Source organism: Mya arenaria, chromosome 12 (genome assembly GCF_026914265.1).
Source record: "Mya arenaria isolate MELC-2E11 chromosome 12, ASM2691426v1".
Lineage (NCBI taxonomy): Eukaryota > Metazoa > Mollusca > Bivalvia > Myida > Myidae > Mya > Mya arenaria.
Window position 1 is genome coordinate 48,609,418 of NC_069133.1, and position 144,179 is coordinate 48,753,596.

The window sequence follows — 144,179 nt, forward strand, 5'->3', positions numbered from 1 at the left end:
TAGGGTCCCTTGGGTGCGGGGGCATTTGGCGGGGATTTAGCCATCTGTTCGTTCCCGCAGGGCTGGGATTTTAGCCGGGGTTGGCTGGACCGAAAGTCAAAGTCCCCGCTATTCCCCGGACCTGGGGGGGGGGGGGCGTGGTTACAATTGACTGGTGCATAAGCAAATGATTTGTGCACACATTAAAAAATATTTATAATATCTTATAAGCGTTGTGTTTGCGCTCTTTTACCTGGATAATTTGTGGCCACGTAGCTATTAATTGATAAATCAAAGCTGATATTGTTTTAGCATTTACACAAATAATATGCTTTTTTGTTTTGATCATTAAGTCAAATGAGTAAAATGTAATATTGCCATAACAGTAAAATAAATATAAAAAAATGCGTCAACCTATATTGTCAATTGAAAATATTGTAAAATTGATAATGGTATAGAAAAATATCAGTATAGTTTTATGTGAAGGTAAATATTTGGCTTGAACACTAAAAAGAAGCCAAAGAATTTGCAGTCAAGACGGCAACCTATATATGGAGCTGCAACCTATCTCTGTACAATCTTTTAAAATCTTTTAAATATTTGTTCACAAGTACACGTACTTGTTATATTTAAACAAAACTTTTGTTATATGCGTTTTTCACAAACCATTACCTCATTTTCTGCTAAATCCGAGCCGAAATGATAAATGGGCCTGTAACCTACCAGTCGGAGTGCGTACATGTTGGAAACATTGCAGAAGTGTTCTCGAAAACGTTTACAGTTTCAATGAAAATATGGATATGCTTATACACATTAGGTAGATGGGCATATGACAGGCTATGTTTAAATACCAAGAAACTATAATAATTATAGGTATTAACTTGATTTTCGTCTCGAGTCGAGCGGTTTGGTGACGCCATCTTGCACTGAAACCAACCATTTGGTCACGTGGATTCCCTGTCGTGCCACTTTGAAAGTCTTAAAACAGCGCATGTGTTGTCAGAAAAATATAAGCTTATAATATTTTCTGTTTTGGAAATGTTTTTGTAAGTTCTATATTTTGGTAACACGTGTTAGACTAATTCAATTCACCGTTTCATTAGGACTGTAGGACATGCAATGAGAATGTAGCTTAAACAAAGATATCTTATATTACAATATGACAATATTTATAAACATGACATTAGTTATAAACAATTCAAATGCAAAATATATCGATATACATCAAATAAAAACCAAATTTAACAAAAATAGATCATGGATTTTAAGAATTAATTTAATAGTCAACTATCCATAAATGTACAGCAAAAATATGCTCTGATTTTTGCCACAGCGGATCCGTTTCCATGGCATATCGTGCAATTATTCAACGAATAAAATAGTACATGTGAATGGCATGGGCTGATATCTTATAAGAGGGACCATGCATGATATGTGCATCCACTGGGCACGAAATACGGGCCGCCGCACAGCACTCATGACAGACTGTTGTATATAAGATATCATTTTATGGTTGTTCATTGGCAAACCAAAGTGCACCTCTACCAACGTCAACCAAAGTAAAGACCGTGTAGCTACGCAGGCAGTGATATGATTCATGAGGCATTAACACTAAAAAACAAATATTCGGTTAGACTGTGAGCAATTGTCTTGATTGCCAATTAAACAATAACCAAACCATGGCGTTCCAACATATGGGAGACTCTTAAAGTGACACTTAGTAATGGAAAATATTAATTACTGATAACAAAACTGTAACCGTGTATTTATTAGCAGAAAGTTCTTTTTTTAAACGATTGGTGAATGCTTAAAGATTTACTGTGGTCTACTATAGCCCCAAAAGGTAGAAATACCATGTTTTATGAACATTTCTTTCAAATTAAACTCGGTATTCTTCATAAAAACCATTGTTTTCGACATATATCAATCCTTTTTGATATTAAAACAGTACTACAAATTATGGTAAATCTTATTTGGGAGTAAGAGTGCATCTTTAAAGAAAATAACAGGTTAGCAAATCACAGGTTATTGCCGTCGTTGGGAATTATTAATCTGGCAGTGCGTATGAATTTATTAATATATATATAGTCTAGACCTAAACTGTTATCGTGTGAGACTGGTCTCTTATGTTTTGATTAATCGCGCAATAGATCGCAGGCAATTTAACAATTCTTTTTGTGCAACATGAAGTTATAAATTCAATGAAATATTTAAGATTATTTTTTAGCTTTTCTCAATTTCACGACTTTTATTCTTGAAGTTACAAAATAGGAAAAGAAAACGAAAATGTACATTAATAAACTTCAAAATGCATCTTTGCGTTTAACAAAATAAATCAACTACAGTAATTTTATAAGTGGTTGCTGACATTTGAACAATGCAAAAGATGTAAAAAAGCAAAACCCTCAGAAAAAGACGTACTCGTATTTTATGTATATTTACATTTGCCAATTGTTTATGTTGATAAAACTTGAAGGGTGCAATGGCGTTATTTTTAATTTTAATATTGCCCTCCAAATGGATAAGCGCGCCGTCATTTATATTATAACATAAGACGTTTTGAAAATTAGCTATTCCTTTATAAAAACGTAAACATTTCTCTATGAACAAAATACTCAAATACAGAAATTACCGCTAATTTTGAATCGTAATGAATAATTATTTAAATTGCAATTTGCTCGCGTGCCCTATTGCGTTTTAACAGCATAAAGGCAAGAAAAATGCAATCAACACTTTAACAACTGCAATAAGAATACGGGTTTCATCACACATAATTTTCCCATCTTACAATTATATTGTCTAAAACTTAAAAACTAATGTCGACCTGAAATGATTAAATTAACAATTCACAGTTGAACACAGTGGTTTTAAAAAATTGTATTTCCAGTTTCACGTTTTAAACAGAACAATACAACTGTTGAACAACGACACTTTATTACTACATTGCTGTGTCTAGAAAAACACACTGTTAATGCACAGTATACCGGATGTAAGTTGGCTTAAAGAAACCCTTTTTTATATATGTACATTCCTTTCGCTGTTACATTCTTAATCTAATGTATCTAAGGAACACAATTCTTGATACACTACAGCGTATTTCTCTATTGTAGTAAGTTATTCATAGTGAATACTATGTTTCATATATAGCTATGCTTGTGGTCGGTATTGTATTTCACTTTATGTTTTGGTTTGAATGAATAAACATGTATGTTTATTAGAGTTTATCAAGGTCTGCCCGCGCCCATTGGCTGCATTATGGCTTGACCCCGCCGTGACGCTATCACGACTTAAATTGTGTTTAAATGCCGTAAGTGACATGAGATAGAAGTGACAGCAATTCGCAGTCAAATCCAAAGATTGGAAGACTTGAAGAAACAGAGTGAGATTCAAGAGATCCGGGTGCGATACCATAGCTCTTTGATAAGAGACCTCTTTAACGTGCTCGGTTTCTCCGCCTTGTCACATTAATTTAATCGGTTAAAATTATGGGAACGAAATTTATAATGAACAAAAGTAGACGAGCTCTTTTTTGACATCCGCAACACTTTATTTATAGTGTGCCTACAACTTAGTACCTTGTGGTCACAACTTAGTAATTTGAGGCCACAACTTAGTAACTTGAGACCACAACTTAGTAACTTGCAACTTGGTAACTTGAGGCGACAACTTAGTAACCCGAGGCCACAACTTAGCACCTTGTGCGACTAGTCTGACCAGTCAAAACAGCTGTTTCATTTTTGTAATCTTTGCTTTGGAAATAAATAACTGAGGAAGTTAGCCTCTTTAACGGTCCGCCCGGTTAGCTCAATCGGTAGAGATTCCCGGGCGGGCCAGGTCACTTCTGTTGTGATTGGTTATGAAATTCTTTCTACAACCATTCGCACTGTACCACTGCCCATGGCATGTAAAGAAGTTGTCAGTTCCTTGCAGAGGTGAAGGCACCTAGTACTGGTTCTGCCCAGGATAGGTGTGCGGTGGTCGAACTGTCACTCTGGGACCCTTCAATGTGCTCACGCCGGGACCCGGAGTATAAACTACTAACACCCCAACTCCCCCCCCCCCCCCCCCTCCTCTTTAACATTTGATATTGCACAACTACCTGATGCGTATGTTGGTGGGGAAATTCGAGCAGCTAATAAAATGAATGATTTGTTAGATTATTTGTGTACAAAATACCAAACCCATAGAAATGTACCATTTTGGTCAACATGGTAACCAAGCGCAATATACAAGACATATCGTAGATGACGTATATATCAAAAGGGTCTTTCAGGAAAGTGTTCGTTCGAACTCGTACGGTATAAATATTTTTAGATAAATTTCAGGTCGTGTTCTTTTTTATGTAGCATGCCAGACTGGATGATAATCAACAATTACGTCAATCTTACTCTAGCCTAAAATTTTGGGAAACTATAGCAGTAGCCGTGGAACACTACCACCGAAAGAATGTACATATTTACGAAAACGTGGTTTCTGAAAACCAACTTTCATTCGATATTCTAGTACCATGTATAAACAGATATATCAAGATTTATTTCAAAATAATGTAGTACATTTGTACAGTCGAAACCCGTTGGGTCGAACTTACAGGGACCGGCGAATTTACTTCGAGACTCGCAAAGATCGAGCCAAGCGGGAAAACTTACCTTCAGTTTGTAAAGACCGGTCCTTTACATGTAGTTCGAGCCAACGAATAATTCGAGTCAAACGATTTCGAGCCAACGGGGTCCGACCGTATTATAATGTTGTATTGTGCTTCATGTATTTATAAAGTATAACTGAAATCAGAATGAACATAATGCTAAAACGAATGTGTTGAACCTAACCGTTCATTTTATTATATCAGGCCGATATTTCTACGAATACGAATACGAATGTGTATTTGTATGAAAGGCCGCCAGAAATCAACCTCTTCATGAACTCTTCCCGTTGTTTACTACATTCATATACAAATTTTGCTTCAATGTAAATCTCTCTATTGTTTTCAACAGCCATAATTCTGGTGAATAAATGTACAGTTTCTAAATGATTTAACTAATAAGGAGGAAACCTATTTCGTCTTATGTATCCTACAATAATCTTAAGAAAGTAGTACACATTTCACCTTGTCTGTGAACTTTCTATCACTGCCTAGGGATTGCCATTCCAGATAATGTAAAAACACATACTTTATTTATATAGAATACAAATGTTTCACAAACTGAACACAGACTCTTTGTAAATGAAGACTAGACAGTCGTTATACGTCTGAAAGAGTCAGATATGATTATCCCGTCAGTAGGCGTATAATCAGTCGTATTAAGAGGATAGTTTTAATGTTCCCACACACCATTATGGATTCGGGAAAAGTCAAACGCCCCCCACGTTTTAGCTACCGTATTATATCATGTATAGGACGCTAGCATAGATAGGACGCAGGCAAAAAAAAATGTCGAGAAAACGGGTAAAACCCCTTAATATATAAGATAGGACGCAGCGGAAAAATGTCAAAATCGGAGCCGAAAAATTGAGGTTGGTAAAGTATTTATAATATATATTGAAGTAAAAACACAAACAAAAATTGTATATAAGGCATATTTCGATAAGTGTCTTGTGTATTTCGATAATTATCGTCGTATTTCGGTAATTAAGCGTACACAACAATGATATATGTCTTGACATTTTGCGAACATTCACGCATAATATAAGACTTGTACAAATGCTGTAATAGACTAGTTCTGACTGACAGTCAATCGTTGCAACCGTTGCATCTCCCGACATGCCTTCTGAATGACAGTCAACCGTTGCAACCGTTGCAAAACTGTGTATTGTCAAAACTAATGATTGTTTTGATAAGGCTTGTCGCTGCGCGGATTAAAGCATGTCAGCATAATTATTGCGTGTCGGTAATTAGCGTTGCCAGCAGAAGGCACCTTGGGTAAAGTGCGAACAAACAACAATACGGTATTACCATCGCAATAGTTCGTTCTATTGATGTTTTTCTAATGACAGACAGCGGGTGTTTTTCACACCTTCGCACCTTTGAAAAGATTTGATAGTGACAATAATGCTACTTTGCGTTATGCACATTCCTTTATTATTTTTTTAAAACAGTAACATACAACAAAATGTTTTGTAAAATATCGAAACATTAAAATCATGAACAACGATTAATTGATAAATACCTCCTTTCCCGATTTTCCGTTGCCGTTATAACTCAATCCAGTTAAAGTGCTGACTCACATCGAGTTTTTGTCAGTAGCGTCCCTTTTGTAAAAAAAAGGTAGTTAGCATGTCAATTCCTTTCTCTTTTATTAGGTTAACCAGACAAGTACAGCCTAAATGTTGTTGACAGCATATGCTGCAAACCGTCAGTGGCGTATATAGGCTTAAAAACTTGTAGGCCCGATCGTTTTCTGTGAGTTTTGGGACTTTTTTTATGTGCATTAGACACACTTAGTTATATTTGCAATGATAGCAATAAAATCAAGCAAAAAACCCTGCATGTAGTTTAAATAAACGCAAAAAATTGATTAATATTAAACAAAATATTAAGTTGTTTCAAAGTGTTTGAATAGCTATTAGATTTTATTGCGTTTTGGGGGTTATTTAAATTTTGTCGTTTTTACAAAACGTTGTAGGCCCAGGCCTACAAGGCCTATAATATGTATGTACGCTTCTATATATATATATATAACATAGCATAACATAACATAACATTGTGTTTATTGTAATATAAGGCCACCAGCCCAGAATACATGTAACAAATTGTAGTATTTAGTACGTCAAATATGAACTATATTGGATATTTATAAAACATGTTTTATGTTGTTGCACAAATCAAGCATATCAAAGTAATGGTCATATACAAATATATGTAAACATATAACCACACACACACACACACACACACTCACATATACATATAGATAGTTCCATTTCATGTATTAGTAGTTGTACAATAAATTATCTGTGTAAGATCAGTTGCTTTCTCAAATCGAATGCTTTATACACGAATTTAGTTAGCGAGAATATCTCACTAGTGGCATCAGTGCACATTATATTATTGAACAATTGAAAGCTTGAATGAGTGAGCCAGGTAGTCCGGAACAGTTCACGTCGTAAACCATCGTAAGAAGGACAGACCAGAAGAAAGTGGTACTCATCTTCTATTACATTGTAACCAGTACTCGAGCATAATGGACAGGATCGGATTTCCCGTGCAATATTCTAGTGTCTTCCTTTTTCTATCATATCAAGCGTATGACCTGAGCATCTTAAGTTTGCAAAACATTTTTTCCAAGGATATGGTAGGTCTATTGACAAATAACGTTCTGGGTCAAGAAGAGTTTTATAGTGTTTATAATGTTCAGCTTTTGGTGACGACTCAATATTTGCATACAAGTTCTGTATGGAACAGTCTTTCAACCTGTTCGTGAACATTTTCATGAATATGTTTGGTTGACCAACATCTTGCGCTATCCATGCGTATCCAAAGCCGTGTTCAAATATGATATTTTTAATGTGTGTTACCCAACTACTACGACCAGCATTATCCATATTCAAAAGCATAATGTAACACTGACGTGGATATCTATTACTGGTCATGTTCATAATTTTGATCCAATATCTAACACATTTTGGAAGATAAATTGTCAGCATTGGTAGTCTACCACACTCGCTCAAAGCAAAAAAGTTTGAAACTGTTCTATTTAGCCCACACAGTTTCTTGCAGAAGTTATAATGCACTTTTTCTATGTTCTGGCAGTATTTGTATCCCCAAATTTCTGACGAGTAACATAAAATTGGCGTTACCATAGAGTCGAATAGTTTAAACGCATCTTTGATATGAAAATGACCAAAATGATTTTGGTAGCGGAATATAACTGAAATTGCTTTCGTTACCTGTTTTGAAAGATGATCGGTTGTCATAGCCCATCTTAATTTAGGCGTAAAAAATGAGCCGAGGTACATATATGATGACACAACTTCAAGTTGTATTTCCCTGTACCACCATCTTTCATAATGCCGCAACGTGCCCCCGTTTCGGAAAACCATTACTTTTGATTTGTCCGTATTAATGTTCATACCTGTGCTGTCACAGAACCTATCGATAAGGTTAATTTGAGCTTGTAGATTACGGGCTCTATATATATACATGGGTGGTAAAAATAACACATACAATTGCATAAGCCATATACAGTTAAAATGTTTTCTAGTTCTTAAGTTTTACACAATATAATTTTACAGGCGGATAGCGGATGCGTATTAAATGGTTACTTATTATGGACCCGTGCACAAGAAATACAATTCGTACAAAGGTTCCTGTTTTCGCCTTCGTTTCGTCGCTCCTTCGCCTTCGTATCTTCCTGTCTTCGCCTTCGTCCCTTCGCTCCTTCGCCATCGTACTTTCCTGTCTTCGCCTTCGTCCCTTCGCTCCTTCGCCTTCGTACTTTCCTGTCTTCGCCTTCGTCCCTTCGCTCCTTCGCCTTCGTACTTTCCTGTCCTCGCCTTCGTCCCTTCGCGTCTTCGCTCCTTCCAGTAAGGGCGAAGACACGATGGCCCTACCGGTAATCTTTCTCGCACTCTCTCGGCTCGAACCATACTCACAGTAACGCAGAAATGCATATCAGACGGAGCTCTAATGAATTGTTCAACGAATGTTTTGTGGAAAGTGGCGGAGCCGGACCATGTTAAACCACACAGGACAATCTTTATCGCTCTCCCATGGCAACGAAGACGGAATGTTTGTTTTCATGGTCAGACATGCATCATCTATGAAAAAACAGCTTTTGTTTTTCAAATTGAAATTAGCTTACAATATGCGTTTTTGCTTCTTCGAGCGCATATTGAACGAACCATCCATGGTCAATGTGCCCCCAAACCCCGATCCCACTACCACTGTTTCAGATGTTTACGTTTTCAATATTGCGTTCTAGCAAGTTGTGCAAGTTCTATAGACGATCTGAAATTTGTTTTCTTATTTCAGGACGTTTACATCAACAGAACATGTGCATGTACATGTAGTTAAATCTATGTAAAATTACATTTGATTACAAGTTTGTTTGTTTTCTTAAATTTTCGAGTAAAAACTTCTGAAAACAGAAAACACCAGACCATCATCTCACTCTTTACTTCCATGTTTTTATTGTGATCCCGACATAATAACTAATATCCATACAAACATACCTGATAAAGATGAGCACTAGCGTCGAATCTATGTATCGGATGATGATGGATATAAGATGATCGTCAAGAAGTAATAAGTCCGTCAGGTCTCAGTCGTGGTCAGTCAAAGTCTATCTGTTTCCTGCTAGCTGGTTCCCTACATCAGCTTCTATTAGACTGGTTATCATAAATGAATAATATGACTGGTTCCCAGATCACAACATTTTTAAGTACTGCAACGGAAGACGCATAGGAACATTTTCAACGAATAACAGACTGTTAATTAAATTGTGACAATTTTAACCCGCATATGAAACTGTGGGCGAAACGTTCATCCTAAACTCAATAATAAATTGTAGCTAATGAGAAATATCTTATGTTTCAATTTAAAATGAAAAACATTAACAATTACTCTGGAAGCTTCATTCGCATTAACCTGGCTCGTCTTGGTAAGTGAAAAACAGAATGTTAAACTTGAATATAAATGACCGCTTTCGATTGAAACAAACAAAGTTATAATTTTAAAAAGTCATTTGAAAAGAATATAATTATCTTTGATTAGATATATTTACAGTTCTAAACCATTTAATCATATCCGTAAAATCCGATCGTGTGAAATTTCTCGCGTTATCCGGGTTATAACTATCCTTTCCCGTGTAGCCTTCCCATGTAGCCTGCCCTTTAAGCGCAATCATACCTGGGAAATGGCCGAGGATAATTTAAGCGCAGTCTCCCATCGCAATGAACTCTCCCTTGCCGTAAAGGCAAAGGGAAGTAACCGCTGCATCATTTCAATACTCTTCATATTGGAGATAATGTCAACAATCCTGAATTACTTTTTGTGGTGAAATCGTTGTTAAGCATGATGAAACAAGTCTGTAAGTATGCATTTAAGTTAGTAAGTAAATTTGTGATAATGGTGCTACACGTACAGTATTTGAACGCTATTGCTGACTGTATATTGCTCTTAAAGATTGAAACTATACAACTTAATATAATTTGATGATTTGTGTAAGGTGTGTCAGTCTCTGATCAGCTGACACTGACAGCTGGGCTGCGGAGTCAGATCCGGTGAAATATTTTGTATTTTTCAACTTTGCTGTATTTGCATGATAGAAGATCATCATGTCAAGCAGAGGGAGTGAAAATCCATTGCTGTCAAAATGGACAACAACAGGTAATTTGCTTGTATAAATATATGCAATTCTATATTATATACTGAGTATACATTTGTACATGTACAACTATTGGTTTCTAATATGTAACATATCCAATAACTACTAGTCGCCCATCAATAGGGCATACTTTTCTTCTAATTTTAAGGCTTTTCTAAGGGAACATGGAAACAATTTCTAAAGCACTGAAAGTTTCATAAAATCTTTAATCAACATCACTTTAAAGCTGCATTCTCACAGATTGAATGTTTTGACAACTTTGTTATTTTTATACCCCCACAAACGAAGTTTGAGCGGGTATATAGGAGTGAGCTTGTCGGTCGGTCGGTTTTCATGGTTTCCGGACGAGAACTCATGAAAGGCTAGACAGATTTGAAAATTTTTTGGTACACAGGTGTAACATCATGAGATACAGGTCAAGTTCGATATTGGGTCTGGTGGGGCCAAGGTCAAGGTCACTGTTACTAAAAATAGAAAAACGGTTTCCGGACAATAAATCATGAAAGGCTAGACAGATTTGAAAAATTTTTGGTACACAGGTGTAACATCAGAAGATACAGGTCAAGTTCGATATTGGGGCTGGTGGGGCCAAGGTCAAGGTCATTGTTACTAAAAATAGAAAAACGGTTTCCGGACGATAACTCATGAAAGGCTAGTTTTTCTTGTCAGCAGTGTAACTTCTAAATTACTCAACAGATTTAAATAAAACAATACATGCATGATAAAAGAAGATGCAGTGTGCAGTAACCTTGGAGTTATGGCCTCTTTTCAAAGGAATGGTTTGCCATTCCTGTGTCCAGGCGGCATTTGGGGGTATTCGTCACTCCTGTGACAGCTCTAGTTTGTCTTGGAACAAGCCAATTTTTGGGTAAAAATCTAGGGAAACCAGTTATTTAAGACTGCTGACAAAAATTTAGATCACAGATTTTTATATTTAAGTTTAAAATTGATGTTTTATGCATTTTTCTTAAACCGTTAGTAACCGTAAAAAATTAATTTTCAAACGGAAATATGAAAATCTGCGATCTGATCTTTTGTCAGAAATCTTTAATCATTAGTTTGCAGATATTTACGCAAAAATTTGCTCTTTCCAAGACATGAAATAAGAAAGTTGTAAAAATGTTATATCTGTGAGAGTGCAGCTTTAAGAAGTACATATGCATATAATTTTAACTGTATTTCAATAAAACATTTTTTTTTTTTGGTTCAAGAATTACACAGCTTTTGATATATGTTGGTTGTCTTGCATAATTAAAATAAAACTGACTTCATCTTAGGATTAGCTGGCTCTCTCCAGTCATCCACACTTTTATCAGGGAGTGTTGGTCAGGACACGCGAAAACGGAAACCAGATAGCAAGAAATCAGATGTTTGTGAAAAAAAGTCTCGAGACAGCCTCCTGTCTGGCCTCACAGGCAACACATTGCTGGGTAGTACTGGTTCAAAGTCTACAATGCTCAGTGAGTAATCATGTGCTGGTGACTATTTGATAGTCATTTTTCATTATGTGTATTTCTCCATTTTTTCCTTAGGGCTATTCCAGTTAAACATATGTCCCACCCCAGGACGGCAAAATAAAGAAATTCTGTAGGGGGTAGGTCTTTTTCTTAATTTGCTACTGTAGGGGGTGGTGATAAGTCCAATTTCGCTTCTATAGGGGGGCGTCATTTTCTTTTTTGCTTTTGACCGTATCTGCTCATTTATATTCACTGCCCGATGGTGAAATACCGTTTTTTTTTATCCATATAACATATTTTACCGAACGTCGTGTACAGAATTGGTTTGGATACAAATCTTCGCGATATTACGCGTCGGTTCCGCGGTACCGGAAATCAGAAGAAGTTGCGTCCTTTGACAACAAGATGGCGGAGGCGCCAGAATTTGTAAAGTCGTGACCAACCTACAAAATTGGCTAGAAACCAATAGTTGCGCCGCATGTGTGGATACGTTTCGTGGTAAGTATACCAAATTGCAGTGTTCGACACTAACGGGGTCCCGGGATCCCGAGGACACCAGTTTTTCAGGAGGGACACCTGAACTTCGAAGTCCGGTATTCCGTCGGGACACTTTAAATTTCTGACTGATAAACGCTAAATATCAATAAATAAGTAGCATTTAATTAATTTATTACCTAAATTCGGGCTCCCTAAATTTCTTGACAGCACATGTCAAAACAATATTATTAATTATCATTATCGGACTCATCAAAGCCACGGATAGGTCCGTGTCAAAGCGAAAGTATAGCTGACTATTTGACTATAGTTACGTCATGAATCTATAAATAAACAGGTCATTTCACAGGCGCATGCAGGTTAACGCTTCCGTTTTGTTGTTTACATTTTAAACAAGGTCAGAGCTGACAGAGATTTATTATCGGTAAAATACTTATGTGGAATTGTTTTGCTTATGTGTCAGAACCGCCCAAAAAGATGCCAACTCTGATGATACCTTTTATATAATATGATGCGACCTTTGAGTATTTACAGTAACATTTACGACACAAAAGAACTGCATCCTACATTCAGCATTCTTTGTTAATTGGCATTCAACTTATCAATATTCTTTGTTAATTTTAAAGACATATATTTTATGCCTTGATAAAAAATAATAGAAATAAAATTTGCAGGGTTTTATTCATTAATTCAATAAATTTATAAAATTTTATGACTTTTTGGCGCGAAAATTAACATGTATACACAATTTTTGGTCGTCTGCTCTTCCAGTATGCACTACGACTGTTGGGCAGTCTGATTGATTTATCAACAGCTCTACTAAATATTGATTGGAGTTTTCACAAGCCAGATGTAATATTCCTACAGTTTCTTAATGAAAAGCACCGACATTTGACAAGACCCTGAACCATGATGTATTTTATGCGTATTTTCCAAAAATCTAAAAATAGTAACAACATCAAGTTTTTGTTTACATTGTATCCATCTCTGTTTTTGACTGAAAACAAAAGGGACTTAAGACATTCTCCCGCTTTTGAACCCAATCTACCAACTTAGAGACCAAAATATACCTCACTGCCATTCAGTGCTACTAACCTGTCATTACATGCTGCTGAAAACATGTATAATAATTATGGTGGTTTATACTTGCATTACAAATTGAAAAGTAAAAGGATGTTGAATTTAATATTAAAACAGGCTCAACAATGAAAAAATGTAAAAAGTGGAAGGGACTCCTAATTTCAGGAAGGGACACCTGATTTCAAATGTTGGTGTCCCTTCGGGATCCCTTGGAAAAATGGTTAGTGTCGACCCCTGAAATTGACAACAGTTGTCTAGAATTTTATTAGAAATCATAATTTGTACGTATTGCGTAAATGTTATAAATCCGAATGTTTCGTCCCCTTAACATTTCGACCACAAGTTATTTTAAGGTTGTATATAATTACATGGGTGAAAGTTTCAGCCTCATGTGGCTTAATATGCACTTATAGCAAATATGAAGAAACAAGAGAACCGTGGTGTGTAGGTTATAGTCCATATAATGGAAAATAACCAAATTTATTAATGGAAAATAACAAAATTTATTACAAGCGAAGCCCAGTAATAAGTTTTGTTATTTTCCATTACATGAGCTGTAACCGACTTATAGTTCACCCTAGTTTCTAAGCCAATCATCGAACAAGGCCGTATACAGCGTGCCCATTGGCTGCTCGAAGTTCATTTGGCGCGCGCCATGTCTGTTGACCTAGTTATAATAATTAACTTATTGGATGCAGATGTGATCTTATATGAAACCTATTCGAGCAAAGATTTGAAAATCTCTGGGTGATGATTGGCTTAGAAACTAGGGTGAGCTATAAGGTCCTATATAGCTCACCTGATCAAAGAGTTACAAAAGAGTAATTGCAAATAATCTTTGCATATAGACGTATAAAAAAATAAACTTCTCAAGGGGGTCCGAATTTGCTCAAAAAATATTCTAAAGGGGGTTCTTTTCTCATCAAATAAACTTCTGAAGGGGGATGGTCCATTTTGAAAGTGCCTTCCTGGGGTGGGACATATGTTTTACTGGAATAGCCCTTACATGAATACTTCTTTTTTTTTGTTAATACATTGTACACAATATAAAATATATGCAAGTTTATACCATGCTTTTCATAAACTGTAACATTTCTAAGATAATTATGCAAAAACAAGGTTAGTTGATAGGGAATTTCATGTTAAGGGCTGAACATAAACTACATGCCATGTATGCTTTTTGTTTTTTAATTGTTAAAAGTTGATTTCAATATGCTAATAGATGAGAAATTCACAGTTTAAGCTGAAAACACTACTGTATATAAAATATAAACTGGGAACAATAACCATCCTAATCCTACTTCCAGATGGAAACTGAGTAGCATTGAGTAGATATACATGTACAAATACAGCTATCATCTTTTTTTGTTCTAAAATACAGGCAGGGGAAATTTAGGGTTTTCCCTTACTTCGAGTCTTCTGAGCAAGCCCAGTACGGACAGTGACGACCAAAAACGACCTTTCTCCCAGCTCAGTAACTCAACCACTTCTAGCTTCTCTTCAACACTTCTTAAGGTACTGGAACATGTATACCAATAGAATAAAGAAGCTGTGTATGCTAAAAACATTTGTATACTTTATACCTGGGAAAATGTTCAATATATATATATAGAAACTTGAACAAGTATAATACTGAAAATAATGAGGGAGTACACCTCACCTCACTTCTAGAGTTATCTGAGTTGCATTGAAAGTTTCAATGATTGAGATGAATTACCGTTTAATCAGCAAATGTAACCATATCATATTTAGATAAGTTTAACATCATGCACATTTTTTTCTGCTAGCATATATGTTTAAAGTATTTTAGATTACTTTAATTTTGTGAGGTTTTATTTTTGCTTTTATCCTCCATTATAAAATATTTCTCACTGCAAATTTCAATTCTCGCTCTAAGTAAAAGCTGCACTCTCACAGATAGAAAGTTTTGACAATTGTTTATATTTTTGTCTTGGAATGAGCCTATTTTTTATGACAATCCATGGAAACCAGCTATATAAGACTGCTGGCAAAAATTTAGATTGCAGATTTTAATATTTAAGTTCAAAAAGTGATTTTTTATGCATTTTTCTTAAACCGTTAGTAACAGTTTAAGCCATTAAACATTAATTTTCGAATGGAAATATGAAAATCTACGATCGTTTTTTTGTCAGCAATCTTATATCATTGGTTTTGGGATATTTACGCAAAAGTTTGCTCTTTCCAAAACAAAAAATAAAAAAGTTGTAAATATGGTTCATCTGTGAGAGTGCAGCTCTAAGCAACAAATAGTGTAATTTAAATTTAGTTTCGAAAAACATTCAATTATCATCATAATATTCAAAGTGGATTGTGCTTTTCAGACTGGATTAACCCTTACTGGAAACACGTCATCAACAACTAGATCAACAGGATCATGCTTTTTGTCACATGGCAACAGTTCCCTGGCAACAGGCTCTTCTTTAGCAGCCACAGGTTCTTTAGCTATAGGGTCAGCTTTAACAAAAGGATCCACACTAATGAGCCGTCAAGGGTTACAGTCCACTAATTTGGGCTTAACTTCAGTAAAATTAGAATCATCCTCTCATCTTGGCCTGTCAACAGGAATTTCAAGCACATTGCTGTGTAGTGTCAGCACTGGCTCAGCAAAAAGTGGTGGGCGTAAGATCAAAACTGGTGGCAAGAAAAAAGAAAAGTCAAGAAAGAAAATCAAACTAGGCAAATATGAGGCCCCTACTCCAGAGTATAACCTGACCAATGAGGTGCCAGCAGTGAAAGAAATCTCAATGCCGAAGTTTACACCCCCTGATTTAGACAGGACCCTAATGGCTGGGGCAAAACTGCATGATGTTAATGGGATGAAGGTATTATGAATTAATATTTTATATATGTTATGCAATATGCATGTAGATAATTAGACATTCTAGAAGTGTATTGTAAGTTCTTGTTGTAGGATATTATTGATCTTTGTGCTGATATTTGTTGAAATATCATTTACTTTCTTTGATAAATGGGGCCATATTCATCAAGCATCTTAGTGAATATTTTCAACTGAGTGAAGAATTCTTAATTTTTGACAACAACTATTTTAAATACTCTCTTTTTTTAGAACGTTTTCGGTAAAAAAAATGCAATTTGAAAATTGTCACTAAGATTCTTAGCGAATATGACCCCTGATGCTTATTTTGTGTCATATTAATTTTTGTATGAGTGGTGTTATTTCCTTTTTGTCACATTCTTTATGCTTTACTATTTTTGGGGTTTGACACAGTCATACTTAAATGAATTGGAATATTGATACATGTAGTTTATGGATACTCCTAATTTTATAGTCAATTAGTTTCTTAAATAATACTTAAATGAAATCTTAAATCTTCAAAACCCTTTGTTTTCAGTTTGCTCTGGTTAATGCAGTGAGTGGTTCTCTGATTTGTCAGCCAGACTTCAAGTCAGGAGCTGACCCAACCCGCGTTACCTTGGTTACAATGTCAGAGAAGGTCATCTGTTATGACCCGGAGTTCGTTCTGAAGGTGAGTGCAAAAATCAGTCCTAAGTTTAATTGGCTTTGAAATTATCATGTCTTTTTAACAGAGCTATGCTGAATTTTAAAGAGAAAAAAAGTGGGTTATTGCAGGCTTGATTTTATGGTTGTTGTTACCTTAAACCTTTATTCTTGTTGGTCATGATGGGTATCAAACACACAACCTGTTTGATAAGAGGCAAACACCTGGTAAACCAAAATACCACTCTTTTTTTATTTAATATTTATGAAGTCATAATGCACTTAAAAAATATATCTACTTGCCATGCTCTATCATATGTTTTTATCATTCTGTTTATAATACAGTGTGTTTCTTTAAATGGTTTAACCATCAATCTACATGCTTATAATGTAGAGCCAGAAGTTAAAAAATGCAACACACGTCTTTGGAATTTTAGCTAGCGCTATACAGCAGGAAGCAGTTGAATATCCGGACAACAAGCAACTTCCTTCTAGCCCTGGCCTCCCATATACCGGCATGTAGACCGTACCTGAAGAGATACTTCAACGTCTCAATAGCCCTGCCCTCAGACTGGATTGAAGTTGCTGAGATATACTCAGTATGTCCATACAATTATATGTTCTTAATAGGATCATTTCATTCACTTTCTGTTGAAACTAAACAGTAAGTTATTGCCTTTGTCTTGTCATTTTGAGTGATACAGTATCATTTTTTACAGTTTTTATTTACTAGTAGTTCCATTTTAATTTTATGCAAAAGGTTTTCTTATTGCTTTATATGCTATATAATAACAGTTATAATGGGACAATAGTATGTTGGCCTTGGATATAGTTAAAGGCATATCATTGATGTCCTAAAATTCATCTTTTTTGAGAAAATAACTTAAGAAATTTACAAAATGTTGTCATAATCTTGACTGTCTAGTTACAAAAGTTTGAACACCTTTTATCTTAAGACAATGTTAACCTGGAACATGTAGTTATAGTTACGGCACCCACAACCCAAGTTATTAAGATTATACCAGAATGTTTCTTTACAACTGTATAACTTTAATTTAGAGAATTGAGGGTGACGTAACTGTTTTTCTCCATGTTGTCATGGTCAACATTCGATAAGGCCCATGCCAACGGTTACCATTCAGATATGGTAGTACATGTAAATGTGCTGACATAAACAAAGAAACACTCTCAAACATGGTACAATTGAGAGTTATATCACAAGTACCTACTTTCAGGCATTCCCTGAGAAGACTCTGCCCCTTGGTTCCCTTCCATCAGCTCTACGGAGAGCCATGGTGAACAAATTCCCGGACTTTGACAAATACCAGTTGGGTAAGCAGAGATATTCACATGTACTGTACTATTGACCGGAAAGCATCATTTTGATCTTTAAAAATGTCAATGAAATGATTACATGTATGTAAATTGACTTTGAAGGAGAAAAGCAGTACTTTATAAATGGCCTAATCTAAATCTAAACTTGGTAAATTTCAGTTTACGTCCTGATAGAACTAGGATGGAAAAAAGTACACCGGTAGATTTCATTTGTATAGGTTTTGATTTAAGTATGTGTAATAGACTGATTAAAATCTTGCTATTGTGTTGCCCAGTTTAGGCAGATTTTGGTATAAAACCTTTTTATTTTTAATGTAATTTAGCCAAGTACAACAAGGAGAGCTCCGGCAAGAAGAAGAGAAAGAAGGAGAGGCTGCAGAAAGAGCAGTCAGGGGAGGCAACCAGAGGTGGAGGCAGGGGAAGGTACTCTAGACTGTTAAGGAGTTGTAAATACAGTTAGCGGTAATAATAATAATAATGTTATGCAATAATAATTAAAAAATCAGAGCAGTCAACCCGAGTTGGAGGAGGGGAAGGTAACTGTGTTGTTATTCAGAACATATTATTAGGACATTTCTCAATTCAATTTACTTCTGTGAATTGATATGATTATGTGTCCATCTGTCACCTCAGAGGTTGTGAGTCCCCATCAGTCCCCAGGGGTGCTCCCTCATGGACACCCTAAGGGCCTACATTTACCATCACCTTCAGTCAGACTCTCAAATGGGCAATTAACAAGCTATATCATGTTACAACAACACTTTGGCTATATGTTAAACAAATTTCAAACTCAAACTTACATGTGTTTCTCTATATCAAGGGGCCGAGGTGCGTCTCGGGGATCACGAGGTGGCCGTGGGGCCAGCAGAGGGGCCAGGGGCGGGACACAATCTGCCCCAGCAGGGAAGCCAAGAAAACGATCCATGCTGGATTCTGACACCAGCAGCTCTGAGTCTGACTCTGAATCTGACTCTGACTCTGATGAAGAGTATGAGAAATATAAGAAGGTAGGTTTGAGAAGGTTTTTGTTAGGCCAATTTTGTATTTGAATGTACCAGTAGACTGGACACCTTGAATTGTAGGTACTAATTTACCATAAAAGTACAGATAATTCATACCCTTAATATTATGGTTGACTTGAAATTCATCATGATTTTTTTTGAATATTCAACAGAAGTGATTTGATTAAGTTGAACAAAAAATTCTAAGAATTTGATATATAATCATAATTATGAGATATGATAGATGTTTAGAAACTAACTACATACCATTCTTCCACATGTATATGTTTGTCTTCCAGGACATTGTGTATGATGATGGAGAGAGCCCTGAACAGTTACAGAAGATGAGCTTCACCCTGAAGCAGCTTATCCGGAAACTACACATCACCGAGCCAGTGGAACATGTCATGTGCCTTATTGGGAAAAAGTAGGTCACTTGTACATTGGTACATGAGAACATATTGTAGGGTTATAAGGCTTATACATGTAGTAGTCTTAAATAATAGATGTGTTAAACTTTTTTTTCTCATCCCTAACATAGTGAAGGATTTGCCATATAAAAAATCATAAAAAAATCTGTCCACGTACAATTATTAAGAGTAATACATGTAGATAACAATACTGCATGTAGCTTGGTAAGTGGAGCATGTCAGGTGTGTCATTGAAAAAAGTAGGGCCGTGTATTGATACATAAAAATATATTGTAGGTATGTTAAGGCGTATGTGCATGTAGGTACATAATTATACTGCATATCACTTGGCCAGTGGAAAATATGATATTTCTAATTGGCAAAAAGTAGGTCCGTTGAGTACATGTGTATTGATACATAAGAACATGTTGAAGGGATGTTATAAAGGAATGTACATGTTGTTGATACATAAATTAAACATCACTGAATATATCCTACGTGTTGAGTGTGCCTTTATAGGTAGGTCATTTATAGTGGCATCATCTTGGTGTATACCAACTTTTGATCATTACACAGTGTAACATGCCATATGCTTCATTGAGAAAAGAAAGCTGAGTTCCGTCATAGTCAACTTCTGGTTTTCATTGATAACTCAATTTTTTGTGGCATGGTGTCTTGTTGCTTAAGTTTGGGAATCTGGGTCACAAGGGCACTTGAATTGAAATGAAATCTTGCACTTCATTCTTGGTCAAGGGTGCTTGTTCTTATAACTATGTAAAAGAAAACACAACTCCTAGTGCATCATTGATCCACTGTGGAATAAAGGTTCAAGCCGTATAAAATGGTATTAAAATGACCTTGTTTTCACCCTTGATAACAGTAAACTATCATAAGTTAATTATGTAATCACACTAAATCATTTAAATGACAAAACTTATCTTCATGAAACTTGATGTATATGTTGGTCTCGCATTCCAGGTACCCAACAACCCTAGAAGAGTTTTACAGATGCCGGTTACCAGGAACATTTGATGAAGAGCGAGCTGGAAAGCGTATGAAGCTGCCTGTCCCAGAGACATGGGAGACTCAGGTGTCACTTAAGGGGAACAAGGCAGCGACATGGCAGGAACTGCTAGGTAGGGGGACTTTTAACTTAGATATAGATTCACATGAAATGACACATAGTTTATGTGTTTTTATACTGAGCCAATAAACTCTTTGGAGACCCAGGTGGCCATTCCACCAAAAATCCTATATACCCTTTCATAAAACTTGCGGCATACAGGGGGATGAGCAGCTTAATGCTTTAATCTTAAACTTTGAAAACCAATATGTGGTTTTAAAGTGTAGGAATTAAAGACATTGGAGAAATGTTAAGCTTGCTTTTTTGAGAAAGCAGTTAAGAAACATAATAAAAAATAACATTTTTCCACAGTATTCCAAAGTAAGATGAGAAATGTAAGAAAGAGCAAATCATCAACAAAGAAACAATGCAATTAACCTGTGGATGTTTTGCACAAGAAAGATTTATTTTTCATGACACTACCAATGTGTTAATCTAAATCCATGTGATATTTGCAGATCACAAGAAGTTACCCTTCATGGCAATGTTGCGTAACTTGAGAAACCTGATTAAAGCTGGGATCTCCTCCAAACACCACACTGGGATCATTCGAAGGCTCACTGATGATGTAAGGTTATAGAGAACATCTTAGTCATGGAATGTGTCACACAGCAAAACTTAAACACACATTGGTTTTATATTATTTTCTTTATTATATAGTACAATTCATTCTTGAACTTGTTTTCAAGGTTAGGGTTTTCTGACTTTGGCCCAAAATTTGTGACATTGGTCAAATTCACACATAATTATTCAAAATTATTGTATCTATTTCACTCTAACAGTACTGTTACCGATATGCAGAATTGGTAATCCTATTTTTCATATCTTTTAATGAAATGCATACTTATATGCATCCAGAGGCATAATTGTTATTTACAGTTGCTTCTCAAGCTCCAGATAGTGTTTTGAAATTACACATTTATAGAAATATTTATGTACATACTTTGAAAATGTGAAGCGCAAAACAAGTGACCTTCAACTGTATAACTACATAATTTACAACCTTTTATCAAAGTAAAGACACTGCACAAATGTTCACAAATTCATGACATAAGTGTCTACAGAAGCTCTCAAAACTTTCTTCAGTCAAGAACACATTCATGTTCATGGTTTTAACCACTTGAGCATGAGCCAATTAACATCCATTCTCTATACACATTGTGAACATTGCAAATTGATTTTGATAAAGGGTAGTACTACATCTGTTAACACTTTTGTTACAATGTTTTTTTCAACCATTTTGAGTTGGGCTGGGGCTTTTTAGATTGGGAAAAATACCTCATTTTGACTAAAATTGACAGTTTGTGTGATCAAGTATATTTCTATTTGTGTTAGCAGTCAAATTGCCATGCTAAATTGGTCAGAAAAGACACTTTATTGTAAAGACTATGTTAACATTTACATGACTGTATTGAATCAAAGCTAAGGTGACATTGTATTACACTATAGTACCATAACCCTTTTTCCATCTTTCAGAGACAAGTAATCAACAGCAAGCAGTTTCCATTCAGATTTTTCTCAGCTTATGAAGTACTGGAACAACTTCAAAAGGATTATGAAACATCCCGTAAGTTAATGTTAATGGACCATAGCAGTTTATGGTTTGTTCAGGAAACTTAGGAAAAATCATCAGAGAAAAATGCTAGCTATTTTCCTTGCTGTGATCTTGTCTGTGGCTGGGTTGCTCATATTTTTTTTAACAATAACTAAGTTTTAAAGAACTAAGTCTTAAGGTAGTTGTATAGCTGTCCAGCTTTCACCTATAAGGTCATGTGTTCAAACCCCACCAGGGACACATTCTCTCGACCAAAAAGGCCCAGTTGTTTTCTATCCATAAAACAGACTTGAGGGTTTACATCAGCTGTCAGGTTTCTTCACAATCGAGTGGAACTATATTAATATAAACTGACATGGCAACCATGGGGGGCAAACAACTATGCTTGTGAAAGTAGAGAATTCACAGTAAATTACTTATACTGGATACATTATCCAATGTATCATCTCAAAAAATATTATTATTATTATTTCCCAGAGGCAGCTATAATAGCAGAGGCTGAAGAAATGGCAGCTGGTGGAGGCCAACCTAAGCATACTAAGGCGAAGAAAGAGAAACTGACGGCTGACAACTGGTGGGCCATCAAGAAACAGAGGAAAAAGGAGAAGGACAAAAAACCAAAGTGAGTCTGATTGTTTTTGTGAAGGATTTGGTATCATCTGCAAATACATGAGACAAATTGGTATAAACTTGTCCAGCATTCGTGTCATCATCAACACTGTCATTCATTTCTGATCAATGATACTTTTGAATAATGTTTTAAAGATTTTTTAGGCTTGGTTCGCTCCTTGGTTATGGTCAGTAGATGACCCTAGGTGACCCCATTTGATTTTAGGGTCATGAGTAGATCAAAGCCAAGGTCATGACAATATTTATTGCCCCTTTCAGCCATCACTTTTGTTTTGCAAAATTCTAGTTTTAAATTACATATCATTTCTTTTAATATATGTAGTCTTTTATTTGCAAACATTGTGGATTAGCTGGTGTGGAATTAGTTTTGGTCATTTCCTTGATTTCAAATTAATTTTATAAAATCTAAAACATTAAAACATAGAATTGTTTAGTATATTTTTATCATGAAATGATAATTTGATGTATCTTTGGTAGGGGGGTAAATGCTTGCCTGTAAACCACACTTGTACCATGTTTAAGAGAGTTTTCTTGGTGTGCGTCTCTGCATTATCCTCCACATTAGAATGGTAACAAGAAGGCGGAGCATACCCATGCAATTAATAGTGTTGAGGATATGACAATGCTTTTCATTTATAGAAATGCTTGTTATTGAACGTTGTCCTTGACAACATGGTACAAACAGTTACTAGTGATTAAGTTTATACAACTCACGCTTTGTGTTATGTAGAATTGTTATAGTTCTAGTAGCAGTGGCAGTTAATATTTCTAATTAAAAACTTGAATCAAAAAGCCCTAGACACATCTGTGACGAGAGCCACAGTGTACAATGTTGCTAGACTGAGCAGGAAAAGTTTTTTGTGTACCTCAGAGCTAAACAAAAATGATATCCACATTTCAGGGAGACGCCTTTTGACTCGGGAATCATAAACCGGTACAGGAAAGCCCTAGACACAGCTGTGAAGATTGCAACTGTTTACAATGTGGCTCCTATCAGAGGAAGGACTTTAATACTGTGTAATGTCAGTTCAGCAATGGATGCTCCCTGTACAGCAGCTCGAGGGCTCGGAAAACCAAGAACTGTAAGTTCAAAGACAAGACAAACAAAATTAAAATACATACATGTATGTGGTAATAAAGATACCGTGTATAACTGGCTGAGCTTGATCAGAAAAAGAAGACAACTGTGAAGTTAATCTGCAATTTAAGATATAATCATTTAGAAATTGCATAACAAATGTTTTGTTTATTTGAAATACAAAGAAAACTTAGCTCATAAATAATTATGTTGATTAGTATGTTTATGAGATACCAAAACTGAGAATTTTTAAAATAGACATCTGCATACCCCAATACATGAAGTAGTCTGTGAGCATTTGAAAACAACAACATGTTTTCCATTCTATATTACATAGAGTATTTATTGACCTTATTTTTAGATGAGGGAGGTATGCATCCTTCTGGGTCTGATGTGCAAGTATTCATGCGAGGACAGCACCATGATCATCTTCGACTCAGACCTGTCTAGATACATCAGCGTGAAACCCAAAACTGGCACAATCTTGGAGAATATGCGACTCGTGTTGGAGACTGATGTCACTGAGGGTCGTCTTGGGAACTTCAACGAGGGTCTACCCATGGAGATCTTGTATGACGGTCTGCGAGATAGAATACAGGTTGATCTTTGGAATCCTTGTGGTTTCATTTCTTTGTTTAATGTTTTTTATATAAGTTTATTCGAGCAGCACTTTTAAAAGGCAATCAAAGGGATATTGCTGTACACAGCTTATAAAAGCTCAACAAAGCACGAACACTTGGGCTCATATGAAATGTAAGAAAATCATGTTAAAAAATTGTTGTATCGATGTAAGAAAAATATTATTCACATGTTTATGTGAGCAATAACTTGCATAAATATACATTATAATTAAGTTGAAGTCTTACGTAATAATATCTCTCTAAACAAGGTTCCCACTATTCTATCTGAACCTTATATTGTTTTTACCTGTCATATTGGCTTAGTTACCACGTCTGTTTTTCAGAGACAGAAAGTTGAGGAACTGTCATTGTCTTGGTTTTCACAACGATGTCATTATAAGGGAAAAAATAACTCCATAATTGCCATATCTCAAAAACTGTTGATTGTCTTTTGTTCAGCAGTGCTCTTGTTTTCTATTGGGCTAAGGATAAAAATCATTTAAGATTAATCATTTAAAATATTCATACGTTCAGTACAGAACGGAGAGAAATTATATTTTGTAAATGTAAATGCAAAAAAAATGTACCCAAAGTACCGGTACTTCCAAAGCTGATATTCTTCAAATTAACTCTCCATTTCAGATTGACAACCTGTTGTTGATGACCGTGTCCGGTAGTGAGGTAGGTCAGAGACAACTAGTGAACTCATTCATGGAGATGTACAGAAGAATAGTGAACCCTGACCTACTCTATGTCAATGTGGGCTTTGCTGGAAAATCCTCTGGGTATGTTGTTTCTTACCTTGAAATCATAAATATTCTTTAATAGTTTAAAAATACTTTCATGCAGCAAACATTTCCATCAAGTTCTCGGACAACCCAATTTAATGTTCATGTAGGTCATTCAGTGCACCTCGGCAATTTTCCATCCAAACAACCTCGGATATATGTCGGTACATAAGCAGAAGAAGGTCTTAAAATTTAAAAAAACAGTATTAATTAATTGTAGTGTTTTAACATGTATTGTGTATTACTAAGTCTAAATTGATTGAAGTGAAATATTGCATAAATAATTATGACTCACTATAGTCAAATCATTAAGTTTAACTGCTAAGTTGAAATTACTATGCGATCTACTTGCATCTTAGTTAAATGTAATGATTTCTGACATTTTAAATTGTCCATGGATATCCGAGGTTGTTTTCTATGGAAAATGGCCAAGGTGTTCCGAATACGTGTAGGTATGTCTGAGAATGTAAATTCTAGAGAAATGAATGGTAATATTTTGAGGGTTTCAATTTTGAATATAAATCAATTTGATTAATGTTTAAGAATATTTTTAAGGTACATTTACATCTTAAAAAACGGTATGACCTACTTTTGCTTTATAAATGTAATAAAATAGCAGTCTTGGTCTTTAGTATTGAGCTGAATGATTTGATAATGATCATCTATAATTTTTGCTTTGCAGGTTTGCCAAAGACATCAAACCAGAGCATGAGAATAACATCTACATCTCGGGATTTAGTGATCAAATTTTGAGGTACCCGGTAGTTGAGATTTTTAGACTATTCTTTGCTGACAACTTGAGAAAAGCTTTTAAGACAATGAGAAATATTCCTCCTTCAAAAATATATCAGTTAACAAGCAGTTGTAATTGGTAAGGTAAGGTATAGGATTTGTTAAATGAATAATCGATATTAAAAGTTTATCAATTAACATACATAATTGTATACAAGTGTATGTATATTGCTGTAGTGTTAAAATATTTGATTGTTTCTTTGATTTAAGAATCTAGCTAGTTGATTTAGGCTCAGTTCACTTTACTTTTTCTTTAAGGGAGTTTGAGATGGCTAATCATTGATAATTATTCTGAATATATTTATTTAAAGGTTTATTGCTGAGAGAGGGGACGGTGGTCAGTTACGGCATGTTGAGAAGATAGACGAAGCTTTCAACCTGAAGCCACTCCCAACCCCACCGGGGGAGAAGCTGGCCCCACCTCGAGTTGACCCCGAAACACCTTTGCAGATGGTTTCTTATACACCAAGGTATGGATGTGTCCAATATTTCTTACAGCCTTGATATTTAAAACCCAAAGCTCCTATCCACTCCACTGGATCAGATGGTGTCCTCCTGGAGTAGTATACAAGGCTTTTGTCTAAAAGCAATACTTATGCTCTAATTTTGTTAGAGTTTCATTCCACTAATATTTGCTACTCTTTCTCATCATAAGTTCAATACCCAGAAACAACATCTTCAGATGGATTCCCACACTCACAATTACGGTATTTTTTGAAGATAGTGATGTAAAATTGATGTACTGTAGAAAGTTCTTATTTCAGGAGTCTTTTATTGTAATAGTAATTCCCACCATCTTGCCTTTCAAGGGAAAACTAAACCTTATTAAAAACACAAACATTTTAACAAAAATATGTTGAAGTTTTGACCAACTAAGCATGATTTGATATTTGCATGTATTCAACAATTGTCAAAATTGTAAATTTGGTTAAAATTTTAAATTCTTGTAAATTTGTTTAAAGGAAATGCTTTTCAAGTCCTAATATGGTGATTCATTTGTTTTCTTCAGATGGCGTACAGCCCGCGTCTTCATCTCCTCAACATTCCGTGACATGCACGGGGAGCGTGATCTACTGACCCGGTTTGTGTTTCCAGAGTTACGTGCCCTTGGCAAGCAGCACTTCATCAATGTACATGAGGTTGACCTTCGCTGGGGCGTAACAGAGGAAGAAACTAGGAACTCAAAGTATGATGACCCAGTATTATTTTTGGAATACAACAGAGTGTTAGTGCTGTATGGCTAACGGCCAGTTGCCCAGCTGTTTTTTATCCATTCTAGTTTTATACAAGAAAAACTTACAGTAAAAATTACCAAGGGTTTACCGTAATTAGTTTTAATCCAATAAATTTGGTTTAAGAAATTTGAGCAACGGCCCAATGGTCATTAATGCATCAGTTAATCAGTGAAGATTTATTAAGTATTATTAAGTTTAAGTGTTTCTATGGCTGAATAAATGAATCTTACAAATAACAAGCTTTCGTCCTTTTGTTCTTGGATTAATTTCCAACAGTCAGAGTTATTGAGAACATTCCAAAATCCATCTGCTGTTTATTGATGGCATTATATGTGGTTGTTACATGTATGTTCATGTAGGATCTCATTAGTTATGAGTTGATTGATTACCTTTGTCAACTGTTCACATGTAAAATACTCTTATATAATTATTGATATGCTTGGTACACTTTTCTCTTTACCCCAGAACATTGGAGCTATGCCTCTCTGAAGTTCAGCGGTGCCAGTTTTTCCTTGGAATTCTGGGAGAGAGATACGGCTGGGTGCCCGACGAATATATAGTCCCAGACACTCCTGAGTTTGCCTGGGTGCGGGAATACAAGCCCGGGGCTTCAGTTACGGAGCTTGAAATGCAGGCAGGGGCTCTTGGGCTTCACCCGAAAACTGATAGGAGAGATGTGGCTTTCTTTTTCATCAGGGATAATGGCTTTCAATGGTAGGTAGATTTCATATTAAATTAGTTAGTCTGTTTCTATGATAAATAGAGGTGTAGTCAACAGATTCAGATTTGTGGACTTACAAGCCGAAATTTTTATATCAGTGCTTGCCATCTTCAAACTTAAACAAGCCCTGCTATATTAAATAAAAAACTGGATCAAGCCCAGACAGAAATTTAATAGCACAGGGCTTGCAGGCTTGTGATAATTTTCAACACCTAGAGGTGTTGTTGCAGGGTTCACTTTTTATGTCTGTGAAACGTGTACATTGTATTTATAAAACACAGCATCACATTCAAGCAAAGTACAACATTTAATGCTGTGACATCATTTATTGCATGAAATCAAAAAGGCATGAAAATACAAACAGACATACGATGAATTATTATACTTGTTTTTGTTTTTGTAAACAGAAAGAATATATGCAGGCAAAGGTAAACTAGCTGGAATAATCATGAGTTACAATGAAGATTATGTTTGATAATGATAAAGTATTATATTTCTGCTTACTTTCAGCAATATCCCAAAGGAGTTATGTGAAGAATTTCTTGAGAGTACAGAGAAAAACAGACTGGCAATGGAACATCTAAAAACCCGCATCAGGTCAAGTGGGCTGGAGGTCTTTGATGGGTAAGAATTTTAGCGCTGTACATAGTTTTACCAAACAAAACTGCACTTAACTTTAACACAATATTTTTCACAATTTCCAATACAGCAATGGCATTATAAATCAATTAAGTTAATGCTAAGTGCGTTTTCTTGAATATAAACAAATAAGTATGGTACTTGAATTTTTTGAGGAGTGATTTCTTTAGGAATTACCTGAGTACATTCCTAAATAAGGTGTGTAATGTGTTGACTCATTAGTAAATATAGTAAAAACTTAAATAAACATCACTGTGTCATATATAGAAAACATGTACCTTATATGACCATACCTGTGAGTAAAACAAGTCTTCTATATGTTAATTTCAGCTACCCATGTGATTGGGCCGGGATTGTAGATGGAAAGGCCATGGTTGCCAGGCTCGACCAGTTTGGGGCCCGGGCACTCAATAACCTCTGGAATGGAATACAGAAAATGTTCCCAGATGAGGTATAAATTCTGTAATTGTTTGTAAGCCACACATTTGTTTACAGTTAGGCCTTTGTGATGAAGTTTATCCTGATGTTTTCCTTAACTTTTGCTGGATAATAAGAAAGGCGTATGACTACATCGGGTTTTCAACCATGAGATATATTTAGGCTTATCCCTGGGTATTGTCCATGTTGAGAGGCAATAAAAAAGTTCCCTTTTTAGGCACTCACCAACAACCCAGGGATGGGAGGCATACACATGTACAACAAAACTACCTTCAGCATATTTGATTGTTTCTTTGCCTTTTTGTGTTGCCTGCAAAGCATTGCAGACAAATAGGGATAACATTATCTTGCCACTGGTTTGCAATAACTTTTGAACAGCTTGTTGTAGAGACTTCAAACTTGTATTGCACCTTGCTCATTGTCATTTGATGACTGTTCTGTCAACAGGCGACACATGCAATTACCATAATTCTTGTTCTCAAATGAACTCTTTGAAAATTTCTTGAAATTTTTCCTGCAGAACCTAAAGTTGTTTACTGAATATGTGTCTCTTAATTTCTGTTCATGCAGTATGTCAAATATTTTTCAGGCTATAATGTTGGACGAACACTCCCATGTTAACAGTCTGCATGAGAGCTATGTGCAGCAGCAGCAAGCCTTGTTTGTAGGGCGCACAAAACTTGTGAAGGACTGTCTCAAACTTCTCAGGGAAATGAAGTCAGGGGTCATCTCACTACCTGGAAAACCTGGAACAGGGAAAACTGCTTTGCTGGTAAGTAAAAGGGGTTCTCTCAAACTACTTGGGGAAATAAAGTCAGAGTCATCTCACTACCTGAAAAACCTAGAACAGGGAAAACTCCATTGCTGGTAAGTTAAAGGGGTTCTCTCAAACATCTTGGTGAAATGAAGTCAGAGGTCATATTGAAGATTGCGAGGCCCCAATTTCCTGCCTTGTGTTTATTTAAGCTACACAAAAGAGAGTGTATTTCCATTTCATAAAATCAATCTTATCCTTATGTATTGAAACTGTTATGCCCGGCTCACAAATTTGAACCACCTTGTGGGGCCACCACAGGCTCAGCTAACATTCAAGCCACCCTGATGAGGCTCCGTCTGATTTTTCTACTTCTACTCTTTATTCTCTTCACAGGCAAACATCATGCAAGAGTACAAGACCTCGAAGCACTGTGACAGTGGACTAACGATCCTGAACCACTTTGTGGGAGCTGCCCCGGGCTCAACTAACATACTGGCTACACTGAGGAGGCTTTGTCATGAGCTGAATGCAAGGTTCTCCCTGCAGATGGAAGTTCCGGAGGATTTCAAGTAAGCTTCAACTTCACAATATTGTCTAAAATGGAAAAATAAACTATAACAAAAGCTCAAGCAAATTTGGGGTTTTTTCCATTTCTTTCATCAGAATAAACAAGTTTGATGTTTGATTACAATTTTACATTTTGATTCTTTTATAGGATAGGAAAAACACTGCATATCTTGAAAATGTTATCAGCTGATTATCATTTATTTATAGTATTCAAAACTTTAATCTGATCTTTGTATAATAATCATAAAACTCATTAAGAAAAATGCATGTTTTTGTACTTCTTGGTGCTAACAGGATCCACCAAAGATATTCAAACAGTAAACAAACAAATTAAACATGAATAATTTGAAGTTTTAATTGAAATCATTTTTTTCAGGAACACAGTTGTGAAGTTTGGGGAGATGTTGACTGAAGCAGGCACATATACTGGTACCCCGCTTGTCCTCTTTTTAGATGGATTTGACAATATGGACCCAGCTCACCTACCCCACAACCTAGACTGGCTGATGGAAAAAATGCCAAAGGTATATAAAATGTAGTATGTTTTAGTTAATACTGGTTCCTGGTTCTGGATGGATTTAATAACATGGATCAGGCCGCCTGCCTCACAACTTAGACTGGCTCCTGGAAAACATGCCAAAAGTATACCAGTCCAGATTGTTTTAGTTTATACTGGTTCCTTGTTAGTTCCGTAACTGGATGGATTTGAAAACATGGACCCAGACAACCTGCCTCGCAACCTAAATGTGATCCAGGAAAACTAACCAAAGATAAACCAGTCTGTAACAATGTACATGTCTGTTTTGTAAAGATCATGTCCAATTTTGGAAAAATGCATGGTAGCTGAACTTCAGTTTTGTTATACTAGAAACTAGTTCCCATGAACACAATTGAAATTTACATTATTTATGAAAATAATTGCTGTTATTTTCAGAATGTGGTAGTCGTCATGACCTGTCAGTGGGAGGGAAAGTTTCACAAGTCTCTTCGTCAGCATGGTGCACGAGAACTCGTGGTGGAAGCACTAGATATGTGGGACAAGGCTGAAGTGGTCCGAAGCCACCTGGGGGCACATCGCAAAACACTGAATGAGTCACCTTTCAACAACCAGGTTCGTTAAATTTCAGATATTAGGTATAAGGCAAACTGAAAACAAATTATAATGTTGATGTATTTCTTTTTATTCATTCAATTTTCAGTACATTCATTCATTCAGAGATTGAATAATTCATTAATTCATGCATTGATTTATTGATTGAATTAATGACAGACTATTCATTCATGTTAATATAGTATTTATTTGTGTATTTAATAAAGATTAACTTAGAATATAGAGACAAGTTAGTAATAAATATTTTTACACTCTTAAATGAAATATATATGTACGGGGGTTTGCTATTTCTTTCTGTAAGAAAGAAATAATAATAGTAAGAAAATGTTACTGATGGCCATTGGGACTATTTTAGGATTCACTGATTTGAATGAAAAGTGAGTTCACTGTAATAAACTTATAGAAAATATCAAAATATCAGTCATTAAAACTGAGATTTTAGACATTGTAACTCAAACTTCTTCTACTTTCTCCCCTTTTCAGATGAAGCTGCTTGTCTCAAAGAAGGAGGCCAGTATTCCACTGTATCTGAGTTTGGCTTGTGAGGAGCTAAGAGTCTTCGGAGTTTTTGAGAAGGTAAGTAAATCTATTTTACAGTCTTCCACTTACTTTAAGTCATGTGAAAACCGTCATCATCTTCTGCTATATTTTCTGAAGATTATGTGATATACAGGATTATTTTGTTTAATTTTGAAGTAATATTAAATTTTATTTCACTGAGTGATTACAGAAAATAATTTTGGAGGATTGGCACAGTCATGAGTAAAAATATAAAAGAAATATGATTACAAATGAAATATTTTGGAATTTACTTTGAAATTCAATAAATTTTCTCGAATGGAATGGAATTCTCAATTTTGGACAAACTGCATAAATTTTCTAATTAAAAACCCTTGAGTGTTGAGCCAAAACATTGAAAAATACCATTGTGCTGTCAATTATTATACTTCAGTAACCCAGTAACAATGGTAACATAGAACTTCAAAATGAATTGTCTTCATGTGTCCTGTCTAGACCAAGAAGTAGAAAGAGAATAAATATTGTCTGCTACGAGTTTTCTCATTGGAATGTAGCGAGCAGTTTCTGCCTCATAGATAACCTCCAAGCAGTAATCACTGTCTTAGACGATTCCCCTCTTTCATGAGGCCTGGGAAATGGAATAGTGTTGTCTACTCTTAGTTGTTTTACAATGTTATGATAAACCATGTGATAATTTACCACCAGATAACCTCCAAGCTGAAATCGCTGCCCCATACAGTTCCACTACTGCTACAGGAAGTGCTGTCACGCTTAGAGGGAGACCTCGGGAAAGAAATAGTGTCTTCTGCCCTCTGTCTCCTTATCTGTGCAAGGGATGGTAAGAACATGTGTTGAACATGTGTTGTTGTTTTTTATTAACTTGATATGGGCCAATTTCATGGGGTTTAAAATTTGCAACATGATTTTTAAACCATTGCTAAGATCTGATAATTAATATTAAGCTAGGTTTAAAATTTGTGACCTGATCTGCTTCTGAGAAATTGCAAATGTTAAATCCTCATCAAATTTTACAATAATATTATACAGTATCCAACCTAGTATATTAATTAGCGTACGCTAACTTATAAAGCGATCGGAATACTTGTAAACTTAAGGCTATAACTCAGAAAAAAACAGTTCTACTTAATGCATAGTCAATACATGAACAATGATCATGTGTAAAACATGTTTAATAATCTTGTCAGGCAAGTGGATATGTTCCTTTGGTACATTCCTCTCGATTTTCATTAGGAGCATTTTCTCAAGGTGTCTCATCAACAAGCACGAAAACAAACTTCAGTGAGATTTTATAAGCATCAGGTTTCAACATTACAATAGAGGTGTCAAATCTCCTTGTTGACGAACAGTGGGAGAAGAGCTTCATGACCTTTGACCGTACAAGTGATGCTAGGCAGTGAATGGCCTTAGGTCAAGGACATTTATATCTCAAAAGTTTATCACAGAAGTATGATATCGACAATATTCAAAATGACCCTCTTTCAGGCCTCACACTAGGAGAGCTTCATGACCTTTTGAGCCTACAAGCGTTGCTAGGCAGTGACAAACCAAAGGTGAAGGACATTTACAATATGCAGCCAGGGCCTGAACAACAGCTGCCTGCAGCCAGAATGGCTTTCCTGCAGAGGGCATTGCAAGGATTTTTACACTCAGGTAAAGCACCTTTTAATACATATGTCTATATGTAGATGTTTGTAGTTAGAATGCCAACACTAATATTGTCTTATAGTATATACATAACAATGTCTGAAGAAAAAATCTGTAAAATGAAATTGTTATTGAACATGTGATGAGGTGTAGTGCTATAGACATATATCTCCCATACACAAGGCTGTAGGTTTGAGTCTCGCTTGGACTCATACTCTTGGCCTCTCAATTTGGACACCTGCGGTGGTATTCATAAAACTTTTTAAGTCATTACCTAACTTAAGTCACTTTCCTAATTTTATTATCTCCTAAGTCATATGAAATAAATGATAAAAATATTCCAAAATACATTATTTCTATTGACCTTTTAATATTGAAAAAAACATACTTTAATGTTAAAAACTTTGATGCATTTCTTTTCATTTGACTTTGAAAATTTTAAGAAATTGACTTAAATAAGGAAATGACTTAAGAAGTTTTATGAATACCGCCCCTGTAGTAGGTTCTATAGCCAGGAAATTGTCTTTAGGCTGATAAATACCACTGCAGTATAAAGTTCTCTACATAATGAAACTTCAAGAAATTCTTAGATTAACTAAACTATTGTTATGTTATGTTATGTTATTCTATGCCTTATTTTTCATTGTAGATTGATGCTTTATTTCACTGTTTTAAAATTCACATGTTCTCCATAATCAAAGACTTTCTTTTCATATGACATAAAACAAGAAATAATCATACTTGAAAATCTACATATATTTTCAGATATTTCACGTTCATATACCTTTTTGCAGAGTATAATATATGAAGACAAAATTAATTTGAAATAAAATTATCTTCATATTAATCCATATTAGGTCCAGACTCCAGTGGTAGCCTCTGTCTTGCCCATATTGACATTGAAACGGCCGTGAAAACTCGTTACCTGAAGGGAGCAGTTGCCATGGAAACAGAACAGTTCCTACATCGGTTGATGGCGGGGTACTTCTTTAGTCAGGCCGACACACAGAGGGATGGAACATGGAAGGGGAAGTCTGCACGAGCCTATCAGGAACTGCCCTTCCATTTGGTAAATAAGTTATCATATTGGCTTAGATTCAGGCAGTTCTGTATGCAGATATAAGTAATTTTTGCTTATATGTTTCTATTAGTCTAAAACTTAAAGAAAAAGGAAATTCACACACGCATCTCACCAAGCCAACCCGGGTTCGATTCCCGGCCCTGGCGCATTTCAGATTGGTTAGTGATCACCATACCGGACAAGTGGGTTTTTTCTGGGCACTCCAGATTCCTCTACAATTCAAGACCACTCTCGCGCAACATCGTGCCAACGAAAGTGACTTTATAATAGTATAAGTTATTTTAACTTTCTTCACAATCTTTGTAAAATATATATTTGTTTAAATTAATAGGGAAATTCTCTTAAGTAATTTGTATACAATTGTGTTTCAGGCCCGCAGTGGCAGTTACCAAGATCTTGAGGAAGTCTTATGCAATGTCCAGTTCCTGTACAGCAAATGCATGCTGGGACTGTCCACAGGGCTTATAGAAGATTTCCAGCCACTAGATGTCACCAGTAAAACCCAGGAAAGGGAGCAAGCCAAGTTCTTTGAGAAACAAAGAGTGAAGGACTACAAGTCGTTTGTGTCAAGGAATCTACATGTGCTGTCCAGGTAAAAATATTTAGATTGTTTTAAGACGAGTTGCAAACTGTTAAAAAGTTAAAATATCCTCATAGAATAGCATTTTTCCATTCACTTACTTCCATGTATTGAGTACCTAGGAGTTGTTTTGTCCAAATTTAGTTTATTTGTCATTGGACAAATGTATGAACTATTGCTGAAATAATTATTGAGTTCTGCCCCTTTTCTGGACTAAACACACAAAAACAAATGATCTTTGGTATTCACTCCACCACACTCTTGTTCATTTCCCATTTCAAAGTTTAAATCTCAATATTTTGCTCTCTTTCTTAATCAGCTACCCAGCTTTGACCTGGCAGCAGGCATATAATGAGAGAGCAGAGTCTGCTGTGACAAAGGAAGTACTAACCAACCTGAAATCCTCCGATACATCTGCCGACAACAATTCCATTATGGAGTGGATCAGCAAGCCGGAAACTGACGACCCTTGCTACCTGTCTATACCTGGATTACCACAGGTATTAAGATTATGGCCAGGTTTTAGATATATGTACTTTTCTAACTATTCCTGGTATACATACAACTGCCTTAACCACTATTCCATCATGGATTGGTTTAGCAAGCTGCATATCTTTCCAGATAATTATATGATTTCTTTGTTAAATAGAATTGACATGATGCTGAATCTGTTTAAGACCACCCTCGATAATTACCTACTTTGTTTTACAAAATAATATATGGATTCCAAGTCCACATGCATTTGTTGGTCTAGGGTAACGTTGTGACTAGTAAATCTCTGTATTTGTTTAAGTTAAGAATATTCGGTTTTATGTAATCTATGAACACTATAAAACAATTAAACAAATCAAAATCTATTCAAGCCAATATGCTTTTTCCGTTTGAGCATAATTATATTAACTTTGTGGACTTTTCATTACTTTTAAATATTTCATGATAAGGATATAAAATAATTAAAACTAAACATTTGTTGTTGTTTTCCCCCATATTATATTACCATTAAGCTTCTAAATTATGACTTGAAGTTAGGCCAACTACTGAACAACAAAATATTCACACTTTTTTTCTCTTTATTGTAAATAGGCAATGACATGTGTGGCTATATCCTCGAACAACAAACACTTTGCTTGTGGTGGACTAGACTGCCTGGTACATTTGTACGACATACACACCGGTCAAGAGGTCAAAAGTTTCCGAGGACATGCCGACACGATTACCGATATCTGCTTCATCGGATCAACCAAGTTGTGCAGTGTCTCCAAAGACGCTACAGTCAGCATTTGGGACGTTGTTGATGGTCACAGACTCCTTACCCCAAAAGGTCATCAGAGGCGTGTTAATTCATGCACATCAGACAGATCAGGGAAAATTCTCGCTACAGGGGCCTGGGATAGCACCATCAAGATATGGGGAACAGGGAAGGGAGATATGATGTGTGAGTTTAAGACTGGGAGTCCTGTAAATTGTGTGAGCTTCCATCCAGAAGGACAGAAACTTGTGTCTGGACAGTGGGACACCACCATTAAGATATGGGATGTCTTCCACAAGACAAAGATTGCTGTAAGTGATCATTTTAATATCTTTTTTTTCCGAATGCTTTTTTACCCTTTGAATTAGAAAGTATGAGTAAATTTCAACGTTTTATTAGTTATATATATTACTCATGTACTATCATGGGAGAGATTGCGCAAGTTTGATGGGCGCATAGTGTCTGATTAATGAATCTGAAATTATACACTAATAATACAAAAAAAATAGAATAAGCATTGCTTATAGAACATTGCAATGTCTTCTAATGTTTACATATTGTATGGATGCCATTTACTTAGATGTACAAATTCCTACTCAAAATTTCATTCTTTTCTGATAATAAAATATTTAACCAATACCTTGAATTCCATATACATGTTTGTCTGCTCTACCAAATCAGTTTGTCATTCAAACCCTTAAATTGTATCTTTTTAATTTGCTGTAGGTATTGCGAGGTCACAAGTCCTCGGTACGGGATGTAGCCTACTCCCCAACAGGCCGACACATTGCATCTGCTGCCCTTGATGGTGATGTTAAATTGTGGGCTGCAGAAAAAGGGGCTCAGGTGAGTAGCTGTTGTTAGGTTTTACAAAAATAAGTAACTTTACATAAGTTTTAATAAATTACTACTATTCAACAATTTCCATTTATCTTTTTGGATAGGTTTCTTGTAAAAAATGAAATTAAAGCAACAAGAATGTGATTTAAACAAAAGTATTGTTTTTTCATGATCTAGCATACATATCATTTACCATGGTTGGGGGGGACAATTAACCTGAATTTCCCCAATCTCTCCAGTGGGAGGTGAATATCCCCTAAACTGTTTTGTTTGTGTGATTGGGACAACTAAAGAATTACATTGGTTTGAAAGTACAACACCCAAAATGTTTCTTGCACTAAGCAGTTAATGCAGATCGATGAAAATCACCCTAGTTGAGGGTCATAAGGGTTTCTGGGCAAAATCGCTGGGGAAGCATGTTTGATTTAGAGAAATAAGTGTTGGTTTGGGTCAGTAATCATTTTATGGGTATTTTTTTTTACAAAGAATGGTAAAAATTCTGCTTACGGTAGTTCTTCAGTTACATGAAAATGTGTGTTGATTGGATTTCATGTTATATATTCAGATTGGCAACATTGAAGGCCATGCTCTTCCCATCAACAAACTGACATTTTCTCCAACGGGCCAACAGCTGATTACCGTCAGTGACGATAACAAGGTTAAAGTCTGGTCGGGAAATCTTGGTAAACCAGTTGGTGACATTATGGCAGAAGATCAGGACCAGGCTGTTTCTGTGGCGATTTCTCCAGATAGGAAATCTGTTGCCATTGGTTACCATTCAGGAAAGATTGAGATACATGATGTTCAAGGAGGTGGGTTTTGTGGTTTCTTGCTTTATTAGCTCAGCCTATGTTTAGGCTCATTTTATGCTTACTAAGGGCATATAGTAATCACACTGTCTGTCCTTGTGTCTATTTATCCGTTACAACCTTGTCTCAGCAGTACCTGTTCTTATAAATAAAATTTCATAATTCAGGGCCATTTGTCAGTAACAATCATCTTTTGAAATTACTTTCATGTTATACAAATTGCTATAACTCCTACAAGGCCAAAATGGGGCATTTGTCAAGAGCCTTTTTGTTTGCTTTTCTGAATAAGATGAGAGATAGCCATAATACTGTAGTTGTTGATATCTTTACTACTATCAGTCACACAAAAACTTAAATTCTTGACCACAACACAACTTCAGTTCAATAATCAGCTCATCATTATTTGTGACAATACCCAAAGTCCAAAGCAAGCCCCATCACTTTATCTAAAATATATATTGAGCTATGCATCTTTGACAACTGAAAAAAAATATGAGCATTGTCTACCACTTGTGGTTCCCTGGTTAATGCTTCATCATTGTATTGACATGTTGATTGGTTTGCTTATAAAAAAGGTGTTGTTTGTGATATTAAAACTTTTTTCTCTGTAGTACTGAGAACCTGTTCTATGATGATAAAATAATGTAATTCTTGTCATTTTATGTGTCACAGGATCCAAGGTCTGTTCAAGACAAGTCCATACGGCCTCAGTACTGTGTCTGAAATACATCACCCCCCTGTACCTCCTGTCTGGGTCAGATGACAAAACAGCCACCATACTGTCCTCGTCCAAGCTTCAACAGTTGTGTAAGATTGAGGGACACACCAAGGGCATTATGGGAATGGACATCTGTTGGGACATGTTTGCCCTCTCGTCGGAAGATTGTACAGTGTCTCTGTATGAGAATCCCTTCAAATATGGTGGAAAGTAAGTATTAACAGAAGTTATTTAAATGTTTCTGTGCACTGAAGTATTTCTTCACTTTCATTTTTCAAAATCACACAAAACTTGGTACACCTGGTAATTGACATAAAAAAATCATGAAAAATGTTGAGGAACATTGATAGCCTTGGTGTCATCATCAAGGAGTTTTGTGCAAAAACTTTAACCTGTGCTATAACTCCAATATTCATAGAAATATATATCTAAAGCAAGGACAATTACAATTTACATAACTCTTAAAGGCTTAAATAATTGTTGTTTGATGCGCCTTTTACACTGAGCAACAACAGCAAAAGGCAAGTGCTCACCTGCCATGCTCTTATTGAGCATTTGTCACTTATTGATCGGTGACCAGCTTAAGACAATTCATAGATGTACAATTCATGTTTTTGGTTTTATTAAGCAAACATTATTAACACCATGAATAAACACTATGAAAGCTATTTTTATTAAAATTTACCGGCCAAAAATATTCTTATTGGTCAACAAAATCAGTTGTTGACAAACAGCAAATATTGTGAATGGCAACTACATGTATGAATGAATTCTTGGCTTTCATTGTTTTATTGTCATTTGTTCAGTTCGAAGCCGTCAACGATTCCAAGATGTGCGACTCTTGGCACACACACAGGGCCGGTTACCAGCTGCACATTCAACAAGGAGACAAAAGCAACGAGAATGGCCACTGCTAGTAGGGATATGGTATGTGTGGTTTGTGTTCCATAGTGCTTTTATGACGTTACTGTAGTTGGATTAAAGCAAGAGCTATTTGATTTATATGAACTATATTTGAGTCTTTTACCTTTTTAAATAACAAGAGGAAAAGTTTGTTCACTATTTATACACTATATAACTATAGAACCCTAACCCTGAATTATACAATTATAGATTAGTTTGTCTGGTACATTTTTTAAGTTTAAGAATTGATGAAAGGATTATGTCTGAACTATTTATAAAATGTTAAGTGGTTTGAATTAATACCTTTTGAAGGACTTATTGCCTTGTTGAATATCATACAGTCTACACATTATTCTCAGGAGTCAACACCCCTTCTTGTAGACCTCACTTTCAACCAATCTGATTAGCACAAATGCATTAAGTATATGTACTACATCATTTTCCTGACCTGCAATTGATATCTGGTCTGTGATCAGAAATCTGTAATTGAAATTCTGACAAAATGGTATACTCTTTAGATTTATTGCATTGTAAAATGCAAACAGGACTTCGCCTCATTCAAGGAGACTTCACCTTTTCAAAAGTACTTGATATATATAATATAACAAGTTATGTACCTCTATCTTGTTTTTTTGTTTTAGTCTGTTCGGATATGGGATATCCTGGATGTCTGTCTATCTGACAGCCCCACGCCCCTTCACATCATACACCAGTGCCACAATGACTGGGTCACGGACTGTAAGTGGTCCAACACTGGGGATGTCATCATCACCGCGGCCAATGACTTCAATATAAAGGTGAGTGATCACCTGGTGTGGCATATACATCCACATGTACTTATGCAATGTTGGAAACCCATGGTGTCATCTATTTTGATACACTCCTTACATGGCTTGATTGATAAAGGTACTTTTGAATAACAAAACATATTTTATTCAACATAAATATCATACATTGCAACATTGAATGTCATATACATGATATATTGAAGCGGAATAAAACAAAAGCATAGCTTACAATGTTTATCTGGGGCTGAAATAATTTGATCAATTTACTATACTTTTAATTGTTTTACAAGCTAATACTCTTGTCTTGATCTGTAATTAGCCACACACTATTCAGATTAACATATAAATCTTGGTCATGAAGTACATACATGCGAGCATCCATGGCACCTCTGTTCTTAATAATGTTGAGCCATTAACGAGCATATTATTATGATCAGTTTTTTAATATAATTGTATAATTGGTTGCAATGGGAGTTATTTTGAAACAAATAGTTTGGCTTGAAATATTTCAATATGTCTACCTGAATTTGCAAGTTAAAACTTCTGACACACACTTCTTGATCATCTGAATTCCATGATGCTCCTTGATAAGATTGCATAAATGTTTGGACTGTAATTTTATCTACAGTTAATCACTAACCCCATTCAATAAGCTGGGACCTTGTTACAGGTATGGGATGTATCCAAGATCGGCAACAGCCCAGGGGAGACTCAAAAAGATTCAACAAGCATAAATGTCTGCAAAGAGAAGTTCTGCTTGACTGGACACACATCTGCTATCAACCATATAGCATACAGTGTAAGGATGAGTTTCTGTGTTTAAGTTCATTGATTAAGGACTGAGTATTTTTGAGACAGCCGTTTGAGGTTTTCAGCCTTCAGAATGGAAATAAAGTAAAATATTGATAAAATACAGGTCAAGAAATATCATACAAATAGATCAATTTTTTAAATGTGTTGATCTGTATAATTATGTTTATGTTACTTTTTATATGATTTTCTTTCAAATTGGTAAAATCTGCTTGTCAAGGGCATTTGTTGTGAAGAAAATTGCATATTTTTTATAAAGGCACTTTTTTCCTGCTTGTAAGAAGGTTTGGAAATTGGTATTTGACCCTTAACATCAAATCAATTTGTTATGGCCTTAGCAAGGCGAGTGTCTAGAAGGTGAGGTTTGCTTGACTGGTCCCTCCTCTGTCAACCATATAACTTACAGTGTTAAGATGATTTCTTGCTGTGCTTCGAGATATTTTGGGACTAAATATGCTGACAATCATCTTAGAAATGTCAAATTAACTAGTGATTCCTTGGTTTTAGTCACATCACATTTTAAATGCATTATAAACAGCATGAGGTGAATATCTTGCTTGCAATAATGAACATCTCCATTTGATATTACAGTATGGGTGTGTGGTGTCGACATGCGCTGATGGTTCAGTGAAGGTGTGGTCTCACAAAGGAATAGAGATAACCACGCTGTATGGTCACATGCAGAGAGCCAATGGCTGTGATATATCTGTGAAACTGGTAGAGGGCGAAGGTGGGTACAATCATATCTGTGAAACTGGTAGAGGGCCATGGTGGGTACATATCTGTGAAACTGGTAGAGGGCCAAGGTGGGTACATATCTGTGAAATTGGTAGAGGGTCATGGTGGGTACATATCTGTGAAACTGGTAGAGGGCCATGGTGGGTACATATCTGTGTAACTGGTAGAGGTCCAAGGTGGGTATATATCTGTAAATCTGGTAGAGGACCAAGGTGGGTACATATCTGTGAAACTGGTTGAAATTCAAGGTGGGTACATATCTGTGAAACTGATAGAGGGCCAATGTGGGTACATATCTGTGAAACTGGTAGAGGGCCAAGGTGGGTAAATATCTGTAAAAGTAGATGAGGGCCAGGGTGGGTACATTTCTGTAAAAGTGGTAAAGGGCCAAGGTGGATACATATTTGTGAAAGTGGAAGAGGGCCAAGGTGGGTATATATCTGTGTAACTGGTAGAGGGCCAAGGTGGGTATATATCTGTTAAACTGGTAGAGGGCCATGGTGGGTACATATCTGTTAAACTGGTAGAAGGCCATGGTGGATACATATTTGTGAAAGTGGAAGAGGGCCAGGGTGGGTACATACTTGTGAAAGTGGAAAAGGGCCAAGGTGAGTACATATCTGTGAAACTGGTAGAGGGCCAAGGTGGGTATATATCTGTGAAACTGGTAGAGGGCCAAGGTGGGTACATATCTGTGAAACTGGTAGAGGGCCAAGGTGGGTACATATCTGTGAATCTGGTAGAGCCTCAAGGTGAATACACATCTGTGAAACTGGTATTGTTATCCAGTTATAATGAAATTTGGTTAAGTCTTTGTGTGTTTAATGTTTCGAGAAAGTTCAATCGTGAGTTGAAAAACCTCCATAACTCTAAGGTTATACCTCATTTATAGTTAAATATAGTGTTAATATTTGTGCTGATAATAATAATATCTAATAACTTGCATATATATTTTTTACTATGATGGATGCTCAAAAAGGGCAACACATCAAATGAATTTGAAAGTTAGATAAACAAGCTTTAAAAAAAAACTAAATTGACTTAAACTTGTATTTAAAAATTTTAGCTGAAGAAAGCACAGATGACTGGACAGCAGAGGAAACAGAGGAGAAATCCATGTTACAGCCCAAGATTGAGAATGTACTCGTAGCTACATGTGGCGATGATGGACTGGTGAAACTATGGCACCCATTACAGGTGAGTAGTGGGCTGGTTATAGTGCTTGGGAGTAGAGGGAGTCATGTTTGGGTGGGGGAGGAGATATCAAGGTTACAGCCCTAGATTTAAAATATAGCTACATGTGGTGATAATGGATTGGTGAAACTTTGGTGCCCATTATGGGTGACAGGTGAGTAGGGAGCTGGTTATAGTGCTTGGGAGTAGAGGGAGTCATGTTTGGGTGGGGGAGGAGATATCAAGGTTACAGCCCTAGATTTAAAATATAGCTACATGTGGTGATAATGGATTGGTGAAACTTTGGTGCCCATTATGGGTGACAGGTGAGTAGGGAGCTGGTTATAGTGCTTGGGAGTAGAGGGAGTCATGTTTGGGCGGGGGAGGAGATATCAAAGTTACTGCCCTAGATTTAAAATATAGCTACATGTGGTGATAATGGATTAGTGAAACTTTGGTGCCCATTATGGGTAATAGGTGAGTAGGGAGCTGGTCAGAGTGCTTGGTAGTAGAGGGAGGTGTGTTGGGTGATAATTCGTCATTGGTTAGATATCCATTTAGAATACAATGATCCCTGTGACAGCCTATGTTTGAAAATGCACTGAAAGTCACGGATGATGGACTAGAGAACTATGGTACATATTAAAAGTTAATAGGGGAGGTGGCAGAGAGTATTAGGGCGAGGGAGGGGTCAGAATAGTTGGTTCTAGGTGAGATGTTTGGTTTTGAGAAATCCAGTTTACAGCTTATATCATCCCTAATGGCGGGATATGTAGTTATTTGAGGGATTAAGAGGTTTGCCAGGGGCAGATTTAATGGTTGCTTCTTTGTTTGAAAGGATGTTAAATAATTATATTCTTGGGAATAAAGATTTTGGGGATATTGCTGTAGAAATTTAAAATATGTTGTAGCTAAATTTTGTATGGTCCTTTTTTCATGATTTATTGGTTGATGCCAATTTATTGGGATTAAAATTCACATCTTTGTTATTTAATCAACTTAAAGCAACAGTAAATTGAATATTTTGCTAAGTTTAAGATTCACAACATGACTGATCCATGAAAAATCCCGAAAAATTAAGGCTTGTAAAATATATAAACCCTTCACAGAAGTTTAATCTTCCTAATTTTCTAGGCCAATGAGCTATCCTGCCTGACCGGCCATTCAGACAAGGTCCTGTCAGTGGACACCAGCTCACAGGGACAACTGTGTACAACCTCTTTGGACAGGAGTGTACGCCTCTGGTCATATGACACGACATCCAGCCCTCTGATTGGCTGCCATGATGCACCTGTGACCTTTGTGACTGCTGATAATTACATACTGTCTGGAAGCAGGTGAGCGCTTATGATTATCAGCTGTGAGGTTTACTGATTAAATCTTATATAAGAGCCGCATCGCGCGATTTGAGGCCTTCGGACATATATATATATATATATTATATAAAATAGGTATTTATTTAGTGTTTACTCAAAGTTTTAAACACATTTTATTTTGTATGTGTAAGATTTCTAATAAGGAATAGTTTGGATTATTTCTGCAACAGTTTAAATTTGTTGATATGAACTGATTAAATAAACCGAGATCTTCTTATTTTATGTGTGACTGTGGGTTTTTTTACAATAATTTCCAAAAAAAAATTCAACATCATTGTACATGTTTTTAGGTGTTTCATGAATTTTGGTCCTAACATGACTTGAAGTATTCAACTGGAACTTACATGTGTAGAAGACTTAGTCTTTGCTATGTTTTATAATTCCTATGAATTAATGGCTTTCTATGTTTGACCATTTCAGGGATGGCGTGATCAAGATATGGGACCGACTTGCAGACAGTTACGACTACAAATGTGTCACCTCTGCACAGGTATTGTATTTTGGTTTTGATACTTAAAGTTTGTATAATTTTTTGCGTGACACCTCTGCATTTTTCTTAGGCAGTATTTGTAAAACTAAGTAATTTTTTAACTTTAATAAGTAAATTTTCTATAATTTCAATGTAAAATTCAATGGTAATTATATGTGTTCTTATTACTGAAAAGTATGTATTTTTCATAAAATTATTGAAAATAAAGTATTTCAGTTATTTTATGTCAATATCATAAGAGAAATACTTCACTTAGGAATACCAATTTAATTAAGAAATTACTTAATATGCTTTATGTCCTGTTTTATAGTTTTTAAAACTTTGTATCATTTTTAGCATGTTTGTTTTTCAAGAAAAACAAAAATCAAGATATTTTCATAGCCATGATGAGAAATGTGCAACATGACCAAGATGTGTGCATTATGCTCTTTATAATGGGCAGGGTTGAGAGACCTATATGTATGTTCGCGGATATTGTGCTGTGTTAAAAGGTCATGTTCATGTTTAGGCCCATGAAAAGGCTGTAACCTGTGGCTGCTGGCTGGATCTACAGATGTTTGTCACCGGCTCTGATGATCACACAGTGTGCCTGTGGAGGATTGCTGACTCCTCTCCAATAAGGTAATAATGCCAGGTTTGTCTTCCACATTATGAGAGATGACTTCTTGTTCAAAATAATATCATGTCATATTTTGTTCGAAGATGTTACATCATGATTTATTTACACATTCTTTTTTTAAGTTGGAGTTATGTCGAAACAAAAGTATTTTACTAGCGAAATATTAATTTATCAGTGTTTGCGGAAGATTTGATAATATTGTCACTAATTGAAAACTTAATGAAAGTTACTAAAATAGATTAAGAGAGAACCTCATGAGTTTAAAATAATCAGTTATTAATAAAAAATAAACACAAACAGGTATGCATACATTCTGAACTTCTTTGAAAAAAGAACTTCGGTAAGTTCAGGTATGGTTGTATTTTTGTACTATAAATTTTAAGATAATCTATGGCTAACAATTTGCATGGTACAAACTGATCTAAAATAACTCCATTTATTCAGCCTAAAGCAAGGGGCCAAGTTTAAAGCAGACAGCCCACTTATCTGCATGGACTCAAACAAGAGTTTGGACAACCCCTGCTTCTTCACCATAGAGTGGTCCGGAGCTCTGAAAGTGTGGAACAAGAAAGGACTGGTCATCTCGGTACACACTGGTTATGGGTGAGTTATGTTAAAAATAAGTTAATCTATATATATATATATATATATATTCATGTATATAAACAATTAATTTACTGAACTTCAATTGTTCAGACAGCTATACAATTGATATGAATCAATCTTTAGTGAGTTTCCGGGGTGAAAGGGAATTTTTGCCTAAAACTTCAACTCTGGTAAAAAAAAAATGGTGTAGAGCCTTTGACTTGATATAGCTTTTACATAACATTAAAATCATCTTAGCTATGCTCCTAAATGTGTTCAGTCTAAGAGCAAAATGTAAAGAAACATTTTAAATTTGCCAAGTGTGATGATGCCTCTTTCTTAATACAGAATGTATTGGTTGTATGTTTGTATTATTTACATAACTTCATTGTATACTTCCTGTTAGTAGATCTTGAAATACATTTTTAGAAACTGAAAGCATTCTTGTTGCTACTCATTTAAACCATAGTAATGTTCTGTTCATAGAATATGAGGTGTGTAAACATGTTGTGGTGTCTGATTAAACATTGACTCACACAGAGTTCTGATGGGTAGGAATTAAACCACGAGGGTGTTTTATTTCAAGCATGGAAACGTTATGATGAATTTGTTTGGTGCATTATAAATATAAACAATAATTTGGCACTTATTTTGCTTAGGTAAAAACAGGCTTTATTGTTTAATGAAAAAATGACATCTATCAAATTTGAATTTATATTAATATCATTGTTATATATATATATTTATCTGTACTATGTTTCAGCCCAACCTGCATGTTGATGAAGGTCAGGTATAATGATGACAACAAAACTCTCCTGGTGTCCACCATGTTTAAGGCAGTGCTAGAGTTCTCTGTGAATCTTAAATCTGGCTCCAGTAAGAAACAGGTAAGCCAACCATTTTGACAGCATAGACTTTGTCTCAGAGTCGAAAGTAGGTATGCAGTTTTTATGGCAGATACTCAGTGTCTGAGACGAAAGAAAGTATATGCATACACTCTGTCTCAGAGACAAAAGAAAGTATATGGTTTTTATGGCATAAACTCTATGTCCGAGACCAAAGAAAGTTCACAGTTTTGTTTTTCTATATGTTTTTCAATTCATTTTAAAAAAAGTAATGTTTCAAATGAAATTAACTTATTTTTAATATGATAAAACTCAACACTATGAACACATATTGAAAATGATAATTTATGCATATTTGTATTAAGTTTCATTACATTGCCTTAAAAAATATTTCCAGGGAAAGCTGGTTTGGTTGTAAAGATGTTTTCTTCAAAGTTGATGTTTGAGCCCAGCTATGAGGTTTTTTTTAATCTTGCCCCTTATAATCATGAATAGTACTGGTTAAACAAAAGAAATAAACTCAAATTCTCAGGTGTGATTTGGTATCACATTGTCAACTTGAAGCTGTATTCACAATCAAGCATAAATATTTTAGTATAAACTAAAAACTTCCAGGCTGCAGAAGAAATGAAACTAAAGAAGACCCACTCCATCCCGAATGTGGCCAACCCAAGCTCCAATCCCTGGATCCTGGATGTAACAGCAGACCCCAGGGGCTTCATCACAGGGGATACTGAGGGACAGATCGCTTTTACCAAGGTGCTTGGGGAGCGTATGAGAGCCCGTAAGGTAAGGTATTTAGCAAATAATGGTAAGGGCTATTCCATTTAAACATATAACCCAGGGGGGGGGGGGCACTTCTTAATTATGCCAGCCCTACAGAAGCAAATTTACACTTTTGGGGTCCAAATAAGTGAAAGACACCCACTCATATACTGTGAAAAAAATAGTTGCCTTCCTCATGGTCTATATGTTTTACTGCAATAGCCGTAATAAAAAGAAATGTGTAAATGAATGTAGTAGATTATTGGGATGACTTTTATTGAACAAAATCATCAATAATAAAAAACATGTATATTTAAAGAAAACATTTTAAAGAAAACAATCCATTGAATTATACCTTTAGTTAAAATGTTGTGTGTGTTTTATGACAGGTTCACTCTGATGCGGTCACAAATGTGTTATACGAGGAAGGCCATGGTTTGGTGTTTACTGGATCCAAGGATCGAACCATCAAAGTGTGGACAGCAGAAAGCAATTTCACTCAGGTAAGTGCAGTGTTAAAAAGTGGCCCCTCAAACCTGACATCCAAGTATTAGTTTTTACCCATAATACAGGCTCGGGAATAACCCAGCTTAAACAAAGCAGTCTCCAGAATCAAGCCAGAAGCTCTGACAGTATTTGTATAAGTCTGCCTACCGTTTTTTTTCAATTGTCAAATTTTTCAATACTTAAGCTAGTATATATATAAAAAAAACAAGACTTTAACCCTTTAGCGCATGTATACGATATAGGCCGACATAGCTCATTAGCAGATGTAAACGCATCTGACCGACCCTATACACTACTGGATGTATACGCATCTCCCGCATATTTCAATAGGGTCATTTCAATACTTCAATTTTGCATCTTTCTTTTTGTAAACAATATCCCGGATGTTTATACAGCTAAAGCTTAACCTTTTGTGTATTGATTTTCCCTAAAAATGTCGTCTGCTAAAACTTGAAGGTTATTATTTACACTGCCAATCACAGGTGTGAGATCCCACTGTGACATAATAAATCCTCGAGGAATAGCAGTACTGTACAGTATGGAATTTCCCCAAAAACATTGATGCGTAAATCATTGAATATATTATGTCAGTTGAATTAACCATTAAAATCAATAAAGATTATAATTATTTGAAGATAATATTTTGTGTAACAAACAATAGAAACAATAAGTAGCCGAGAAAATGATGAGTAAATTTTCTGCTGAGCTAATTGATGGCCAGCATGGTTCCGGTCGTAAAATAGGTCAAGTAAACACATGTGTGCAAGCTTTTCATGATCTAGATCTTTTTATTCATTACTTTGAAAACATTTCGTGGCTTTCTTTTTGTAAAGAATTTTATGAGGGGGTAATAAAATTAAACAGACACTCTGGACTGGATCTCTCAGCTGGATGACACCGGATATTCCTGCCACATTATTGTGTATTATACACAAGAACATCAATTGTCGGCTTTTTAATCCATATGGGTCTTTTTTATGATAGGGGTAATAAAATTTAGATCGATCCCAGCATTTTATTACCCTTTGATTTAATGCAATTATGACATTTCAAAGAAATGTTACAATTCCATCTTGGAAATGCATTCACAGATGCAAAATATAATTTTATATTTCATTATTGACACCATTCATTAGATAATTTAATTATCTATAAAAATGTATTCACATAAAAAAGATTTGGAAACAATTATTTGGAGTTATATTGATTTTAAGGTCATACTGCTGTATTCATTTTCTCATTTTCAAATATCCTGAAAATACCTATACAGATAAGGACTGCTTATCAGTAAGTTGGCTATTGACTGGGAGGTGTAATCTGGCCACTAGTCTATGTGCTAAAGGGTTAAGTTAAGTTTTTAAAAAAACTTTTAAATCTAAATGTTTTGTTTTTTCACCTTCATCAGTAAATAAGAAATTTAAACTCAAATATTTGCTTGATTTAAGTTACCTTTATTCAAGTTATACGTAAGTGTAGAGTTGTTGTCATGCAGCAACAATCTTTGTATTATTATTATTATTATTATTATTATTATTATTATTATTATTATTATTACCGTAAATGACTGGGTATTAGACGCACTTTTTTCCCTCAGATTTTGATGCAAAAAAATGCCTGCGTATAATACCCAGTAACAATTTTTTGAACTTTTTTTCTGAGGTCAATTTCAAGCCGAGAGTTTGTTTAGATTTATGTAGAAAGGGATGTTACTCGCGTCATATTGATCGAGTATATACGGGTTAAAACGGCAGTTGAAGATCGGGATACGGTATATCGTAAGACGTTTATAATTTCAACAAAAATATTTTTCGATTAAAGTTACCGTAATTCACCTAAGAGTTCGGACACTCTAAATATTTGGACACCCATAATTATTTCCCCAAATAATTTATTTTGCGTACCTAATTTTCGGGCACCCAAAGGACATCAATCATAACTTTCATAGTTACCAAGTTTCACAGACGAAGATTATTGATTTTTATCTTTACAATGCCTGGCTAGATTACCTAACCGTTTAGTTACTACCCATCCTAAACGATTTATTGCCTGTTGAAAAGGAAGTGTGTAACTAATCCCTGAACTTGTTTCCAGGTTGGACATTTCTTCTGCCTCTCCCCTGTAACAGCCATGTGTCTGCTTGGACCTTACAAACACTGTCATCATGTGCCACTGGCGTACGGGGATGAACTGGGAAATGTCAACATGCTCTTGTGGAGAACTTCAATCAAATAATAGATGTCAGGGGGACTTTGTGACTAAGCCAAAGACAAGGGCCTGATTTCTCCAACAGTCTCAAACCTGTTACAGAGGCTGATCTGATCAATAACGAGATTCACTAAATCACATAGTTGTTTGTTGGGACAACAACAGCCAAATATGTTCTCATTATAAATATTGTTGACACTTTACAAAACATGACACAAAAAATAATTATAACCAAGGAAATTTTGTTCAGATTGGTGAAATTGGGTTTAGACAAGGGTTGGGGGTTTTTCAGAAAAATTATTTAAAGCTTTAATCATGTTATATTTATAAGATTTAGCACGAAATAAGTGCCGTAGCAAAGAGAATATTGGACTTTTTTGTTAGGATGTCAATTTAAACTTAGAATTTATTTCACAGTAATATATGAAACGCCTTATTTTAAGCCCCGAAGTTTGGATTCAGTGTGAAACTTGAAACCTGTTGATACCTATATATTTAGACAAAAAGAGAAAATCTCTTAACAGTGTGAAAATAATGTATGTAACTGGAAAACTGGATGGATGTACAGCTTATAGACTTTGGAGACAAAATATGTGAAAAGTGTGTAGTATGCTTATTCTGTAATAATTATTATATATATTTATCTATTGAAATGAACAAAAATAATTGTACATATATAGATGAATGTGAAGATTTCCAAAAAAACAATGTTAATGGTTTTGTGTATTAGAATAGAAGGAATTTCTAGTTTTGTAAGAGTTCTGTGTATTATGTATATTGGACGAGTGTATGACCGTTAGTATTGTATGATCAAGCAGTTTAGGTGGATACTTTAAAGAGTTGTCCAAAATTAGAAAATATACTTGGTGCAATATGATAAGATCAATTTATTGTTTCAAAATATTTATCATTACAACCCAAAAATTAAAGGTTAGAAAAAACAATTGTACAATAGGATCATTGATATTTGATGGTCAACTGATGTATATTATGTATAATGTATATAATAGTCACTGGTGTCGGAGTTCACATGAAGATTTAGATAGTTATTATGTGTTGTTATATTAGATTCATATCAGTTCTATGTTTATTTGACCTATGATCATTGACTTTTGAGATCAAAACATTCTTAGTTTATACATGTATACAAAGTTGTGGTAGGAAAATCCTGAAAATTCTGTGACAAATTCTCCACCAAGAATACTTCACTGTTAATATATATACTTTTTATTTTTCATTTACATTCATTAAAATATATTTCTGAAAATCTGTTATATAGTATGTCGTGTGCTTTAATTGTTAGTGTATGAGTGCTTAGAGATGTCTGTTGAATATTTATTTTATTATATTTAATTGTGATATTATTGTACGATTTTGGTTGATATTTTTTGAAAGATTGTGATATGTCAATTACCACGACTCCTAACTTTCTTCAAGTACCTCAATTCATATACTTTTAGTCTCAAAATTTTGTTTATATTTATTTTTTTATAATAATGTAAATCATGTAGTATAATTTCTGTGATTGTTGTGATTTACCTAAATTTTGCATTCTATTTTGTGTCTACTGCAAACATGGTAGATATAGGCATTTCATTGTTCAGTGGCATTCTGCTTCGGCGTCTTGACATTTTTAGAGTCTTGGTTTAGACATAATTTATTTCATGAAAATATACAAATGACAACAAATATTTCATTCTAAGTATTTAAAAATTTGATTAAAAACTAACAGCTTATTAAGAACATCTTGTTCTCTTTTTTTGGGTGTAAGCTTGTAATGTGCATTAGTCATGAGGTTATGGTGACTTTCACTGCATAAGGTGACATCTGATTTGCAAGGTTTCAAATACCGTATTTATCACTTATGTGTGTTTTATATAACTTGTTTGTATTTTTCACATTGGTGATATCATTCATTCAATATGATACTATGATATGATCTATTAATCGATGGCGTATTGTGATCTATTAATCCATGGCATTTGTTTATATATCAATTGATGGTGTATTTTTATCCATTAATCAACTGTAATATTGATATTGTGTATCTGAAATATACATGCTCATAGCATCTTGTTGAGCTTATTATAGGGTACAAAGACAACAAAGGTTGATATTATATGAATTTAAATTTCTCTTTTTGAAAGAGAGAAGATATTAAACTTATAAAGTAAAATTTAACATACTTGTAGAACTCTTTTCTATTTGTTTTTCGACAACGTTTTTCAACTACTCATTTACCATTTTTTCATTATGTATCATTTCATATAATTTAATTTGCAGACTGCAGTTTTTGTTAGGTTAAATCAATATTTCCAATGATCAATTTAAAGCCTTAAATAACAGTTTTTTAGACTTTTGTAAATAGTCCACGGCCACTTCCGCGTTACTTCTAACCATTTTCTTTATGCTTTAGATTTCAAACAACTATAATAAATAATTATTATGTTTTTTAAGACCAATTTTAGAAAGAAAACATTGAAAGATCTTTTTGATTTTATTCAATAAAGTGAAACACAGTTTACTAACTATATAAATTCTGCAACCATTAACTGTATTTTCATTTTCGCTTTAAAATACTCTACTACATTGAGTTGATAGAAATGCTGATGAACCAGCTCACATGTTTGACATACTTATACTAATAATATAGAGCATTTATTAATTACTATAAGCTTAACATTTATAAACGTTAATTAATAGAATCGTTTTCACTGTTACGTAAAAATAAAAAAAATTGTAATTTTTGTATTCGCATATCAAACAATATTGTAACAATTAAACTGAATTTCAATCATGAAGGAATGGTACATTTGTCTATTAATCATAATGAATTCAATTCATTGCTTAGTTTTGCCTGAAATTGACAATGTTTAAAGTATGTAGGAATAACCTGGCGTTATTGAGAAAAGATCCCGCTATCTTTGTTTATCAAAGCATAGGAACTTTTCTTTGACATACTTAGCAAAGGTGCAATTAATGTCCTTGTTTAGTTATAGGTATATTATATTTTTTACCAACATTCTCTGTGATATGATCAATTAAACAATTGAAATTAATTTGATTTTCTTTTTATACCATCTTTTTGTTCATCCACACTTTCATGTTCACTTGAACTTTAGTACCGATCAACTAAATTCAATGAACTTTGGTACAAATATTCCCTTCAAGAAGATGATGTTTCTTATACAACACTCAGGCCTAAATTGTAACAATTTTAAACCTATGTTAACCACAGGAAGAAAAAATGTTGCATTCAAGCCATGAACTTGTCTGATGAAGCTCAAGATGTCAAATTTGCAAGTTCAAGGTCAAGCTTGTTGAAGGTCAAATTGTCCAAATTGTAGGTTTCAGGTCGTTGACAAAATTGCCGGTATAAGGTCTAGTTAAGAAATTGTAGGTTTCAGGACGTTGACAATATTGCCGGTTCAAATTATAGGTTTCAGGTCAAGTTGACAAAATTGTAGGTCCAAGATCAAGTTGGCAAACTTTTTGGTTCATGGTAAAGTTGTCCAAATTTAAATTGATGTCTGCTTTGTAGCTCTACCGTAATAGTTGTACCAGTACACCACATTCAATGTTACATTGTTCTTTGCACAGATCTTCACAACTGCCTAGTAGAATACTGGGGTCTGTAGGTCCAAGTAAAAATCTTTTGGGTTTATTTTGTTATAACAACCAATTTCACATCTGCTTTATAACTTCACATTATTGAATGACTGTTTCAGTGTGATTTGAGCAATGGTGATTACTTCAAACTAAAAATGTCCCCATATAAAATAATGGAGCAAACGCCAATGCTTGTCAAGATTTTTCAAACGAACAAGAGCCATAACTAAATAATCATTAAAGCCACGATTATGGGCCTTGCTGTTCAAGGGCTCATTGTCACCAGTTGAATATCTTGAAGCAGTTTTGACTTACACCCATGATTGTTTTCCAGCTATGAAGAACTGAAGCCATCGCAGCTATTTCGAAACCCCGACTTTATCTTCGAAAACAGATGAGCCCATAAACATCTGGTTTCTGATCAAGTGTTTAAAGTAGACACAAAAGTTACACAAGCAGAAGCCAATTAACGCTCATCTTTTTTCTTAGTCATAACAGTGGCATTTCCCAACATATATTTTTACCAGAGTTATACACTTGCTACAAGTATATAGCCATTTTGAAATGTGCAACTAGTCTTAAAGTGTGCACAGAGATCAATATCTATGATGGCGGAAACAGTAGCTCTTCTGTCTCAGCAAATGTAGGAATACATGTTTGTGTAAATCTCGACCAAGACAACTAACACATTTACAATTTTATTTATGCGATAACAATTTAACATCAGTTTTAAATGCGCAATGGATGAGATTCCTATGGCCTTACCATTAATACTCTATTAAAGTATTAAACAAAACAGTTAGCCATCACTAGTCATTATGTGACAAGCAATTACACACAAATCCCTGGCCATGAGTAATTGACATTCCTCTTGATTGTTGGCCGGGGTCCATAGTCAGTAGATTAATATTATTACAATATGGTCTTGTTTTACCAACTCAAGGGCGAAACTTCATGACTGATGTAGCAATCTTACTGGTTATCACACAGTTCAGTAACAATCAGACTTGAATCAGCATCAGTTACAGTACAAGAGACCAGCTAAGGAAGTGAATTTCATACATGCACCTCTCGACTCTTCCCAAAATGAAAATAGATCACAAATAAGCTTCACCCAACAAGCAAAGTTTTCTATTGGTCTGGGCCCATTAGTCTCAAAGCAACGCTCTTGACAATTTAAACTTAGTGTAAATTGCCAATTATTAAACAAAGAATAATTTACATCCTTTCTACTTCAATTAGACTTTTAGTATATAACCATTTACAGTTTTCATCAATAAAGTATTTGTTACATGTCCAATAATCAAGAAGAAATAGACATTCTGACCCAGTTTCCTGAAGGTAAGGTTAAAAATGCTATCGCTAACAAGATTTTTCATGTCATAATCTTTGAACTAAAGATTTTTACATTGTTCAAGGTGTGTTAAACCTAAGATTCATGACAGTAGGAAAGTTGAGTGGTGTGTTGTTATGTGTCTGGAAGGAGTCATTGTTTGTAATCGACCCGTATGTATCGTCCATATTTGTATCTTGTCTCATCGCTGGTTTCTCCCCTCGTAGATGCTGAATCTGCTTTAAGATGGCTTTGGCTTCTTCCCGTGTCTGAAAAGGTAATGAATAAATCATAAGGCTAAAAAAGATACAATATCATAAACAAGCTCTTGATGTAACATTGGTAGCCCTTAATGTAACATTGGTAGCTCTTGCTAGCTCTTGAAGTAACATTTCTAGCTCTTGATGTAACATTTCTAGCTCTTGATGTAACATTGCTAGCTCTTGATGTAACATTTCTAGCTCTTGATGTAACATTTCTAGCTCTTGATGTAACATTTCTAGCTCTTGAAGTAACATTTCTAGCTCTTGATGTAACATTTCTAGCTCTTGATGTAACATTTCTAGCTCTTGATGTAACATTTCTAGCTCTTGATGTAACATTGCTAGCTCTTAGTGCAACATTGTTTGCTATTTATACATCATTGATAGCTCTTGATAAAACATTGCTAACTAATTTTGCTATCTATACAGGGCTTGATCATTGCAAGTTCTTATTGTGCTTGTTTAATGGTCACTACTTTGTATTATTTACCACCTAAAATCAATCTTTCCAAGTTGAGAAAAACAAACAGCTATAATGTAAATCATTGTAAAGTATCATTATTCTTCAGATACATACATTTTCATTGCTAATTTTGCTGACAAAAAGCTTGTATCAAATTCTTTAATATGTGTTATGGATTTCTCTATTTATAACATTTAAAATGTATGATATAGATAATGAAATACCTCTGTGAACTCAAGACAAGTCTGAGCGGCTTGATAAGCAGCATCCAACATGTTGTTTCTCAGATAATAGTTGGCGAGATACTTGTACGCTTCACTCTGGCCCTCGTAACTCTGTGACTTTCCAGGCTGTAGAATACAGAAGATTGAACATAAACCATAGTAATATAATATACTGTAATTTAGATATGTCTCGACAGTATAATATGTGGCGTCTTAGATGTTATTTCTCTGAATACAGTTTGCAAGATACTTGTACAACTCACTCTAGAGTTGTTCACCTCTGTGTCATTCTGGGCTGTAGAATAAGATTTAACATTATAATTAAAATAACTAAATATATTCTAATCTAAACAAGTTTGTGCAGCCTTAATTAAATTGTCCAACTTAATGTTTTTCCACAAATAATTAGCGAGGTAGTTGTTTGCTTTACTCTAGCCCTCATCACTCTGGAACATTTTTGGGCTGTAAGACTCAGAACATTACATAAATAATAATACTGTGGTATAGTCTAGACATGTCTGCGAGACATTGATAGACATTACTCTAAATTTTCACTCTGATCCAAATAACTCCGCATCTTTTCCGGCCATTGAAATACAGACAGTTTCACTCTGATTCTTGCACTTTTTAACTGTGAGATATCATAAAATATTTTAAACAAATACTACTTGTAAGGTTCAGTATGACGATGAACTTTGTTACTCTGCCAATTAAATATGTTTGAGCATGCATGTACAGTAAAACTGCGGTGGTTCGAACAGGCGGTGGTTCGAGAACCGGCGGTCCCTCGAGGTCGGAGCTTGGTCCCGAACATTTTTCCTTCTATTTTCATATAAAATATACTGATGCTGCATCGAAACCTAATTATGTCAAGGAGTCGAGGACAATAGGGGGTCCCAAATACACAAATCATGCACAAAACCTTATGGCTCCCTCGAGGTCATAATTTCACACTTTATCCCGAACGTATGTCCCAAGAAAAAAAAACAATTGCTAGGAGTTTTCGCAAGTTCTAAAAAAAAAAAGACAGTTAAAGGAGATTTGATTAGGTGTGAAAAACGTTCTTCACTGTTTACGCATTACCAATGATAGTTGATAAGGGCATTTGAGAAGATAATTAATAGTTTTAACAGTTTCGCGAGACAGACAAGATGCGCCAATCGTCAATCCTTGAAGTTCTGAATCTTAAATCTGACTAATGCCATAATTTGTACTGTCATATTTAAATGTTGAATGTTTAGAAAATGTGTTTTTCATAAAAAATAAACATAAATATTTATTCATCTTTAATTGTTTTTCTTTTACACTTCGTATACGAGGGCCTTTGAACATATGAGCGATTTCCACAACACAACACATAATCGGTGTCGTAGTAAACAGTCGGTTTGACGACTTAAAAACTTGTATTGTAGAAGTTATGGGACTAGCTGGACATGTGTGTGTTGTAGTAGTTATGGGACTAGCTGGACATACGTGTATTGTAGTAGTTATGAGACTAGCTGGACATACGTGTATTGTAGTAGTTATGGGACTAGCTGGACATACGTGTATTGTAGTAGTTATGGGACTAGCTGGACATACGTGTATTGTAGTAGTTATGGGACTAGCTGGACATACGTGTATTGTAGTAGTTATGGGACTAGCTGGACATGTTTGTATTGTAGTAGTTATGGGACTAGCTGGACATGTGTGTATTGTAGTAGTAGTTATGGGACTAGCTGGACATGTGTGTATTGTAGTAGTTATGAGACTAGCTGGACATGTATGTATTGTAGTAGTTATGGGACTAGCTGGACATGTATGTATTGTAGTAGTTATGGGACTAGCTGGACATGTGTGTATTGTAGTAGTTATGGGACTAGCTGGACATGTGTGTATTGTAGTAGTTATGGGACTAGCTGGACATGTTTGTATTGTAGTAGTTATGGGACTAACTGGACATGTGTGTATTGTAGAAGTTATGGGACTAGCTGGACATGTGTGTATTGTAGTAGTTATGGGCCAGCTGGACATGTGTGTATTGTAGTAGTTATGAGACTAGCTGGACATGTATGTATTGTAGTAGTTATGGGACTAGCTGGACATGTATGTATTGTAGTAGTTATGGGACTAGCTGGACATGTGTGTATTGTAGTAGTTATGGGACTAGCTGGACATGTGTGTATTGTAGTAGTTATGGGACTAGCTGGACATGTTTGTATTGTAGTAGTTATGGGACTAACTGGACATGTGTGTATTGTAGCAGTTATGGGACTAACTGGACATGTGTGTATTGTAGTAGTTATGGGACCAGCTGGACATACGTGTATTGTAGTTGTTATGTGACTAGCTGGTCATGTGTGTATTGTAGTTGTTATGTGACTAGCTGGACATAAGTGTATTGTAGTTGTTATGTGACTAGCTGGACATGTGTGTATTGTAGTTGTTATGTGACTAGCTGGTCATGTGTGTATTGTAGTTGTTATGTGACTAGCTGGTCATGTGTGTATTGTAGTTGTTATGTGACTAGCTGGACATGTGTGTATTGTAGTAGTTATGGGACTAGCTGGACATGTGTGTATTGTAGTTGTTATGTGACTAGCTGGACATGTGTGTATTGTAGTAGTTATGGGACTAGCTGGACATGTGTGTATTGTAGTTGTTATGAGACTAGCTGGACATGTGTGTATTGTAGTAGTTATGGGACTAGCTGGACATGTGTGTATTGTAGTTGTTATGTGACTAGCTGGACATGTGTGTATTGTAGTAGTTATGGGACTAGCTGGACATGTGTGTATTGTAGTAGTTATGGGACTAGCTGGACATGTGTGTATTGTAGTTGTTATGTGACTAGCTGGACATGTGTGTATTGTAGTAGTTATGGGACTAGCTGGACATGTGTGTATTGTAGTAGTTATGGGACTAGCTGGACATGTGTGTATTGTAGTAGTTATGGGACTAGCTGGACATGTGTGTATTGTATTTGTTATGTGACTAGCTGGACATGTGTGTATTGTAGTAGTTATGGGACTAGCTGGACATGTGTGTATTGTAGTAGTTATGGGACTAGCTGGACATGTGTATATTGTAGTAGTTATGGGACTAGCTGGACATGTGTGTATTGTAGTAGTTATGGGACTAGCTGGACATGTATGTATTGTAGTGGTTATGGGACTAGCTGGTCATGTATGTATTGTAGTAGTTATGGGACTAGCTGGTCATGTATGTATTGTAGTAGTTATGGGACTAGCTGGTCATGTGTGTATTGTAGTAGTTATGGGACTAGCTGGTCATGTATGTATTGTAGTAGTTATGGGACTAGCTGGTCATGTATGTATTGTAGTAGTTATGAGACTAGCTGGACATGTGTGTATTGTAGTAGTTATGAGACTAGCTGGACATGTGTGTATTGTAGTAGTTATGAGACTAGCTGGTCATGTATGTATTGTAGTAGTTATGGGACTACTGGTCATGTATGTATTGTAGTAGTTATGGGACTATCTGGTCATGTATGTATTGTAGTAGTTATGGGACTAGCTGGACATACGTGTATTGTAGTAGTTATGGGACTAGCTGGACATACGTGTATTGTAGTAGTTATGGGACTAGCTGGACATACGTGTATTGTAGTAGTTATGGGACTAGCTGGTCATGTGTGTATTGTAGTAGTTATGGGACTAGCTAGACATGTGTGTATTGTAGTAGTTATGGGACTAGCTGGACATGTGTGTTTTGTAGTAGTTATGGGACTAGCTGGACATGTGTGTATTGTAGTAGTTATGGGACTAGCTGGTCATGTGTGTATTGTAGTAGTTATGAGACTAGCTGGACATGTGTGTATTGTAGAAGTTATGTGACTAGCTGGACATGTATGTATTGTAGTAGTTATGTGACTAGCTTGACATGTGTGTATTGTAGTAGTTATGTGACTAGCTGGACATGTGTGTATTGTAGTAGTTATGGGACTAGCTGGACATACGTGTATTGTAGTAGTTATGGGACCAGCTGGACATGTGTGTATTGTAGTAGTTATGGGACTAGCTGGACATGTGTGTATTGTAGTAGTTATGGGACTAGCTGGACATGTGTGTATTGTAGTAGTTATGGGACTAGCTGGACATGTATGTATTGTAGTAGTTATGAGACTAGCTGGACATGTATGTATTGTAGTAGTTATGGGACGAGCTGGACATGTGTGTATTGTAGTAGGACTAGCTGGACATGTATGTATTGTAGTAGTTATGAGACTAGCTGGACATGTGTGTATTGTAGTAGTTATGAGACTAGCTGGACATGCGTGTATTGTAGTAGTTATGGGACTAGCTGGACATGTGTGTATTGTAGTAGTTATGGGACTAGCTGGACATGTGTGTATTGTAGTAGTTATGGGACTAGCTGGACATGTGTGTATTGTAGTAGTTATGGGACTAGCTGGACATGTATGTATTGTAGTAGTTATGAGACTAGCTGGACATGTATGTATTGTAGTAGTTATGGGACGAGCTGGACATGTGTGTATTGTAGTAGGACTAGCTGGACATGTATGTATTGTAGTAGTTATGAGACTAGCTGGACATGTGGGTATTGTAGTAGTTATGAGACTAGCTGGACATGCGTGTATTGTAGTAGTTATGGGACTAGCTGGACATGTGTGTATTGTAGTAGTTATGGGACTAGCTGGTCATGTATGTATTGTAGTAGTTATGGGACTAGCTGGTCATGTATGTATTGTAGTAGTTATGGGACTAGCTGGTCATGTGTGTATTGTAGTAGTTATGGGACTAGCTGGACATGTGTGTATTGTAGTAATTATGGGACTAGCTGGTCATGTGTGAATTGTAGTAGTTATGGGACTAGCTGGACATACGTGTATTGTAGTAGTTACGGGACTAGCTGGTCATGTGTGTATTGTAGTAGTTATGAGACTAGCTGGACATGTGTGTATTGTAGTAGTTATGGGACTAGCTGGACATGTGTGTATTGTAGTAGTTATGGGACTAGCTGGACATGTGTGTATTGTAGTAGTTATGGGACTAGCTGGACATGTGTGTATTGTAGTAGTTATGGGACTATCTGGTCATGTGTGTATTGTAGTAGTTATGTGACTATCTGGACATGTATGTATTGTAGTAGTTATGGGACTAGCTGGACATGTGTGTATTGTAGTTGTTATGTGACTAGCTGGACATGTTTGTATTGTAGTAGTTATGGGACCAGCTGGACATGTATGTATTGTAGTAGTTATGGGACTAGCTGGTCATGTGTGTATTGTAGTAGTTATGAGACTAGCTGGACATGTGTGTATTGTAGTAGTTATGGGACTAGCTGGACATGTGTGTATTGTAGTAGTTATGGGACTAGCTGGACATGTGTGTATTGTAGTAGTTATGGGACTAGCTGGACATGTGTGTATTGTAGTAGTTATGGGACTATCTGGTCATGTGTGTATTGTAGTAGTTATGTGACTATCTGGACATGTATGTATTGTAGTAGTTATGGGACTAGCTGGACATGTGTGTATTGTAGTTGTTATGTGACTAGCTGGACATGTTTGTATTGTAGTAGTTATGGGACCAGCTGGACATGTATGTATTGTAGTAGTTATGGGACTAGCTGGTCATGTGTGTATTGTAGTAGTTATGAGACTAGCTGGACATGTGTGTATTGTAGAAGTTATGTGACTAGCTGGACATGTGTGTATTGTAGTAGTTATGAGACTAGCTGGACATGTGTGTATTGTAGAAGTTATGTGACTAGCTGGACATGTGTGTATTGTAGTAGTTATGGGACTAGCTGGTCATGTGTGTATTGTAGTAGTTATGAGACTAGCTGGACATGTGTGTATTGTAGTAGTTATGAGACTAGCTGGACATGTGTGTATTGTAGAAGTTATGTGACTAGCTGGACATGTGTGTATTGTAGTAGTTATGGGACTAGCTGGACATGTGTGTATTGTAGTAGTTATGAGACTAGCTGGACATGTGTGTATTGTAGAAGTTATGTGACTAGCTGGACATGTGTGTATTGTAGTAGTTATGGGACTAGCTGGTCATGTGTGTATTGTAGTAGTTATGGGACTAGCTGGACATAGCTGGACATACGTGTATTGTAGTTGTTATGGGACTAGCTGGTCATGTATGTATTGTAGTAGTTATGGGACTAGCTGGACATGTGTGTATTGTAGTAGTTATGGGACTAGCTGGTCATGTATGTATTGTAGTAGTTATGGGACTAGCTGGCCATGTATGTATTGTAGTAGTTATGGGACTAGCTGGACATGTGTGTATTGTAGTAGTTATGGGACTAGCTGGTCATGTATGTATTGTAGTAGTTATGGGACTAGCTGGTCATGTATGTATTGTAGTAGTTATGGGACTAGCTGGTCATGTATGTATTGTAGTAGTTATGGGACTAGCTGGTCATGTATGTATTGTAGTAGTTATGGGACTAGCTGGTCATGTATGTATTGTAGTAGTTATGGGACTAGCTGGTCATGTATGTATTGTAGTAGTTATGGGACAGCTGGTCATGTATGTATTGTAGTAGTTATGGGACAGCTGGTCATGTATGTATTGTAGTAGTTATGGGACTAGCTGGTCATGTATGTATTGTAGTAGTTATGGGACTAGCTGGTCATGTGTGTATTGTAGTAGTTATGGGACTAGCTAGACATGTGTGTATTGTAGTAGTTATGAGACTAGCTGGACATGTGTGTATTGTAGTAGTTATGGGACTAGCTGGTCATGTGTGTATTGTAGTAGTTATGGGACTAGCTGGACATGTGTGCATTGTAGTAGTTATGGGACTAGCTGGACATGTCTGTATTGTAGTAGTTATGGGACTAGCTGGACATGTGTGTATTGTAGTAGTTATGGGACTAGCTGGACATGTTTGTATTGTAGTAGTTATGGGACTAAATGGACATGTGTGTATTGTAGTAGTTATGGGACTAGCTGGACATGTGTGTATTGAGTAGTTATGGGACTAGCTGGACATGTGTGTATTGTGGTATTTATGGGACTATTTTAAAATTGGGCCAGCAGATTCTGAGGAGAGCATTTTCAAAGTTTTCCAAACAGACAAATAGTAAAAAGTAGCCGTAACCCCCTGGAAGCCCTCTTTTTACAAGTCAATATAAGATGTAGAACTTCAGATAGAGGGTCATTTCTGAGATATTATTAAACAAGAGCTGTCACAGTATGTGACGAATGCTCCCGAATGTGACATTGACCTATGAACAAGGTCAGTACATGAAAAGTTGACCTTGCCTTTACGTGTCAAATACATATGGCAAGTTATTTTAAATTGCCTCTAAACAATAAAAAATACCACCCATACTTGACAACCTACACTGTTATGTCCTTATAAGCAGCATTCCATTGTGAATAAACACTAAGTGTGACCTTGAACTTAGAGGTAGGGGCATGGGTCTTGCATGTGACATGTCGCCTTTGTATGTCGGACACATGTGGCAAGTTATTTTTAAAATCTGTCCATACAAGGGAGACTTACAGCCCGGACACGACAACCTATACTCTATACAGACGGACGGACTGTGCGATTTTAATATGCCCACCTTTGGGGGCATAAAAATGGGCCAGGAGATTTTGATGAGAAATTATCAAAGTTTCCATAATTATAGACATACATGTATATAGTGAAAAGTAGCCCAACCCCTGGCGGCCATGTTTTTCAAAGAATCAACATGGGTGGAGGAATTTGATACAGGTTCACCTATGGAACATTTCTGTTAAAATATTAGAGACGTACAGCCCGGACACGACAACCTATACTCTATGTCCTTATATATGCAGCATTCTATTGTGAATAAACACCTAAGTGTGACCTTGACCTTAGAGGTAGGGACACGGGTCTTGCACGCGACACCTCGTCTTGGTATGTGAAACACATCTGGCAAGTTATTTAAAAATCTGTCCGTAAAAGGGAAAGTTACTGCCCGGACAAGACAACCTATTCTCTATGTCTTTATATGCAGCACTCCATAAACACTATGTGTGACCCTGACCTATGAGGTAGGAACACGGGTCTTGCACGCGACACGTCGCCTTGGTATGTGGAACGCATGTGGAACGTTATTTTAAAATCTGTCCATACAAGGGAAAGTTACAACCCGGACACAAGTTATTGAGCCGGACACACGGACTGACGGACGGTGCGATTTTAATATGCCCACCTTCGGGGGCAAAAAAATGGGCCAGGAGATTTTGATGAGAAATTATCAAAGTTTCCATAATTATAGACATATATGTATATAGTGAAAAGTAGCCCAAACCCTGGCGGCCATGTTTTTCAAAGAATCAACATGAGTGGAGGAATTTGATACAGGTTCACCTATGGAACATTTCTGTTAAAATATTTTTAAATTGGAGCAGTGGTTTCTGTGAAAATATTTTTTTCCTTTCATTGGCCACTTTTATTGAAGGAATCAGGAAGAGGACCAGCTTTGAGGAGTGATTACGTGAAGTTTGGTTGAAATTGTCCCAGTGATTTAGGAGAAGTGGTTTGAAGGTAAATTTTGATAACGGAGAACAACAGATGATTACCCTATCATAAAAGCTCATGCTGTGCACTTTCTGCTCAGGTGAGCTTAAAAGACAGACAAATCAAATTGGTGTTTGCTCGCGTCTGGATTTTGTTCTGTTCCCCCATTTACCAATCCATCATACTATTTTTAGGAAAAATAAATATGAGGCTGTAATTCAGTTTTCAATTTCTATAAATTACATTGAATTTGGTTGATTATAGAGTAAATGAAACCCCAAAAGTGCCAGATGTAGGCTTTCTTGTTCTTGATACTCCCAGACATTCTTGATACTCCCAGAAGCACTCTTTGAAGATCCTAAGGACTTTAATTGATGTGATTTCAAAGGAATTATTCATTTTTCAAATGGCTTTAATCTTGTTTAGCTTTGAAATTTAACACCGCAATCCATGTTTGAAAGAAGAATAAAATCCACTCATTTACATGCTGACATGTTTTTTGTGAGTTTAGTTAGTGTGGACATCCCTGACCCAGGCTACAGTCGGTCATGTTAGAGTTTTATGCCAAGTTGTAACTAAAAATGCTGCAATTTTACGAAACCAGCTTTATAATGTGGGTAATAAAAATTATAGCCAATTTATTTCTTGTATGAGTTAGTTAAAAGTACCAGCCTTTATCTTTACCAAAGAGACATAATTGAAAAGTACATTAGTTAAGTTATAGCTTATGTGTTTAGTTTCCATCAATTCTAACTAAAGTTGTTGGGCGGGAACCATTTTTCTATTTTAAAGCTGCACTCTCACAGACTTACCGTTTTTACAACCTTTTTATTTTTTGTCTTGGAAAGAACAAATTTATGCGTAAATATCTGCAAACCAATAATAAAAGATTGCTAACAAAAGATCAGATCGCAGATTTTCATATTTCCGTTCGAAAATTAATGTTTTATGGCTTAAACCGTAAATAACGGTTTAAGAAAAATACATAAAATATCAATTTTTGAACTTATATTTAAAAATCTGCGATCTAACTTTTTGTCAGCAGTCTTATATAACTGGTTTTCATGCATTTTTGCAAAAAGTGCTCGTTCCAAGACAAAAAATAAAACGTTGTTAAAACATTCAATCTGTGAGAGTGCAGCTTTAAGTAACCTTTAACTTTGACCCCCCCCCCCCCCTTAAAAAAACAGTCATCCCAAGCTCTTCACATAAGCTTCACAACTTTCCTTACTATCTAGCTAGCTTATGTTATTAGGGGGAAACCAATGTTTTGATGCCTGGCCACCTTTCAGTCCATTCATTGAAAATCTTATTCAAAATGGCACTGTGCTGCAGAAAAGGAAATGAGTGCTTAGGGAGAAAAGGGCACATTTAATCAGGCTGTGAAAAACTTAAATATTAGGAATTGTGTTTATTTATTATAATTGAAATAATAATTGGTTTCAACTGGCGAATATGTCAAGTTTGTATGTATTAATAATCATATTATAAGTTTTCATTAAAACAAAAGATATATAACAATCATATGCAATAAAATCTATGACAGCAAAATGATTCCCATGCTGTTCACCATGAGTGCAAAAGGGTGCTTCCAATCAACGACAGGCGGCAGCATCCCTCCATAACTGAATCCTACACATGTACGATTATAAAACGACTTTCATTGAGGTCTTAAAAAGAGAACATATTGCTTACACTGCATAAAAAAACAAAAAGTTATAACCAAGCCTTTCAAGTTAAAACTGTTATAGAAACAAATGTTAGGTGTATACTTAAAGGTCACATCCAGGCTAATAATCTGATCCAAACAAGGCTTGGCTTGACTATTATATGTAATTACATATCAATTTCTAGGAAATGACTTCAGAATTGTCTTTCATCTTTAATAATAACTCTTTCTTTGAGACAAATAATGACACAGTTAAATTACCACCAGTAGCAATGACCTGATCAATGTGAAAGCAATGGATTTTTTTAATAATTCCTCTAATTGCTCAATAAAAGATATTTTCCACACATGGTAAATTACACTTAATACAGCTTTATGAGGCTCAAAGATTCATGCATATTTACATTAGAAGTTAAATAGTTATTTACTTATTATTGTTGTTATGAAAGACAAAACTTAGAGCTGTCACAGGAGTGATGAATACCCCCAAATGCCGCCTGGACACAGGACACACATAACTCCAAGGTTACTGCACACTGCATCTTCTTTTATCATGCATGTATTGTTTTATTTAAATCTGTTGAGTAATTTAGAAGTTACACTGCTGACAAGAAAAACTAGCCTTTCATGAGTTATCGTCCGGAAACCGTTTTTCTATTTTTAGTAACAGTGACCTTGACCTTGGCCCCACCAGCCCCAATATCGAACTTGACCTGTATCTTCTGATGTTACACCTGTGTACCAAAAATTGTTCAAATCTGTCTAGCCTTTCATGAGTTATCGTCTGGAAACCGTTTTTCTATTTTTAGTAACAGTGACCTTGACCCCACCAGCCCCAATATCTAACTTGACCTGTATCTTCTGATGTTACACCTGTATACCAAAAATTGTTAAAATCTGTCAAGCCTTTCATGATTTATCGTCCGGAAACCGTTTTTCTATTTTTAGTAACAGTGACCTTGACTTTGGCCCCACCAGCCCCAATATCGAACTTGACCTGTATCTTCTGATGTTACACCTGTATACCAAAAATTGTTCAAATCTGTCAAGCCTTTCATGTGTTATCGTCCGGAAACCGTTTTTCTATTTTTAGTAACAGTGACCTTGACCTTGGCCCAACCAGCCCTAATATCGAACTTGACCTATATCTTCTGATGTTACACCTGTGTACCAAACTGTATCTTCTGATGTTACACCTGTGTACCAAAAATTGTTCAAATCTGTCTAGCCTTTCATGAGTTATCGTCCGGAAACCGTTTTTATATTTTTAGTAACAGTGACCTTGACCTTGGCCCCACCAGCCCCAATATCGAACTTGACCTGTATCTTCTGATGTTACACCTGTGTACCAAAAATTGTTCAAATCTGTCTAGTCTTTCATGAGTTATCGTCCGGAAACCGTTTTTCTATTTTTAGTAACAGTGACCTTGACCCCACCAGCCCCAATATCGAACTTGACCTGTATCTTCTGATGTTACACCTGTGTACCAAAAATTGTTCAAATCTGTCTAGCCTTTCATGAGTTTTCGTCCGGAAACCGTTTTTCTATCTTTAGTAACAGTGACCTTGACCTTGGCCCCACCAGCCCCAATATCGAACTTGACCTGTATCTTCTGATGTTACACCTGTGTACCAAAAATTGTTCAAATCTGTCAAGCCTTTCATGAGTTATCGTCCGGAAACTGTTTTTCTATTTTTAGTAACAGTGACCTTGACCTTGGCCCCACCGGCCCCAATATCGAACTTGACCAGTATCTTCTGATGTTACACCTGTGTACCAAAAATTGTTCAAATATGTCTAGCCTTTCATGAGTTATCGTCTGGAAACCATGAAAACCGACAGACCGACAGACAAGCTCACTCCTTTATACCCCCACAAACGAAGTGTGATATTAATGAGAAAGATAATTAAGACCACTGAGGCATTGGCTTTGATGATAATCTCAGGGTACGTGGCTGACAATTTATAATTGTCTCATTAGTTTGAAAATCATAAAATAGAATTTTAACTACAAAAGAAAAATTCCTATCATTTAGGCCTGGCTTTGTTGATCAACTCAGTGTATGTGGCTGACAATTTATAATTATCTTATTAGTTTCAAAATCATAAAAAAGAATTTTAACTAAGAAAGAACACGTCTACCATTTGAGCCTTGGCTTTGTTGATGAACTCATTGTACGCCCCAGCTGCTTGCTGTTCCTCACCTAGTCTCTCATGTAGCCTGAAATAATGAACTTTATTGTATGCTTTTCGGTGCTTTATAATAATTTTGCACTGTTTCAAAAAGTGAAAAATATAAATATGATTTTTTCCGGGGTTTTGAAATTTTAACCCGCTTCATATGTCATATCTGTGCACACAGAACTAGGAACAAATTTAAGCAACATCATTTATGAAAAGACATGATGTTTGCTTTTCTGAAAACTACAATTAACTGTCATTTTAAAACCTTTTTAGACTTAATAAAAATTAACTGGTTTTTTTTCAGTGTAATATAACAATAAATTTCACAAGTAAACATCAAAACGAAATATTTTATTCATGGTTACAACACTTATAAAATATAGGTTTTGGTGCTCACTCTGTGAAGTATAATTGCCATCTTACACTGAAAAAACACTTTAAACCTCCATATGTTGTAGCAAGAATAGATTGTTTCATTTTCCGTAGGTATTCTGAACATGTTTGTTTCACACGATAGCAAACAAGAACCAACTGCACCATGGAGTGAACGCTAATGCTAGTCTGTTGATATTTTTTTAATTGATAGGGTGTTGATATGAATGGTTTATTATGAATTATTACCAAGGGTAATGTTTCTGCTTGACTGCAATTCTACCTGACTGCTCTGAAAACAATCCCACTAATGCTAATGACACTAAAGTTTTCATGTTACCTGGACTGTTTTCTTCGAAATAAACTAGTTTAAAAAAAGGAAATCAATGGACTAGGATGCTTTAAAAAGCTCTGGATAATATTCACTATGCATCATATTAATTTTCAGCTTTATGATAAGCTAACTTGACAATACTTTAAAACTAACCTAGCCAGCTTGAGCAATGATGACCCTTCAATATCGCCGACCATGTGTGCTTTCCAGAAACATTTCTTGGCCTCCTGAAGGCGGTCCAGCTTCTCGTACGACTCACCCAGGGCCATTATCATCCGACTGTCATTTGGCCTGCAATAAATAAGAATATACTGTTAGGGGAAATTGGAATACCACTATATAGAAAGCAGGGCCAACTCAAGTCTTAATCATTAACAATATCGTGTCTGCAGGCGGTCTGAATACTTGGTCCTATGGTCATAGGACTGAAAGAGAGTTACGAGGGATGAATGAGAAAATGTTCTACCTTCATTATTTAACGTCACTTAGAACCTTTTCGCATTCACCCCTCAGAACTTACTTTACTAGGGTTTTAATGGATTTATTTAGTAATTACAATGGAAAAATCAATTCAGCTATATAAAGCTTCTTTTTTAAGACATTCAAATATAAAAAGGCTTCATGTATTAACATTCTAGAATGCTCAAGATTATTCTAAGGCGAAGAATAATGGGTGCCAAGTGGACTAAAATTGTCTCTTAATCTTTGACAAAACTATTCATTATTTTAAAGTTCACCTATTTTTAGGTTTCATTTAGACTTCTCTTCAAAGAAAACTATCTTTCATAAAGTTATTCCAAAAAAAATTCATGTACTAGAAAAGGATTTTCTTCGCTCATGGAATTTGTCACTTGAACTCACTTGGGATTTGTCCCGCGAGCTCACTTGGGATTTGACCCGTGAACTCACTTTACTCACCTGAGTTTCTGGGCATTTCTATAGTAATAGAGGCAGTAATACGGCATCTTCAGTATCTCGTACGTCTGTCCAAGACCGTACCAGGCTCGGTAATCACGCTTGTTCACCTCTGCAAAATAAATCATGAAAAATGTGATTTATTACAAGAGCAAAGTGGAGCAATCAAAATGCTCGTCTTTTTGCTCCTAAAAGTGTACAAGAGATATAACTCATTAATTATTTTAGCAAGAGTAATTGGTCGGAAATTCCGAACCATGAAACTTGAAATTTATAACTAAAGCGCCGTGAAGCCATCAAAATGCTTGTCTTTTCCTTCTGTAAATGATCAAGATAAATAACTCATTAAATATGAGTAATTGGTCAAAAAGTCAAATTACATTGTACTTTTTTTTCCTTTTTTAGAGATAAAGATAGGGTTAGGGTTAGCTCATTGAACATTGTAGCATGAGTGGCATGTGTCTTGTGTTGTCATGTAGTATTAATTAGGGGGGAAAACACAAGAACCTAGAAAGCCCAATTGTTGGCTTAGAGTCCACCAATCAAACACAAATGTCCAAAGACAGGGAATCAATCTTGAAACGCTCTGGTAGACTTTTTGAGTGCCAACCAATGCACTAACCAATCAGCCAGTAAATGAATGGTATAAAAGAAATTATAAATTGCACTATCCCAATTATAACCTCTTACCAAGAGCCTGTCTGTAGGCCTGTATGGCAGCATTGGTGTTTTTCATCTCCATGAACTCGTGTCCCATGAGCGTCCACGCAGACAAATACAGAGGGTTGAGTTTGATACAACGTTGAAAATACAGGGCCGCCTTCTCGTGCTCTGACCTCAGAGAATAGTAGTTGCCTGGGAAAAAAAAAATCAATTTAAGAACTCCATAAGACTCATTTCTCCCAAATGCACCGTAAATGCGTGATTGATTAATACCAGAGAAACAAAATTCCTTATATTGCTGCATGCAAGTTATTTACAATACTTAAAATTCCTCTAAATGAGGACTAGGATGGAAACAGTGACATAAGACTTACCAATAACACAGCATGTCTCCACCCTATACTTGTCAATGTCGCTAAGCTTGTGTGCCAGGTTGGCCAGCTCATATCTCATCTCTTTCACATACAGGAGGTTGCTAAATGTGTCCATATTCTCCAGTCTGTATGGGTCTAAACGCTGCAGCTCATGGAAGGACGATAAGGCAGCATCTACATCTGCAATTGACATGAGGCTAGTTATCAATCAACCATTCAATTGACAAATCAACGGGCTATATTTTATCAATAACAGCTCATGGTTACATAACCCAAAGTATATGGGTATTATTTATAAATTACTTTCACCACCTCTGACAAACAACCTCTGACTGACCAAAGCCATTCAAATCATGTTAGTTGGGAAGGAACAGTTTACAAGCCATATATACCCCATGACTGTCATATCAGTATGGCAATGATTAATTCATTATGAAATCAGATAACACATATCTTCAGCAGCCATAACTATTATTTGTTCATTTTCCTTACTTATACAATGTACTAACAAATAGCCATTGGCAGCATCAAGCGCTACACGTAAATTGATTGAAGGTCCCATTGGACCCAGATTTCATGCTTGCTATCTATTTTTCATGAGTCTTATTATGTCAGAAGTTTGGGAAAAAGATAAGTAATCCATAGACCTCTCATGCTATGAAATGCCATCACAAAATTTTACACATTGTATTCATGTGCTCATGCATTTTAGCACTAACTACATAACAAGACCAACACTTGTCTGTTGTTGTTTTTCAGTCGTAAAAGAAGCTAAACTTGACAATTGTTGAAGCCACCGGGTCATGTGTCTTCCTTTACCTATTCATGTATTTCATATTCCGCAATTAAGCTGATGAAAACATCATGCATACCTCGCATGTTATGGAATGCTACCGCTATGTTTGACACGATGTATGTACTCTGCTCAAAACCGTTCTCCTCCAAATCCTGGTATATCTTTAAAGCCTCCTCATTCAGCTGTAGTTCCAGGAACACCATGGCCACGAAGAATTGCTTCATCCATGTGCTTGGGAGGCTCATGGACATCAGCTATGTAAAGCATGGCAAAGTCTTGTATATAGATGCATATTAACTTTTCATTAAAATTGTACAGAAATATAGTTGAGACATGACAAAGCCTTGTTTTTATCCTTTGCAATTATAATTACAGTCGAAACTCGTTATTTGGCCTTTTCGGGACCTAGGGAAAAAAGTCAACATAACGAACATTCCACACATCCAAATTACAAAAAAAATATCTGACACCAAACCCAACACATCTGAGTTTGATTTATGTCTAAACCGACTTCTGCAATTGAACAGCCTTGTTACATATTACCATCGTGATAACAGCAAACGTATAATTGAAAAATAAAGTAAAAAATTATTTATTTGTGTCAAATTTATTTAATTCTATTCAATTAATTGGTTTAAAAAAAGTTTTCTTTCTACATGCAGTGTAGAGAAAGTTCTTCCTTACGTAACTTTCATTGTTGTTGAATTTTCCCATGATATCACCAGTGTCCTCGAGCGTTTCAATAAATGTCTCTTGTACAATTGATTTCTCTAATCAAAAACATAAACAAACAACTTTACAACTTTAATTATTCACACTTATTAAATAACCTCCAATTATGACAGTTTGTTATTTTGACACGCACGGTAGTTAAGCCACATGCCGCAAGTCATGAATATTTTCACACCTAGCTCGATCTATATAGTTTGACATAAGGAACAAGGAAAACATGTGAAATTCGACTACAGGGACTGAAATAGGAGGTCGACATAGCGAAAAAATCGAGATAGAAAAATCGACACAAGCAGATTTATTTTTATAGAATAAGAAGGAAAAAATTCGGGACCGGAGAAAAAAGTTGACACAACCGGAAAGTCGGGATATCCGACGTCGGCATAGCGAGTCTGGACTGTATAAGAAATTTTGCATTTTTAATCTTTCATAACAAGAAGTCGTTTAAGTGTTTTAAGGGCTATGTGGACTGTCTTTATGTTTAGAGGTCTAAAGATTGGCTTTCTTTATGCACTTTGTCCTATCTCTTAAATGATCCTCAGGTGGAGTTTATTAGTGTTGTTGCAGTTTTCTTTTGATGGACAGTTTCCCCTTGATAAGGTCTTTGCTCAATCTTCTCATGCTTACAGACAGCCCTTCACTACTGCTGGCAGCAAAAAAATATTTATAATTCTAAAATTGGCCCAATAAGCCTATGGCATTGGCTTAAATATAAATGCTTGTACTGAATTCTTTCTAACTTGCAAGTAACACTGTAACAGTCCTAAACTCAAACTTTTGCATTGGGGTTCACAGACCTTATGATTGTCATACATGCATTGAACATACTCAAAGAAGATTTAACTCCAAAACTGGCCCCTTAAACCTTACATACCATCTCCCTGTCTGCAATGAGAGGGACCAGCTCTTGCCAGGTACCCCAGTGTAGTGGCTCCAGCTTGAGAGACTCCAGAAATATTTCAACTGCATCCTTAAGGAGGTCCAGTTTCTTCAATATAACTCCATACCTTATGATAAATATGGATTTAGATTATGCCTCGGAGCATCTTTATACTTGTCACACTGGACTTTAATTATCAAAGCAAACATGGCTGTTGTGTTACAATGTTACACCTCGTTATATTTCTTTATCAACTTGTACTTTGTGTCCTACTGACATCTCACAATAATGGGTTTTCAGTTAGGCCTAAAAATATAAATTGTTTAGTTAGGGTAACATCCTTTTCAAAAATAGGTAGGGTAGGTTGGCTTTTCATTTTTTATTTTTTATGAGGCTTTATATAAGAATGTAATTTTCATCATTGGAGAATGGTGTTAAAGTCATCTTCTGTATAAGAATTTAAGGTTTTCAACTACATATTGAAAAGCAGTTTTTCAAAAAAAAAATCAAATTGACTATAAAAACGGTAGGGTCGGCGCTTATTCCGTAGGTAGGGTCGGGTTACCCGAACCAAATGTATTTTTTTTGTAGGCCTTATCATCATTCACATAAAGTATTTCCATAGCATCATAAATTGATTTTGGAACAAACAATCAGCTTACTTTAACCTAAAGCTAAACCTTCACAAAGATTCATTTTACATTTATATGAAGAAATAATGTTGCAAATATACGTATAAACACTCCAGCATATATTTTATATACATGTAGTACCTTGTAAAAATTAAACACACAGACTTAATGTGTATTGAACTATGAGTGGTTTATACATGTATCTAAATAATTTGCTTGTTTTCTTACAGGTAAAGGGAGTAACCATCCAGCTCCCTGTTGGCATATTTCTTGCTCAGCTCTATCCTCAAAGTTTTCAAATGCTCATTCTCTAGATGGTCCGGTGGTCCTGGAGAGAACAATCATTATATGTACAATGGTGGACAATAACAATTATGAATAGACAACATTGCATGAGTGGCCATTCAATACAGGTTTATAAAATTGACCAAAACTAATACTAATTAATATATTTTACCTGACCGACCCTATTTATTTGCCAACAACTAAAAATTGAGTCCAAAAATCAAAGAAAAATCAAGTGCAAAAATGTGATATCAGAACAAAAATTCGCCCAAACATGTGGCATTTGCAATGATTATTTTGTACTGCACTTCTCTTAAATGAGTCAACACCATTATGACTTTTCAAGAAAAGCTCCAGACAAAAAATAAGTATGAAAAGGGGCAATAACTATATAAACCTTTCCCCAGAGTTATGGTTTTTGTGCACTGCACTACTTCTAAATGAATCAATAAAAAGTTTGAAGACACTACCTTAAAGACTTTTCAAGTTTATATCTTCGGAAAATATATATGAATATTTACAATGGGCAATAACTAAAACAATACTGCACTTTGAGTTATAGTTCCTGTACACTGCACTTCTCCTCTATGGAACTTTATGTTTAAGAAGTCACAACCCTAATGCCTTTTTAAATTATCCTCAGGACAAGATTGCCTGGATGCACGCACACACACGCCTACCATTACTATATCTCCTCGGGGGATCATTAAGGCATCATAAGTATGTATTTTAGAGCATCAGAGAAATGCTGCCAACTTGCAATTTGTATATATAATAGAGAAAAACATGAACAAATACCAATAGAATCTGAGGCCTTATCTAGTTTTCTCTTCTCATCGCCGAGATACTGCGAGTAGATGTAAAGGAAGAAACACTTCTTGCTTCTACACTCCTTTAGGAAGTACGCAGCTCGGTCATACTCCTTCAGGTCAAAGTATGATGTAGCCAGGGTGTATTTGTCATACTCTTGAAGAAATATCTGAAATTGTGCACATATTATATTTTTTTAAGGTTATATAACAGTTGAATTATTTTACTGTATTTCTCCGACTATAAGGCGCTCCGCTTAAAAGACAACCCCCTAACTTTGACCATGAAATCTAGTGTTTTTGTCTAGACTTGTTTATAACACGGGGTTGATTTTTAAACCAAATCCAGCACTTGAATTTCTCCAAGTCTGTGATAATGTTCAAGCTAAACAGTCAATTATCAACTAAGTTTGTTCATTTGCTTGTAAGAAAATCACTGATTTAATGTCAACTGTGAACTCTCTAATGTGGCGGTAGTTTAATAATAGAACATGGTTACGCAGTTAAGGATTATTATAAAGCATCATTTTTTCGTACAGGTTCTCAGAGGAGGATTATTGATTATTATTTTTCCAATCGTATGCTATGTGCTAACCAGCCTAGACGCAATCTTGGGAGTAAATGGGATCATACGGCAAAGGCTGACCTATTTAGATACAAAACATTGCCATAAACCTTTGATGTTTACACAGCTCGTGCTGTGATGTCACAAACTGTACCGTTTGATCTGCAGCCGACAGACACTACACATTCTATTACATGTATTAATAAGTTAAATTTTCGCAGGTGTTTGTTTGCATTGCAGTTGATGGGACTTAAATTAGGAGAAATAAATAACCATTGATGATTGTGGATAAATAAATCTAAATTAAACAATTGATGAAATGTGTATTGAAACATGCCAGTAAGTCTGCATGATATACGCAAACCTTATCGTAAGGAAAAAGTAAGTTTTATTTCCGACATGGAAAAAATAAAACAATGATTTTTTTTCCAAAATATTTCAATTATAAAGGCAGCAAAATCTGTCTCCTGTGATAAACAAAGTGTTTGGACCGGTAACATGGGTTTGCTAATTAGAAGATATTGAGTGTTCATCGTAGCGAATCAAAGCAGATGGTCGTCTTAATCCGATGGGTATGATCTTGTCACTTTTATTCGGGTGTCATCAACAGACAATAAATCAGTGAAATCCCGTATGCTGAATATTACTGATTCTGACTCTTTTTTTCTGAATCTCTTACAGCCTCACCTATAAGATGGGCCCCCTACTTTTAGGTTAAAAATCGGGACCCAATTTCCCTGTCTTATAGTAGAGGGAACATGGTAGCTCAATTGATAAGACAGCTATAATCTCATTCAAAATTTCAAGGTTGAAACCAGTTTCGGTTTCTGAGTGTCCCTGATGATGTCCCTGGCAATGATAGAATCCATAACCTGTTGGGTGAGAGAGGGAACTTGACTCAGTCATCTGATGATCTGAACAACATGTGCTGAACCAAGTTTCATGATAAATATTTTCGAACTACTTTTCATTCACAATTTTATTATATAATGACCAAAAATGAAGTTTAAGCCTGTCACTTACAGCCACACTACTGATAAAGCTCTTCAGATTTATGACCAACCAGACATGGTTGCATTACCTTAAATCATATAACTAATTACCTCATCTGGCTCCTGCTGCAGCACATCCTTAACTTGGGAAACATCGGCGAACTTGCTCAGGGAAAAGGACAGCTCTGCACACCTGATATTCAAACAGAGAAAGCAAGACTAGAAACAATTGTCATTGAATAAGACTCTTCACTGCTACTTCATTTTAATGCAAAATTGTCTAAAAATATACCGATTGGCAAAGATCAAGACTAGTCCTACTCCTAGTGGTAAGAAATGGATTAATTTTTCATATGGCAAATCCTTCATATAAAAGTGGTTTTATCGCCATAATGTGCCATTAAGTTTGACTGTGTTCTTAGCTAAAGCATTATTACGTCTATAAAAAAATCATAAAAACAAGCCATTTTTCCATTATACGTTATTTCATTTTAGTTCTGAGCATGAAAAGTCATCCATCAAGCATTATGTATTTAATAATGTGTTTAAGAGTTTGTTTTTTTCATCACCGTCATAACTATATTTAAAAAAGAAAGGCACCTGCAGTTCACAATGCAAAAATGTTGTCTGTGTCATAAGAACCTTTTTTGACCTGAATTTGATGAATAGGGTAGTCTGTTTTACTGTTTTATTCATTTCATTTTGAAAGGATGGATCACTGAATGCATGGAAATGCTGGAAGTAGTCCTTTCTGTCATAATAAAGTATGTTGAACCCTAATTAAGTATATCAAATGAATTGCCCGTCTGGGAAAAAGCACAATTCCCCCCAAAAAAATTCCGGGATCTGGTCATTTCGTAACCTTATCATTTCGTAACCGCTGAATCTTGGTTATTTTGTAACCATTCTGTTATTCAATTTGTAACCACCAAGAAATCAATTGGTCATATGGTAACCATCAGTTAATGAGGTGATAATGGTACACTTAGCACCTTGTTAAGTGTATTGTTTGATACTGAATGTATATGGCACAGAAACCAAGACACCAATTGGGAGACATTACTCAAATTCTCGCCAACAACACGCCAATAATTTGCATTCACTCAATAGTAATTAGATATATATATATATATCATATTAAATTCGAAATTATTTGTTAAACTACAAAAATATGTTAAATTATTTTCTTAAATTATGCTTACTATTTGTGACTGATCGCGATGTAGTTATGAATAAAATTACGTTTTCAAATGATCAAGGGTCATTTAGACCTATTTCGTTGACTGTATTTGTTTGCCTAAAATTTTTAGTTATGATATTAACATACAATAACACTTTACAAAATCATCCATCAGCACATTTAATATACAAATAGCATATAAAAATCGCATACTCTCATTCGGAAAACTCTCAACATTTTACAATACTTCTATGCAATTTAAAAACATGGCATCATTGATTAAAGCGTGGGTGCTATGAACTATAATACACAACCTAAATAAAAATCTAAAGTTATATGGTCAATAAATTTAAAAATAAAAGCTTAAAGCTGCACTCTCACAGATTGAACGTTTTGACAACTTTTTTATTTTTGTCTTGGAAAGAGCTATTTTAGCGAAATTCCATGGAAACCAGTTGTATAAATGTGCTGACAAAAATTACATCGCAGATTTTCATATTTAAGTTAATAAATTGGCGTTTCATGCATTTTTTTTAAGCCGTTAGATTTATTCGTGCATATATATGTCATTGTAACAAACCAAATATCTCATAAAGTTATAACACAGACTGAATAACAAAGTATTAGTGATGATATCTATACTAAAGCACAACATCATTAGAATGCTTTGGATACATACGTGCGTTAACAAAGATTTAATTCAATGTGACAAATATATAACACAGGATAACCCATTAAAGTTATTCAACTTATTTCCAATGGGGTCCTTATGACAAATATAATTATTTGCCAAGATCTCAGTTATAAGCTGTTTAAATTAGGTTTACTTATACAAAAATAACATGCATGTACTCTTGACCAGTTAAAGAATGATTAAATGTTTGATATCGAACTTTTACAGTTATAATGCAACCGACTGTTAAAACCATATGACACTTTAGCATAATATGACAAAAATCTTTGGACTGATATGCAAGATTAAATGAATAACAATTAATAAAAAAGGAAATCTTCCATTTCTGCACATTTCATACCAACAATGAGATGTGATTTCACTTCTTTTTTAAAAGTATTCTTATTTTTCAATTCTTTTAACTTTATTGGAAGACTGTTCCAGTCCTGGATTGCTTGATAAAAGAAAGTATTTAATATAAAACTGTCAGCCTGTGGCACTTTAAAATTTCCAGCACTATGTCTACTGTTGTAAGAATGTGTGGATGAGACTAAAGTAAAATGTTCATGTAAGTGTGATGGGCATTTGCTATTAAAGATTGTATGTACATGGTTTAGTCGTAGTTGCTTTATCCTATTTTCTATATTAAGCCATCCAATATCACTGAAAGCCGAGACTTTCAGGGAAGTTCTACAATCATAGCCATAAATAAATCTGACAACTTTGTTCTGAGTGACCTGTAATCTGTTCTTGAATTGTTTACATATACCACTGTACCAAGATGTCGATGCATAGTCAAAATGGCATTGTATTAAGGAGTTACATAACAATCTTCTTAGATTCATATCTAAAAAACGATTTTGTCTATATAAAAATTTTAGCCTAGAATTAACTTTACTGACAATATTGTTAACAATAGATGCAGCACTGAGATCATTGTCCAGTATATTTCCAAGATATTTAACAGATTGTTTAGGTTTTATGATATGGCCATTGCAGTTTACATTAAAGCTATCAACTTTTGTTAGTTTTCTTTTAGACCCAAATAAAATACATTCTGTTTTTCCAAGATGCAAAGACAGTTTGTTGTCAACTAACCACTTACTACAGTTTTCAAGTTCCTTGCCGAGTACATTACTAATAACAGACGGATCTTTGTGTGAGAAAAGGATAGCACTATCATCTGCATATAATATTAATTTACATTTTTCACTTATGCTTATACTCATATCATTGACATAGCATAAAAACAGCAACGGTCCAAGTATGCTTCCTTGAGGAACGCCACAAGAGATGTTCATGAATTCAGACGTTGTATTATTTACATTGACAACTTGTTTACGTCCAGATAAATATGATTGAAACCAATCAATTGAATCCACACCAATTTCTTTTAACTTCTGACATAGAATTTTGTGATCTACGGTATCAAACGCCTTTTGAAGATCCAGCATAATCATTCCTGTATATAGACCTTTGGAATTTTGTTCTTTTATATGGTCGGTCAAATGAATTAGGCAGGAGTCAGTTGAATAGTTACATCTAAAACCACTCTGAAGTTCGTATAATAATCCATGTTTAACAAGAAAAGATTCTAGTTGGTTGTATACAACTCTTTCTAAGATTTTTGAAACTATACATAGTATGCTTACAGGTCGATAGTTTGAAACATCAGATCTGTTGTTTTTCTTAAACAATGGTTTAACTTTAGCATTTTTGAGTTCAGATGGTACAATGTTACTTGTGATAGAACTGTTTATCAGAAATGTTACTGGTATCTTTAAAAATGGTGCAGCATCTTTTAAAAATCTTGCAGGAATGTTATCTAACCCTGTGCTTTTTGAACAATTTAGTTTACATAGTTCCTTGTAAATGTATTCTTCACTAACAGTGTGAAGTTTAAATTTAACAGAGTCAGGATTTCTATCTTTATAAAATCGTTTAAAACAGTCAGACTCATAGTTAAACAAAGGGCAAAGGTAGTTTTTTTACTAAAGTTGAGGCTACAGTAGTAAAAAAAGTATTAAAGTGATTTGCAATCTTACATGGTTCAAAACAATTTTCATCATCAATGTTCAAAACAATATTTGGAGAAGATTTACTTTTACTACTATATCCAAGATTTTTTAAATCTGACCACAGCTTTTTTGGATCATTTTTATTTTCTTCCAGCTTGTTCGACATATATTCCGATTTGGCCTTAATAACTTCTTTCTGAACAAGGTTTCTGTAAAAACGATATTTATCTAACATCTCCTTCTGTTTGTATATTTTGAATTTGAAATAAAAAGCATCTCTTTGACTGATGAGTTCCAGAATGTTAGAATCTAACCATGGTTCACTTCTTTGTTTTAGTCTGACTTCCTTAACAGGAGCAACAGTGTTCAAAACTGACAGAAATGTTTCTTTAAAAGACAGCCATGAATCTTCTACAGTTTTTGCAATAAACATGTTTGACCAATCGCAAAGTTTAAGTTTGTGAATAAAATGATCTACATTGTAATGTTTCAAAGACCTTACAACAACATTCTTATGCATATTATACGTCCCTTTCTGTGTTTTACGCGTACAAAATACAGGCAAATGATCACTGAGACCTATCGGAAGAGTACCAGACTGAACAATCTTGTTTTGATGGCTACATAAAATGTGATCTAACACAGAAGAGGAGGACTCTGAGATTCTGGTAGGGTCATTTATGATCTGTTTTAGATTAAAGATATTAAGAACTTGTTCAAACCTTTTAAAAAGAGCTGATTTCTTTGCAAAAAAACAAATGTTAAAATCACCAAGGATGTACCATTCTGTGTCAGATCTAACCATAGATAAAACATTTTCAAAAATATCAACAAAATCTGTTTGTTTAGGTGGTCTATAACATGACCCTATTAAAATAGGTTTGGTTTTTGGTAATAAAATATCAGCCCACACTGCTTCAAGATTGTCATTTTCTAGGTCCCGTCTTTCGGTGAACGCCAGATCTTCATTAACGTATAAGCATACTCCACCACCTTGTCTGTTCCGGTCCTTTCTGATCACATTGTATCCTTGAATTTGTATTTCCGAGTCCATAACTGAATTGTCCAGCCAGGTCTCTGAAAACGCTATGGCTGCAAATCTATATTTTGACATTAAATGTCTCACTTCGGGCAACTTTGGTAATAGAGATCGTATGTTGAAATGAATAAAATGAAGTCCTTTAAGTTCAAAGCAGTTAAAATTACTACAAGATTCAGCAAAACTATTGTCATGTAAATCTGGCAGAATTCTATCATGAATATCGTTTAAATCATCACAAAGATAAAAAGATAATAATTTAAAAGTACATATCCGACAAGTGAAATAGAAAGATCCATTAGATTTGCATACGTTTGAGTAAAAAGAATCACTTATATAACCTGAGCATCTTATATGTGTCCGGATTTCACAAAAATCACAGTTGACAGCTTTACTACGGGCAGTTACACCTTTTCCACAAACCGAACAAGGAAATTTAGGTTGTCTCCCTTTTTTCATATTTGAAAATCCCGAATTATCAGCATACTTGTCCTGTTCAATAGGTCCAGGGTGAGGGTGCACGTCACCACTTAGTAGAAGGAACACGAAAAATATATATCTTGGATTAACCTTGGCATAATACTTCTGAAGGTTTTTAATAGTTCTCATGGAGGATACAAAATGGCTGGGTGCCACTTCAACCACTGGGGGCGAAAGGTACGAAAGAATTTCAAACGTGAAAATACTTTTTTTTTGTAGAGTCAAAACAGTTGAAAAGTGTTTTTTCGCCTGGAGAATATTTATGTTTTGTTTTAGGCTGGTTGGTATCGTTGTATTCCACTGCCTTTAAATATATTTGAAGAAGTATACAGGCGACTAATATTCCACGAAAAGCCACCATCTTGAACGACTAGACTGTTATCTCCTGTATTAAAACGAAATTAAATGTCTCACCAGTACGTACAGAAGAAAAAGTGACTCTCCACATATGTTGAAAAAATAATTTACTCTTCCTTTTTACTAAGCTTGTAAGTCCCTCTTCGGTTATTTCTACGCCGGGATCCGAACACTATCAAGCGTTTACGTTATATCTCCTGTGGAATTGTTGTTCGATTTTGTTGAATTTGTCATAAACGGTATGGTTGTTGGCAAAATGATTGTTCACTGTTGATTTCCCATCTTTTAAGTTAAAGTTCCGTCTTTTTCCTCTTTGTAACTCGATTTTTTTGCGCCGACGTCAAAGCAAATTTGAAGTTTTCCAAAGTTCACACAAACCATCTTGATGAAAATTGTACCATAAGACGTGAATTTTAATTTGACATCGTTTGATAATATTTTTTTAAATATTGCTTAAGAAATAATGTTAAAATAATTTATTTTTGTTAAAATATATAAGAGCGTCATTTTTTACAACTTGTTATGATGACGTCATTTCCGCATGACGTTAGTAACGGTTTAAGCCATAACACATTTATTTTCCAATGGAAATATGAAAATCTGGGATCTGGTCTATTGGTTTGCAGATATTTACGCAAAAATTTGCTCTTTCCAAGACAAAAAATAAAATAGTTGTAAAAATGGTAAATCAGTGAGGATGCATCTTTAAGGTATTTACAGCCTTACTGCAATTGGATTCAACTAAATGAACAATGTGAATCCGATGCTATAAACAGAATCCATAGACGTCATCATGGTCATGTGATTGCATTGCATCATCACACTCAATTGATTCTGGTTGACTTTACTATGGGGGTTACGCCATAACTTTAATGTGTTGTAAACATCAAAAAAATAAATATCAACATTAAAGTTATGGAAGCCAGAACTAGTTTGATACTTACAGTAAGGTTATACATATTTTTGTAAACTCAAATGGTAAATTATTTCCTCATATATGAGCCGACAGTTACGATATGACCATTCAATTTCTTAACACGACATACATTGTACCTCGACTAAATAACAATGCGATATAAATTCAAAATTCCCATCCAAACAGATTAGGTCTGATTCGCCTTCATGCGAAAAACAACTTGCAACCTGACTTACTATTATAAATTATTTGAAACTTAAAAGTAAATAACGACTTTTTGCAACAAAATTTACTTGCAGGAAAGGTACAAGTATTACTGAAATACCATTTGTCCGAAATGTTTGTCCGAACTATAATATAATATTGTAAACAAGTAACGAAATTAGGCCCAAAAAAGCACAAATGGAAACACATGTTGGACTTCACCATTTAGCACTTTGCAAAAGACGTCTGCTTGATAATTCTCTACTAGCAACGACTAGTTCCTGCTTAATTTTGGTCAAATCCCAGTTTCGCGCATCTACCATCCTGAGTGTTGCTTATTTTACGAACTAAATATATTTAACAAATCGATCGGTTACAAACAACCAAAATAGATTATCGATCATTAAACCACACATCGGCTACTTCCCTTTTTAGCGTGAAAGCTGGGCCAAGTTTTATGCAACGGATAAATACCGAGTAAAGGACTTTGAACCCGATTGATGAGACATGTATTAACTCAACCTTGCACTTTGTCTGTTCACAGTCATCGAAGTTTGGAGTTACTCCAGTGATCACCTTTGACTAGCCATTATTCCAGAAGGCCACTAACATTGTTGCATATTGCACAAGCACAGATCCCTTGGAAGAAAATAATTCTCAGATTGGGTGTTTTTCATACTGAGATGAGTTTTTTAGGGAGCACTGGGCATATTTTGTCTGGTTCAGGATTGCAAGAGGCTATCGAAACAATGTATGCACCAAACGCAGTATCGTATATGATGAACGGCAAATCTATTTCCCGTGCGTTAAGGGGACATTTCTTGTTAGATACAGCTCTACATGCTATGCTGATATAAAAAACCTTGAATATTTACATGCCTGTTATGGAAGAGGGAATTGATTCGCAGACAGATCAAGTAGAAAATAAAACAGATGCAGACGCAGATTTTAAAGATTTAGTATGTGCCAACGAAAGAGTCTTACATGGACAATTATCAGAACTGTATGAAAAAAGAGATCAGTAGCAGTTACGTAGCACAGAGTGACACTTTGCAAATAGAAGCTGCTGAACTCAAATTAGAAATACTGAGACTTGCCCAGAAAAGAACTGCATTACTTTGGTTCTAGTATATGTAGATGATATCCATACTCCATCAATTTATTAGGGCTGAACGTGTTGGTGACTGGAATGGACATCTTAATGCTCTGAGAAAAATGCTGCCATATTTTGCTGCTTCAGGACACAACCTTTATTTAAAGTCACCTTACATCTACCTACAAACTATGTTTAAGTTGTAGCAAGGTCACCCTGATGTTCACAAGCAGTTTATGATGGGGAACCACAATAGAAGATAGGTATTATGAAGATGTGTCTGGATTATTCCAATACGAACTTTCTAGTGTGCCCCTTCCCAATTTGACAACACCCGTCTGCCACGATTAGCACAGAAGTCGATGCTAGCAGTCTGCATTGAAAGAATTGGTTATAAATGCAGACTTGCAGGAAGTTGGGAAACAGTTCATCGCGTGTCAATCTGACAAAGATGTAGGACAACTAGGTTAAAGAGCCATCGTCATGTTATTAGAGGGAGACCCATGTCTGTCTCTAGATACACTTCGATATCAAAAATTTACAATGAAGGTGCTGACAGGAAAGTCATTTGTGAAAGTTCTTACATTACACCCAACATCAGACGCTGCATTCTTCCATAGTCAACGAGTCTATTTTCAGACACAGATATAGATTGGAAATGCAATGCCAAAACCTGAAGAATGGGGATGGGATTTGACCGGGAACAACTACACACCCGTGAAATGTGCTCTGCCTCCTGCACCTGCCAATCTGCTAAATGTAATTCGTTGCAATTGTAAAAGTAATTGCGATAACAAAAAAGTACTTGCAGGAAACATGGCATGGAATGTTCTCTAAGTTGTGGATCAGGTCGTGGTGTTGGATGATCCAATTCTCCAAACTCTAGCTGAATTAGATGTTGATGGATGTGTTTGAACCAATTTTTGTAATGTCGTATCAAACCGCGACAGAATACTCCTATCGCATAATTGAAGATTTTTTTGATTTTTTGTTATGATTGCAAATATAATTATATATATATATATATATATATATATATATATATATATATATATATATATATATATATATATATACACTGATTGATGCAAATGGGTGTAAAGTATTGTTTAGATGTGAACTAAGAAGTTAAACTATACAAAATATGACAGAATGCACAAATTATCCATGAGTATAATATACAGTATAATATAATATGAACTCATTTATGTAATTATATTAATGTTAAATGATTATAAAATGAAATTATGCGTTTCAAATTGATGCATTTTCATATCTTATTTGAAAAAACTTCAGTAAAAAAAATCTAATTTCATTTTTACTTAAGTGGGTGGGGTAAATTAACCCCTAAATATAATTTGTTTTTTGCATCCTCTCAAACCAAAATGGAACTGTTGCCAGATTATAAACCCTTATAAGTTTAATAACCTCACTCTCGAGTATACTTTGGTGAAAGTTTTATTAAAACGATAATCATTGCTTTCATTTATCAAAATAAACAACAGGCATGCTCAGATTTTGTAGAATTTTATCGTTAAGTAAGTTCATTTTTTTCAAATTTCCCATTGGTTTCTAGGTGCAACTTTTTTCCTCTAAAGTAGATATATTCTTTTAACAGGAAACATACAAATGATTTTTTTTTGCAATTTCTTCACACTTCGATGCTATTTTGAGCTACGATGATTAGCCTATAAAATTTGTCTAAAAGTATGATGGAGGTGCACCCAGTGTTTAAATTTTTTCATTGTTCACGCAGAAACAGGGTGGCATAAATGCTAGCGAAGCGTCATTGCCCCTGAATTCTTAGTCAGTTACCGGTATATCCAATGTCAGTATTTAGCTGAAAACTATAGGAAAATTTTGTTTATTAAAGTACAAAAATCACTCTGCTGATTTCATAAGAACGTCAATAGTTCATTAATTTGAGATTTAATAACACCATTCACTGAATATATCCCGGATTATAGACAAATTACACGTATACAAATGGAGTTTAATATAAGTCGAACTCTGCTGATTTTATTAAAACATCAATAATTCATTAGTTGATGGATTAAGAAAACCATGCAACGAATATATTCCGGATTATAGAAAAAATAACGACGCAGAAAAACATGGATCCAAATACCAAGAATAATGATTAAACTTTGTCTAAGAGCATCTGTACTTTAATTGTACAAAACAAGAACGTACCGACTAACGCGCATGCTGTTGACCGTATAACTTTGTGTTTTTGTTGAGAAATATTTGTTTAGGGCATGAATTATTTTATTTCTGATTTAGAATTCACTAAAATTTAGTACAGCGTAATCGAAGACGCCAGCGATGACAACACCATGGAGCTGGCAATGCCTGGAATTTTGTATCAGAAATACAGACAGCATAAGTCCAAAATGTGACTACCGGCATATAGCGCAAAATATATATGCACCTTTTTCGACGGGATTGGTGATGAGAACAATACTTATTTTGATGCGACGCCACGACTGTTTTTGAAACATGACTAAAAAGAAGAAGATGCAGTTCACAAGAATACCAAGTTTGAGGTACCTGGATACAAGCATTTTTCAGTTATTGAAATAAATCGGATTTTCAATTTAAAGTCAGCACGACCTTGACTTTTGACCAACTGACGTCAAATAGTGGGGATACTGATCAAGTTAGAGGGACCACTACCAAGTTCGGGGTATTACGGTCACAACTTAAGGTCAAAGCGACCTTAACCTTTGACCTACTGACCTCAAAAGCAAAAAGGTTCATCAGCTGGTCATTACCAACCTTACTTTAATAATCAAATTTTGAGGTCATTTGGCCATAGCGTTTTTCAGTATTTAACTTGAAACAGATTTTCAGCTTAAGGTCACCACCAACTTGACCTTTGATCCACTGACCTCAAATCAAATATGGTTCATCTGCTAGTTATGACCAATCAATTGCTACCAAGGTGGAGGTTCCTGAGCAAAAGCGTTCCTCAGATATTAAATGTAAACTATTTTTCTTCTTAAGCTCACCACGATCTTGACCTTTGACCCACCAATACAGTTATTATGGTCATGACCTACCTACCCAGAAAGTTTAAAATCCCCGTGGCTAAGTGTTCTTCATATTGTTCGGAAACCGATTTTCAGCTGAAGGTTATCTTGAGGCAATCAAATGATTTCAAAATCAAAGGACTTTATCTGTTGGTCATGACCAACCTGTCTTCATTGTTTAAGAACCCTTGGCAGCGTTCTTTAGAAAGTGAGCAGAACCGTGGGGACGGACGGATGGACGGATAGAATATCAAATATCTATATGCCAAACGGATAATATTTTAAGTTGTGAATGTGACGCACGCTTTGGATGAACAAGGGAAATTCTATTCTCTTCAAGATGATAGGGTATAACATTAAGCAGCTTAAGTTATTTCTTAACTTAAGTCGATTTCCAAAAATGTACATTGTCTAAATGAGATTTTTGTGTATTACATAAAATTATTGGAAAAAAGAGTATTTTAGATGTTATTAATTTATTTAATAATACGATACTTTAATTACCTAAGTAAATGACTTAAGCAAAAAAATACATATTGTGTAGTTTTATTTTTAAATTACAAGAATAATGTTGGCTGACCCATTTTGGTCACCTTACCCTAAATGGAACAACATTGTGCAAAAACTTTTCCAGACTGACTACTTGACGTCAATAAAATCATTAGGAACAAGAAAATACATAAGTAAAATGGAGGACAGAGGATTTATGTTATTACTGACTAGACTTTTAAAGTCAAGTTAACAACAGTAATTTATATGTCGTTGTCCGCAAATGAAGGAATAGTTTGTAGTCATTTAAATATCCTACCTGTATATCAGAATTTAGCATGTTGCGATTCTTTTCTGCGATTAAGTATCATACACTGTATAGCAATATTCTATCTACTATATTTATATGCATTACGATGTGTGTATATTTAGTGAGATTTAACCTGACTAAACATCGATATCAATCTGTTACCCCTGCAGAGAGTTGCAAACCTTTTAAAACTATTTCTGGAACTAGTCGACAATAGAAGGAGACCTATATAACGGAAGAAAGTCTGGCGAGACATTAAACCAATTACTTCAAAGCTTTACTTGCTTTTAAAATGATCATGTTTTATCATATGAACGAAAGACATCCATTAACTATTTCGATCAACAATGGGAGATCCAACATTAAACGCTAGAAAGTCTGTTATTATGTTCTTAATGCTAATCTATCGAAATGAGCTTAATAAAAAGAAGAAGAAAAGGCACACAAAAACTTGAACTTGTCGAAACTTGGTCGGATATGAACGATATCAAGTCTGATTTAAGACTTAATCCTGGGGTCATGGTTACGAACAGCCTCAATTCTGAGTTGTGACTCAACCCTGGGGCCATGCTTTGGAACAGTCTCAAGTATAAATTCAGGCTAAATCCTTGGGCCATGGTTACGAACAGCCTCAATTCTGACTCAATCCTGGGGCCATGGTTACGAACAGCCTCAATTCTGAGTTGTGACTCAACCCTGGGGCCATGCTTTGGAACAGGCTCAAGTCTAAATTCAGACTCAATCCTGGGTTACCATGTTTACCAACAGTCTCAAGTCTGTGTCCAGTTGTATTCCTGGAGCCATTGTTGCGAACATTTTCAAGTTTGAGTTCAGTCTTAATTCTGGAGTCATGCTTACGAACAGTCTCAAGTCTGAGTTCAGACTCAAGTGGGAAACTGCAAATTTTCATTTCACTTCGTTTCTAGTTGAATTGCTTAATTTTATTTCTATATTCATACGATATCAAACTCTACGTGTATACATCTTTACATGTAAAAAGGTATGTATCCGCATAGATCTGTTCTTCTATTGACGTAGGTACATGCAGGTTTGTTATCAGTCTAATGTATATTTAATTTGCCACAGTCATCCTTAAGAAAAAGGTGTTATTTAAACGGATTTGTTAAATCTTGTCATTCATACAATTTCTGTGTATTAAAACCAACAGTTCATCTTGAAGTAATGCTAAAGCTTTGATGTTGTCCTTGTCCATGTCGTCGTTGTGCAAAGAAAATCCAAAAACGCATCACTTCAAAATAGGTCAGAACTAACAGCCGTTCAAGCTCATTGCACAATGTCATGTAATTAGTAGAAAACACACCCATGAGTGTCACAGCTCATAACTCTTTGAAGTATACCCCTCAATTGAAAACATCCATAGCAGCAGGCATCCGTTTCACGTGTTGTTGTTTTAATGGCAATTACTGTTTCATGTTATGTATTTTGAATCGTATGATTAGCCTACATGAACTGTTTAGGAATGGTTTCGATGGTCGATAATTTTCTATTTTCATTTAGCGAAAACTGTACATATCGCGTTTTGTTGTAGGTGTGATAATTTGCACGGAAATGTTGGTTATATCAGAACAGAACAGAACAGAACAGAAACTTTATTTTCGACTTAAGAATAAACAGCTCATCGTCACATTTCACAAATATAAAAATGAAATATAGAATACACACACATACAATCAAGCAAAACATAAATAGTTACATTATAACGCGTTTTAAATGATTTTTGTATCATATACAGATATTTTTTTTAGAGAATACTCAAAAATGAAAAGAACAAAAGAAAATAAGGAAAACATCAACCAAGTTACGCACAAATCAGCGTGCATGATGGTTGATATCAAAGTAAGAATGTTAAATGTATTATTTAACACATAAACCTTGAAAATTGCGGACAGAAATAGAATGAGGCATGAAAATAGAATTAATATTGCCATTTATAAAGGAACCTGAAACAAAGAGATTAGAGATACATCATTTGTGATAAAACGGCAACAGAAAAACAAAACAAAAAGCATGTAAAAAGGAAATACAAAGACATATACAACTCGTCTTGTTTTGGGTGACAATTCTTGAATAAAACAATTAGTCATTTCAACGGCTTTTAAACAAAAAATGCTAATTTAACAAGAAGTGATTTATTATCAGTTTGTATTAGAGAAATAAACTTAGCCATAGTAGGACGTTCTGAATAGTATCTGGGTATATAATTTCTACGAACATCAGCATACATTGGACATTTTAAGACAAAATGGTACTCGTCTTCCAGATCTTTTAAATTACAAAATGTACACTTTCTTTCATTTCTTACAATGTTATTATGTCTTCCAACTTCAATTTTTAATCTATGGGACGAGAGACTTAATTTTGCAAGTCGTTGTCTGTACTTAATGTTATCTCATTTATAGATATAGCTTGAGACTTCGAATGTCGAATGTTCTTTATATATAAATAATGAGCTACAACTTTCCATACCTACTCTCCAGTCTGAAATATCAATATAATAAAGGTACAAATGCAGTCATAATAATTGATTCTGGATAAAGCCACATGTCATGAAATTCTAAATGTTGTAAAACATCTCGAACATTTGAGGCCCAAGTTCTAACAACATGGTTTGCATCTCTCTCTCTCATTTTTTACCGATAGTTGGCCTTTAATACAATTATCAGCTAGTTGCCAGTGAATAGCTTGATAAAATATTTAATAATCCGAATATATCGTTCGATATATAACGGAAACCGACCTAGCTCACTGTATAAAGACAATGTATTTGTACACCGTTTTAATTAAAATATCCATTTACAAAATCATTTTTGCACTCTTTCCAAGCACTCATATTTCCCTAATCCCCAAACCTCCGATCCATAATTAAGTATAGACACTTCATATGAGTCAAACAGATTCAACATAATTTTAACAGGAACAATTGTATGTTTCATAATAGAAAGTTAGTCATTAATTAATCAAAGAGCTATTCCATGCAGCTAAAGCTAAAGCTGCTTGAGCAAAAGAACCACCAGACGTTAGTACTACACCTAGGTAATTAAAAAGTTAACTATTTCAACATTGACACCGTCATATCTCCATTTATCTGTTCGCGAAAGGCTACCACCTTTTTTAAGACAACAATTTTAGTTTTCTCAACATTTACTGTGAGTTTCCAACGATTACAATAAGTTTCCAAGTGATCTAGTGATTCCTGTTTGCCTTCTTTTGACTATTAGAGCGGCATCGTCAGTAAATAACAATAAGTAAATATTAAGTTCATCAATGGTGAGCCCGGCGTAAACGGTTCCTGGCTGTATATGTAACTCAATGTCATTTAAAAATTGGGAAAACAGATCGGGGAAGTTATCTCCCCTTGAAATAATCCGACATTTCTATCAAAGAAATCAGAAAATGTACCTACATGTACCCTAAACTAATAGACACAATTATGAATCTCCTTGAAAATCCTTTACTTCATTTGAATTTTCTCTTTTAATTTATTGGATATTATAACCCTCAGTCCACTTTAATATCGTGGAAAACACTAAAATTAAAAGTTTATAAAATAATCTTAATAAAAAAGACGATAATCTATGTTTACCATATTTCAAAAATTCAGATAATTTAGTCCGAGCTGGACCAGCACTTTTGCCCAAGATCAGTTTTAATATGTGAACTACTTGCGTTATGTTCTTAATTTTTTAATGTTTATAAATTATAAGATGACCGCTCTGGAACAAATTCAATTTTAAAAGCATTGGTTTGTCCAAACATTTGATCCATGAACATTGAAATTTACAAATTTTGTAACCTCAACTTCAATGTAGCAATCTACTACAATTGAGCCATTTGCACACACAAATGTTAAATTGCCAATATTTTTATCACCCACTACTCGCCAGTTTGCTATTTAAAGTTCCCATCAAAAATCAATAAGCAATCTACCATTTGTACTAACAACATTATCTTCAGATTTTTTTGGCAAAATAGTATCGGTTGTTTATTACACAGGTAAAAGGTTTTGATCTCTTAATGTGTTCTTACCATCTACTACCAAGTCTAGCAAAGTCCCTACCCTTGAATTTAAATTCCCAAGTATTGTTTAAATACGATTATGGTCATCATTTTGTTGCTTAATTGAAATTATATTTTGTTCAATAACATCATAATTGTTATTTCCAACTTGAGGGTTTCTGTTAGAATTAGAAGGTGCAATATAAGTATTACATATTACAAATAAATAGATAACAGTCGTTTATCACTGGTTTCCATGGATTTTCGGAAACAATCGCTCGTTCCAAGACAAAAAAATACAAAAAAGTTGCCGAATCGTTCAATCTGTGAGAGTGCAGCTTTAAAAGAAAACTAAAGTTTAAACGAAAACAATATTGAAAGAAATTGGGAAACATCATTTTGATTGATATTGTGACTTTTTGGAACAGAGCACTTTTTCGGTGTATAAAATAAACAGCAGTTTTATTAATGTCATAAAAAATAATTAAATATAAGGCCATCATTTTAATTATTTTCTATGATGTCTATTAAACATTTAATAAATAAATATGATAGTTTATCGTTCTGTATTAAAGAATATATCTATAACACCATGTAACCATACACTTTAACACCTATTTATACTTAAAAATCAACCTTATTCTTGTAAAAAATGATAAAGCTTGGTTGGACTTATTCATAAAATGTACTCATTCAAATAAATTCATTTTACTTATGATGATATTAACTCAGAATGCAGTGTATAATTTTTTTTGTACTTTTAAACTAAAATATGTGAATAAACAAGAACAGTAAAGCGGACGGAAACGCCACTCCAAAAATGTCAAAGTGAAAGTCCTCGACTATGTTATTATAAGTTATGTAAAATATGTTTGACCATCTGTTTGAACATGTCATTGGTATTTTAACATTTAGATTTTTCACAATAATTCTTCACTCTTCAACATTTGAAGTTTTGTCTTCTCCCATGCGTTTGTACGTGTAGAGTGTGCACAGATGATTGGTTTCATGCCCCTTTAGGTGCATTACCCAACAATAATGTTTTGCTGTCATGGAATAAAGTTGTACTTTAAAACATTTCTTAATAATTAGTATAGATAATTATACTGGTATAAATGAAACAAATGTAAGCAGTTTAATATTTCTCCTATTTATTTTGAAAAACAACCTGATATATATAAATTTATAATGTTTATCAAAGCTGTGCGACTGATGAACTTTATTGATAAATAAATTTATAATGTTTTCAAAGCTGTGTGACTGATGAAATTAATCGATAAAATTCATCATCATCATCATCATCATCTCCACCACCACCACCACCACCACCACCATCACCACAACCACTAAACAAAAACCAGTCCAAATATGTTTTATATAAAATAACCACATCTCTTTCAGCAGCAGCTTCCTTGTGTCAAATCCGCTCTAAAGGATCCAACATAGTATTTAATGCAGGCTGGAATTCTTCATAACCTGTTGTTGGCTTTATAATATTCAGTCATTTTCCTACCTGAAAGAAATAAGACTTCTGATTGTCAACCAGCAGAAACTACCACCGTAAAAATCCAAATGCACACGTTTTATACAGTTTGCACTAATATCCGTTATACATAGCTGTTGTGCATACGATTGATACTGATTCCGGACAGTCCGGGGATATGACAGAATTGGCGAGACCTACACCACGCAAAGGAGTTATGTAAATGAGTAGTGTCCCAGCATTTGTGGGTTCAAGCCCCAAACAAATAACGTATGATGTTTGTTAGGAATGAGTCGCGTACCAACAAACATAATATTATTATAAACAAATATTCAAGTTCAATAGGGGACATTTGCCTATAGAATGCGACCAAAAATCACGTTTGCTTAATCAATTAAAACAGTTAAAGGCATGAACGACGTATTTCTAATTCATTCAGGCAACCTTTCTAATAATATTAATCCCCCATTTAGAATAAAAGGTCACGGGAACGAAGTTTTAAACCAGTGCCTTGCTTCTCAATTAAGATTAAAATAAAAGCATTTTACATTAAAGACGGTGCTCTGTACTAGTCTATATAAAGCTGTGGCATTGTACAACCTCAGTCTATTCTCAAGAAACAAGCGAACAAGCAATATACCGCTGTGCAACATGAACAGCTATTAGATACCGATTTTACTGGAAAATACGGGTAATACAAACAAACATCTGCTTTAATAAGTACGGACTGAAATGTGTATCGGCAACAAAACAAATTTATAACAAATACATATTGAAGGAAAATACCAACAGTGTTAGAGACGCATGAATAAAATGAAACATATTAGTTTATTCAACAGCTGTCATTGTAGTTTGAAACATGGATGAAACTGAAACCGAATCGATGAGTGTATATTAAAAAAGCAAAGTTGTACAGGATAATATACAAGAATATAAAAACCAACAGCATGAAAGTGACAACTATAACATCTGTAGTATTAACAATGTGTGTATATTCAAAATACAAAACATCTTCAAACTATTGACGTGTTATATCAATGTTTTATATATTTATGTTATAAAACATCATTTTAACGTTTTAAAGGTATTTTACGGATTTTCCACGCTACTTGGTATAAAACTATATTTAAAAAAACATGGAAGGAATTTCATCCGGCGTTGCGATTACTTGGAGAAATCAGAGTACTGGTGGTGATAGTGAACATCTATTCCACAACACAACTGGCAACGGAAGTGAACCTCTATACCAATACTCAACTGGCAATGATAGTGAACATCTATACCAATCGTCAGACCAGCCGTACATTCCCATGTACCTGAATGTACTAGTGGCGGTGCTTAACGCTATCATATTCATCATTGGCGTTACGGGAAATATTCTGGTCATCACTGTGATCTTAAAACTGCGGGAAATGAGGACGCCGACAAATGTGTTTCTGCTAAACTTGAGTGTAGCAGACGTCTTGTTTCTGGTCGTGTGCCAACCTGCCGCTCTGCTCGAGTTCTTTGGAAAGGACAGGTGGTTTCTAGGGGAGGCCATGTGTGAGTTATGCATTTCTTTATCACTTTTGTGATTTGTGTTTTTTTATTTTTTAAAAAGAAATATTGGCAGCTAGCTAACCACTAATTTCGAGAGGAAGGACGTAGCGAATCATGACTATTATTTAGCACCGTAGATGAGCATTATTCGATAAATTATCGCTGATGGCCTTCCACAGTGCAAATGTCGTTGAATGACCAAAACATACAATGCTTAAAAAAACTTTATTTTTCATTTAATTTTGAGGTAACAAGCATAACACATTCACCTATACATATTTTTGAAACATTTTAATTTGGCCTTTCCCACCAATTTTTGCATTGTGGAAGGTCCTTGTCGACTCGCGGTCCTTTACAATTTTGTAATGCGACACTTATTTATATGTGCAATGCATCTGTAAAAATATCCTTTATTGTTGTGGGTCTTCAACAGACTAAATGATGCAATCAACCTATTGCTAATCACTTCTTTCAACAGATTTAGATGTTGATAACCGTTTTTTCCCAACTCGACATGATCTATAAAATGAGAATGAAAGATACAATACACATTCCAATAAAAGTATGCCGTATTCATCCGAGAACGTTATAGTTGATAACAAAAGAACGTGCAAATATATAAATGTACAATATATTTGTTGTTACTGATTTTATTAGGCCACATCAATTTAATGTTCTGTTCTTCGGATTCTGTCAGATATAAATCGGAGCTAGCAGACAATTTTTAAAAATAAAATAAAAAACAAACCCGGAGTGGACAGAGGTGTAACCAAATTTTCATACTTAATTAATCATTTAGAATATTTATCCTGAATAGGTTCAACTTTATTCTTCCTCTTAAATGTAATTTTAAGCAAAACCCAGGAGTAATCATTACAAATAACTATTTCAATTGTTTTGGGAGTCGTCAAAGACATATAATGACATGTTTTGCTTTGTGTGATACATTTTCTGGGAAATAGACGCGGAACGTAGAACGAAACGTCAGTGTTATGTGGCCGAAACAATATCAAAGTAATCAGACCAACACTGATTAAAATAAATATGTACCACCCCGTTGAATTTCCTGATGGATAAATTAATCTTAATGTTAAATGTTGGGGCCTTGTGACTCCATACACTTTTGGTATTAAGTTTATGTTTGCTTATGTGCAATCACGAGTACATTCCAAGGGCTCTAGTCATTGCAGTTGGTATTTTTACACTTTATTTCAACTGAAATTGGACGTGTAACAACCTATTTTTATGAAATGATGTAAGGGCTAAAACGTTTGTCACATACATCTGCGATTAGCGTGTAGCGTAACTGTGTATTATTTCTGATTATCCATCAGTTATTTTTCGCATATGCTTACATCATATAAGTGATAATAGCAACCATATTTTAACTTTACAAACAGTTACGTAAACTTCACAATTTCCTTTTAAATGGTTCCCTCAATATTCTAAAGCTGTACTCTCACAGATTGACAGTTTCGACTTTTTTAAGTTTTTGTCGCAGAATCAACTGATTTGGTATCGATGCATTACAGTCATATATCAGTGTGTGTATACCACGTGATAAATTACGTCATATATGCTACCAGGGAAGGCAACATTTTGCTTAAAATGAAATCTTAAATCAAATATAACTTTTCTTTTACAACACCATTTTAAATGAAACAAAGGGCAGGATATGCCGCTTAAAGAGCCCCGCGTTTGTTTTATTACCGAAATTTGATAAAGTTATTTCATCAAGCACTTAGACAAACCTGTTTCCAAAATAATGTTTTGACAGTGCTCTGTCAGACGGCCGTATTGCGAAAAGGTTTGTCGAAGTGTTTTAAGAAACTAAACTCTCAATCAAAATCTGGTAAAAGACCGAAGGCAGGGCTCCGTAAGCTGCGTAGACTGCGCTGTGTTTCATTTAAAATGGTAAAGAAATTGTGAAGATATCTTTGTTTAAAGTATTTTTTAAAGCAAAATATTGCCTTCCGACTTAGCATTTATGACGCAATTTATCACGTGGTATACACACACTGTATATGATAACTCACAAAAGAATAGGTCTCAATGGAATTGAAACACGCCGAAAAACTCATTTTTTTTAAAGTGTTTGAAACGCTTTTAGCCTTAAAACATCAATTTTTGAACGTAAGTATGAACAACTGCGATCTGATCGTTTGGAAGGAGTCTTACAACACTGGTCTCCAGATATTTACGCAAAAACTGGCTCATTCCCAGCCAAAAACAACAACAACAAAAACTGTCAGTACGGTCAATCTGTGAGAGCGCAGCTTCAAGATAAGTGTTAAATCACCAAATATTCAATGAGACTAATGTATTAAACAAGTTTCATTTAAAAGCTTAGAATCTTGTTTGAGCATTTCATCACTTTACGACCAAATGGCTTACTTCCGAAAATGTGTACATATGTAATCTAGTCTTCCTAATAATATTACATATGACAATAAGAAGCTTGTGAGCCCAAAAGCTTAATGTTATTCAAAATACTGACAATTGGGGATGAATGAAAGTGCTGTTTGATGTCGCTAGCATAAATTCCCAATTGTCAAATGATTCTTCCTAGAAAGAACTTACCACATTGAATAAGTAAGATTTTAAAGTAAAGTTTATTGGCTGATAAAATTGTTCCCTTTATTTGAATTGGTGTTTTTCAGAAGAACGCAATTAAATTGCTTAAAAGAGATTATAATGTTCCATTAGGGAGCGCCAAATAACTTCCGATGGTTAAACTATTCAAAGAAGCGTGGCGAAAACACGTACATGAAAAAAATGGGATTGATTTTCAAGGTTGCGAAAATAATAGAGGTTGCGAAACACTACACTTCCGACAACGAACATTCTCTTTTAAAATTAGTTTTCACTTTACGTCGCGATAAAAGCATAACATCCACCGCGTTCATTTCGATAATTTTTACAGCGACCATCTACGTCGAGAGAAAGCTATACGCGGCGTTGCGATGTGTTAACTAACGGTAATTAAGATAGCTAAAGATTTTCTAAAGGCTGATTCTTTGTTTCCCTCCTATAAATATAATTCTAGTCAGTTTTATTTCACTCATGCAATCCGACCTGAAATCTACAAATCAGTTGGTTCTAACGGCAACGTAGTTTGGTCCTCGAAAATTGCCTTATCATGTACGCGAAGCTACGCGTGCGACTAAAAGTTACTGTGTAGACTTTTGCAACAGTTCACTTTACGCATTGAATGTTACTAGCGCTAGCGGATCCAGGGTGCTGCAACCGCTGCGCCCCTCCCTAAAATCGTCCTTGTTTATCATTTTTTTATCAATAAAGAAGAAAAGAAAGTAATACAATACCCCCCTCCCCCCCCAAAAAAAAATAAAAAAATATATCACCATTTCGGACTAGAATTTGCTCCTCCAAAACCACGTCAACATTTTAAACCAAACACATTTTTGCTTCTAAGGGACGGGCGGAAGTCAAGTTACGCCCCTCAGTTACGCCCCTTTTTAGCGTCAAATCCTTGACTCGCATAAGTCACTAAATTCCTCGTGCCTTTTAAAATGTCATTTTAACTTGTACATGTACAATTCATCTGGATATATATCTGGATGACGTAGTGTACGAGAAGTAGATCAAGTAGCGTTCCGCCATCTCTATACTATCCTAATATTTGCATGAGTGCATGTGTGCATGCGTTTTTCAATTTGTACAATTAACGCACACCTGTACAAAATAGCATAATAAAAGATAGTCCACTAGTGCATGTATCAGTACAACTTACATTTTGCAATCTCTCTGGCGTCTCAAACAAAATCCTGCAAACTTAATGCAAGCTTATCAATTCTAAATATTTTCAGGTAAACTCGTGCCGCTGCTGGAAAACGGTACACTGCACGTGTCCATTCTGACGATGCTCGCGGTGACATTCGAACGCTACTTTGCCCTCTGCCATCCCCTTAAGCAGCATATGGTTTGCACAATCTCAAAGACAGTCAAGTGTCTTCTCCTCATATGGGCGGTTGCCGTGTTTTTGACAGTACCTTTTCCCGTAATGACTGTCCTTGAAGATGCTACTTTCTATGACGGAACTCCTACTAAAGTGTGTAGAACCAAAATAAACTCCTCGTGGAAATATGGTTATACTATTTTCGTTGTAGTCGCCTTTTTTGCCATTCCATTGATTATTCTAGTAAGTATTTATATCAAAATCATTCATCAGCTCATGTCAGATACATTGAATAAGCTGACACAAAATAAAAGATCAGCTTTACAGACAATCGCGAGACGACAAGTTGTGTATATGCTTATTCTAATTATGGTTCTCTTTTTTGTAACTTTATTCCCAATACGTGTTTTAACGCTGTGGTTAATATTCAGCCCGGCTGAAAATGTCTACACAATTGGATTAGAGGCATTTCTGAATTTAATTTCTTGGTCCAGAATCCTTATGTATGTCAACAGTGCGGGAAACCCGATCATTTATTGTCTGACATCAACAAAATTTAAAATGGCATTTAAGCGCTTACTAAAACGTAATGATGGTTATCTTTATGTTAGCTACAATACAATGACTGCAAGATTCAATGTTCATCGGGCATATAAAGGTGATCCAGAGAGGGCCCGAACGATCACCAGAAAACCAATAGATATATCATCATCGAAATCCACCACGTCAGGATCTAAACCAGCTGGTGACGACCAACACCAAGATGTTGACAAACTGAATGGAAGTACCAGGCACAGTTTTGATTGATATACTGTGTTTCTTAATAACAATTAATTGATATCATCTATAGGCGCAAACAACTGGTTTTCTTTGGAATAACCTTCTTTTTGGTTAAGTAGATGCAACCAATTTTCTTAAACGGGTTAATCATTTAACGGTAAAACAATTTTGATGAAGTTGTTGTTTGGTTGTTGTGTTTGTGTATGTTGTATAAGTTAGATCTTGGTGTTTGTGTATTGTTAGTTAATATGTTTGTGTCAATAGTGCATTGTCGTTTGAGCCATTGCCTTGTGCCCTAAACAGGGTTATTTTTTGAATTTTCGACTACTGGGCTTGCCCCTGTATTTTTCATTGTATTATTTTATCCTTTACCTTATGAAGTGTTTAAATATATATATTCAATATGGCGAGTAGCTTGATTTGTTTTAATGTATTTATATGTCAAAAGACAGTGTATATTTTACGTGAATAAAATAATATTCAATACTGTTTTGTTATATGATAGTTGGTAATTAGAATTGTTTCGCAAAAGATCAAGATTCTAGAAAATTGCCTTTTTATATAACAATAAAATGAAGTGATATATTAAGGTGATATCATCTGTTTTGTGGAGAAATAATTAAGTTGTATAAATAGTTGTTAAAGAATCTCTTAAAATAAGATCAAGCTTACTAAATATCAATCCTTAATTACATTTATAAGCCATGTTCACCTTCTCATTTATTATTTATTGATTTTTTTGTCTTTTTTGTGTGTTTTTTTCTACATATTTGTATGTTGTAATTTGTATTTATAGCTGTTTATTATCATTGCTCATACACGTTGACAAATTGTATTATAAAATGTATGTGTTGTGTCGATGTACTATGTGCAAGTCAATAAACTGTCTGTCTGTCTATCTGTCTGTCTATATCCAGACGACTGCTACATCATCAGTATATACGATAAATTCTTCCATAGATACATCCCAGTAGGAGAAGAAACATTTCATATCAAAATTATTGCAAATCCTGTCAAGATAATAGTTATAATGGAACACTGAAAACTCTTGGACAAGCCCAGCAATATACATCTAGGCCACAAACCTGCTTAAAGGCACACTGATCAAGGGAAATAACGCCAAAATACAACACACATTTCACAAATGAAAAACAAATCCGTTTGGCAAGTCTAAACCAATCCACTAAACACCTTTAGGAAGTATGCTTAACGTACAAGTATGTTAAAGGTATAGTATGTGTCCATGTTACTGCTAAGTAATACATGTGTTGACTGTAGGGTACAAGCGTACGTGATTCTTCTAAACCTATCAAAGGGGTCTCAGGGTGATTCGTTCTTCTTTTTCTTTTATGTCCGACCCGAGATGTAATCGCCCAAACGACACGAACAGTGTCCAAGAACATTGTTTTGGGGATGAAATCCACGCTACCTAACATCCGAGGGGACAGAGAACTACACGAGAACGAAATGGTGGATGGTAAAAGAACGATGCGTGCATGATTTACAGTGAAAATATTTTTTGATATTGTAAACAATTCTACTTCCGGTTCCCGATATAAGGGTTTTTTATGCCAGTTACGCGTTCCGAATCGACTAGATTCTATCCTGGGAATAAACGCACAAAGACGCCAAGTACATTTTTAAGTGAATTCTTAAACTCTGCAAACACTCTACAAAATACTTTCTTATATAACTCGTGTACATGTATAACTCTATCACATCAATGAACACCGTTTATGTAAGATATTGTCATTCAATGTCATGATTTATACTTTGTTATAGGATTTTGTTTCTTATTCTTATACCGATAACGTCGCCTTCGTTGGCCTACGATAGCAAATGTTCGGAATGGTTCTCAAAACTATTTCATTTGCGAAACAAGGCCAAACGTATTAACAGAGTTGTGTTCAATCCTTTATTTATACATACACGTAAAGCACATAATTTTATATAAACAGCATTTGAAACAATATTCCTAGGATGATGCGACAATGTCCCAATTACCTAATTTATCTAACTTCAGCAATAGAATGTTCAACACGCGTCCGATATCGCCTGGTATACGTACTCGACTTCGCACTTTTGCTTCCTTGCAGCTGTGTTGAGTCTATGAGTGTTCACAGATTGGGTAGATTGCATCGCTAAGGAGACTGCGCTCTTTGGGAAAATGAAGCAATAAACCAACTATATTTTCATTTAATATAGGAGAACCTCTGGTGTTTCCGTTTGCGTTTCAACAGACAATAAATATTGGCATGGACATTAACCCACACACTCTGTCACCAGTTCAAGATGATTTGTTAATATATAATTTATTGTCTTCTCAAGGTATAAACCCATTACTTTTACCTAGTAGTTGAAGGTATTTATCCCACAATCGAATATGATCGACATTATGTCCCATAACACTTGTACGTTGGTTTATCACGAGTAGGTTATAAACGACTGAGTTATTGTCTGCACGCAACCTCATCTGGGCGTCACCGGCGACAACAGAAATATCATGTGTCGAAATTTTGAACGACAAAAACAACTGATATGACCTAAATGTATTGCAGTACTTTGGCATATGTAACTATCAATCATCGACATCCAAATAGGATAGGGGTAAGCGAAAAATAGCTTATTTCAATATATCGTTTAACAATCGAAGGTACGGAAATATTGGATCATATGTAAAGGGTTGTTCGAAAACACATTTTGCTTGTTTCGTTTATGAAACTCGTAACAATTATGCCGCATTTTGACGTTCTTATGTAACTTGTATAAATGTCAGTCGTATGAAATTGATTGACTTGCATTTTCTTTGTGAAACATCCCATTGTTTTACAAATGACGATCTTGCCTATATGCGTTTGAAAATTAAATGGCAATCTTTCAAATTTTTATTGGCTAAGTTGATTGCATAGTTTTCATATTCGGAATATTAAAAAAATTGCTTGTCTTTAGAATAATGTTCTTTTGACTTTACAGTACATTTAACGCTGGTTGTTCATTTCAAACGATAAAAGTACTCTTTTTTTACAATTTTGCCGAATAATTCTAAATATAATAATTATCATTTAACTCACAAAACTTTTTTGCATTAAAATATTTAACACTTTGAATCCTGGTTATTCTTTTTCACGCCTTCTTATCTACAAGGGGAAGTAAATTAATACATATTTAAAACCATGGTCCTGATTATAAGTTAGCACTCAACCTTTTTAAGAAAAGTATTCATCCCTCCATTTTGTAACAAAAATATTTGGAAAAGATGTTTTTATTGAGTGGCGATGCGAAATCGTCTTCAAAGTTCGATCCTAGCTGATGTTGCACATGTCTCGCGGCATAACCCAGAAAATGTATAATAATAGAACAGTACGGCAAATTAAATAGGGTGTTTTAATGTTACATACACTGTTGTAAGAAGCAACATAGCGCTGCAATGAAACGCTTGCATCATTTATGTTCTATTCTGATCAGTTTTAATAAGCATTGAACATCAGACATATAAATCTAGAATTTTGCGACATAACAGACATTTTTTAGATAAAACATCTGGAATTATAACAGTTACAGTTTACTGAAGCTATAGATGCCAATAAAATTAGTACAATTAATTTCATAAACGTCTTCTGCAGACATCTATTAAATATTATAAAGCCTCTAAAACAATTAGTGGGAGTTATTGTAGCCCTCTGGTACCGCGCCCTTTACGCTAAGCCGTTCAATCGTAAAACAACCACGTCTGAGTGATGATACAGGTTTTATTATTAGCAATCATTTATGTCTTAGTTGTCAATTTATTCTATATATTTATATCATTTGTTCGATTAAACGAGAGCAAAGCTAACTCTCAGATCTTAACCAGGCATCAAGTCGGTCCGTAGACCTAACGATGAAACCCAATTACAATACCTCAGATTTTAACCACTTTGCAGAATATAACCCAGACTTAGATTGACTGACTGACTCAAAACTTTATTGATAACTTACTAACCAACTATCAAGGTCTAGATAAGTGTCTTTATACTTCCCAATTGATCCAAATTGCAGTTGACCATTCAAAAGTGTTTCTCGATAGTAAAACGACTTTATGTGATGCCTTTATCCTCACCTGAAAATAATCAAAGGATTTTACTGGTTATCACCACAAACTGGAGCTTGTCAACCAATTGTTTTTATGGACGTAAATCTAGCTAGGTTAAACATTTTCAATCGTAAAGTGGTCATGATTCCCAGATAACAAAACATTTAATATGTCCCTACTTTAACGTCTTCCAAGTCAAGTGCTGTATAACGTGGTCTTTAATAGATGGAAGTGATTAAGCTGATAATGGTCCATCGCTGATGTATTTACACTGTCTATATTACTGTGTTTTTTTCCTGGTTTCCTAGCAAATATTTATTTGTACAGTCATTCTAAGTGACCGGACACGAGTCCCTTGAAAAGAGTCGGATTTGACTATTTTTTAAATTCTGAAGATATCGGCTAGGTTGTTAGCTTTAAAATTTTATCCCGGAATATATCACAATCGTTGTCATAGACAGTAGTCGTAAATATTAAAATATATACAGCTTTGCATCGGCCTCAAATAACTTGACGCGTCAGGCAAAAAAAAATAATACCTGTGTCTCCGGTAACATGGCGGTAAAAAATAGGGTCGGTCGGTCGGGATATTTTTTTTTATTTTTTTTTACAGTTTCCATATCATGCAATTTTCTGTTGCATCAGATCAATAATTTTAACTAAGCTTATCATAATATACAAAAAGTCAGAGAAAAACAGTATTGTTAAATGTCTGAAATCATTTTCTTACCTTCGACTACCGTATTTTCCCGCCAATTTTGCCCATGAAATCTGGTGTTGTTCATATACAATACTCGTTTATAAGTCGCGATCGGGTTTTAGAACAAATCCAGCACTTCAATTTCTACAAATCTGTGATAATGTAAATAATTGATAATGTTCTAGCCAAACAGTCAATTATTAACTAAATAAATTTTGTTAATTTGCTTGAGGAAAATCGCCGATTTTCATGTCAACTGTGAGTTCCTTAAACTAGGCCTTCAAGTGGATGTAGGTTAATAATAGAACAAGTAAACGCGGATATGGATTTATTTTACGTATCTTATTTTCGTACAATCAAAGTTTCATTCATATTAATAGTGAATTCAAAAATTTCGGTCATTGTTTTAAGATTCCCAGACGACGATTATTGATTTTTTTTCGATCGTATGGTATTTTCTTACCAGCTTAGGCGAAATCCTGGCAATCAAATGGGATCATACGGTATCCGACCGACCGAATTAAATACAAACCATAGCTACGCGCCTTTGATCTTATCACCGCTCCTGCTCTGACGTCACAAATTGTACGGTTTGATCTACAGCCGACACATTCCAATAAATGTGTTGTTAACTTTCGCAAGTTATTGTTTGGATTTCAGTTGATAGGACTTAAATAAGGCGAAATAAATAACCATTGATATTTGCGGATACATTAATGTAACGATTAATGAAATGCGTATTGGAACCTGGCAGTTAGGCTGCATAAATTCGCAAAGCCTAATCGTAAGAAGCCTGCATGATATACGCAAAGCCTTATCGTAAAAAAATAAGTTTTATTTTGGACATGGATAAATAACACTGCGAACTATAATCCTAAATATTTTCATTATAAAGACAGCAAAATATATATGTCTTTTGTGATCAACCACGTGTTTGGACCGTAAACATGCGTTTACCAATTTGAAGATACCGGACAGGGTTCGCCGCCCTCCGCCATTTTGTTTTCCTGTTGACAAAGAGTCTCGGTTATACATACTCAGGAATGAAAGTTTATTCTCCAGGGACGTAGAAAAAAGGCAAACAACGATATATTTAAGAAATATTTTTTTACAATAGAATTTAAAGAAAATATTTTTTTTTTCCTTTATGTCTAAAAAAAGATAAGGGTCGGCGAGAAAAAAATAGCGTCGGTCGGGTTACCGGAAACAGGTATTTTTTTTGGCCTCAGGTTCATTAACAATATCACTAAATGCGTCGTTTATATAAAAGTTCATAATGAACTAATGAGTGCTAATATAATCCTTTCTTGATGTCCATCTCGTATCTGAGAGAATAGTGAGAGTCTGTCCTTTTGAAGCATACTGAAAATTGACATATTCGTTTTCCTCCTCACACTCTGATGAGTCGGCTAAAAGGTCCGCCACTGCACTTTTAAATGACTTGTGTCGTTTGCGAGGTTGTGAAAAAAGAAAGTTAGTTGTTGAAATTTGTTCATAAAAATGCGAATCGATGGCACCTGGGTGCATGATGTGATAACTACTAGATTTAATCAATGACTATTAACTTGTTTAATGTATTTAGCATGCAGATAAAAGTCAGTAATCCGAGTCTGATCGCCACTTACTTGGCCACTCATTGGCGATGCACCATCAAACATTTTCCCTCGACAATCGTTAGGTCTAGGTACAATTGTTGTTGACTGTGGCGATGTAAACTTCGTAATCTTTGGTGTTCTTTTCAGATGTCAGGAAATAAATTCATCATATGTGCTTATCCATTCCTTAAAGAACTTATAATTGCCGTTCTCGCGGTTTAGGTCTTTTAACAATCTCCCTCTGAAAGGAATTCCACGTGATGAATGTTTTATAATAGTTTTGATTATATCCATAAGAACATGTCTGTGTTCGCTTATTTTAAAACGCGCGTCAACTGAGTGTTAAACAAGCGTTCTTTACACTTAGCAACTCCAGATATTTGTATTGATAAGTTTATACATGCCGCCTATATTTTAGCATATCTGAAATGGAAAATGCAAAAATTAATTAATTAAATTAGTATATATTGTTGTCTAGGATATTACATATCTAGAACATTTGAAATTTATGCGGACTCGTTTGAACAATACGGAGTCCTATTCTATGAATAGAGCGTGTCGTCAGTACTCGAGCAAAAAGGCCTTGCTGTATTGTTTGATACAATAAGTCCCGGCAGTGCTAAATTTTCTGTATCTACGGCATAACTCATAATTAAATGTGTCATTGTAGTCGTTCCTCGAATTCAGAAGTCGATTTTATTAGTTTTCATATCATTAGCTATTCTTATTTATTTTATGTGTTTTTTTTTCGCTCTCCAAATTGGCGGTGTGCGTCAGTGTGGCTACGGCGCTGTCATGTCGAGGAACCGTCTACTGATATTGAAAACCAACAACAACTGTAAAACAAATTGACGGAACGATATGACTGCTTCACTAATTGTATGGCATAGTCGTTAAGAACATACTATTCTACAAAAAGGGGAAACGATGCTATTTTTGAAAATATATTGATTAATCAACTATTAAAGGCTGGTATAAAGAATAGCATGTAATGATGAATTTGTACAAGAAATAGTTCTTTAGTAAGTATTAATCATTAAGATAACACACGATATGATTGCACCTGCAGTAAATGAACACAGTGAAACATCCTGAAAGTCTATTTTTAAGGTCATACATAATTGAGTTTGAACACTGCTTGTCCTAGTGGTTTGTATACATGTTAATTTCTAGAGGTTGCGTACAGAACTTTCTATCCTTGCGATAAGTAAAGGTAGGGTGTGAGCTCTTGAGATTCAAATTAAAGTCATATCATTGGAGTCTATGTAAACGTATCATAGATTTATAACAAGAGGCACAAAGAACGACGCCAAAGTTCAGTTACTTCTCACTTCACCCATTGTCAAGTGAAGTAAGGAGAAATAATTCCAAATTTGTTGACTTATCATTAATTGTACAATATTTTTTTCACTTTCAAATCGAGCGGTAGTCATTGTTACAAATCAATTCTAGCTAATGAAAAGAAGCGATGATTTTTGTTTTATATATTTGAATCATAAGATAGCCACGACACGTTACAACACAATAAAAGCTACATGGACAAGAACTTTTGTCATAAATTTAGATATAAACCCTGTTGTTTTTTCTCATTTATTTTGAATATAGTTATTGTAATAACTGAAAAGCAATCTGAAACACATTATAAATCTGATATAGATTTAAACGTTGTTGTTTTTTCTCATTTATTTTGAATATAGTTATTGTAATAACTGAAAAACAATCTCAAACACAATATAAATCTGATATAGATAAAAACGTTGTTGTTTTTTCTCATTTATTTTGAATATAGTTATTGTAATAACTGAAAAACGATCTCAAACACATTATAAATCTGATATAGATATAAACGTTGTTGTTTTTTCTCATTTATTTTGAATATAGTTATTGTAATAACTGAAAAACAATCTCAAACACATTATAAATCTGATATAAATAAAAACGTTGTTGTTTTTTCTCATTTATTTTGAATATAGTTATTGTAATAACTGAAAAACAATCTCAAACACATTATAATTCTGATATAGATGTAAACGTTGTTGTTTTTTCTCATTTATTTTGAATATAGTTATTGTAATAACTGAAAAGCAATCTCAAACACATTATAAATCTGATATAGATATAAACGTTGTTGTTTTTTTCTCATTTATTTTGAATATAGTTATTGTAATAACAGAAAAACAATCTCAAACACATTATAAATCTGATATAGATATAAACGCTGTTCAGAGGCACAAGGTAAGGGCCTTAACGACACTGTTACAGAAGAACAACCGTACAAGCAGACGACAAACCCATTCAAATAGCATTATAAATAGATGATGGGATTACCGCCTTGAAACGGGCCGTGAAACACACTGGAGCACATGTGTATCACTGGGGATTCTAACTAGTTTACATGCGGATAACCACACACATGTTTCCACATTTATCATCGGAGTCAGCATTAACTTGAAAGCAATAAAAAAAAATAATAACATATAAACTTTTCAGTTACTACAAGTACTTAACGACTGAATGATTCAAATCGGAGAAACAATGCTTATTTTATAAAAGGTAACATAAAGGCATTCAAAGACATCTTTCTGACATAGATTGTCCTAACAAACTCAAAATTAAAACATTACTGTAATGGTGAATACATCATCGTACAAACCAGGAAGAAAAACATATATAAATATATAATTAAACAAAAATAACATAATATCTAATGTTCTTTGATATATCAAGACGAAATGAACATACGGATAAGGCGGCATCGGGTGACAGAAACGGTCTTAAGGATAAGGAAACGGTATTTGTCCCAGAATCGACAAATGTATAAAGTGTATGACCTAATGACATGAATGACCTACACACAGAATTTGCATTTTGGTCCATTTCATATAGTTTTGTGGTATTCGTCCGAAAGAGTGCTCTTTAAAATTTAATTTACAGAACACACACTTGCATTCAAAAGAAAATGTACTGTAAAATATAGTATATATACTGTAAGTATTTTTAAAGGGGCCAAAAATCTTGAAACGTTCCGAATGAAATTGTCTTTTGACTTGGTAATTTTGTAGCCAAAAAGTCAATTGAAGTTACTTTTTTATATAATATACTTCTTCCTTGAGACGATATAATCAATAAGCAGCAATACACTAGTCATTTCGTAGTCTCAAATAGTCTGAAAAAACCCCAATTCATTATTCAATTTTGCCGAAAAAACTTTTTTCATTTGACGGCAAATATGGATATCGAACAACTTCTGATAAAATATCTCCACGTAAAATGTGCAAACTTCTTAACACATCAAAACTTGTAGCACGGAATATACGTTTAACATTTTCAACAGATTGTTTCTACAGTTTAAAATTATCAAATACAAAAACGTTTTCATTGTTGGCCTTCCCCACCGAAGTGTACTGCTGCAGGTCATCTGATCACCATGCATTTTGCACAACAGTAATGAGGCATATTGTCATTTATGATTCAGCTCACAATTACTCTTTAATGTGAATTCATTCAACACTATGGAATAACATTTAAGTAGCACTCTAGTTCATGCAACATCATCCGAACATTAATTGCATATTTGTTATAAACAATAATTAGCGAAGAAGAAGCTGTGATAATAGTAGCATAAATAAATTGCAAGAAGAAGATATCTTTTAAACCTGATATATATGACAAAAATCGGTTAGCAAACACATACGTGAATACCGTTGCAAACATTCTATGGAATACGAATCGAATACCATAGATTTCTATGAAAATGCTTACAATCATTTTTTTCCAAATAAATCGCCACAAAATCTATGCCATCTTTTATATTTAACACATACCTGAAAGGCAAAAAACATGTAATTAGTCAACGTTCAATTTTATATCTTAATCTTAAGTAAATGATCTAAGTTTCTAAAGTAATTGATCGGACAAGACAACGTTTTGGTAATTTCTATCCTAAAGGGCGATAATTCAAGAGTGACTTAAGCAATATAGCTGAGATACAATGCCAATTCACATTCTAACCAAATTGAATGATGTTAAGTTACTTATCGGAAAGCATACTTGATCCCGAATACCAACCCGTCCGTCGCAGATGAAACTATGATACGTCCCGATATGTGAACGGACGTATTAAAAATCTACGCTCAATATACAGTGTATGTCATTCAAACTTAAATATCATTCTATTTTGCTAATGGTTGAAGGGCAAAACACACCGATTCTAATATGAGTAGTCAGTGTAACATTCCTTTTTTTCTTTTAGTACGCAATAGATTAAATCATGACATCTCAAAACATTTGCTACTTTCCATTTTCATATTTTTTGGAACTGAATGGTTTGTGATGTAAAAAAAGTGCTGGACATGCTGAATATATATTTGTGTTTATATGTTTACCCCCATTGTTTGTTGTAACCCTAAAGAGGATGTGGCCACGTTTCTTAATACATATTGGCTACTACCAACCAATTTGTTTTTCTTATAAAATGTTACATTTTTCTAACGCTGTTTAACATTTAAAACTGTAGTAAAATTTGTCCAATATACAGTACTGAGGTGTGAAATTCTCGGAATCAGTGTTATTTCGCCTGTAGATGATTAATTTACTATTGAATACATATGAGATCAATGTTGACGTCTTTAAATGAAAATGAATATAAAATGAAACGTAAATGGAATAGATATATAAATAGTTAATCAAATTCATCTCCCTTAATTAAAGTGATTTTCGCAATTCTTCTTTCATGTCTTAAAACAAAACAAAATATATAGAGGATATTTGTTTATTTCAGTGTAAGATCGTATTTTATTTCACGAGTGTCATAAAAAAATATATTTTCACGAGTGGCGAAGCCACGAGTGAAAATGTAGTTTTTTTTATGATCACGAGTGAAATTAAATACGATCTTACACTGAAATAAACAAATTTTCTGTTTCTTTTATGCTTATTTTCGGAGTTTTATTTGTTTTTTATTTATTTCTGAATTACCCCCTTTTTTGAAAAGGGTGGGCTTTACGCCGCTACCCGTGGGGCGCCCCTCATGCATAATTATAGCTGTCAACTTTTCGACTTTCGGTTTGCTGAGAAATAGTTCTCTGCTATTCATTCTTATGGCTTAATATTCGCTCGTTTTTTATTGCAAAGCTTTATGAACAGTAAACAATGACGTATTATTAGTGCACATATGTTCCAAAAATAATGAAAACACATTTTATTTTAAGATGGACATGAAAACATAATCAAATTACTACGCTGCTATTTAAAGAATGAAAATTTGGAAGGTCAAATGTGTTAGCAAAACAAATGTGGATACTCATTGGATTTTAACCATTTTTCTTAGTTTAAGACTGCATGTACGCGTGTTTTTATAGTAAGTTAATATTCAGTCATCTTACTGTCAGAGACCAGTCTGTTTCGCTTTAAAATGTTTGTTTTCCAGATAAAGAGTAAATGCCACGCTAGTTTGTTGACACATTTTGTTGTGTGGGTGGGGTAAAAATATCGAATCTATCTGTAAATTGTTGTGTGAATTCTCCAGGAAGCTCAATTTACGTACTCCAATGGTTAACAGTTCAAAATACATTTGAACGATGATATAAAATTGTATTTATGTTCGAACAGTTGTTTTTGTCTGTAATTTGTTTGGTATGAAAGCAAATGTTCGAACATTCAGCTTCAAAGATCAGTAAAATGTTTGATAAACGGGATAACCGGTAATAAACGGTAAGTTGTTAATTTCCAATTATATATTTATCTAAATTTATAAAACATTTCTTTTATATATTTTTTAACATTTTTTGACATAATTTATTGAAGTCCAGTAGGCAAGTACATGTAACAACAAAGGAATTTAAAGTAGTTCTGAAAGTTGATATTTTCACTCCTTATTTTGCAGTGAAAATACCAAATTGATATTTTCACTGTAGTTATTTCACTGGTTAAAACCCATATTTCATCGAAAAGCATGAAAGAAATAATTATCGTTTCTTGTTTCTTGACGTTTATTTAGTAGTTATTGTAATTTAAGGCAGGTTTATGTATAACAAATTCAAGTGTTTTTGTTTACAATTAAACATTGTTCATCGAAATGCACTCTGTGACCTATGAACTACTTTCATTCACCTTAATTCAAATTCTAGAAGGAAAATTTTCATTTACTCAGTTTTTTATTCTTAAACAATTACAAATATGCTGTCTTTTACCCTTTTAAAAACGTTTTTGAAATTAGAGGCAGATATGGATCAACTGATGCTTATATAGCGAGTACTCTTAGTTGTTACTTTCTAGCTAAGGCAACACATTTATATTCTTGGTTCAGATTTATTTTATTAACGTATGAAAATATATTTTCATCGTGCCGGGAATATTAGGGATCATTTGATAGAAACTAATTATTGTTTAATCAACGTTTAATCAACAGTGCTTGATCTTCAATTTGAAATATTATCTACTTTACATTATACCTCTTAATTCTAATGTTCAATGCTTTTTTTTTTGGTTTGCTCTGACTATTTTAATGATCTGCAATATTTTCATTATGAAAGGCACGGAGCTTCGAAAAACATTTCGGCATCTCCTGTTATTAGGCTTTTCAATTAGATCTAAGACTGTACGTATTTTATCAATCGCTTGAAAATATAATTTAGTCTGCGACAGTGACTGTGTTTTATACCTATAAAAGATACACAGTGCATTACCGTTTAAACGACGTACCAACGCCGGAATGAAGAAATACCGGCTTATGTCGTCTTTATACTGCCATGGCCAGCATAATGGTCACTTGGCTGGATTGCACGGTTCAAACTTGTTGGACTGTAATATTGTTTTTATATTTATATCATCACAGTAGGGTAATGACCAATTAAGATTTTAAATACTATCTGAGAATATCCGTGTTCGTTGAACAAAGAATGGTTCATGCCTTCAAACTTTCCATTTTTACAAAGCCGAATAACTGCTTCTTTTATTCAGACGTCTGCACTACAAATCGTTAACCCTACATCAAGTCAATATATATGATTATACATATATCTTGCACACAGAGGTTACCAAATATTTGTTGAAACATTTTTAAAATGCATATGTTCCAATTATTCCTGAATACTTTATCCTTAAATATAAATGGTTATTACTGACGGTATATTTACAAATTGTAATTTTCAAGACGAAATGAACATACGGATAAGGCGGCATCGGGTGACAGAAACGGTCTTAAGGATAAGGAAACGGTATTTGTCCCAGAATCGACAAATGTATAAAGTGTATGACCTAATGACATGAATGACCTACACACAGAATTTGCATTTTGGTCCATTTCATATAGTTTTGTGGTATTCGTCCGAAAGAGTGCTCTTTAAAATTTAATTTACAGAACACACACTTGCATTCAAAAGAAAATGTACTGTAAAATATAGTATATATACTGTAAGTATTTTTAAAGGGGCCAAAAATCTTGAAACGTTCCGAATGAAATTGTCTTTTGACTTGGTAATTTTGTAGCCAAAAAGTCAATTGAAGTTACTTTTTTATATAATATACTTCTTCCTTGAGACGATATAATCAATAAGCAGCAATACACTAGTCATTTCGTAGTCTCAAATAGTCTGAAAAAACCCCAATTCATTATTCAATTTTGCCGAAAAAACTTTTTTCATTTGACGGCAAATATGGATATCGAACAACTTCTGATAAAATATCTCCACGTAAAATGTGCAAACTTCTTAACACATCAAAACTTGTAGCACGGAATATACGTTTAACATTTTCAACAGATTGTTTCTACAGTTTAAAATTATCAAATACAAAAACGTTTTCATTGTTGGCCTTCCCCACCGAAGTGTACTGCTGCAGGTCATCTGATCACCATGCATTTTGCACAACAGTAATGAGGCATATTGTCATTTATGATTCAGCTCACAATTACTCTTTAATGTGAATTCATTCAACACTATGGAATAACATTTAAGTAGCACTCTAGTTCATGCAACATCATCCGAACATTAATTGCATATTTGTTATAAACAATAATTAGCGAAGAAGAAGCTGTGATAATAGTAGCATAAATACATTGCAAGAAGAAGATATCTTTTAAACCTGATATATATGACAAAAATCGGTTAGCAAACACATACGTGAATACCGTTGCAAACATTCTATGGAATACGAATCGAATACCATAGATTTCTATGAAAATGCTTACAATCATTTTTTTCCAAATAAATCGCCACAAAATCTATGCCATCTTTTATATTTAACACATACCTGAAAGGCAAAAAACATGTAATTAGTCAACGTTCAATTTTATATCTTAATCTTAAGTAAATGATCTAAGTTTCTAAAGTAATTGATCGGACAAGACAACGTTTTGGTAATTTCTATCCTAAAGGGCGATAATTCAAGAGTGACTTAAGCAATATAGCTGAGATACAATGCCAATTCACATTCTAACCAAATTGAATGATGTTAAGTTACTTATCGGAAAGCATACTTGATCCCGAATACCAACCCGTCCGTCGCAGATGAAACTATGATACGTCCCGATATGTGAACGGACGTATTAAAAATCTACGCTCAATATACAGTGTATGTCATTCAAACTTAAATATCATTCTATTTTGCTAATGGTTGAAGGGCAAAACACACCGATTCTAATATGAGTAGTCAGTGTAACATTCCTTTTTTTCTTTTAGTACGCAATAGATTAAATCATGACATCTCAAAACATTTGCTACTTTCCATTTTCATATTTTTTGGAACTGAATGGTTTGTGATGTAAAAAAAGTGCTGGACATGCTGAATATATATTTGTGTTTATATGTTTACCCCCATTGTTTGTTGTAACCCTAAAGAGGATGTGGCCACGTTTCTTAATACATATTGGCTACTACCAACCAATTTGTTTTTCTTATAAAATGTTACATTTTTCTAACGCTGTTTAACATTTAAAACTGTAGTAAAATTTGTCCAATATACAGTACTGAGGTGTGAAATTCTCGGAATCAGTGTTATTTCGCCTGTAGATGATTAATTTACTATTGAATACATATGAGATCAATGTTGACGTCTTTAAATGAAAATGAATATAAAATGAAACGTAAATGGAATAGATATATAAATAGTTAATCAAATTCATCTCCCTTAATTAAAGTGATTTTCGCAATTCTTCTTTCATGTCTTAAAACAAAACAAAATATATAGAGGATATTTGTTTATTTCAGTGTAAGATCGTATTTTATTTCACGAGTGTCATAAAAAAATATATTTTCACGAGTGGCGAAGCCACGAGTGAAAATGTAGTTTTTTTTATGATCACGAGTGAAATTAAATACGATCTTACACTGAAATAAACAATTTTTCTGTTTCTTTAATGCTTATTTTCGGAGTTTTATTTGTTTTTTATTTATTTCTGAATTACCCCCTTTTTTGAAAAGGGTGGGCTTTACGCCGCTACCCGTGGGGCGCCCCTCATGCATAATTATAGCTGTCAACTTTTCGACTTTCGGTTTGCTGAGAAATAGTTCTCTGCTATTCATTCTTATGGCTTAATATTCGCTCGTTTTTTATTGCAAAGCTTTATGAACAGTAAACAATGACGTATTATTAGTGCACATATGTTCCAAAAATAATGAAAACACATTTTATTTTAAGATGGACATGAAAACATAATCAAATTACTACGCTGCTATTTAAAGAATGAAAATTTGGAAGGTCAAATGTGTTAGCAAAACAAATGTGGATACTCATTGGATTTTAACCATTTTTCTTAGTTTAAGACTGCATGTACGCGTGTTTTTATAGTAAGTTAATATTCAGTCATCTTACTGTCAGAGACCAGTCTGTTTCGCTTTAAAATGTTTGTTTTCCAGATAAAGAGTAAATGCCACGCTAGTTTGTTGACACATTTTGTTGTGTGGGTGGGGTAAAAATATCGAATCTATCTGTAAATTGTTGTGTGAATTCTCCAGGAAGCTCAATTTACGTACTCCAATGGTTAACAGTTCAAAATACATTTGAACGATGATATAAAATTGTATTTATGTTCGAACAGTTGTTTTTGTCTGTAATTTGTTTGGTATGAAAGCAAATGTTCGAACATTCAGCTTCAAAGATCAGTAAAATGTTTGATAAACGGGATAACCGGTAATAAACGGTAAGTTGTTAATTTCCAATTATATATTTATCTAAATTTATAAAACATTTCTTTTATATATTTTTTAACATTTTTTGACATAATTTATTGAAGTCCAGTAGGCAAGTACATGTAACAACAAAGGAATTTAAAGTAGTTCTGAAAGTTGATATTTTCACTCCTTATTTTGCAGTGAAAATACCAAATTGATATTTTCACTGTAGTTATTTCACTGGTTAAAACCCATATTTCATCGAAAAGCATGAAAGAAATAATTATCGTTTCTTGTTTCTTGACGTTTATTTAGTAGTTATTGTAATTTAAGGCAGGTTTATGTATAACAAATTCAAGTGTTTTTGTTTACAATTAAACATTGTTCATCGAAATGCACTCTGTGACCTATGAACTACTTTCATTCACCTTAATTCAAATTCTAGAAGGAAAATTTTCATTTACTCAGTTTTTTATTCTTAAACAATTACAAATATGCTGTCTTTTACCCTTTTAAAAACGTTTTTGAAATTAGAGGCAGATATGGATCAACTGATGCTTATATAGCGAGTACTCTTAGTTGTTACTTTCTAGCTAAGGCAACACATTTATATTCTTGGTTCAGATTTATTTTATTAACGTATGAAAATATATTTTCATCGTGCCGGGAATATTAGGGATCATTTGATAGAAACTAATTATTGTTTAATCAACGTTTAATCAACAGTGCTTGATCTTCAATTTGAAATATTATCTACTTTACATTATACCTCTTAATTCTAATGTTCAATGCTTTTTTTTTTGGTTTGCTCTGACTATTTTAATGATCTGCAATATTTTCATTATGAAAGGCACGGAGCTTCGAAAAACATTTCGGCATCTCCTGTTATTAGGCTTTTCAATTAGATCTAAGACTGTACGTATTTTATCAATCGCTTGAAAATATAATTTAGTCTGCGACAGTGACTGTGTTTTATACCTATAAAAGATACACAGTGCATTACCGTTTAAACGACGTACCAACGCCGGAATGAAGAAATACCGGCTTATGTCGTCTTTATACTGCCATGGCCAGCATAATGGTCACTTGGCTGGATTGCACGGTTCAAACTTGTTGGACTGTAATATTGTTTTTATATTTATATCATCACAGTAGGGTAATGACCAATTAAGATTTTAAATACTATCTGAGAATATCCTTGTTCGTTGAACAAAGAATGGTTCATGCCTTCAAACTTTCCATTTTTACAAAGCCGAATAACTGCTTCTTTTATTCAGACGTCTGCACTACAAATCGTTAACCCTACATCAAGTCAATATATATGATTATACATATATCTTGCACACAGAGGTTACCAAATATTTGTTGAAACATTTTTAAAATGCATATGTTCCAATTATTCCTGAATACTTTATCCTTAAATATAAATGGTTATTACTGACGGTATATTTACAAATTGTAATTTGTAAAAAGAAAGTAATCATAAAAAGCTATGTGCATGACAATCAATTAGCACTCGACATATTTAAGATATGTCTATATCCCTCCAGTTAAATTTTGTAACAATACATTTGGAAAGAAAACATGTACTTTGAGTGAGGATGCGAGATCGTCTTTAAAGTTCGATCCTAGCTTATCTTTCACAGGTCTCCCGGCAAAACCAAGAAAACATATAATAGAACAGGAGGGCAAATTAAAGAGGGTGTCTTAATGCTGCATACTCTGTTGTAATAAAACTTTGAAACGTATCTGTTCTGTTCTGTAATGTTTATATAAGCACGAAACTGCATTCATATCAATCTGGGGAAAGGGACATTATTACGATTAATACGTCTGAAATTCTTACAAAAATAATTTGCCGAAGCTATAGTTCCCAATTAAATAAATTATATTTATTTCGTTAACGTCTTCTACAGACATCAATTTAATAGTATAAAGCCATTCAAACAATTATGAGAGTTTTTGTAGCACTCTGGCACCAATCCGCGTCCTATACACTAAGCCTTTCAATCGTAAAGTCAAAACAGCCACATCCGATGATACAAGACAATTTAGTCTGTCACACTGACTGTGTTTTATACCTGAAAATGATACACAATGTATTACCGTTTGAAGGACGTACCAGCACCGGAATGAAGAAATACCGGCTTATATCGCCACTCTACAGCCGTGACCGGATTGAACGGTTCAAACTAGTTGCACTGTAATATTTCTATGACCATTAAATTTAAATTTCAAATTCTAACCCAGTAAAGCTTTGTTCGTTGTAAAATAAATCATTAACGCCTTCAAACTTTCGAGTTTTATAAAGCCGTCTTTTAAAACTGCTCCTTTTAATCAGACGTTTGCACTACAAACTGTTTACCCTACGTCAATATATTTCATATGTCATACACACAGAAGTAATCAAATAATAATTTATCTTCAAAATTGATAAGGTCCAATAATTCCTGAATGTTTTTATCTTAAGTACTGATGGTTATGATTAACGATATATATTTTCAAAAATATCGGCGTTTTCTACTTAGCTAAAAGAAAGTATATATATTATACCATGTGCTTGACTACTAAGTATTAGTTTATCACTCGACATTTTAAGTTAAGTCGATATCCTCCAGTCAAAGTTTGTTACAATGCAATTGGTAAAAGTCATGTTCATAGAAGAAGAAGATAGTTTATTCATGGAAATATTGAGTGGGGATGCGAGATCGTCTTCAAAGTTTGATCCTAGGTTATGTTTCACAGGTTTCGGAAAACGTATACTAAAACATTATGGCAAATTAAAGAGGGTGTCTAATGCAGCATACTCTGCTGTAAGAAGCAAAACGCTGCAATAAAAAGTTTGCAGCATTTCTTGTTCTGCTCTGTTATGTTTATATAAGCATGAAATATCATTAATATAAATCTGGAAATTTGCGACAAAAGGGACATTTTATGATTAAACCGTCTGAAATTCTTGCCAAAACAATTTACAAAAGCTATTACTGAGTAGTATTTATTGTTTAAACGTCATCTACAAACATCCTTTAAATAGCATAAAGCCGCTAAAACAATAATGAGAGTTCTTGTAGCACTCTGGCACCAACCCGCGCTCCATGCCAAATAATTTATATGAAAAACTACAGAATGAAGTTCAATCGTATATTTATAAAGTCAAAACAGCGACGTCCGGTGCTACAAGTTTTATTGTTAGCAATTATTTATTTTGTCAGTTGTCAATTAATTGTTCGATTAAATGAGAGCAAATCTTACTCTAAGATCTTAACCAGACCTTAACTCGGTATGTAGACCTTAATATTAAACCCAATTACAGTATCGCAGATTTTAACCACTTTGCAGAATATAACCCAGACTGAGATTGACCGACTGACTAAAAACTGTCTTATAAATTTGATAAAATGTGACCAAATACCAAGCTCCAAATAAGTTGTTTATACTTCATAGTTGACCCTTATTGCAGTTGACCATTCAGAAGTGTTTCCTAACGCCCCTCAATAGTTCAACGACATCATGTGATACCTTTAACCTAACGTGTCAATGGATTTTACTGGTTATCGCCACAAAAAGGAGCTAGTCAATCAATAATTTCAGTGACGTAAATTTTAGCCTGGCCAAATACTTTCGACAGCTTTTAAGTAAACAAGGTAATTCATGTATTTTCTGGACATACCCTAAATGAAACATTAGCGGTTGGCTTTGACCGATGTCAATCTATCTCGATAGTTCCAAGTAGTATATGAGTTTAGCAACAGGCAGGTCCTTTGATAATTGCTATTCAAGTGTAAGGACCAACATAAGCATATGTGAAAGCAATTGACTGTTCCATTTATTGTCAGAATATCTAATCGGCACATGCCGGTAACGCTTATGAAGCGCCTATGAGAATATAACGCAATGGCATTTTGACCACTTAGTAGCTTAAGATAGGAATGATGACCTAAATAGAGATGTTTCAATATTGGCGAGGGTCATTGTGTTACGTTCTTAAATAAATATAAAAGTTACCGTAGTTTTTAACGAGAATCCATTGAGGGCCATATTGTTGCACATGTAAAATCCTTAGTAAAGAAAAATACGCGAGTTGAACATATAGGGGCAGATTGTAAGGAGGCTGACATGTTTCAATATTTAAGATGGACCGAGGTCCATTCTCCTTAGGGGGCTGACTGGCCGGTCCTTATAATGCCATATGGCCCGAAGTGGTGTGTAAATATTTCTTATATAATACCGAACATTTTATATTACTATTCAATATGTTTAAGGCGCTTCAGATGTGTCTTATTGAACAAAACTATTAATGTTTACTTGCGACTATTTTCCGCCGTTGTGAAAATTGCAAGCCGCACTTACCAGTAGTATGACGTCACCGGTCCAAATTACATTTTTCGCTAGGTCCGGACTGGCCAAAAATATGATATGGACCGCTGACGTCATAAAACTGGATTTTTATTTGAATACAGTGATATACGGACCGATCGACTTCGACAATTCATCACGACATTGAATATTTCCTATATAAGATCGAATGTCGAGCTAGAATTCCGTCCAGCTCGACATTGCAGCTCAACATTGAAGATTTGCTATATAATATCGAATGTCGAGCTAGAATTCCGTCCAGCTCGACATTGCAGCTCAACATTGAAGATTTGCTATATAATATCGAATGTCGAGCTAGAATTCTGTCCAGCTCGACATTCCGGCACGACATTGAATATTTCCTATATAATATCGAATGTCGAGCTAGAATTCCGTCCAGCTCGACATTGAAGATTTGCCATATAATATCGAATTCTAGCTAGAATTCCGTCAACTCGACAATTAATCACGACATTGAATATTTCCTATATAATATCGAATCTCGTGCTAGAATTCCGTCCAGCTCGATATTGCAGCTCGACATTGAAGATTTGCTATAAAATATCGAATGTCGAGCTAGAATTTTGTCCAGCTCGACATTGCAGCACGACATTGAAGATTTGCTATATAATATCGAATGTCGAGCTAGAATTTCGTCCAGCTCGACATTGCAGCTCGACATTGAAGATTTGCTATATGATATCGAATGTCGAGCTAGAATTCCGTCCAGCTCGACATTGTAGCTCGGCATTGAAGTTTTGCTATATTATAATGAATGTCGAGCTAGAATTCTGTCCAGCTCGACATTGCAGCTCGACATTGAAGATTTGCTATATAATATCGAATGTCGAGCTAGAATTTCGTCCAGCTCGACATTGCAGCTCGACATTGAAGATTTGCTATATAATATCGAATGTCGAGCTAGAATTTTGTCCAGCTCGACATTGCAGCTCGACATTGAAGATTTGCTATATGATATCGAATGTCGAGCTAGAATTCCGTCCAGCTCGACATTGTAGCTCGGCATTGAAGTTTTGCTATATTATAATGAATGTCGAGCTAGAATTCTGTCCAGCTCGACGTTCCAGGTCGATATTAAATATCTGCCATATAATATCGATTTTCGAGCTAGAATTCTGTCCAGGTCGACGTTCCAGGTCGACATTGAAGATTTACTATATCATATCGAATGTCGAGCTAGAATTCCGTCCAGGTCGACAATTCATCACGACATTGAATATTTCCTATATAATATCGAATGTCGAGCTAGAATTCCGTCCAGCTCGACATTGCAGCTCGACATTGAATATTTGCTATATAATATCGAATGTCGAGCTAGAATTCTGTCCAGCTCGACATTGCAGGTCGACATTGAAGATTTGCTATATAATATCGAATGTCGAGCTAGAATTCCGTCCAGCTCGACATTGAAGATTTGCCATATAATATCGAAAATGTAGAGCTAGAATTCCGTCAACTCGACAATTAATCACGACATTGAATATTTCCTATATAATATCGAATCTCTTGCTAGAATTCCACCCAGCTCGACATTGCAGCTTGACATTGAAGATTTGCTATAAAATATCATATGTCGAGCTAGAATTTTGTCCAGCTCGACATTGCAGCTCGACATTGAAGATTTGCTTTATAATATCGAATGTCGAGCTAGAATTCCGTCCAGCTCGACATTGCAGCTCGACATTGAAGATTTGCTATATAATATCGAAGGCCGAGTTAGAATTTTGTCCAGCTCGACATTTCAGCTCGACATTGAAGATTTGCTTTATAATATCGAATTTCGAGCTAGAATTCCGTCCAGCTCGACAATTCATCACGACATTGAATATTTCCTATATAATATCGAATGTCGAGCTAGAATTCCGTCCAGCTCGACATTGCAGCTCGACATTGAAGATTTGCTATATAATATCGAATGTCTATATATATTTTTGTCCAGCTCGACATTGCCGCTCGATATTGAAGATTTGCTATATAATATTTATTTAATAATATTTTATTTATAAACATTATTACAATTGTCAAAATATTTACATACATGTATATAGAAAAGTTTGAAATAAATGTTATCAAAGTTGTATGCAAAAGGGTCGAGCCACAAGTTATCAACAACATTAGTTACGGCCCTCCCCTTGCTATATAATATCGAATGTGGAGCTAGAATTCCGTCCAGCTCGACATTGCAGCCCGACATTGAAGATTTGCCATATAATATTGAATGTAGAGCTAGAATTCCGTCAACTCGACAATTAATCACGACATTGAATATTTCCTATATAATATCGAATCTCGAGCTAGAATTCCGTCCAGCTCGACATTGCAGCTCGACATTGAAGATTTGCTATAAAATATCGAATGTCGAGCTAGAATTTTGTCCAGCTCGACATTGCAGCTCGACATTGAAGATTTGCTATATAATATCGAAGGCCGAGCTAGAACTTCGTCCAGCTCGACATTACAGCTCGACATTGAAGATTTGCTATATGATATCGAATGTCGAGCTAGAATTCCGTCCAGCTCGACATTGCAGCTCGACATTGAAGATTTCCGATATAATATCGAATGTCGATTGTCGATTGCCGATGGCTGAGCCAACTTCACACACATCTAATAAAATCCTTAAATTATTTGATAATTATTTCCAACTATTTACAATAATGAATGCAATACATCAATTTATTCCGGTTGTGAAACTAAAATAGTCTAGTTTAATATTGTTATTCAGCTTGAAATCCACCACATCAGCAGCCATTTGTATAAACCTTTCAGGGGTTCAAAAAAAGTAAATGATCTTAGTCAGACATTTGATGACACTAATGTTACAAACAAGTCGTGACCGGTTTTGTTAAATCTTTAAGTCCTAGAGGAATTCAATGTTTACTTAGTGAGAATGCTGTGTCGTCGAGTGTGAATGTATTCCCCATAGTAAAATGATTTTGCCTTGTCAACACCATGCCGCAATATTTACACCTCAACTTCTATTCCTTAAATGAACTGCCTTTCGGCATCGATTGATGAACGCAACATCTTCGGATGTGTTCGGATCGCAATTCATAGCATAACAATATACATGAAAACTATTGATCTTGTTATTGGCTGTATTGTGTCAGCAGGTCCAGTAAAATATAGATCAACATTTTAGAAAATATATTTTTAAATATATTGGTACCAGAAGTGTTTCAATTTTTACGTTTTAAAGTGATTTCAAGTGGTTGATCTTTTCCCGCGTTATTGTGACGTCATTTGAAAAAAATGTTTCCGGTTATAGTCGGGTCGTTCTATTTACAGAATGGGTAAGAACGGATTACTGAAAGGCTTTCTTAAAGGAAATGAAGTAGTTCTTTAACAATTCTTGAATGAAATAATGAACCCTTGGTGTAAATATAAGGAATGAATTGCGGGGTTGATGTCATTATCGGAGATATGAACGCAATTGGGTTGGTAAAAGTACGCGTGGAGTCCTTCGGACTTCACACACATTGACCAACCCAATTGCGTTCATACCCCGATAATGACATCAACCCCACAATTCATTCCTTAATTAACATTAAATTGTTTAATATGGTGTTTTTAGGTTGTATATGAGTAATCAAAAAACAATTCCCCAAGAGAAAGATTGAAGATTAACCTGCTGCGCGGTGTAAAATGGGTAATAGAGAAATGTTAAACACCTCGCGTACGTGTTTACTAGTGATGAAACGATTATCGAGTACAATAGATAAATCGTCGCTGACAATGCTATGTCGGCGACAATGGATAGTGGTTGTCCAAAATCGATGTCGCTAATGTTACTTCAGGTAACTACGTATTTTTATGTTTTGTGGTAAAAGTCGAGTAAATGTCAAATTTTCTTTCCGGTAAATTCTCGTTGAGTGTATTTTAACAAATAGGCCACTCTCTAACACAAAATGCGGTGAATGTAAACACTTTTCTTTAAAACTTTCCCAAAATTACAAATTGCTTTAATTGTTTATATATCATTTAAAACCTTCTTCAATAACCTGCCTATATGAAATTGGTCCGGTCTTACCTGCAAATACCGGGGATCCCAGCTCGATGCATTCTATTTCTGAAATCTTTTTAGGTGTCGTTTGTAATTAACTAATTTCCTTTTTTGTGAAAGTTTTATAAAATTAAAATATTCTAATGAAATGTTCAATATAACAGGTTATTGAATGTTAAGCTGGTTCACAAATATTTGATATTTTTTACATGGATAAAATGCTGAGATAACTTACATGATGAGGTGTGCATCATTTTTGCAATTGATATGCAATTTTTAAGTATGTGTTGTGTTGTTACGTTTTTCGTTAAGTTATTCAAGACAGAAAAAGGTTATGGAAATTGACTTACTGTTGCAAAAAATCATCACTAAAGCATCAAACATACTGATTCCAGGTTACACCATTTAAACGATCATTATGATACTATGTATAAAGAGTGTATTTTTTACTGATATTATGAACTTTCGATTAATGTCAAGCACTAGTGTTTACACCTAAACGTGAACATTGAAGGCTATGTTTAGAAGTAATTTGTTTAATGGCTCTATAAACTTGCACTTGTACGCCTTACGAGACTCAAAACAATCCTTCCTTAAACGTTTGTACATGCCCCTTTAAACGTGCACATTTAACACAAGAGCGATCACCCGAAAACCAACATCCACCTCATTTGGACCTCATCTGTGTCTAACAGGTGACTGTTTAAATTACTAACACTAAGAAAATAACAGAATGAATATATGTACCAGTCTCATATTTGATTGATAATACAATCTGCCTTAAAATTGTTGCCATACTACTATTTTGTTATGTTTTATGCGTAATGTTTAATTTATTATTTGATTGATGTCATTTCCAGATAGATGGGCAAAAAGAGTTTTATTTTACCACTGTAGAATATGGGTTAGGACCCAAGTTATTATTGGGATACTACTTTAAATATGTTTTACAAAAGATGTTGAATACTAGATTCTTGAGGCCCAGGCTGGTTTGAGGCAAGAGATGGTAACTTCTGAAAATATATTCACAACATAGTATAGTTACATGTTTACGTGATAACAATGAAAAATAATTAGCTGCGTTTGTTGATTTTTCAAAAGCATTTGATTATGTTGTTAGAGATATAATCTGGTATGATATATCTCTTTACTTATCTTGGAATAGTTTATATATACACCTTTTACAAACACTTTGATGTATTGTCTAGATAGGTTTTTAAGCTTAAGGTTGTTTATCTAAATATAACTGAATTTCAGTTAAGCATAGAGTGGATCTTTTTGAGAAAATAATTTATCAAGTCTTAAGTTAAGGGTCGGAAATAAGGGGTCTCGGACAAAGTCTCCAAACTTTGTGTCAAAAATGTTAGGCGTTAAAGTGATCTTTGAAGAACATCATTATTATGTTAAATGCCATAGGATATTGGTTACAGATTATGACAATGGACACTGTTTAATATATAAAACGTATGTATGATAAAAAATTATATTCACTTAGAAGCAAACCCACATTTTAAGTCTTGGGCATACTTGGTAAGACATTTGTTACAAACATTAGGTTTATATGATGTGTGTAGAGTCAATCTGTTGGTGGCATATTTCTTTCATATGTATTTTTAAAGAAAAGATACGGATTCTGAGCTTGAAGAGTCTAGTAGAGCCGGAATGTATGTACATTGTATTCAAATGAAAAAAATTGATGTCATGTAAACATAACAAATTATAGGTAAGCCTTGTTAAGAATGCAGTTTCATATGTTGAACATCAAAACCGGTGGATGGATTAAGCCAACAACATTTTCTTATAATGAAAGAAATTGTCTATTTTGTAACTCTCCTCAAGATAAATTCCATTTTTTCTTGTATGCCGAAACACGCAATATTTAAATGATACCATAATGTTTTAAACGACCGAATAAAATTCAGTTTATTGTGTTGATAACCTCTCAAAAACGGTTAAAAAAAGAAACTTGCAATGTTTGTGTATGAGGCGCTTAAATAACTAAATACATTTCATTTGACTGTGTCCTCGTAAATGTATGGTTGTTTTGAGTGCAATTTCAAATATCGCGTTATATCTTAAGAAACAAATATTCTGATAACAGGGAAGTGTTCTGTGTATAAATGTGCAAGCATTACAAGTGTCATGACATAAAAAAATGTTTAAACTTGTGAAGATGAATTTTCTTTCGACTAAGTGTTTTAACATGAGTTCAAAGACAAATCTAATTTGATTTCCATTATGGCTAAAATGATAGGATTGTTAATGAAGATTTTCTTTTTTACTTTTGCGAATATCATTTTTCCTATTTCTCTTCGATTTGTATATGGTCGATTCCTCCATATCTTTGTCTCCACTTAAGATCTAAATTTCATGTTATTAATTTATATAATAATATACTATTTTGTTTGAGGTCTGATTTGTGCTTTCCCTGGTGCGTTTTCTAATCCGATCACACAATTACTTTCCGACATAAGCCTTTAAAACAACGCGGACACCCGCTGTTTTAACAGTAGATAACCAACCTTGCGGATACCTAACTAAGCAGATATCATAATGCGATTATTTTATAAGATACATCTTAAATGCAGAGTTGAACTTTTGATGAACTGTTGATCGCCGAGTCAGGTGAACATTAGTTAAAGTTGACTGATAGATCATATGGTTTAAACGTTCCTATTATATTAAAGATGCACTCTGACTCCTAAATGAGATTTGCAACAATTATTAAAATTTGTTTTAGTATTCCAAAAAGGATGAATACATGTCGAAAACAATGGTTCGTATGGAGTAAATCGAGTTTAGTTTGAATGAAATGAGCATAAAACACGATATTTCTACCTTATGAGACAATAGTAGACCACACTAAATATTTTAGCATTCACCAATCAATTAATATTTAAGCGCTTTTTGCTATTAAATACACGGTTCCAATCTTGTTATCAGTAATTAATATTTTCAATGAATGCATTTTTTACGAGGGGTGATCGCGAAGTTCGTGTAAATGTTCTGTTATTTGTGTTCTATTGCTTATAAATAAACTAAAAATATACCACAATAATGTTTAATGAATTACAATAGTCCATTATAAATACCACACGAATCAATTAAAAATGTTGATAGTTACATCAATTACAAAAGAGGCACTATGCGTCACTTGACGCACGTCAAAAACGTAAGCGACGTCAATTAACGTCTCACGTCATCCATGTTCATTGAACGGCGCCGTTTTTTTACGCAGTCACCGCGCAAGGCTACACATTCCTGATGTCTCGCAACCAACTTGGTAAATGTCTCCCGGTAACAGTCTGTGTCAGGCTGTGAAACGTTTTGACGGGTTGTCAATGTCAAATCAGCAAAGTCCTTAAAGCGTTGTCCACGGAGGGAAGTCTTTATCTCGGGAAAGGTCCTGAAATCCACGGGGGCTAAGTCAGGGCTGTAGAGAGGGTGTTCTAAAACTTCAAATCCAAGTAATGTAATCTCTTACTGTGTATAGTTAGTCCTATGTCCAGAAGCATTATCCTTGTGCAGGTTAATTCGTTCAAAGTCCCAATTTCTATCAACAACAGCTTTCTGAGGGGTCATCAGCTCAATAAACTAAAACACGTTCGTTCTTTAAAGTAATATGCTATGCAATTTGCTATATATATTTCATAGATCGGCGTACAATTGACATTCAAGTCAAACTTCACATTTATCTTCAAGAGTGGTACGAAATACCCATTTTACTTTTACTATAAGGGATTGCAGTTCAAAATATGACTTGACATCTTGACAAAGACAATGCAAACCTATATTTTGTTATGTCTACATTAGACACATACACATATTCATTATGGTGTTTGTGATAACATGTTTTTTTTCTCTTTTTCGCATTCTGTTCAAATGTAGTTGTTATGCTTACCAGTTTTATAAAACAAATATTACGTGCTGCATAGCTGATACATAGAAAAACATGGGATATGCTAGGTTATCAGTTGGTTGTGCTGGAATTGTTTACGTACATGTTTATTATCTGTGTTGCTGTAACAAAACCTCAGCAGTGCTCTCCTAAATGATGTGCTTTATTTAGAATACTTGTTTAAAATATAAGATGATACGAAGTCAGTTATTCTATGATACTAATGAAACAAAAAAGTCTAATTGAAAAATAATTTTATAAGAAAGAGTTATTAATTGCCTTCCCAGCGTCTGAAGTCACAAAAACATAAGTGTGATCTAATCTTTAAAAGTGTTAACTTAAAAGTGTTTCAGAAGGCTTGAGGAAATCTTTTAGTCCCGCTGGAATTAAAAGTGAAGTTGGTGAGAACGCTGGAAGGTTTCTCGAGTGTCAATGTATTCCCAAAAGTCAAATGATTTGCCTTGGTATCAATAAGCCGAAGACGCATTCAATCAATTGAATTGTAATGCAAAGTTTATTTGCACATACATTTGATTCATTGCCTATTACTGGTTTTCTCCGGAGGATGGTAATTTGATTTCTACCTAAATATACACTGCCCCAAGAGTGAGCTATAAGCTTACCATCCTAACCTACTACCGAATGTAAACGGGTTAATAAAGAGATTGCAAACGAAACGTACAAGTTGCAAGCTATGGTAAATATTGTGTGAGGAGTTTCTCTGTAAACATACAGATGTAATCTCGAATAAACCACTTTCGTTGTACGCATGCATGCCCTTTTACGCATGTACCATTTACACATACCTGGGTGACGTAGCACACGCACGCATGCACCAGGAACGCACGCACGCACGCACACACGCACACACACACACTAGTACATGTTCCCATACAAGCTTGCAATCGCCCTCTTTGCCATTTCTTTAATAATTTTAAGCGAAAGTATTTATGTCAAAATAATCAATCAGCTAATGTCAGATACAAATAAAAATAAAATTAAATAACAAGCTTTACCTACAATTGCAATAAGACAAGTCGTGTATATGCGGATTCTAATTATGGTTCTTTTTCTAACCTTATTCCCTAAAAATGTTTAAACGCTGGTATTAAAAAATAGACCATTTGAAAAAGTCGATCTGATTGTATTAGAGGCATTTCCTAATTTGATTTCTTCGTCAAGAATCCTAATTTATATCAACAGAAGTGGGAGCGCGAACATTAATCACATCAACATAATTTAAAATGGCATTTAGACGTTTTCTAATCCGTCATGAGAGTTACCTGTATGTAAACTACAACACATTGACAAAATTTAGTGTCAATGAAAGTAGCACTGAGAGGGGAAAATCGACACCAGACAACCAACAAATAGATCAGCAACACAATTCACCGTAACAGGTTCCAATCATTGTACTATTGTTTTACTGGGCCCACCACCTTGAATGTTTATAAGCGGAACAAGCTAAAAAAGATTATTTAATTAAGCCAAATTTTACACATAATGTACAAGTACTTAGTTTGTCGTGATAATCATTAAACATATTTCCCTTTCAAGTAAGAATCGAAATGGTACACAATTCAAACCGTAACAAATAGTAAGCTTAGCTTAATCCTGTTATAAGCGACTTCAGATGTTTGGAGAAATTAGGGTCTGGTTACTGTTTAATATTTACACCCCAACTTCCATTCATTAAATGAACTGCCTTTCGGCAATTGCGTTTATCAATCGATGATTCGGATATGTTCGGATCGCAATTCATCGCATAACAATATCCGTCGGACTTTACCACTTTGACCAGCCCAACTGCGTTCATACCCCGATAATGACATCAATCCCATAATTCATTCCTTAAAACGACAAACCCTAAGATGCAGAGAAAACGGAGATATGTACCAGGCACAGTTTTGATTGATAAAAAATGATACCTTTGTTAAATATGGATTAAATTATAAGTAATTGATGTATTAATGTAAAGCGATTTTCAAGTTTTTAATAAAGAAATTTTGTGATGCTTTCGTTGTTATTTATTCAAATAAAAACATCATACTTGACTGAAATCTGTTAATTTGCAATGATTTCATCAGATAAAACTAATATTTGTCAATGCATGTATATAAAATGAAAAATTGCAACGAGAATGTCAGATTCCCATTGAATAAAACCAGAAAATGAAAAAAGAAAGTTTGAAACATGCGCACCATTTGTGTTTACGCATTAAAGGCGTATGCTTCGTTGTTGTTTCATTATTTTTGAAAAGTTTAATGTCATATTGGCTTTACATATAGATAAGGTTAAATAACTATTTGTTACTATACATGTTTTCTGAAGTGAGATGTATATGTTTTAGATAACGATATAAAATGTTTTACTGAGATATAGGATCTGATGACTTTAACTTTACAATTTTGGGTTTTGAATATTTAATTTTAAATAGCAAAGAAATTTATTGACACAACTCGTCACTCAAAATGTGTTTTATTGACGTCGAATTAGGTTTCATTGTGGTACCATGGAGGGTCACGTGGTCAAATTGGACTAGCTAACATTTTATTGTAAAATGAAAATATAAAAAATGTAGAAACAACCATTATGAAGAAACAATTGAATAATTAATTGAAAATATTTACTTAAATTTACTTTAGATGCTTCTGTAATACGGGCCTTTTTGTACCACTAAAATTCCTCTAAATACAGTACAGTTTGTTTATTCAGACCATTATATTCTTGCTAATTCTCGAGCATACATTCATGTGAACTTCATTTTTAATATCATAATTTGACAGGTCATATCCTATAATAATATCTGAAATTCTTTATTTTCATTACTTTTATGTAATACACATTCCTTTACGTTTAAAAGAGTTTTATCTTAAATTGACCATACACAATTTAGGAAATTGACTTATTAATAAGTTTGTGCCAGTAATTTTGGAAGTAAAGTGAATATGTATCGCTTAAATCTAAAAAATGCAAATGATTGGTTTTGCGTTTTCAACACATGAACTATCCACGGAAAATTAACTCCAGGTCCAACCTCGGGGAAATGATTTTTCAGTAAATTTGCCAAACAGTATGTTTCTTTTTATTTGCACATATTTTCCCATGTGGTGACTTTGCCAAAGGAAGGTTAATCTCGTCATATAAACGTATACGATAGATAGAAAATGATCTGCATTCATTCTTAGTCAAAGATTGTGTAAATCAATTTAAAACCAGAGAAGAACATACAACAGTGTGGAGGCACCTTCCAAATACCGATGTTGTGTATTTACAAAATTCCTACAAATTACTAAGTTAAACTTTTTCACTAAGAACGTTTAGGAATACGGCACAGCTATTTTTAATAGTTTGAAAAGGGTTGTGAGTTCTATTGCATAATTTGCATCATTATCTAACAATGTACCAGTAAACTACGATACAACAATTATTATGGTCTGCTAAATCAGATGTTTGATACCTAGCATTTACTTAAGCGTCAATAATAAGATTTACAAATGGATCGTTTTCCAATTCTATGTTTCTTTTTTGACGTCTATAACATGTATGTTGTGTTGTATATATTGATGTCGAACTATTTCTCAGTTATTTTGTTTAAACTAAATAACTTGTTAGCGTTTGTTTATTAAGGTTCGTTTTTTTTTAAAGGTGTTGCAATTGAGTAATATTTTGAACTATATATAATAGGTCGCAAACACTCACTTGCACAAACAAATGTCATTTTGAAGATTAAAATAGTTCAGTTCAATCAATAGCGTTACTACCGCTCTTCCGCTAGGTACAGCAATCTCACATTCTCAAATAGTTATAAAAAAGAGTTGTAGCTTAATTTTTTATGTGTTTGTTATCTTTGAAATATAATAATGTTAACGCATTTTACAGTTTCTATGTCTGACCCTGTAAAAGGTAAACGAAGCCCTTTAACAGAATGAAAGCTTGACACCCTTGTGAACATTTCGAGAGGTGAATGCAAAAAGGTTCGAAGTGCCATTAAATAAAGAAGCAGATTGAACCTTTTCGCTTTCACCCCTCGATTTGAATTGCATAATTTAGCTCAACAGGAGGCCTTGAATTCAACCAACTTTTGCTTTAGTTCAGGCATCGTAATTTGAAAATAAAATTTCTTTCCTATACAGCATCGATATAAAAATTGATTTAAAACGCGAACGTAATAAAATATCAACCTTGGAAAAAATATAAAGGTGAAACGTTTCGAAGAGCGCCGATCTGATTTAATAACGGATTGAGTAATTTAGCACTATTATTATTGCGCAATAGAAAATATTTTTTTAAAACATAATTCAGCTCATTATTCCTATTATCAGTTGAAATTTCTCTTGTGACCAATAAAGAATCGTTGAGTGTCTTTTAGAAATCTTTCATGATGCAAAAAGCATTTTGTTTTCTTTTTTTAACGGACCACTGAGGAACAGATTAATGGAAAGAGGAGAAAATTAAAACAAGTTTCAAATAACAAAATAATGCGGATTTTAGTTATTGGTTGCAAATGGATTTCGTATAATTATGTTGTACGTGTCTTGTTTCAATAGATAAGTTTGATTCATGATGCTGTTGGTAGCGTCAGACATTTTCCAAGATCAATTACATACAAAAAGGTCATCCCACCGTTTTATTAAAACAGAATATCAAACTTATATAAACTTTCCGGAAACCGTATTGTTGATTCCTCTTTTATTGAGATCATTCCACTTACACTTTGAAAGCTTTTCAGTCATGCAAACCAGTAATACATTATTTCTTTCGGCTAGAGAAATGGTATAACACTTTATTATACTATTTCCCGTAAGTAAATATTATGTAACTATGTATTTTTTTATTCCTTGCAAAAATATTGACACGACATTGTGCGGCTGAATTGAGCCTAGTGCAACATGTACAATTATCTATAAATACTTACCTGTTTTAAAAAATACTCGCGCAGACAAAAATGCGAAAAGTTTTAAATTGGCATTAGCAAACTTTGTTTGTAAGCACTTCTTTCAATAGACACTATGTACGTTACTCGCATAAGTATATTGCATTATACACACGGATGTCGTAATTCATGCATAAATACTATGTACAGTACACAATCATTTTATGGACCCACGTATCACTTTTTCATAATGAAGATATTTTTTGTAAACTTTAATGTTTGTCAGGGATAATATTTATATTTATACCATTAATCCGTGCAAAACAGATACCGTGTCTGTATTAATTGTCTGAATGATAAACTGCACAAGACGCATGTACAAAGCGAACTGCACGAGATTTTAGCATTATCATGTCAAATACGAGCATCTAATTTAAGAAAAGTTTATTTATGAAGATCGAACGTTTGTCTGAAAGTGAGTGTAACGAGGCTCTCGGCGTGCTTATTGCACGATCAAACAAATGAGTTGTTGCCGTTTATTTTAGACAATCACGAGGTTGAAATAACGCGAGGGCAAGACTGTTGAAACGCGTTCGATTTTTTTATTTTATAATACAACCGCAAACGATATGACATAATTTAAAATTTTAAGGACAGTTCATAAAACCAGATTTTGTATTACATGAAAATATTTCGACTTGATGTATGTCTAAAATGGACTGTAATGTATTTAATACAACGTTTGCTGAGGCTCAAAAATGGTGTCAAGGTCGAGAACCTTTTTGTTCCGAAGTGGAATTGTACAAAGATATATGCATGTCATAGCCATTTTGTATTATACAGGAATTACGCTAGTGTTTGTTATTTTATTAACAATGGTTCTCTTTTTGTAGCTATATTCCTTACACGTGCATTGACGTTCTGCTGGGTATGTCGCCAATATCATCAAAATTTAAAATAAGGCATTTATTGACTATACATTGAGAACTACAGGGACATGTCGATCATTTAAAACATTTGAGCAAAACCACTTGTTTAGAGGCACAATGCTAGGATATTTTTGAAGCTGATTTATTGGTCGCGAATCTTAATGTATATCAATAGTGCTGGGAAACCTATATTTCATTGCCTTATTAAGGCAATGCTTATAATGAATTGAGCAACAGTACTAGATGTCCTTGTTCAGTGGAAACAATAACGTAAATAGGACAGTTGAAGGACATTATCCGACTGATCGATGAACGAAAGGTCCATCATTTTAAAAAGGATCATATCAGTTTCTAACTAGCGTCTAGATTGATAGTTGCTTTATCTGCAACTTTTCTATCTATCAAACGATAAGTAAGAATCTCGCACGAGTCTAACTGAAACACCTGCAATGCTGGCAATAAGAATTTATTTTATTATTGCTGGCAATAAGGTTTTATTTTATAATTGTCGCAGACGACTATTGTATGTACAATTTCCTTTATCTATTCAAAATTCAAAAACAAATCTTTTCACAAAATTTTAGTAATTGTTTTACAATAAAAGTGATTGCATTACCATGTTATAAAAATAATGATAAGTAAAATCCGAGCTAGAGTCATAAGGCAAATTATTTAGGTTTTGGGATAAGGATAAATCAAATTGCCCATTTAAGCCGAGACATACCAAGTATATGTAAGATTGCACTTAAGGTGTTCGTATATATAAGCCAATGACAATCGAGCATTTCTCCGATGTTTTGCTGTTCAATATCCTGTAGAGCAGCCAGAATCGGAAATAGATGTGTAAATCAGCTATCAAATCGTATTCACATCTATTCAGTGCTCAATTAAAATATTGTTGTGAAAATATTCAAATATAGATATCATTTGCGTTTTTTCTTTTAATATTCTCTTTTTAATAGACAACCTATAAAACAAATGCAGTACCAGAATGTGCAATCTTTTGTTGATCGTTATGAATAAAACATTAAACGATGTAATTTCTATGAAGTGCTGTACTATACAGACATATCTAGGTAATTTTACCTGCCTACGGCCTCGCTGTACTCGATCAATTTTGTACGGGTATTATGATTTTTGATACCAGTTTTTGTGTAATGAAGTTCCGTAGTGACAAACATACAAATTTTGACCTTGTACAGTGACCTTGACTTTGATGTTCTTAAACGGGTGCAGTTCCAACTTGGATACCGCCTTTTTGCTTCTGGGTAGAACAAGTGACCCTTGTGTTACAAAAATCCTTCCTTAAATTTAGGACACAAAATGCAAGGATCAAACTTCGACCTTGTACAGTGACCTCAATGTTGTGAACATGTGTATGAATTATTTGAAATTTATTAACAGGGCATGCAATCGACCTGCATCGAATATAGAATAAGTATGAAACAATAATATATGAACCTGCTCCTCACTGTACCAAATTTGCTGGTTCCTACATCGAGTATAAACCCATTTTAGGACAAAACAATAAAACGGCATGGAAATTTGAATCAATGTAAGATAACTACGATTTTACGGAGTAAAGAGCAGTGCATTTTAACTGTTCATTTTGGCCAATTAAGAAATTGTGTTCATGTTCCATGACAATGTCCCTGTTCAACCAAATCACTAGTTTTCAGGGAAAATTTTCTTTTTTTGTTACGGCGCAGTGATATAACATGTCATTTCAGTAGCATAAAACCATCACAAATGAGTGTCAAAAGTGATATATGTTATAAACCTTAATATTAAAAAAGATAAACTTATAATAAGTATTTCTCAAATTTATTTTTATTAAGAAATATTTTTAGATGTATATATATTTTAAAAAGATGGTTTGAGGAATTTTACCGTAAATGTCAATATAAGCCCAAACAGTTTTTAAGGCACTGCGTGTATAAAAGCGTTCAAAACTTATGAAAAACATCTTTTTTCGGGCAAAATTATTTAGTTCTTATAAAGAACATATATAACTACTTATTTCATCCTATTTCATCCTAAACAGAGGTTGCACCCGATGCAAGTACCAAAAGATCTGGAAATTGAGGAGCAGGCTCAAAACTTTCTGCTTCAAGTTTATAATCAGCGAATGAGTTATGTACTGGTCAGGCTCATATGTGATCCTAAAGTGTTAGGTTTATCTTAATGATGGATGGCTGGCACGTTGATTCCATGTATTAAACAGTTATGTCAGTTAATTTCGAATCACACCGATTGAGGATTGAAATAATACCTTTGACCCTAAGTGTACCGTTGACCTTGAAAGTATGTGGCTAGAATATGCTCGCTAAATTTCGGATCGATGCCTGAACATGCATGCCGGGTTATTTGAAAAAACAATAAGATAGCTATTTAACCTTTAATATACTTTATATAACCTTAAAAGTCGAAATCGGGAACCTTTGCTTTGCATGTCATATCGGCTAGATGTCTAACATTAAAAACCATTTTTACAAATATTGCTCTAGAAATTTTAGGACGGACAGGAAACATGGCAAAGTGTATCCCTAAATGTGTCATTGACCTTAAATACTTTGCATTGTTCCTTCTCTCTGAACATCTGCTTGATGTTTTTAAGGTTTTTATATAGACATTTTGAAATTCTTCATCGGCTTAGTAGTTACTCGTTTGCTTGGCCTTGACCTTACCTTGGGTATTAGGCTAAAACCTTCACCCTTTTTGCCACGTGGTTTTTGAAATCATTCTAATGCATGAACACGAAAGTTATATCTAAATATTCTTACATTGGTTGAGAAGTTATTGAATTGACACTACATGCAAGGGTCAAACCCCTTTACAGAGACTAAGAGCCTATAACGGCATGTTCCTACATAGATTCTGAAAACTTTAGAATATGTGTTCCAAGTTCAAACCGAAATTAGTTGTGATTTCACATATACCTATTGAACAAAAATTCAACGGCTCTAAGAATATGAATAGCTCGTTTAGGGCTTCATACAAAGTCGTAAATTTTAAAAGCTTTCGATTAAATTAACATTATGTGTGTTTTCTTGCTCTTCAAAACATATACAACAATTTAATTGCTAGATAAGACGGATTATGTATAGAATATGATTTCACCATGAACATATGATTACATTTAAATATTCTGTATCATATAAAACGCAATCATATTGATATTCTATAGTAAGAAAAAGCGATCTTTGCATTTCACGAAAGTGAACGAGTATTTTACATTTGAGCATCCTTACCTCTGTAGTTGCATTTATGTCAAAAGAAACCGAAAGACAGGTTATATTGAAAAAATCTGGAATTTAAATTCAAAGCTAGACGATTTATTAAAAAAGCATTTATTATTACGTAAAATGAAACAAGTGACATAAAGTTTTATGCGATGCAAATCTTGATCTTTATTCAATAGTTAATGTTTTAAATACATAGTGATTGTTTGAGGTTCAGACAAACTTTAACGCGCCATGTTTTATTCCTTTCCATTTTGCAATTAATCTCTTGTAGTATTATTATCTGGTATATCTTTAAATTATGTTAAAATGTAATTATGTCCATGTGCTTTAATGAGTGATTTGCGTGATTGATGTTTTTAACGGTGGATGAACGCAGATGGGTTGTAAAAGTGTCTCGAGTCTGAAGGTACCCGCGTACTTTAAGCAGCCAAAATTGCGTTCATATCCCCTATAATGACATCAATCACGCATTTCATTGCTTAAATCTAAATAAATAGTTCATTATTAATTTCCAGACTTGTTAAAACATTTCTTTATTTCATTTACAAAAAAACCTTAACTGAATTTGTTCTCACCAATTCTGTTAATAAAACGATCAGACCGTAACCGGAGAAAGTTTGTCACATGTTTTCATAAGAAAGCGGGGAAATTGTAACCATTCCATAGCTGATTTTTAGCGTTAAATGTAAGCGCATATGACAACAATATATTTAAATGAAACTCCTATTCAAAATCAATACATACACATCACGGCCTCTAAACGCCAGCTCCACCACTTTACGGTGGTGCAAAGAAAAAGAGCTGTCGACACTTCCGTGGTGGAGCTGTGCCCTTTGTTTACATGAACAAACTTGAGATGATTTATATTTTATTTGATAATTTTATTTAACGGACATATTTCGAAAATCGGAGAATGTGGTACCGTGTAAGAACACTTCTACTGTAGGCTGGTTACTATTTCGTTTCAATATTGTGCAAACTGTGGTGTCAGGAGCTTTTCTCCCGAATCGGACTTGTGCATATTTTGAGATCTGATTGCACAGCAAGTACATTTCGGTGCTTACACACCCCTTAAGACAATCTCACGCATGCAAACATAACTGTTATGTGTAGTACCTATGCCGGAACACAACAAAACTGATAAGCACTTCTTAAAAAGGAAAAAAATCACATATTTATAAAAGTGGTGGCGCTGTTGCCCTAGTGGTGGCGCTATCGAGTATGTTTTGCGCTTGAAGTAATATAAAAAGTTAACGCTTTAGGAATGAATACAACAGTTGCTATGTCTATCATTCATTGAGCATTATACTGGTTATGCATACTACTTGCCGAAACCTAACTCTACGCAAACTACCTTAACCTTACTCAAAACTATTTCGAAAACAAATGGCTAGGTGCTGTTAATTTTACCATATAACTATAAGTTATATGTATAAGCTCTTTGAGCGTGTTAATTATCAACAATTATTCGGGCAATCGATATCAGGCCGATTAATTTGTTCTACTTGAAGAGAAAGTGTAGTTACACTGTACTGGACTTTTGAAAATAGTTTTTTTCAAATGTTCAATAGTTCTTACTCAAACTTATTCAAGGGTTAATAATATTTCCCAGCACCAGTTGCAATGAACGTGTTTTATGTTTCCTCTCAAAATGAATTCTACCTTATTCATGAACTTGTGATTAGTCGTATACGCACTTGTTTACGTCTGGTTTATTGATATTGTAATGTAGAAAGCAAAACAAAATCACGATTTCAACGTGTTTCAATATTAAAAATATTGCATTAATATTGAATTTAAATTAGTGATCTTAGTAGCGTATGAATTGTTTCCCCAATTAAACAAACTAATATTTGTTTATAAGTCTTGTTCAAATGTAATGCAAGACTGCAAGCAGAGTTTGTACAAACTGAGCATTGGCAAAAGAGGTAATTGGACATAGAAAATAATTAGAGAAGATATCTTGACTGATAAGGTGATGATCCAGTATTCAATCATCTGATTTCAAAAACCATAATTTGTATGGGTTTTTTTAATATCTATTTTTGCACATGCAAGCCAAACAAAATAATTTCAACATATTAAAAGACTTTGCATCCGACCCGATGGGTATATTAGAACCTATAGCTAAAACATAGTTAATTGATACTATTTTGTTTGGAATTGCAAAATATACACTAAAGAAAAAAATAGTTAGGAATATATACAATAATGTGTTATTTTCAGATAAAACTTAATTTCAAATAGTTTCAAAGATAATTTTTCAGGTATGCATTTACAATATATCTAGACAGGTTTCGTTATTCTAAAGTTATGTTTCAGTTCAGGTAAAAACGAGAAACATTTTTAATTTAGGAGAATCAGATTCAGTACAATAGTCAATTCCGAATGTATCGGTAATGCTTGTATTAATCTGATTCTGTAAACGATCGGATTTCGTCAATAATTGATCATTGTTGAATCCCATGTTAAATGTTTTCAATTTTAATGTATACATTATTATCTCATTTGATAGTTAAAGATTTTTTTGAATGAATTTCAGGCATTCATGATCATAGCGTGTCATTGTGGACTTGCTGCGACAGATAACATTGGATGGTAGCTTCATTTTTCGTCAAGTTTTGCTAGTAAATCGCTGATTTCTTATTACTACTTGTGTGTGTAAGAATTGTCCCAATGTCTTAAAACATATTAAGTGTAACAGGTTTAATAATATAATTTCATTTAGATTATAACCTACATGTTCAGTAAATGAAATTGCCAATCTGCCATCAATGAGTTCCACAATTAATCGCCAAGGCTTGCAGCTTCATTGTGTAATGAATCCGGTTGCAGCAAATCTATTTTAAATTTACCCAGAGACTTGATCTCGGTCTATTCTTCTGTTCAAATTCTTGGATTGTTTTTCATCTTCAAAGCCAGATAATAAACTAGCTGTTTACGGAATCCTTATCACCCTTTTCCGCAATTTATTGATTTCCTTGATGAACCTATAACGATATAATTAAAGTTCGCAGATAGAATTTTTATGGCATAAATTAATATCAAAATAATTGAAAATATCATTAAGGTAATAAAGAAAAACAATACAATTGTTCGCGTTGTTAACTATTTAATAAGTTTTATGGAGCAAATTAAATATATATATAATGGTGAAACGCAATTACGCAAGAAAGGAAACTTGTTTAAAGAAACACGCATGTAGAAAACCATCGTCGGCAGACGGTACTTACGAGTGTTATACTAAATACATACCGTAGGGCAGTTGACTGAAAGAATATGGTTTAAATGAATATGTATGAGGCAGGGGAGACAATTATTCTTCCAATGAACATGCAAGTAACAATATAACAATAAAATGTTCTTCAAAAACACTGTTGTATGGTCGAATGGTCTTGACTGACAAATACTAGTATACTGAAAATGGCGGACTCGGCTTTATTCCGACTTTCGCCAGAATATGTTTCAACGGGAAAGCATCTGGTAACTTGCGGAACCAATGAAACTTCCTCATTTATTTTTCATGATTACGAGAGTTTCGTAGCCAAATCACCTACGTTACACAACGTAGCATAGAGCAGTAGTAGCCGGGGTATCCGACGATGATGGTAGAAACCCGATTCGAAAATATTATCTCGTTTGTACTTATATTGGAATATCTTTTTGATTAACAGTGTTTATGATACAATGTTTTTCAACTGAGCATACACGATTATTGTACATCATTTACTGGCAATTTATAAGAGCATTGCCAAGTAGAATGCATATGTACATAACAAAGACAACAGTTCTGTAAAGGTGACCCTCCAATATTTACTATATGAACCTAGGCTTTTCAACATTGATAAACATTGCATTGAAGGCAACGAATCACATTGTTTTGTTAGGAATGCATATAGAAATTGCTTAAGCGCACTATATTATCCAATGTTGTTGTTATACAAAACTAACGTAATTAAACGTAAATCGAGTAATGCCATTACTGAAAGTAAGGCGTTGTTTGTATTTCAGTCAATATAGAGGTTCATGACCGATATCATTGACGAAATTAGTTGAATTTAGTTAATCAGGATTTGTTTCAATAATGTTGAATCGGAAGGACGGCCTTTTTTCACCAAGACGCATTGCTAACATTAATTTAGTTGATATTTGGCTTACCATCGGTCCATGAAGAAGCAAACGAAACACTAAGTTAATGTCATAGGTGTTATTATATGGTCACACAACAAGGAGATCACGATGGGGCCGATTTGAAATAAATCTCAATTTAAACATGTCCTATTTCAATATTTGGAATGATGCACACAAAGTTTTATTTGGTATTAACAAAGCAAACTTCACAAAAAAACTGTTTGTAGAAAAAAGAACATTTTATAGCAAACATTAAACAATGTATCAAGCGAACGAAGTAAGTTTTCATTTATAAAAGAAAGTTTTCATTTATAACTGAGAACCTTTTTTTGCAATTAAAAAGCATTTCTCGACATACTTGTATGATAAATTTTGTTAGAAATACACTTTTTTTATATATTTTTTTTTAATTTTCGCTTTGTGGTCGCCTCTGATTTGCCTAAAATTAAAAAAAGTATTTTTTTTCGCTCACTCGCGCCTACTTTTTTGAGCAAAATCCGTAGAACATATCATAAATTTTTTGTGGCCTAATCGGAACCCCTAAAAATACGAGTGCAAATCCCAAAAAAGTAATTTTGATTTCGTTTTTTTAAATTCTGGTTTTAATTTTGTTATAACCTTCCGCTTCATATTATTAAAAGTGTCACAAATCGTTCATTCGGTATTAAATTGCTATTGAATTATGTTAATAAAGCCATTTATTTATGGCATTATAACCTAGTCGACTTTTAGATTTGAAGCAATGATTTGCATGTTCTTGTTATGTATTTATAATGCTGGATTTTGAAAGCTCAACTCTTTAAACATACTTTAAATTCATCAATACCAATAATACTTATAGGCATTAATACATGTGGTGTTTTAACCTTCAGATCGATTCAAGAAATTGTTTTTTTTGTTCTGACTTGTAAAAAATATTTAACATATTTTATATAATGGAAACAGACTAAACAAACAACCCGAACGCGAGTGATAAAGCTTATTTGCTCATACAAATTTGACGAAATGACATATATAGATACATTTATCCAAAGTTATGGAACTTTTGGAAATACGCAAATGAATGGTACGCGTTTATCATGTATGTATTTACTTTTATTCTGCCATAGAAAACCAGGGCTATGACAATTCATTTAAGAGATTAACGCTAGTTGTCAATCTTTCACGTATTGAATTTATGAAAATGAAGGTCTTAACCAATCATATGAAAATGAAGGTCTTGCAAGACTGGTTAGTTATTCAATTACGCTGTCTAGACAAAGA

The 144,179-nt window shown here is 34.5% G+C and overlaps 3 protein-coding genes across 3 annotated transcripts; 2 read left to right on the forward strand and 1 right to left on the reverse strand.

Annotated features, from left to right (window-relative positions):
- The first annotated feature begins 9,937 nt into the window (after positions 1-9,937).
- Positions 9,938-53,938, forward strand: LOC128211536 (telomerase protein component 1-like). Its single transcript, XM_052916440.1, has 51 exons — positions 9,938-10,004; positions 10,243-10,303; positions 11,579-11,761; positions 14,715-14,848; positions 15,676-16,176; positions 16,708-16,842; positions 17,252-17,413; positions 18,050-18,146; positions 18,473-18,572; positions 18,970-19,156; positions 19,450-19,577; positions 20,539-20,696; positions 21,142-21,251; positions 22,160-22,250; positions 22,716-22,860; positions 23,770-23,950; positions 24,308-24,544; positions 25,209-25,351; positions 26,037-26,108; positions 26,458-26,616; positions 27,156-27,332; positions 27,847-28,095; positions 28,613-28,726; positions 29,072-29,192; positions 29,769-29,951; positions 30,330-30,505; positions 30,880-31,027; positions 31,438-31,614; positions 32,098-32,190; positions 32,839-32,971; positions 33,637-33,804; positions 34,656-34,867; positions 35,251-35,471; positions 35,779-35,959; positions 36,543-37,019; positions 37,435-37,554; positions 38,114-38,360; positions 39,030-39,285; positions 39,882-40,002; positions 40,620-40,775; positions 41,437-41,565; positions 42,168-42,306; positions 43,381-43,511; positions 44,622-44,824; positions 45,284-45,353; positions 45,862-45,974; positions 46,417-46,575; positions 47,321-47,444; positions 48,018-48,191; positions 48,557-48,670; positions 50,766-53,938. Exons 2-51 carry the CDS (start codon positions 10,252-10,254, stop codon positions 50,904-50,906), a joined length of 8,202 nt encoding a protein of 2,733 aa, XP_052772400.1. The 5' UTR covers positions 9,938-10,004; positions 10,243-10,251; the 3' UTR covers positions 50,907-53,938.
- Positions 53,939-55,173: 1,235 nt separating this feature from the next.
- On the reverse strand, positions 55,174-84,667 carry LOC128212104 (cell division cycle protein 23 homolog). Its single transcript, XM_052917366.1, has 13 exons — positions 84,545-84,667; positions 77,567-77,648; positions 75,888-76,068; positions 75,033-75,132; positions 74,167-74,299; positions 72,637-72,814; positions 71,765-71,944; positions 71,418-71,582; positions 70,731-70,839; positions 69,966-70,103; positions 69,065-69,143; positions 56,772-56,897; positions 55,174-56,090 (listed from the first exon to the last, which is right to left on the reverse strand). The coding sequence occupies exons 1-13, from the start codon at positions 84,643-84,645 to the stop codon at positions 55,902-55,904; spliced, it is 1,761 nt and encodes a 586-aa protein (XP_052773326.1). The 5' UTR covers positions 84,646-84,667; the 3' UTR covers positions 55,174-55,901.
- Positions 84,668-95,882: 11,215 nt separating this feature from the next.
- Positions 95,883-101,766, forward strand: LOC128210750 (cholecystokinin receptor type A-like). The gene is made up of 2 exons (XM_052915103.1): positions 95,883-96,288; positions 100,113-101,766. Exons 1-2 carry the CDS (start codon positions 95,883-95,885, stop codon positions 101,006-101,008), a joined length of 1,302 nt encoding a protein of 433 aa, XP_052771063.1. The 3' UTR covers positions 101,009-101,766.
- The last annotated feature ends 42,413 nt before the right edge of the window (positions 101,767-144,179 follow it).

Excerpts from the sequence above, each read along its gene's own strand:
- LOC128212104 (XM_052917366.1), bottom strand. The coding sequence starts at position 84,645 with ATGGTAGATGCGCGAAACTGGGATTTGACCAAAATTAAGCAGGAACTA. Across the intron at positions 76,069-77,566 it reads TGCAGCAGGAGCCAGATGAG|ATATTTCTTCAAGAGTATGA; the intron begins GTAATTAGTTAT and ends GCACAATTTCAG. Across the intron at positions 71,945-72,636 it reads AGCATTCCATAACATGCGAG|ATGTAGATGCTGCCTTATCG; the intron begins GTATGCATGATG and ends TGTCAATTGCAG.
- LOC128211536 (XM_052916440.1), top strand. The coding sequence starts at position 10,252 with ATGTCAAGCAGAGGGAGTGAAAATCCATTGCTGTCAAAATGGACAACA. Across the intron at positions 33,805-34,655 it reads GCAAGGATTTTTACACTCAG|GTCCAGACTCCAGTGGTAGC; the intron begins GTAAAGCACCTT and ends AATCCATATTAG. Across the intron at positions 43,512-44,621 it reads AACTATGGCACCCATTACAG|GCCAATGAGCTATCCTGCCT; the intron begins GTGAGTAGTGGG and ends CTAATTTTCTAG.
- LOC128210750 (XM_052915103.1), top strand. The coding sequence starts at position 95,883 with ATGGAAGGAATTTCATCCGGCGTTGCGATTACTTGGAGAAATCAGAGT. Across the intron at positions 96,289-100,112 it reads GTTTCTAGGGGAGGCCATGT|GTAAACTCGTGCCGCTGCTG; the intron begins GTGAGTTATGCA and ends AAATATTTTCAG.